Source organism: Miscanthus floridulus, chromosome 2 (genome assembly GCF_019320115.1).
Source record: "Miscanthus floridulus cultivar M001 chromosome 2, ASM1932011v1, whole genome shotgun sequence".
NCBI lineage: Eukaryota > Viridiplantae > Streptophyta > Magnoliopsida > Poales > Poaceae > Miscanthus > Miscanthus floridulus.
The window spans coordinates 141,647,280-141,791,458 of record NC_089581.1 but is presented as its reverse complement, the minus strand read 5'-3'; the positions used below and the strand labels follow the sequence as shown (position 1 = coordinate 141,791,458).

Here is a 144,179-nt window from a genome sequence, read left to right as displayed (position 1 = left end):
ATGCCCTGTTGGTCACGGGACACAACCTCCTACACCCACCAATACCCGTACCATATCCCTGCCCGGTCTCAATTTCCTTTCATCATTTTATCATGAGAGTAATATTAATAATCACCTATTGTGAGTAACGACAGGATACTCACGCTACCAAAAAACCTAAGCATAGTAGCTACGCGGCCTAAGCTAGTAGGACTCATAGGTAGGTATATCTATGCATATAGTTTCAACAATAATCCTGTAATGTAAATGCACATCACATATATATATATCCAGTGATTATTCAAAATAAGGGTTATGCAACGAGGCTTGGCTTGGGCAGGCACGGTGTCAGCTCAGTTAGTCAGTGATGGCTCCGGGACCTCCTCCTACACGAGGATCTCCTCTTCGTACTCCTCAATCACCTCCTTGAACTCATGATCTCTGATGGTCACAATTTCTACCAACTCATTCTCTACATGCATGCGATGATGATGCAACACTTAGCATTTCGGTAGCAACAACTCTTAAAATAAGAATACACATGGTAAACTACTAAACTAGCTCTAATGACTAAGATACTAAGCTAACTACCATCTTCATCAAGTAAAATGTTGGTGTCGGTGCAAAAAGTGGCCAACAAGTGAACATTTGTAGTTTTGTCGTACGTTGTGTCGGAGGTGGCCTAGCACTCAATGACATAGGGTTTATACTGATTCAGACAACATACCCTACGTCCAGTTTGAGTCGGTCGATGACTTTATTTCTGAGCCTAGGTGCTTGAAGTTTGCAGTGGGGTTACAAATGAGAAGGAGAAAGATAGGGTGTACAAGAGGTCCGGTCAGCTCTGGTCGGAAGTGATGCAGACTAGGCCCGATCTTTCGAAAGGTATGATAGCGTCGATTGGTGGAGACTCGACGTTCACGGTCTAGACTTCGAACCAAGACTGATTCGGACCCCCGCAACCATTACACCACTGCTCTGTTGGTTATCAACTATGTGAACGCGATTGACCTCGCCGAGAAGGCTTTCCTGCAAGCAAATCGAGAACACAAGCAAGAACAGGATGAACGTAATCTGAAATTGCAAATAAATATGAGGCTTATGATAACGAGAAGGAGTTCAAGTCTTTATCCGAAAGGACTAATCGCCACAGGTGAACAAGATCAAGAACTAGGGCCCTGGTTCACAGCAAGCGGCCTTGGCGGCGACAGTTACAACAAAACGATGTCTGTTTCATGAGGAAATCAAGAACTAAACAAAACCTCAAACCCTAAGGAGAGTGACGGCTGATATTTATAGAGTTTTGGACGTCACCCCCCTGGACACGCCCCCTAATGGGCCCAAACACGATACACGGTCCAACAGGCCAAAAGACGGTGTCGCAGCACCCTGACAGATTCTGGACGCTGACTTGTTTCGATGATTTCTGTTGATTCCGTAGGTCTTTTGACATGAAACCAATTGGGTTGGCTTCCTTATCCAATTAGCTTTCTATCCATATGTGGATCATTGAAAACGGAGTCTAGATGCGTCCTGGGTGACCAGTTTAAGGCAGACTGGTCCTGAAACCCAAGACAGACTCGAACTTGAGTTGCTTTGGGCCTCCACCTCGGGGACTCAAACCGAATTAGCCTCGGGCCTCCTTCTTGCTTAGGACACCCTTGCTGATCTCCTTGGTCTCCATATGGTTCTCCAAGCATGGTCATATGTATAGAGGTCATGTCCTCATCATCATCCCTTTCTTGACGAAAAGCCGTCATCGGTGTCGATTTTGTTTGAAGTCGATCCTGCACAACATGAGGACAAACGATGTTTCCAAAATAATGGGAATGGACAATGTTGTGAGAAAGAATATAACCACATGTCCAGGTTTGTAGCATGTCTTGTCCTACAGACATGTAGTATGTTCGATTGAAATACACATAATCTTTGCCAATACTATCCTGTAAAAGATTAGTACTAACAAGAAATATATGCTCCCTTTCTTTGGATTCCACTTGTATTCGAAAAGTAAAACTAGAGGAATATGGCATAACAACAATGTTGATTTTACTGTCCTCTAGTTGATCATTAATTTGCACAACTAAAGGAGAATTTGGATTTGTACAAATGTAAACTCGTTGTATTAAATATTGCCCTTGGTTGTTATATTTACCAAAAACATGATATGTATGTCTAGAGAACCATGGCAAATCAGCATATGCATAAAGTTTCTCCTCTAAAGAACTAAGATTACACGGAACATCAAATTCAATGTAACCCAAAGTATTTAAAGAAGACAACAATTTCAGCTCATCAACTTCACTAGCATTATGAATAACAAGTCTATTTTCAGCACAAGTGCTCATTTTCAGCACACATATAGCGTGATCATTCTTCAATGATTGCATGGGTATAACATAAATATCATCATGCAAGTCATCTTCGTCACAAGAAACATCAAGCAAATCATCTTGTGACAAAGGTAAATCAAGCGAATGCTTCACTAAAATTTTCTCTATCATAGCATGATTGGTGAAAAATTCAGCACATCAAGAGAACTCTCACCTTCTGTGAGTTTAGCATCATGGGCATTACCTTTGCTCTTATGTTCAGCAGGGGTAATAGTTGATGGTTCTGAATTTTCACATGAGGCTGTGAGCTTCTCATTTTCTATCACGTCATCCTCGCTCTTTTCTATATTGTCCTGCAAAAGGTTAGGCATAGCAGGAGGAATAACAACAGACTCTTCCTCTAAATGGTGCACCTCATCATATGAAGTCAAAACAGGAGGTGGATTAACAAAGGTTTCTCGCATAAGAAGTTTTATATCATTCCAAGTTTGAGGCTTATCAGAAGGATCTAAAGACTCCCACCAAGATAAAGCAGAATGTCGCAAAACACTAACTGTATTTTTTACCTTCCTCCTTGGACATATAAAGCGAGTAGCAAATATGTTATCGATGGTAATTTCCCACTCCATGTACTCATCAGCACCTGTACCATCATAAGTCGGTGGATACGAACAACCTGTCATTGTTAGAAGACAGCAAAAGACAATACAAAAGTATTATCCCTACCAACTACTTAGGTTGTGGACAAGGAAAAACAAGGCACTCAACTCTCAAGCGTCTTACCACGGTCTTACAAGTGTTCTTACCAAAACAACAGGCGGTGCAATCGGTCGATGACTGTGATACCGTTGTCCGCGTCCGCGTCCACATCCGCTCGCCGTGTTCGCGTCTGTCGTGGTCACCTCCTCCCGGTCGCTTCGCTCCATCGCGTCCGCCTTGCTCCTCCGTGCCCGCCTCGCTCCTTCTCGCTGCAGCCCAAGCCCGCGCCGGCGATGGCATGGAGCGGCGCGAGCCCGCGCGTCCGCACCAGCGGCAGCAGGGAGCGGCCCGAGTCGGTGAAGGGGAGGTGACAGGATTCACCCTGCTGCTTGGGCTATGCCTGGCTACGGGAGAACGACCAGCCTTTGCGTTTCTGGTAAGCTGTCCAAAGGGCTCTCGCTGTGGTAGCTAAGCCTGGCTATGGCCTACGGGTACCGAATAGGCTTCCAAACGTCTGCTGGCTGCATCCAGCAAGCCTGGCTAGGGGATACTTGACTGAGAAGGTTGCTAGAGGGCAGGAGGGTCGTTGGAAAGTGAGGTTTCGATGTAGATATAGATACTTCATGCTTGTTGAGTCAATTGGCGATGGAATGCTATAATGGGTTTTTATCATTTGTTTTACTTGTAACAACACACAAACACTATACCTACTAATAAACAGAAGTAATAGGTCTCCCCTTTCTATTCTATACGAGTGTTTTTAGTAATTACAAGATGGTATATCCCATTGCCACTAAATACATCCTAATGCCCCCAAACATAGAAAGGGAGGACATCACTTCTGTCGATGCGGGACCCACAGGATACCCCGCAAGGGAGAGAGAAGATCTAGTCCAACTAGGATTCTTCCCATGTAATCTTAGTAGTAGAACTATTAAGTAATCCTATTAGGAAATCTCATTGTAAACCGACTAGGACTCTGGCCTCCTGACTATATAAAGGAAGGCAGGGCTCCTGAGGAAGAAGAAGAACACAACATATCATAATCAATCCAACGCAAAGGCTAACACCGACTAGACGTAAGGTTGTTACTCGATCTACGATCGAGGGCCTAAACCAGGATAAATTGACTGTCTCTTGCGTTAACCATCGAGTTCAGCATACGTCGAAGTCCGAACATACTGCCCCGGGTACCCCCGTGGCAGGCTATCGGTGGTGAAACATCGACAGCTGGCGCGCCAGGTAGGGGCTTTCGGCGACTTTGCATCCGAGAGCTCGATGGACCTCGACAACATAATCTTCCCGATGGGATCAACTTTCATCTTCGGCTCATGGATCTGCGAGGCAGACAACAACGGCAAGCTTCAGGGCCATCTCCTCAAAGATCCAGATCATCATAAAGAATTTCCTATTTCAACAACTACAATGGATCAGCTCACCAGAAGATTCGCGTAGCTCATAGTATCCGATTCAAATCAGATTTCACGACCACTCGTATCCGATTCGAATTCAAGCTCCAAGGCGAAGTTTTATCCAAGTGCTTTCAAGAAATCGAGTTCTTTTTTGGCAAGATTCCAGAGCACAACCCAAAACAACTCGGATTACCCTCAAAGTTCTTTCAAGAAGTCGAGTTTTTTCCATTTGGGCTCGACAACATGGCAAAATCCTATCAGGGACAGTTCGAAAGATCTTTCAATCCAAGATTCGGGATACCACTAACAGGAGCTTAGGAGGGTCTTGTGCTAACGATAACATCGCAAGACTGTATCATCCACTGGCCAGGTTCCGTCCCTGAACGTAGCGGAACCCAACTGGTCGGCACAACAACAACAGCTATTCTACCTTACCAAGAAGGAGACTCGATCTACGACACCAAGGCATCTACTAAAGTTATCAGCGACTCCAACAGCATGAAAACTAACGCCAATAACAGAACGACTCATGCATGAGAAGTGCTCATGGTTCGACGTCCGCGGTCACCATTAAATCCCCCGGAAGCACCCGATGTTAGATCATCAGATGAATCAGAATCCAACATATCACCCTTTGCCCAGGGCTACGATGGAGAAACCGAAAGTCAGAAACAAGCTAGAGAAAGAAAAACAAGATGAAGCAAGGGCGCCAACACCGTGCTAGGCAGCGCAGGGAAGCTTGGATCAGATATGAGTCAGAATTGGCTGAGTACGACAAAAGAAAATCGCAACGAGAAGTCGAAGGAAGACGCACGGCAAACACGCTTTACGATAAGATTCGAGAAGCATTAGAAGAACTCGGAGCAACTTCACATCTCGGTGAGAAGTATGAACAGCTCCAGGACTTGCTCCGATCGACGATCCCGAAAACGCATGAAGAGAGAGCTCGATCAAGACTACCCGCCAGATCAACAACCCACAGGCAAGAAGATCAAAATCAAAGGAAATCCGCTTTCGAAAGACTTGGGCCGGGCGGAAGCCATGACGGAGGAAGTAGGAAGGAACATAATCAGGGCCACCGATTTGAACAACCAAGGAAGACTAGGAGTAGGGTACCTACCCAGACAACCTCGCAAGATTATTCCCATCAGAACGACAGTTGTCCAGAAGAAGGTGCTGAATCTGAATTCAAAGAAACCAAGACACACGACAGGTTCCCCTGTTTCGCGAACAGGCTTGCATTGGTACGATTACCTCACAAATTTAAACCGTCTAACCACTCCAAGTATGATGGCAAAACTGAACCAAGGCAATGGCTCAGAATATATTCACAATCAATTGAACTAGCTGGAGGAGACGACGATATCAAAACCCTTTTCTTTCCCATGGCACTGGAGGCCATGCCCCTCCAATGGTTCAACAAACTGAACCCAGGATCTATCAGAAATTGGGAGGATTTGCAAAGAGCTTTTTGTGAGAATTTCGCAGGAATCATTACACACCCAATCACTCATGCAGAACTAAAAGGACTCAAGCAAAAGGGAGGTGAAAGTCTTAGAAATTACTATCGACGATTCGGCGAACTACGAGCTCAAGTGCATGACATAACCGAATGAGAAGTAATTGAAGCTTTCTCTCACGGAATCATGGCTAGGTGGCAATTTCAAGACTTCTGCAAAGAAAATCCGAGAAACAATGAAGAATTCAGACGAACAGTAGAAAAGATGATTACTGCAGAAGAAAAAACACGAGAGAGGTTCCTGGACAGAAGCAACCAGGACAACTCGGACAAGCAAAATCACCGAAATAGCAGACATCAAGAAAGAAAACGTAGACCAGACAATACTGTGGCAATGGCCGACAAATCAAAGAAGTTTTCCAAACCCAGAAGATATGATGACATTGAAAACATACGTTGCCCATTGCACCCTAATGGGAGGCACACCATCGGAAATTGCTACACTTTCAATGATCGATACACAAGAAAAGATAGTAAGGAAAACACCAAAGAGGACAATTAGAAAAGAGAAGAAGACAACCACGAGAACAAAGGATTCCAAAAACCTAGAGGAACGGTAGCAGTAATCTTCTCAGGGGCTCCGGATTGCAGAAGCAAACATCAAGAAAAACTAGCACTACGGACCATCATGACAGCAGAACCGGCTACACCAAGATACCTTAATTGGTCATAGTATCCTATCCAATTTACCAGAGAAGACCAATGGACTAGTGTGGGAAACGCATGCCATTATCCACTAGTTCTAGATCCAACTATTGCTGGTATGACCATCACCAAAGTACTAATCGATGGAGGAGCTGGACTCAACATCATCTTTTCAGAAACTCTAAGGAAAATAGGACTACAACTCGCCGGGATGATCACGCCAACAAGCACACCTTTTTACGGAATAGTACCCGGCAAAGCAGCCATGCCACTCGGACAAATTACTTTACCCGTTACTTTTGGAACTCCTTCAAACTACCGAACAGAGTTTATCAAATTTGAGGTCGCCGACTTCGATTCGTCATATCATGCAATCCTCGGACGTCTAGCACTGGCCAAATTCATGGCAATACCACACTATCCGTACTTACTGCTTAAGATGCCAGGACCCAATGGTATCCTTTCTCTTCGAAGCGATTTGAAACGTGCTTTTGACTGCGACGTTCAGGCGATCCAAATTGCAGCTAAAGCACAAGCCGACAATGGAAGAAAAGAAATAGCCGCAATCGCTACAGAGACAAGCCAAGAAGAATTAGAAATACCGGCTAAAAAGCCCAGCATCATCGCTCCACCAAAAGAAGCCGACGTCAAGCAAATCGACTTAGGCACAGGCGATACCTCCAAGACAGCAAGCATCAGTGCTCACCTCTCGGCAAAATAGGAACTCACGCTCACCAACTTTCTTCGGGACAACAAAGATATCTTCGCTTGGAAGCCGGCCGACATGCCAGGAGTCCCAAGGGAGTTGGCTGAGCACAGAATTGATGTTAATGAAAGCTCAAAGCCTGTAAAGCAACGGCTATGACGATTCTCACCCGACAAAAAGGTAGCAATTAAAAAGGAAATAACAAAACTGATGGCAGCAGGATTCATCAGGGAAATCCTTCATCTAGACTGGCTAGCAAACCCGGTCCTTGTGCAGAAGAAAAACACGGACGAGTGGCGCATGTGCGTCGACTACACAGATCTCAACAAACATTGCCCAAAAGATCCATTCGGGCTACCACGCATTGACCAGATAATTGACTCAACAGCAGGATCTGCACTATTATCTTTTCTCGATTACTATTCAGGGTATCACCAGATCGCACTAAAAGAACAAGACCAGAGCAAGACATCTTTCATCACCCCGTTTGGTGCCTACTGCTACAAGACCATGTCGTTTGGACTAAAGAACGCTGGCACCACGTACCAAAGAGCTATCCAAACTTGCCTTGGGAATCAAATCGGTGAAAATGTGGAGGCATACGTGGACGATGTAGTGGTGAAAACAAAGAACCCAGACACTCTGATTGAAGATTTAAAGCAAACCTTCGAAAACTTAAAGAGATGGAGATGGAAATTGAACCCAAACAAATGTGTATTTGGAGTTCCCTCAGGACAACTACTCAGATTTTTGGTCAGTCAGCGCGGGATCGAAGCCAGCACCAAGCAAATTCGAGCTATAACAGAAATGGGCCCACCTAGAAGTGTCAAAGATGTGCAAAAACTAACAGGATGCATGGCGGCCCTCAACCGCTTCATATCGAGAAGACAGACAAGTTCGAGTGGACAATAGAGGCCAACGAAGCTTTCAAAAAACTTAAAGAATACCTCACCTCGTCGCCTGTCCTGACACCTCCAAAGAAAGATAAAGATATGATGCTATATATTGCGGCGACTCCTACCGTAATCAGCACGCCAATAGTCATAGAAAGAGAAGAACAAGGGCGCGTGTATAAAGTATAACGTCTCGTATACTACATCAGTGAAGTACTGTCAGAATCCAAAATCCGGTACCCGCATGTACAAAAACTACTCTACGCTCTACTCATCACCTCACGCAAGCTTCGCCACTATTTCGAAAGCCACAAGATTACCGTGGTGACAGATTTTCCACTCGAAGACATCCTACACAATAAAGATGCCACGGGGCGCATATCCAAGTGGGCAGTTGAAATCGGAGCTCTCGACATTGATTTCACCCCACGGAAAGCAATCAAATCTCAAGCCCTCGCCGATTTTGTGGCCGAATGGACAGAGATTCAACAGCCTTTATCAGATACAATCCTTGACCACTAGAAGATGTACTTTGACGGATCACTCAAACTAGGCGAGGCTGGTGCAGGCGTTCTCCTCATTTCTCCAGAAGAAAAACAACTCAAGTACGTCCTTCAGATATTATGGCAAGCTACAAATAACGAGGCAGAATATGAAGCCCTCATCCACGGGCTACGAGTGGCAATTACCCTCGGAATAAAAAGATTACTCGTATACGGTGATTCAGCAGTAGTCATCAACCAAGTCAACAAAGATTGGGATTGCACCAAAGAAAACATGGGTGCTTACTGTGCTGAAATACGAAAACTTGAAAAACATTTCCAAGGATTAGAAATTTTACACATCCTACGCGATTCCAACATTGCAGCAGATGTCCTTGCCAAGCTCGGATCAGACAGAGCGAAGGTTCCACCCGGCGTGTTCATAGAAGAGCTATCAGTTCCCTCTATCAAACAACCCGGTGAAACAACACATGAAATTCAGGCTAAAAGCGTTCAGATCTTGGTAATCAACACTTCATGGAGCCAAGTTTTCATCGACTATATCAAAGAAAACAAATTGCCAGCAGATAAGGCAGAAGCCACCCAAGTTGTTCGCAGAAGCAAAAACTACGTTCTAGTAGGAGATAAACTTTACAGAAGGCAGCATCATCAGGAGTACTCCTAAAATGTGTCTCATTTGAAGAAGGTAAAGAGATCCTAGACGAAATACACTCAGGTTGCTATGAAAATCATGCCGCCTCAAGGACACTGGTTGGCAAAGCATTTTGCACCAGATTCTACTGGCCAACCGCTTTGAAAGACGCAGAAGAGCTTGTCAGAAAATGCAAAAGTTGCCAAATGTTTGCAAGACAAGCCCATGTACCAGCTCACAATCTTATCTGCATCCCACCCGCTTGGCCTTTTTCCTGCTAGGGGCTAGATCAAGTAGGACCCCTGAAAAAAGCAAAAGGCGGCTTCGAGTACATCTTTGTAGCAATCGACAAGTTCACCAAGTGGATTGAATACAAACCACTCGCGAAATACAGTGCAACCAAAGCAGTCGAGTTCATCCAAGACATTATGCACCGCTTCGGCATGCCCAATTGAATCATCATAGATCTAGGCTCTCCCTTCACAGCTACAGAATTCAAGAGCTGGGCACAAGACTGTGGTTTCAGTATAGACTATGCATCTGTTGCACATCCAGAAGCAAACGGACAAGTAGAAAGGGCTAATGGACTCATACTAGCCGGATTAAAACTAAGGTTATACGAAGAACTAGTGGACTATGGGTCCAAATGGATTGAAGAATTACCGAAAGTAGTATGGGGGCTACGAACTCAAATAAGCAGAGCAACAGGCCACTCACCCTTCTTCCTAGTTTATGGGTCAGATGCCATACTACCCGCCGACTTGATCTGGACATCCCCAAAGATAGAATAATACGATGAAGGAGAAGTAGAACACACAAAAAGATTAGAACTCGACAGCTCAGAAGAAGTCAGAATAAACGCTACCCTCCAATCAGCCAGATACCTACAAGGTTTAAGACGGCACTACAACAAGAGTACCCAACCTCGATCACTACAAGTTGGAGACTTAGTGCTAAGAAGGATACAAAAGACTGATGGATGACATAAGCTACTCAGTCCATGGGAAGGCCCGTTCATTGTCACAAAAGTCACCGGACCAGGCACATACAAGTTAATGACCGAAGATGGAAAAGAAGTCAGCAATACATGGCACATTAGCCAGCTAAGAAGATTCTACATGTAAAAACAACTCAAGAAAAAACAGATATGCAAGCCATAAGGGACCTACGTTCACAATCAACGAAAGACAATACTCTTCAACAACATATGTATTAGTTTATACTCATGATCAATAAAGATGATATTCATCCATAGCATGTCTTGTCATGACTTCCAACGAGTTGTTTTCATGAAACAAAAAGTAAAATGGCTGAAAACATGCCTGAGCATCCCGGCCGAGAGCAAAATAGCTGAAAAGACGCTTGAGCCCGCCGATGAGGGTAGCTAAAAGCTAACACCCGAAACAAAAAGCAAAATGGCTGAAAACATGCCTGAGCATCCCGGCCGAGAGCAAAATAGCTGAAAAGACGCTTGAGCCCGCCGATGAGGGTAGCTAAAAGCTAACACCCGAAACAAAAAGCAAAATGGCTGAAAACATGCCTAAGCATCCCGGCCGAGAGCAAAATAGCTAAAAAGATGCTTGAGCCCGCCAATGAGGGTAGCTAAAAGCTAACACCCGAAACAAAAAGCAAAATGGCTGAAAACATGCATGAGCATCCCGGCCGAGAGCAAAATAGCTGAAAAGACGCTTGAGCCCGCCGATGAGGGTAGCTAAAAGCTAACACCCGAAACAAAAAGCAAAATGGCTGAAAACATACCTGAGCATCCCGGTCAAGAGCAAAATAGATGAAAAGACGCTTGAGCCCGCCGATGAAGGTAGCTAAAAGCTAAAACTAGTCGACCGAAATTGAACTTCAAAAGACCCTCTAGCTCTTCGTTCTGAAAAGCAAGAAGCTTGGGGGCTACATCCAGATAGGAATACTTTTTCCTCAGAAAAGCACAAGTGCCAAGTTCGTCAAGACAACATTCTATGCCGAGTCGTTTTTACATAGCGCGGACGAAAGGTTATCAACACAAAGATTTACATCTAACAAGTCATAGCGTGGACAAAGCACTCGACGGATCACAAAAGAGGAAGAAAAGAAAAGTACTCGACAAATCAAGGGGTCTCGTCAGAATAACGCACAGAGTTGTTTTGCGGAGCAGAGACGAAAACAGGACAAAGTACTCAGCAAGTCAAGTAACTTCAACCGCACCCAGGCAAAGAATACATCAACAAAAATAAAGAATCTTCATTTAAAGAGGAGTGTAATATTACAAGGGGATGCTCAATCGAATCAGGCATTGTCATCAGAAAGGGAAATGTCAAAATTTAGACTGTCTACAACCCTACTGGCTAGACCTTCGACCTCAGGCTCCATCCTCTCAACGGCGTCAAGGTATTCTTGGTTTTCAGCTTCCTCTGCTATCTTGGACAGAGGCGCCTCTGGAGCAAGGACCCGGACCTGGGCCAGCACATTCTTGGTACATACTTGAGCACACTTCTTCGCGAACTCTTGGAAACGAGTCGGAATCCGAGGAATGAACTACGCCCAAGACTGCCCGTCATCCGCTGGAGTCCGGAGGACATCGGCTACTGAACAAAAAGATTTCCACAAAACATTCCAATTTTCAGTAGCCGTCGCCAGCTTTCCGGACAAGCCTTCAATAGTTTTTTGGGCCTACACAAGATCTCTGTCAGCTCCGCGCCTAATCAGCTTAGCAAGGGCGAGTTCTTCCTCAGCATGAGTAATTACCTCCTCAGCTTTATTATGACTGGAGCGGACAAGAGCCTTCATTTCATCGATACTCTCCGAGAGCTTCTGCTTCTCAACTCGGAGAACTAGACAAGACACCCAAGAATAAGTCAGCGGAAAAAGAAGTCAAAATACAAGAAGAAACAGGCAGAACCCGCGGCACCTTTGCATTCATTCTTCGCAGACTCCACCGCAGCATCTCTCTGCTTCTCCGTCTCCACTACCCGGGCACGAAGAGTCTTCTCCTCCTTTCGGTGCATTTGACGCTCTATCTCCAACTCAGCCCGGAGAAGGTCGAGATCGGCTTTCAGAGCGTCCACCTCAGAAGACAACTTTCTCTCATTTTCAGATGAGAAAAAGAAGCCAGAATGATCACGAGAGAAAGACTGAGCGAAAAGAGGCAAAGAGAAACAAGGCGTAAGGACAGAAGAAAAACAAGCACGCAAAAAAGAGTGGCAGTAAAACCTACCTGGAGCTTTTCACCAAAAGAAGTCGCGAGGGTCGACAAGCTCCCCCAGGCTGTGGTCAGCTCCGATAACCGATGAGTGGCATCGAACTGTTGCACCACGCCACCGGAAAAAGAGGGACCACCGGAAGCAAGAAAAGGGGAAGGAGAGGCCGGCTGGGGTGAAGAAGGAGCGACCAAAGCAACCTCCAGAGAAGCCGGAGCCAAACCCTCAGAAGGACCCGGCACGATGGCCACAGTCACCTCCAGAGCGGCCAAATCCGCAACTCCGCCAGGTAGCTCTGAAGCCCCCGCAGCAACTTCATCAATAGAATGTTGTGAGTCCTGAGGCTCGGAACTTGTGGGCACGGCGGGAGGCAGAGAAGAAGTCGATGAAGAAACGAGAGAAGACGAAACACTGAAAAGTGATAAAAGGAAGCACCGATAAGAACCAGAAGAAGGAAGAAAGAAGCCAAAAAGATAAAAGCCAGGATTTACTCACCCGACTACTTTCTTCTTCGCGAAGCCAAAAGAAGGCCTCGTAGGGGGAACCACGACGGCGAAAATGTCCCCGCCACCCGGCGACGGAAGCGGGATAGCCGACAACGGAGCCGCGGAAGAAGCCGGGGCTGGAACCGTGAAAGAACTCCGCACTGGAGGAGCGGTAGAGCTCGGGACAGAGGCAACCAAAGAACTCGACACCAGAGCTTCAGAAGAAGTCGGCGCGGGAGCCTCAGAAGAACTCACACCCGACCTCCGATTACTTCAAAAAGTTCAAGACTAAAAGTCAAGACAAAGAAGAGAAATTCAATGCAGCAGGAATATGAAAAACAACTCACCGCCGCATGATGAGGGGTACTTCATCATCCTCTTCTTCCTCAGCCAAGGAAACCAGAGCACCTACTGAAAAAGAGGATAAAAAGTACTCGGTTCAAGAGAGAAACAGGAAAATAAAGGAACAAAGAGTATTAAATGTGCTCACCTAAGAGCATGCTAGCAACGACTGGAGTACCTGAGGGAGTACTTGGTTTGCGAGGCTTCTTGGAGACAGGCAGGCCAGATGAAGACCCATCCGTTCGCCCCCTCTTTGGGACACTGCGAGGACCGCGAGGAACTAGACGAGGAACATACTCTTCATATACATCAACAAATCCGGAAGAAACCCCAGGAAGGGCTGTAGAGGTTTGGGACTTACTAATTGCAGAAGTTCTGAAAGTGCATTTGCCCCCTATGTGGGTTTTGGTGTATTGATGACATCCAAATTAGGGACTAATGTGATCTTAATGAGATATGTTGCAGCTATTAGTCCCATGAAAGATTCAAAGAGTTGATAAAGATGAAATGGTATCCCTCAATTCTTGAAGTTGTAAAGGCGGACGAATTCAAAACGATCTCCAAAGGTTTTAATTTTGTTTTTGAGTTTAGGATCCGCCGCACTATAAAGAAGGATGCAAGTTTAGTTGGTCTGAGGAAGATAGAGTGCTCAAGCATTTAAATAAAATCAAAAGTGTGTCACTCTAGCACTTCACGAGCACATAGAATATAATTTTCTGTGACTTTCAGTGTCAGAAGTCCCGACGTAAGTCGGAACTCCTGACAGTCGGAAGTCCCGACCTAAGCCAGGAGTCCCGGCACCTGTGCTTCTGACTGCTCGCTGTCTGTGCACGTCGGAAGTCCCGACGTTCGCCGGGAGTTCCGATCGTCGGAAGTCCCGACGTTCGCCGGGAGTTCCGACACTAACCTGACCCAAGCCGGGAGTCTCAGCCTCAGCAGTGCTGGCTGCTTGATTAACTGTGAACGTCGGAAGTCCCGACGATCGTCGGGAGTTCCGACCGTCAGAAGTCCCGACGTTTGCCGGGAGTTCCGACACTGACTTTCACCCGTGGACTTCTGACTCGTTGTGAACAGTATTTTATGCTAACGTCGGAAGTCCCGGGATCTGCGTCGGGACTCCCGACGTAGATCTGAACGGTTGGATTTTCACTTGGAGTATAAATACTCCTCTCTTCACTTCTAACCGTTATGGACTCATTTCACAGTTGACTCACTTTGTGCTGAACAGCTCCCAAGCAACTAAAGCACCCCTCTCCTTCCCCCTTTGCTCCAATCTTCGATTCCCTTAGTTTTTGAGTAAAAGGAGAGTGGATTAAGTGAGAGCATCACTTTGGAAAGCTTGAGCACTTGATTTCTTTGTCAAGCCGGTTGATTTTGCGTCTACTACTCTTGGGGCTTTGCCCCTAGCCAGCTAGGCATTGCCCTAGAGCTTCCATCTTGTGGAAGAGCCTTGGGAAGTTTGTATCACCCTTCGATTTCTTAGTGGAAAGCTCAAGTGACCTTTGTGGTCGCTTTGAGAGAGGCAAGGAGGTGGAAAAGACTCCGACCTTAGTGGTCACCTCAACAACGAGGACGTAGGAGCTCCTTTGTGGGGTTGCCAAACCTCGGGATAAATCCTTGTGTCCCGCGTGCTTGTTGTTGTTGTGATTGCTCGAGATTACTTGTATGTGTTTGTCTCTTTGTCTCCAAAATCTCCATTTTAGGGTTTGGACTCGATCTACGGTTTGGAGGCATTACGGCATCAAGGGAGTGACCCAACATCTTCACCAAACCACTAGGAAGTGAGGTTGTAAGTTTATTTATCCGCAAAGTTAAATTTGGCACTGCTTTTGTAGTTCACGTAGGCATCGGAACTGCTGACGTTTGCGTCGGAACTTCTGACAACATCGGGAGTTCCGACCCAAACGTTGGGACTTCCGACAGTGACTGACAGATTTGAACTTAGCATTTGCAGTAAATTTTTAGATATGCCTATTCACCCCCCCTCTAGGCATTGTTAGATCCTTTCAATTGGTATCAGAGAAAGGTCTTCTCTTTGCGTTTCACCATGTGAGAAGAAACAATGTCGGAGACCGACAAGATGCAAGCCGTTGCCGTCGAAATGGCCAAGAAAATAGCTGAAGAGTTGATGAGTACTCAAGTCAAGCTCTTTCAAGATGAAATGAAAAAGATGCAAGATGAGATGAGCAAGTTGAAGGAAGAATTGAGCAAGAAGGTTGATGATGCAATAAGTGGCAAGAATGATATTAGTGACAAGAATGAAGCAAACAAAGATGCCGCTAGTGATATTGGAGCCGGTGAGCATGCTCATGGAAAAGGAATATATTCACACATGAGTTTTGACTATGGACAAATCATGAAAAGTTCAACACTCCATACTCCGTCCGTCAATATTGGCAAGCCACCTCACTTTGATGGAACAAGATACACCGATTGGTCTTACAAGATGAAGATGCATCTAATAGCCGCAAGACTTTGGGAAGTTGTGGATGTTGGTGTGATGATTCCTACCGATGAAGATAGAGAGATAACTCCGGAAGAAGTGCACAACCTTCATCAAAATGCACAAGCCGTAGCATTGCTTGTGTCAAGCTTAGCTCCGGATGAGTTTAGAAAAGTAAATGGAATGGAAAGTGCAAAGCAAATTTGGGATACTTTGAAAGTATCATTTGAAGGAGATATTAGTGTGAGGAAAGGCAACATAGAGTTACTTCATGGTGAATTGGAAAGATTTGTATTCTTGCAAAATGAAACAACACAATCCATGTTTGATAGGCTCATGGCATTGGTCAACCGCATAAGAGCTCTTGGTAGCAACGAATGGGATGACAACAAAGTTGCTAGAAAGATGTTGAGAACCTATAGAGCCAAGAACAACATGCTAGCGTCCGTGATCATGGAAAGGCCCGGTTATGATGAGATGACACCTCAAGAAGTTCTTTCAAAGCTCAAGCATCATGAGTGTCTAGATGAAGATGCAATCAATGCTCACAATCAAAATCCTAATGCAATGGGATTCAACAAGAGTGTCGCCCTTAAAGCAACTCAACAACATGAAGGTCAAGTTTCAAGTCAAGAAAAGAAGAAGAAAGTGAAGGATGATTCCTCAAGTGGAGAAGAAGATTCCGATGCGGAGGTTGCATTTGTGATTAGAAATCTTAGAAAGTTTATGAAGAAGAAAAGCAATCGCAAGACCTATGGTGATGGTAAGAGAAGGTTCAAAAAGAGATTTTGCTATGGATGTGGTCAAGTTGGTCACTTCATAGCCGATTGTCCTAATGAGAAAAAGAAGCACAAGCATGACAAGGATGAAGATAAGAAGAACAAAGGCAAGAAGAGAGGTGAAGCTCATATTGGGGAAGAATGGGAGTCAAGTGATAGTAACTCAAGTGATGATGAGAAGAAGAAGAAGGGAGCCACAAACATCGCCATCCACCACTCTTCTTCACCGACCATGATCTTCCCCTACTCAACTTCACCACCAAAGCTCTTCGCCAACCTAACTTCACCACCAAAGCTCTTCGCCAACCTATCTTCACCACCGAGGCTCTTCTCCAACCTCATTGACAACGACTACTACACTCCAACTTGTCTCATGGCAAAAGGGGAGAAGGTACATACTACACCCATTTCCTCTAGTGATGAGTATGATAGTTGTGATGATAACATAGAAGAAATTGAAGCAACCATGATAAAGAAATTTGGTAAAAAGGCATTCACTAAAATAAAAATGCTAATGAAGAAATTAGAGAAGAGGGATAGATGCTTAGAGTTGCAAGGAGATATAATTACTCAAGAGAGAGAGAAAAACCTTGAACTTGAAGCATCTATCGCCGAGGAAAAGATGAAGGTTGAGAAGTTAACCGTTGAATTGTCTTTAGCCAATGACTCAATTGGGAAATTGACTAAGGAACATTCCTCGGTTAATGATCAAATAGCTAGCCTTAAGAATGAAAAGAGTATAGCTCAAGAAAGCCTCACAAGCTTGAAAGAAAAATATCAAAATCTTGAGCTAAACTATAGTACTCTTTGGGCTAGCACTTCAACTTCTCCTAAGGCAACCGAAGTCTCTAATGTCTCCACTAGTGATGGTTGTAAAAGATGCTATAAAATTGATGTAAATGCATATGCAACTAACCTTGTTGAGTTAGAGAAGAAAAACAAGGAGATTCATAGGTTGGAGATGATATTGAAGAATGGGTGTAAGTGTCAAGAGCAATCTAACAAGACTATATACAAGTCATCAAGGCACCCATCAATCAAGGAAGGCATTGGCTACAATAGGTATGATGGAAAGGCAAATGGAAGGAATATAATAAATGGTGTGCCTTGTGTGAAGTTCAACAAGGGTGTTGCTCTTGATGAGCTTATATGCAAGGCGAACAACAAGGTATACATTCCAAAGATTCAACCTACAAATACCAAGACAATCAAGACAAAGCAATCCGATGTCCTCAAGCCACAAGCACCACTTCCACGGTGCTATGCTAGTGACTATATGTGTTGTTGGGGCAAGGATGGCAAGATTGTGGTTAAGTATGTTGGTGCCCAAAAGAGAAAGGAAATTATGAGGAGTGTTTGGGTGCCCAAGTTTTATGTGACTAACCCCTTAGGACCCAAATCTTTTTGGGTACCTAAAACAAAAGCATAATTTGTTTTTGTAAGAATATTCCTCCGGTGGAACAAGTTGGGTGTTGGATAGTGGATGCACCAATCATATGACCGGAGAGAAGGACATGTTCACATCATTTCAACCAAGTCATGATCAAAGTGGAAATATTGTGTTTGGTGACAATGGAAAAGGTGAAGTACTCGGTTTGGGTAAAATTGCAATATCAAATGATAATTCCATTTCCAATGTCTTACTTGTGAATTCGTTGAGATACAATTTGTTGTCCGTTTCACAACTTTGTGAGATGGGTTACAATTGTCTCTTTACGGATAAGGGTGTGGGAGTCTATAGAAGGGAGGATTCCTCTATTGCATTTATGGGTCATTTAAAGGGGAAACTCTATCTAGTTGATTTCACATCAAATAGAGTAAATCCCGAGACTTGTTTAATGGTAAAATCTAGCATGGGTTGGTTATGGCATCGCCGACTTGCCCATGTTGGGATGAGGAACTTGGCCAAACTTCAAAAAGGCGAACACATCCTTGGACTAACAAATGTTTCTTTTGAGAAAGATAGGATTTGTAGCGCATGCCAAGCGGGAAAACAAGTTGGAGCTAAACATCCTGTCAAGAATGTTGTGACAACCGAAAGGCCATTGGAGTTGCTTCACATGGACATATTTGGACCCGTCGCTTATATAAGCATTGGTGGTAACAAATATGGTTTTGTAATTGTTGATGATTATTCTTGTTTCACTTGGGTATTCTTTTTGCGTGAAAAGAGTGAAGTCCAAGGAATCTTCAAGAAGTTTGCAAAAAGAGCCCAAAATGAGTTTGATGTCAAAATCAAAAGAGTTAGAAGTGACAACGGGACGGAGTTCAAGAACACCAACATTGAAGAGTTTCTTGATGAAGAAGGAATCAAGCATGAGTTTTCGGTTCCATACACTCCACAACAAAATGGTGTTGTGGAGAGAAAGAACCGAACGCTCATTGAAGCCGCAAGAGCAATGTTGGATGAGTACAAGACTCCAACCAACTATTGGGCGGAAGCGGTCAACACGGCATGTCATGCCATCAACCGCTTATATCTTCACAAGATAAGAGAAAAGACCGCCTATGAACTTCTAACCGGTAAAAAGCCTAAGGTGCACTACTTTAGAGTTTTTGGATCCAAATGTTTCATACTTAACAAGAAATCCAAAAGTTCTAAGTTTGCACCAAAGGTTGATGAAGGTTTCATGCTTGGTTATGGTACTAACGAACATGGATATCGTGTTTTCAATAAAACCACCAGTTTGATTGAAATTGCGGTAGACGTGACTTTTGATGAAACCGACGGCTCTCAAAAAGAGCAAGTCAATGTTGAGAATGTAGGTAATGAGGAAGCCCCACATGAAGCAATCAAGAAGCTTGCTATTGGTGAAGTAAAGCCCATTGAAGACGAAGATGAAGACCATGTTGTGCGTGATGATCTTGATCCAACCATTCATCATGTTTCATCAAATGAACATGGTGAAGCTTTCGCAACAAGAGATAGTCAAGATGGGAGATCAAAAGAAGCACAAGGTCATTCTCATGAAGATGGTGTCAACAATGAGCGAGCTCAACCACAACTCAACAATGGAGAAAGTAGTGAGGTCAACCCTCCACAAGCTCATGATTGTGATCTTCCAATCGATCATGACCATGATGATGATGATGATGATGGCCCTATCCAAAGATCAACTCAAGTGCCACATCCTAGAGTGCATCAATCCATTCAACGGGATCATCCCGTTGATAACATATTGGGGAGCATTCGATGAGGGGTAACTACACGTTCTCGTTTAGCAAGTTTTTGTGAATATTACTCGTTTGTTTCTCCTTTGGAACCTCGTAGGGTGGAAGAGGCACTTGATGATCCAGATTGGATGATAGCCATGCAAGAGGAGTTGAATAACTTCACTCGGAATGAAGTCTGGTCCTTGGTGGAAAGACCCAAGCAAAATGTGATTGGAACCAAGTGGGTTTTCCACAACAAGCAAGATGAGCATGGTGTGGTAACAAGGAACAAGGCAAGGTTGGTGGCTCAAGGGTTCACTCAAATTGAAGGCTTGGATTTTGGGGAGACCTATGCACCGGTGGCTAGGCTAGAATCAATTCGCATTCTACTTGCCTATGCCGCCCATCAAGATTTCAAGTTATATCAAATGGACGTGAAGAGTGCATTTCTCAATGGCCCCCTATCCAAGTTGGTGTATGTAGAGCAACCACCGGGCTTTGAAGACCCCAAGTATCCAAACCACGTCTACAAGCTCGACAAGGCGCTCTATGGGCTCAAACAAGCCCCTAGAGCTTGGTATGATTGTTTAAAGGATTTCCTACTCAAACAAGGATTTGAGATAGGAAAGGCCGATGCTACTTTATTTACTCGCAAAGTCAATAATGATATCTTTGTTTGCCAAATATATGTCGATGACATAATATTTGGTAGTACTAATGTGGCTTTTTGTGAGGAATTTAGTAGGATTATGACAAATAGGTTCGAGATGTCCATGATGGGAGAGTTGAAGTTCTTTCTTGGATTTCAAATCAAGCAACTCAAGGATGGCACGTTCATAAGTCAAACCAAGTACACCAATGACATGTTGAACAAGTTCAACTTGGACAAGGCCAAGCCCATCAAGACACCCATGCCAACCAATGGACATCTTCATCTTGATCAAGGAGGAAAGGATGTCGATCAAAAGGTATATCGCTCCATGATTGGATCACTCCTTTATCTTTGTGCATCTAGGCCCGATATTATGCTTAGTGTGTGCATGTGTGCAAGATTTCAAGCTAATCCAAAAGAATGTCATTTGATGGCCGTTAAGAGAATTTTTTGGTATTTAGTGCACACTCCTAATCTTGGCTTGTGGTATCCTAAGGGTTCCACTTTTGAGTTACTTGGCTATTCCGATTCGGATTATGCCGGTTGCAAAGTAACCCGAAAGAGTACTACCGGAACTTGCCAATTTATTGGTCGTTCCTTGGTGTCTTGGAGCTCTAAGAAGCAAAATTCCGTTGCTTTGTCCACCGCCGAAGCCGAGTATGTGGCGGCCGGCGCTTGTTGTGCCCAACTACTTTGGATGAAGCAAACACTAAAGGACTTTGGATGTCAGTTAACCAAGATTCCACTTTTGTGTGACAACGAGAGTGCCATTAAGTTGGCAAACAACCCCGTAAACCACTCTCGAACAAAGCACATAGACATCCGGCATCATTTTTTGAGAGACCACGAAGCCAAAGGAGATATCGCCATTCATCATGTGAGCACCGAAAAACAATTAGCCGTTATCTTCACAAAGCCCCTAGATGAGTCAAGATTTTGTGCTTTGAGGAGTGAACTAAATATCATTGATTCTCGTAACGTGGCTTGATCCCTTGCACACACATTTTGTTTGATCTAGTTAGGAGAAAAGAATTGTGAAAACATTGTGTGTCACTTTCAAAATCTATTTTGTAATTTTCATGAGTGACTATTGTTTTGTATTGGATGAATGAAATCTAGTCACCTGTGAAAATCTTAGTGTCCATCATATTTTTGCCCCACATGATAGAGCGAGTGTAGGTTAAGGTGTTTTTCTGTTTCCCTGCGTCGGAAGTCCCGACGGCCGGAAGTCCCGGCTCGCGCCAGAAGTCCCAGCGTGCGCCGGGAGTTCCGACGCAGATATGACTGCCCCGGTTCGTTACCCGACTCCTTTATAACTGGCCCTGTCCTTTTTTTTACTGCAGTTTCTCTTCCTCTACCGACGCCGACGCCACCTCTGCCCCATCGCGCCCTCCCCTCCCTCCGCCGCCCTACCTCATCCTCTGGCCTCCTTCCTTCCTCCACCGCCGCCGGAGGTCTTGCCGGTAGTGTCGACCGCCCTCCCTCCCTCCCTTCCACCGCCCGTGCCCTCGTTTTTCTTCGGATTGGGGTGTTCTTGTCGTTGGTGTGGAGGAGATTCCATTGGTGGAGGAGATTGTGCCCGTGGATTTGTTTGTCGTCGACTGCGATTTGGTTCTCTACATCTCCTCCGTTCTCATTTCAAGGTACTACCATGGTGTTCTAACCCTAAATCCAATGTACCTTTTGTTTTGCCTCTATACTTTCTTCCTCTCTACTCCTCTATCTCCCTTGTTTGGATGTGTGTCGTGATTTGAAGCCCCATGAATGGGATGGTCACCGTGTGCGCCGGAAGTCCCGGTGACCGTCGGGAGTTCCGACCGTCGGAAGTCCCGACGAACGCCGGAACTCCCGGCTATCGGAAGTCCCGACTTTGGCCGGGACTACCGACCCTATGGTGACCACTCCATTCTTGTTTCTTCACTTCTCGATGTTCATTCACCTCTCCTTGTATTGTCTCTTAGTTCCATTTTGTGTTCTACGTAGTCATGGAAGGTGGTAGTAGTCCCTCGCGCCATCGGGAAAAGCGTTCCAAGAAGACTCAAGATCGTGCTGCTGTTCCCAAGCCACCTGGCCGCACCAAGGCGTCTTACTCGCATGGTGGTGCTGGTGTTTCCCATGGCCATGGCCGTGGTGACCAGGGGACATCGGCTGCTGGCCCTCCTCCTGCTCCTGCTCCTATTGGGGCTGAGCCGATGGTTGATGAAGAAGAGGAAGCGCTGGATCGTGCCGGACGCACCATTGCTGTTCCACCGCTTTGCACCCCGACTCGTGGTCCGCCGGGGACATTTCAGCTTGTTCCATTCACCGATGTGTCGCCGGTCATGCGGGAGCCCTCCATGGCTCCGAATCCGGCTGGTGGATGGACGCCTCCCATTCCAGTGGATTATCGTCACCGAGTCAAGGACATCTGGTACAACAGAGCAAGGAACCTGTATGCAGAGGATGAGAAAGATCTCCGCCTTGAGTATCGTTTCTGGCACCCCTTCCATTATGATTTCTATGATTCCATTCTTTATCGGAAGTTTTTGAAGAAGAAGGAGCCACCGGTCCTTCAGATGAAGTGCATTGATGCATATTCTCTTGGCAAGTACAACGAACCCGAGCTAGAGCAGATGGTTCGGGATATAAAATCAATGGGGCTGTACTACCTGCTACAGTTTCGGAAGAATTAGAACAACAAGCTCATTTGTCAGTTTTATGCCTCTTATCATCATGAGAGAGACCAGACCGGTGCTGTGGACATTATTCACTGGACCACGGAAGGCAAGCACTATAAGGTGGACTTTGTCAATTTCTCTCGCCTTCTAGGTTTGGGTCACAGCGACCGGACTGCAAATCAGCTAACTGAGTATGAGGATCTTGCTTTGGAGGAATATCAACACATGTATCTTGAGGGCCACAGAGCTGATGGACAGACCTCATTTCTGAAGCCATATTATTATGTTCTGAACAACATCCTGAGACAGATATTGTATCCAAAAGTAGGTGACTCCACCTTTCTTCGTGATGATTCATAGAAGGTGCTTCAACGTTTTGGAGATGAGTTTGAGAAGTTCTCCATCAGCCGCTATATCTGGTATAAGATTCATGATGCTTCTGAGGATCCGGTGAAGCACCTGCCCTATGCACCGTACATCATGCATATCATAGAGCATGTGTCTGGCATCCGTTTTCCCTATGACTCTGAGCATAAGGTCCTCAAGATATCCAACAAGACCTCTATCGTTGCCGCTAGAGAACTCAAAGAACAAGCTGGGGCAGCCCAAGCTAAAGGGAAAGGTCCATCGGCTTCTCGCTCTCGCCGTGGTGCTGCCACCACTGCTACTGCTGCTGCTCGCTCATCCAGTGATGAGCCCCTCTCTTCGTCCTCCTCCGGAAAGAAGCCCAGCAAGTTCAAGTTTCTACTGACCTACATGTTTGGACAGTGTTGTGCTAGTGCTCAGCGTGAGCACGACATGCAAGAGAGGCTATATCGATTGGAACAGCAAGCAGGAATTGTATCTTCTCCTCCGCCGCCATTTGTGCCTCCTCGTGATCCATTGGCTTTATATGATGAGGCTTGTGCGGCGTACGACGATGATGCTTCTTCTCGCCCACATGGCAAAGGGAAAGCAACTGAAGACGATGAGGAATATCAAGAGGAAGAAGATGATGAAGAAGACGACGATGGTGAGGAAAGTGACCAAGGCAATGATGATGACTCCGATGATGAGTAGTTGGTTTCTCATGAGGCCTACCCCTTTTGGCACTTGTTGACAAAGGGGGAGTGTTAGGCTTTGATTTATTGTAATAAGTTAGTTGGTCTTTATGTTTTGGAACTTTAAAACCTTTAGCGCGTATGAACTATGTCGTGTGGTGGCAACCGTGTGATGGACAACTATCTATTTATATGTGTGTGATGGATGATTGTAGGATAAGTAATGTTTTAATCTATCTTATTTGCTTGTGCTTATCTCTACTTGTCATGATGAATGTTTTTTGTATGGCCATGTATTGCTTCAAGTTTCTACTTTGAAATCTTGGCCATCATATTTACTTGTTGTGTGAAATAACATGTCATATTGCATCTCTTTTCACGTCTATATACTTGTTCACACACACTTGTTGCACCCCACGGATTACAAAATTTAGGGGGAGCTTTTGTCTTGGTGTATGCAAAGCATGTATACATGAGTCCAATTGAAATTCAAATTCATGCATACATCAAGGGGGAGCTCTCCATAAATTTTGGGGTTCAAAAAGCTTTAAATTCTTTCATTCCTATAAAAGCCTAAGTTGGTTGTCATCAATTACCAAAAAGGGGGAGATTGAAAGTGCATTTGCCCCCTATGTGGGTTTTGGTGTATTGATGACATCCAAATTAGGGACTAATGTGATCTTAATGAGATATGTTGCAGCTATTAGTCCCATGAAAGATTCAAAGAGTTGATAAAGATGAAATGGTATCCCTCAATTCTTGAAGTTGTAAAGGCGGACGAATTCAAAACGATCTCCAAAGGTTTTAATTTTGTTTTTGAGTTTAGGATCCGCCACACTATAAAGAGGGATGCAAGTTTAGTTGGTCTGAGGAAGATAGAGTGCTCAAGCATTTAAATAAAATCAAAAGTGTGTCACTCTAGCACTTCACGAGCACATAGAATAATTTTCTGTGACTTTCGGTGTCGGAAGTCCCGACCTAAGCCAGGAGTCCCGGCACCTGTGCTTCTGACTGCTCACTGTCTGTGCATGTTGGAAGTCCCGACGTTCGCCGGGAGTTCCGACCGTCGGAAGTCTCGATGTTCGCCGGGAGTTCCGACACTGACCTGACCCAAGCCGGGAGTCCCGGCCTCAGCAGTGCTGGCTGCTTGATTAACTGTGAACGTCGGAAGTCCCGACGATCGTCAGGAGTTCCGACCGTCGGAAGTCCCGATGTTTGCCGGGAGTTCCGACACTGACTTTCACCCGTGGACTTCTGACTCGTTGTGAACAGTATTTTATGCTAACGTCAGAAGTCCCGGGATCTGCGTCGGGACTCCCGACGTAGATCTGAATGGTTGGATTTTCACTTGGAGTATAAATACTCCTCTCTTCACTTCTAACCGTTATGGACTCATTTCACAGTTGACTCACTTTGTGCTGAACAGCTCCCAAGCAACTAAAGCACCCCTCTCCTTCCCCCTTTGCTCCAATCTTCGATTCCCTTAGTTTTTGAGTAAAAGGAGAGTGGATTAAGTGAGAGCATCACTTTGGAAAGCTTGAGCACTTGATTTCTTCATCAAGCCGGTTGATTTTGCGTCTACTACTCTTGGGGCTTTGCCCCTAGCCGGCTAGGCGTTGCCCTAGAGCTTCCATCTTGTGGAAGAGCCTTAGGAAGTTTGTATCACCCTTCGATTTCTTAGTGGAAAGCTCAAGTGACCTTTGTGGTCGCTTTGAGAGAGGCAAGGAGGTGGAAAAGACTCCGACCTTAGTGGTCACCTCAACAACGAGGACGTAGGAGCTCCTTTGTGGGGTTGCCGAACGTCGGGATAAATCCTTGTGTCCCGCGTGCTTGTTGTTGTTGTGATTGTTCGAGATTACTTGTATGTGTTTGTCTCTTTGTCTCCAAAATCTCCATTTTAGGGTTTGGACTCGATCTACGGTTTGGAGGCATTACGGCGTCAAGGGAGTGACCCAACATCTTCACCAAACCACTAGGAAGTGAGGTTGTAAGTTTATTTATCCGCAAAGTTAAATTTGGCACTGCTTTTGTAGTTCACGTAGGCGTCGGAACTACTGACGTTTGCGTCGGAACTTCTGACAACGTCGGGAGTTCCGACCCAAACGTCGGGACTTCCGACAGTGACTGACAGATTTGAACTTAGCATTTGCAGTAAATTTTTAGATACGCCTATTCACCCCCCTCTAGGCACTGTTAGATCCTTTCAAGTTCTAGCTAGACGATCCCCAGTCTCCGCCACGGCAGGGAGAGCATCAAGGGGGATCAGATCGACAAAGTTTCGCCCAAGCTCCTATGAAAAAAGATAAAACACCGAGACAAAGAAAAGCTAAGCAAGAACGGATGCAGCAAGAGTACATAAAGTACTCAAACAAAAAGATAGACAACTCATAGCTGGGGGCGGGTTGATGGCTGAGAACTCGGAGACGGCAGGAGGAATGACGCTCACTCCTTTCAGCATCTTCTGGAGGCGCTCGAGTACCTCCTCACCGGTCAGCTCAAGAGCTGGGACCATGCGTGAAGGATCCTCGGCCCCAGAATACTCAAAGCCAAGATGCTCCCGCTCCTTCAAAGGCTAAACCTGGCGATGGAGAAAGCTCAAAACGATACCGAAGCCGGTCAAACCCTGCTGTTTCAGCATGCTAATCCTATCAAGGAGCGGCTGGATCACTTGAATCTCAGCAGGTGACTCAAGCTTCTTGTCCCATCGGTCATTCACCATAGGACCAGACCCAGAGTGGACGACGAGGGAAGGGATCAAATTGGCAGCGTAAAACCACTCGGCATGCCAATCTTTTACAGAATCGACCAGGTCATAGTCAAAAAACTTAATCTTGAGACCCTAGCGAAACTGAATCCCGCAACCGCCAAGAACACTAGTTTCTTCACGGCGGGGTTGAGGTTTCAGACGAAAGAAAAAGCGAAAAAGAGATAGAGAAGGAGGGATCCCAAGGAAGGCTTCACAAAGATGAACAAAAATAGAAAGATGGAGAATGACATTGGGGGTTAGATGGTTCAGACTAACCCCGAAATAACCAAGAAACTGATGAAGAAAGGCGAAAGCAGGAAGACAAAGTCCGGCGCAGACAAAGGAAACAAAGAGGACAATCTCACCAGGACCCAGAGCCGGAACCCGATGCTCGCCCGGAACTCTCCATTCAGCGATGACTTTGCTTTGGATCAAGCCATCGCTAACGAGCTCGCGCAACTGGTCTTCGCTTGTTGTTGGAGCCGGCCAAACCTTCTGAGCAACCCTCATGGCCACGAACTCCTGGTTTTCGATCAAAGAAAGGGACGACTCCTCGTCCACGAAGGTCGCTTGAGACTTGCTTGCGGTTTTCTTCTTTCCCATGAACTGGCGGAAGCAAAGAAGGCACTAGGGAAGAGGAAGCTAGGATGATGGCGCTCGGGTGACAGCGACGATGGCGGCGGTGGATTTCTGAAAGCTAGGGTTTAAAGGCAAGAGCTAGGCAGCAAGGGAAAGGGAGATAAAAGGTCTTTAAATAGATTTTTCAGTAACAAAAACGGCCCACAAGGCCCGTTAAAACACAGTGTGAGAACGCAACGGTCCATTTACCGACGCAGCTAAAACGACGGAGGGCACGAATCCACACAACGGTACGAACCAACGGGCAGATTTCAGACTTATCCGCACAGCACCACAGCAGGGTTATCAGATAACTATAAGAACAACTCATCAAACCAAGAAGAAAGAAAGGGCTACCTCGCAAGGAACAAAGTAACCTGGTTATTTAAGAAAGAACTCGGTAATCTCATGAACGACAGGGATCAAAGCAGAAAAGTAAAAGACAACTCAGAAGACAAGATTCGTTACATTACGAGCAACTTCAAAAATAGAAGATTACAAATCTTACAAGACCCAACGAACTCGGCGCCACGAAAAGCAAAGTAGCAAAGAGGAACACGGACACGGCTAGGCTCTGGAATGACTACGTGTCCCAAATTGCTACTCGGAAGGACAAACCGCCATCAGCTACACTGTTTTCTTCAAAGGACGGAAGCAGTGCATCCAAGGCGGAAATCGGCAGCACGGCAGGGCAACATGGAGCAAAGAAGGCCGGCAGGCATCTGTCTACCCAAGACTGATGTGATGCTGGATATGGTGTTGATCTGCACCAGACAGTCTCAAGACAGGCGACGAGGATCAACCCAGAACTACCGGATGAAGGAACGAAGCCCACATCATAAGACTTCCTCCAACTACCACCACGTACATCCTGGCACAATGCTATCGCGGGATTAGCCTACCTCTAATCCCTATCACAAGACTTCCTCCAGCTACGACAAGACACACAGGAACTACAAAATATGCCCGGGGGCTGCTCTACTTCACAAACTACCATGTTCATAACCGCGAAGGTTTCAACAGAATGTCCAATGAATGAAAACAAGCACTCCGGGACAGTATTTATAGACCAAAGGAGCGGCGCACATAGACTAGGAGTACCAATGAAATAAGCCTAACAAAGGACACAGTGAAAAGACAGGACACAATAATGGATGACTCAGGCGAGAGGAAGCAGTACTTGAAGACGGGCATATTTTGGAAGAATATACCAGCGCAGTACAACCCGTGAACAAAAGGCATTTACACTCAACCACCACCATACAACTACATCTGACAACAGCAGACTACCAAAGAATACGCCAAAACCACGCATCCGAGTTCTTCCTGAACAAAACAACACGGATATACGCTCGGGGGCTCGGCCAGCGTCATAGCTTAATCAACACTAAGCTAGGGAGCTCGGCCTTCGCTTTCAACTACTCCCGGACGCTCGGAACCAAAGACAAAGGACCAAGAATACAAGAAACTCAAGACTACAACGACGACACATCAAGACTCTTCATCTGACTTCTTTTCTAAAGAGAAGAACTCAGAGAAAGCACGGGGCTGCGGGATACATAGCCCCAGAATTTTTTGAAGACAAGAATCTGGACCCTCCAACTTTTGCAAGCAAAAGCAAGAGGCTCGGGGGCTACACTTTTTCCACCCAAAAAGAACCCAGACATAAGCTCGGAAGTTGCATGCCGTGAAACTACTCGGATGATGGTTTAATCCAAGACTAAAGGACCGCTTTGGAAAGATGCCGCAAAACTACTCGGATGATGACATAATCCAAGTCTTGGGGACTACTTCAGAACACAAATTTTCAAACAACATAAAGGATCAAGACCCTCCAACTTTTTGTTCCAAATAGCAAGAGGCTCGGGGGCTACACTCAGCGAGTGCACTTTTTCTTCAAGAAAGCGCACGTCACCAAAAGACTTCCTCAACGCAGACCACTTCAACACATTACGACAGAAAGAACCCGGAACGAGCCATGTTCGAGTTCTTTTTGATAAAATTTCAACGAACAATCAGAGCAACTTCAAGACAAGATCCTCCAGCTCCTTGTTCCAAATAGCAAGAGGCTCGGGGGCTACAACCAGATGGATGCACTTTTTCTTCAAAAAGCACTCACCACCCAAAGATCCCAATAAGCGCTACAAGGTTTCACTCCAGAAAGCACTCGGATGACATTTTGTTCCTACTCAACAAGACTTGAAGGAGCAAAGCGAGACTTTCAGAGCTCAACCATGAAGTGCTCGGGGGCTTGTCAATGCGGGACCCACAGGATACCCCACAAGGGAGAGAGAAGATCTAGTCCAACTAGGATTCTTCCCATGTAATCTTAGTAGTAGAACTATTAAGTAATCCTATTAGGAAATCTCATTGTAAACCGACTAGGACTCTGGCCTCCTAACTATATAAAGGAGGGCAGGGCTCCTGAGGAAGAAGAAGAACACAACATATCACAATCAATCCAACGCAAAGGCTAACACCAACTGGACGTAAGGTTGTTACTCGTTCTACGATCGAGGGCCTGAACCAGGATAAATCGACTGTCTCTTGTGTTAACCATCGAGTTCAGCATACGCCGAAGTCCGAACATACTGCCCCGGGTACCCCCGTGGCAGGCTATCGGTGGTGAAACATCGACAACTTCCTCGTGCCATATCCACTCAAACCAATCCATTAGCTACCCTAGTCTCTATTCTAAATCTCATCAAAATACCACCCTTTTGTGGCACACCCATAGTACATAGGCGCTAGACTATTTGTTTGAGTTTCTGACCAAAATTGCAAGAACTTGTTTATCAATTAAGCTATAAGAATATTGTTTTAAATTAGTTATTTTAAAATCCACTTTCTTTTCAAATTACTCCAAAATGGTCCTTGTTTCTTGATTTTTGTTGCTTTAAAAGTTGTGCCATATAAGCCTAAACTAGGCCAATAAGGGGTCAAATTTGCAAAAGAAAGCACACAATATCGGGCCCGTTATGAGCATGTCTGGGATGGATTTTTTTTTCAAATGAAGCTTTTGTTTGTTTTCGATGACGATCATGTGTTGTTTGGAGACAAAGGAAGGTATTGAAACACCCACTCCAAATCAAACATTTTTGTGGAATGCCAAGGTGAAGTGGAGAAACAAAGAGCATGTAGGGATAATCGAGCCCTATTGTCGACACTATCGAGAGTTCAAGATTCCACACCAACTGCAGAGCTTAGTTAGGACCATAGAGGACCATGGCCATCCCTAAGCTAGACAAATTCTTAATGTTGTAGTAAATTTTTATTGCTTTAAATGCTAACAAAATATTAATCTTGCCCCGTCGTATTCCATTTCGTCTTATATTGGCCCTCTTTTTTTCAATCAAAGCTCCGCCACTGCTCCACACATCAAGCTTGTGCCTCGCTAAGCCCTGTTGTTTCGTCCGCTTTGCTCAGTAGCCACATCCAAAAGTGCTGCTAGCGCTAGCTGATGAGTTTAAGGAAGAGGAAATGTGCATGTGCGATCATGAATGAAGAAACCTTTAAGGAGTGAAGCTTCGAGGAGATAAGGATGAGGGCCTTTTTAACTACCTTCTCCGTTCCAAATTGTAAAACGTTTTAGCTTTAATAGATATATTTTTTTCTATACACTTAAGATATACACTATGTTTAGATACATAGTAAAAATAATTTATCTAAAAAAACAAAATATTTTACAATTAAAAATGAGAGAGTAGTTTTACCACATAGCTGTTGTTGATAGGTCCATATTTGATAGGTTTTATCTATACCTCATATAATAATAAAGAGGTAAAATTTCATGCCTCTTTTTTTCAATCGTTCCCTAACTAACTCTGTGAATATAGAAACTATGTCTATTTGCCTACCTATAGCCCTCTAATATATGCACAGCTTGAATATATGTTTTTATTATGCAACCTGGATAGTTAGAAATCATAATCGAAATATCTCTCATATCCCAAAGAGTTAAATGCACCAGATGTTCATTAACTTGTGAGGATGTTTCTGTTAGGTCCATCAACTTTCAAAGTGGCTTTTTGGGTTTATAAATTTTGTACGTCGTATCACGTAGGTCCATACCTCTACACGTTGGCTTCTCATGCTGACGTGGCACGATGCCATAGCCATGCAGCCCGCGGGCGCGCGAGTAGAAGCCGGTGGACGGCATCGCGCCACCCCACTTTAGAAGCTTGTATCTCTCCAACCAGGCCGAATTAGACTTTGGCACTTTAAGCAAAGTTGGAGATCTCGCATAGCTCTACAACATTTGTTACTACCTCTTGTGCCAAAACTAAACGGATTCGGAGTTAAGAGGGGACAAAGATTGATGTTTCCGTGTATTTTTGCGGTAGTATTACATGAATACAGAGCGCGGCCTCAGGGACGACGACGGCTGAGGCTGCGACCTGCTGCTGCCAGTCCTGCTCCTGCGCCACGACATCGTGCTCCTGCTCTGCGGACACATTGAGGAGAGATGACTCTGCTAGCTGTGACAACGTCGTAGTCGATGAGGGCTCTTGCTGCGACGACGTCCAAGAGGACGCTTTGCCCCCACCGAGCTTGCCGGGCATTCCAGGAAACTCCGTAGCCGACGCCGCCAGCGTGGTTCGGCCAACGAGAGATCCGAGCAAGAGCACCTCCAGCTGAAAGAACGGCCACTTGAACCGTTCCTGGCCGAGACATGGAGGGTGAGGTCGCCCGCGAGGTTGGACAGGCTCATCGCATCGTCGGTGAGGCTGTCGTCTTTCTTGGGGTAGCTCAGGAGTGACTTGGCGAGGGCTATCGATGAGGCTGCCGTCGACGCGGGTGATCTGCCCCACCGTCAGGCTATGACAGGTGGCCATGAAGGTGGTCTGCACGTACAGGCACATGCGGGAGTGGCACGCCTTGGCCCCGACGCCGAGGCAGCCCACCATGCAAAGCTACCCTATGGACGCGTGCCACACTCCCTCGGCTGAGAGGGTCATGCCGCTGAGCCCGCTTCGCTTGCCCGCCGAGTACTTGTGTTCCCACGGAGGCACGGCACGGAACACGGCCAACACCCTCGCCGAGCTCTCGTCGCTCGGGGCGTTCCTCGGCTCACACCGGACGTCCTACATCACGATGCTCACGTACATGAAAGCACCGTCCATCACGTCGATTGCCTTGTCCGTCTCGAATGAACCGAGCCAGGTCGGCGTAGAGGATGCCCACGCACTAGAACGTCAAGCGGCAATGCCGGTCGGTGCTGTCCTCCGCCACCGAGCTCACGTTCGACGCCAGCCATGCCAATGCCCTCATGCCGGAGCTGACCTTCGTCAAGGGGGACTGGAAGCAGGATGACGGTGGCGTGCCACTGATGCCGTTCGACGGCACCGACGTGTCAGGCGACGACGTGGCTGAAAGCATCTAGGCCCCTAGTTGGATTTCGGTGATTAATGACAATACAAGATTACTATGACTAATGTGTGTTTTGCAGAGGCAAATAAAGTTAGGTCATGGTAATAGAGATCGATTGGGCAATCGAGGTTGTCATGCCCCTACGATGGAAATCGTTTCGGTTTTCAAAGGATTGACGACAAGGTTAAGGATGACTAGTTCTAAGTGTCGATTGGAGTTGGAGAGACACTTAGAATAGTTTAGGACTTTGTTTTTCCTTTGGTCGTACTATTAAGGGGGGTATGAACGGGTAGCTTGACCTAGTTGAGTCTAGTGAGTTAGGTGTGGTGCACACTTGTTAAAACTAGCTCTAGGTAGCTCCTATGAATGCCTAAGATCCTTTGGAGCAAACTTCATTCACATATGATTGAGAGTTGGAAGTGAATGGAGGGTCAAATACTGACCGGACGCTGGCTCTGGTGCGACCGGACACTGGCCGTAGGGTCCGGTCAGTTCATTTGACCGAGGAGAACAAGTCTGGTGTGACCGGACGCTGGAAGGTCAATGTGACCGGACGCTGAGGGCCAGCGTCCGGTCGACTCCAGTAAGGGTCTAGACTTGAGAAAGTGTGACCGGACCCTGAGTATCCAGCGTCCGGTCGATTACAGTAAGCATCCAAGAGCGACCGGACACGTCTGGTCAGTTCTGACCGGACCCTAATAGCGTCCGGTCATCACTTGAAAACTGTTGCACGGGTTGAACTGACCGGAGCGTCCGGTCAAAACGACCGGAGCGTCCGGTCATCCCGCAGAAGCTCATAACGGTTCGTTTTTCAGGCTGCCTTATAAATAGAAGCTCCACTCGTGTGTGGAGTCACTTTTGCTCATTCCAACAGCTGAGAAACATGTTTGTGAGTGCCAAGAAGAGCAAGGTCCTAGTGAGGTGTTTGTGATTTGAGAATCCAAGAGTGAAACCTCATTAGTGAATCAAGAGTAGACAAGTGTGCATCCATCTTCTCATTAGGCTTCGTGTGGTCAAGTGAGAGTTCGTGCTTGTTACTCTTGGTGATCGCCATCACCTAGATGGCTTGGTGGTGATTGGGAGCTTGGTGATCACCCGGCGGAGCTTGTGGGTGACCCAACTCAAGTTGTGAGCGGCTTTGGGTGATTCGCCGCGACAGAGTGTCGAAGAATCAACCCGTAGAGAGCACTTGATCCTTGCACGGATCAAGGGGGAGCTACACCCTTGTGCGGGTGCTCCAACGAGGACTAGTGGAGAGTGGCGACTCTCCGATACCTCGGCAAAACATCGTCGCGTTCCTCTCTCTATTTACTTTGAGCATTTACTTTAAGTATTTACTTTGAGCAATTCAATACTTGTCTTTACATTCATAGAATTGCTATGCTAGAGTAAGTTTGGAATATAGGTTGCAAGTCTTTTGTGCGTTAATTTGATAGAAACACTTTTCTAGGCACAAGGGGTTAATTGGGCTATCCGTAGGATTTGATTATTGCAAGAAAATTTAGAATTAGCCCAATTCACCCCCCCTCTTGGGCATCTTAATCCTTTCAATTGGTATTAGAGCCTCGTGCTCATGTTTTTAAGCTTAATCGCTTAGAGCAAGATGTCTCACGGGGATGGACCTCCTCCTATCTTTGAGGGAGATGATTTTCCATATTGGAAAATCTACATGGAGGCATACCTAGAAGCTCTAGACGTTGGAATTCTTAGAGCCGCCTCTCAAGGGTTCCCAACACCTAAGAATGCCGCACAACTTTAAGGCGATGAAGTGAACTATGAAAAATGGAATGCAAAGGCTCGCAACACCATCTTTAGAGGCCTTTGCAAAGATGTGTTCAATCGTGTAAGGAACCACAAAGATGCCCATGCACTATGGTCGGACGTTTGTGCGCTCCATGAGGGAACCAAGAGTGAGCGTGAGGAACGTTATCATCTTGTAATTAAAAAGCTAAATTCTTTTGAGATGTTTCCCAAAGAAAGTGCTATTGAGATGTATTCACGTTTGAATGTTCTTGTAGAGGAAGTCAATGGGCTTGGACTTACTCAAATGTCGCCATCCGACATTGTGAGAAAGATTTTGAGTGTCCTCCCCATTGACAAATATGGGCACATTGTGACCATGCTACATCAAGGTGATCTTTCCACCGCTACACCGACACAAATCTTGAGAAAGATCAATGCTCATGAGATGTACATGCACATCACCCCACAAGATGGCTCATCCTCTACAAAGAAGAAAGAGAAGGACTTAGCATTCAAAGCTAGCCAAGATAAGGGCAAAGCAAGACTTGAGTATGAGAGCTCAAGTGATGAAGATGATGAAGAAAGCCTTGCTCTCATGGTGAAGAAGACCGCCAAGATGCTAAAGAAGCTAAACAAGAGTGGCATCAAGTTTGACGGCAAGAAGAAGTTCTTCACTAGCTCAAGAAGAAAGCCAATCTTCGAGATGGATTGCTACAATTGTGGCAAACTTGGCCACCTAGCTCATCAATGCACAAAGCCCAAGAAAGACAAGTTCAAGAACAAGGGCAAGAAAGATGATTCAAGCGATGAAGATGAAAAGAAAAAGAACAAGCCATACAAGAAGAGAGATGGCAAAAAGAGGGACTTCTACAATAAGAAGAAGAGTGGCAAGGCCTACATTGTCGGTGATTGGCTCACAGACATTGATTCATCAAGTGGATCATCCGATGATAAGAGTGACAATGAGAAGGTGGCCGCCATTGCTATTGATCTTGCATCCTCACCGCCACCATCGCCATCATCCTCTACACACCTATGCCTTATGGCCAAGGGTGAACACAAGGTAACTAAGAGTGATGATAGTAGTGATGATGAGCAAGCTAGTGATGATGATAGCGATAGCGATGATGATTCACCTACATATGATGATCTTGTCAAAATACTAAGAAAATACACTAAGATCATTAGAAAGAGTAGAGCTACAAATGAAAAACTTGATGCTAAAAATGATTCACTCTTAGTTAAGTGTGATACATTGGAAAAGGCTAATGATGAGCTCAAAGAAACAAATGATTCTATATCATCCAAACTCAAGGAGCTCAAATCTTCTAAGAAAGAGTTTAAAGATAAACATGATAAACTTGAGTGGGTGCACAATGAGCTTATCACTAGTCACAACAAGCTAAAAGATGAATACACTACTCTTAAGATTAATCATGATACTCTTGTTATTGCTCAAGAATTTCTACCAAATGAGCCACATGATGCTACTAACCATGTTGTCAAGATTGATATAGCTACATCATGTGATGATTTAATTGATGAGAGCATTGAGCATGGATCTAGTAGCAAAGGCAAGCAAGTGGTTGAGTGCAATGACTATGATGAGTGTGTCAAGCTCAAGAGTGACAATGAGAAGCTCATGAAAGATCTTGAAGAGATGAAAAGTCACAACACCATTGTGCTAGAAACTCTTGATCATGACAAAGAGTTGATCCTTGAGAATGAGAAGCTCAAAGAAGAAAACAAGAAACTCAAGGAAGAGAAGAACAATGATATTCTCAAGGAAGAGAACAAGAAGCTCAAGATGGAGAAAGAGCATCTCAAGGTGGGATTGAGCAAGTTTGCTAGAGGCAAGCATCTCCAAAGTGAGCTACTCATGAATACTGTCATGAAGATGGATAGAAGTGGCATTGGATATATGGCAAGTGTAGAGAAGAAGAAGGCTCAAGCTCAACACCAACAATCAAAGCCAAAGCTAAAGCCAAAGAGATGTTTTGAGTGTGGACAAGAAGGTCACTTTGCTCATGAGTGTCAAACTCCACCACCACAACCCTTGCCCAAGCATGCTAGACCCTTTGCTTTCAATGCTCACTACATGCTTAGAAAAGATTCTAGTGGAAAGATGAAAGTCATATTCTTAGGACCCCCCAACAAGAGTAGGCCTAAGAAGATTTGGGTGGCTAAGTCACTTGTTGAGAAGGTGAAGGGCCCTCAACAAGTTTGGATCCCTAAAGCTTGAATCTCTTGTGTGTAGGTGAACTACAAGGCCGGTGAAAGTCATTGGGTTATTGATAGTGGTTGCACTCAACATATGACCGGTGATCCTCGTATGTTCACCTCACTAGATTAAGAAGTAGATGGACAAGAGAAAATAACATTTGGAGATAATTCAAAGGGCAAGGTTAAAGGATTGGGCAAAGTGGCAATATCAAATGATCATTCCATCTCCAATGTACTCTATGTTGCTTCATTGAGCTTCAACTTGCTATCCGTTGGGCAATTGTGTGATCTTGGCTTCCAATGCTTGTTCACCGAGAAGGAGGTTGTTGTATCCAAGGTAGATGACAATCAAGTGATATTCAATGGATTTAGATACAACAACTTATATCTAGTTGACTTCACCTCCGAATATGCAAATTTGAAGACTTGCCTATTCACCAAAACAACTCTTGGGTGGCTATGGCATAGAAGACTTGCTCATGTTGGGATGAGCTCACTCAAGAAGCTTATGAAGAATGATTTGGTGAGAGGGTTGAAGGATGTGAAGCTTGAGAAGGACAAGCTTTGTAGTGCATGTCAAGCCGGCAAGCAAGTTGCAAACACTCATCCAACCAAAGCTTTCATGTCAACCACAAGAGTGCTAGAACTCCTACACATGGATTTATTTGGACCAACAACATACAAGAGTTTTGGAGGAAATCTCTATTGTCTTGTGATTGTGGATGACTATTCAAGGTATACATGGGTGTTCTTCCTTCATGACAAATCTGAAGTTGCATCTTGTTTCAAGAAGTTTGCCAAGAGAGCTCAAAATGAATTTGAAGTGAAGCTCAAGAAGATAAGGAGTGACAATGGCAAAGAGTTTGACAACACAAACATAGAAGCTTATTGTGATGAAGTTGGAATCAAACATGAAGTGTCCGCAACCTATACTCCTCAACAAAACGATGTAGTTGAAAGGAAGAACCGGACTTTGATCACTCTTGCAAGGACAATGTTAGATGAGTACAACACCCCCGAAGCTCTATGGGCGGAAGCAATCAACACCGCATGTTATGCATCCAACCGCCTATTTCTTCAAAAGTTCCTTGTCAAGACACCATATGAGTTGCTCAATGGGAAGAAGCCGGACGTCTCCTTCTTTAGGGTGTTTGGTTGCAAGTGCTACATCTATAAGAAGTGGCAACACCTAGGGAAGTTTCAAAGACGTTGTGATATAGGTTTTCTTATTGGTTACTCATTGAAGTCCAAAGCATATAGAGTATTTAATCATGCCACCGGCTTGGTTGAAGAAACATATGATGTGGAATTTGATGAATCTAACGGCTCCCAAGGAGCACATGAGAATCTTGATGATGTAGGTGATGAAGCATTGAGGGAGGCTATGAAGAATATTCCAGTGGGAGACATCAAGCCAAAAGATGATGAAGATGATGTACAAGTCATTAACCAACCTTCTTCATCAAATGTACCACAAGATGGTGAAAAAGATGGGAGAGTGGAAAATGAAGATACTCATATCTCCCATGAGCAAATGGTGGTACAAGCACAAGATGTTGATGCTCCACAACCTCCTCCTCAAGTGGTCAATAGAAGAAATACACCTCTCCTACAAGATCATCCACAAGATCTCATCATAGGGAGTCCATCAAAGGGTGTAATGACTCGATCTCAAAAACTTACTTCATTTATTGCTCATCACTCTTTTGTCTCTTGCTATGAGCCTACCAAGGTAGAAGAAGCTCTTAAAGACCCGGATTGGATCAATGCCATGCATGAAGAGTTGAACAACTTCACTCATAATGAAGTTTGGACTCTTGAAGAGCGACCAAAAGGTGCAAGAGTCATTGGAACAAAGTGGGTGTTCTGCAACAAGCAAGATGATCAAGGTGTTGTTGTGAGGAACAAGGTGTCGACGAAATATGGTCGGCAGTCTACCTAGGGGTATGCCCAAGGTAGTAGATTATCGGCAGACAGATGCGCAAGCCCCAAACAAGGCGGTGACGCAAGACAGACACGAGGTTTTATCCAGGTTCAGCCGCCAAGAAGGCGTAATACCTACGTCCTGCGTCTGATTTGTATTGCTGTATGTCAATGAGAGATGATTTTTTAGAGGGGTCCCCTACCCGCCTTATATAGTCCGGGGGGCAGGGTTACAGATCTGGAAACTAATCCTAGTCAGTTACAATTGCCATATGTGGCCGGATAAGGATTCCTATTCTAACCGACCAGGATCCTGCTTGGTCACCAAATCCGTCTTGATTCCTTGTGCGGGACTCCGATCAGGTTAACTGGGCCGCACGTCATCTTTCAGGTGGACTGGACCCATCGATCCGGGCCAGCCCAAGCTTAGCCGTAAGGGTATAGGGGTTAATACCCCCACAGCTAGTCCCCGAGCATCATGTATTATGCTGCGACACGCCATTTTAACCTTCTCCGACAAGCGAGGCTTGAATCCTTAACGCCTCCGACCACCGTCATCACCGGAGAAGTAGGTTGTCCGAAGAATGTATGGTGCTCTTAAGAAAAAAGAAAAAGATTTCTGTCCTGAGAAGTGTGCCCACTTGTATTTCTGAAAAGAAATGTAAGTTGTCTTGAAGCATGGCGTCCTTGATCATCAGAAGCGTAGGGGTCGAAGAACAAAAACATTCACCGCAAGGTGAAGTGTGCCCACTTAGTCCCTGAGCCTAGTAGTAGGTGACGTAGGCACGTGGTGCCAGGGTCTAAAAAGAATTCATAGTTTAGTTGAAAACCGAATTGCCGTACAGGCAAAACATGATGCACCGGCTGGTGCATCGTACCGACGTAGTCCCCGAGCTTGCTTGAAGGCAAAGTACGAGCCTTGTAGCAAGGTCTAAAGAAATGTCTCTTGACTATATGTGAGTACAAATCACATGTAGCCGAGGAGAGCAAAACTATAAGGAGTAGTCAGGAGAGTACCCGAGCACAGCGGTGGTCACAGCAGTTCCTTAATATGGTAATGGTCGGAGCAGTCCCCGGGCACGGCCGTGGTCGGAGTAGTCCCCGAACACAAAAGTGGTCTGGGCAGTGTCCAAGCACAGTAGTGGTCTGGGTAGTCCCCGAGCACAGTAGTGGTCTGGGCAGTGTCCAAGCACAGTAGTGGTCTGGGCAGTCCCCGAGCACAATAGTGGTCAGGGCAAATCCACGATCACTTGCGCTGCTTGTACTATTATTTGGTATACTTATTTTTCTCTATTCTCTGCCAAGTCTAATCTGACACGCCTAGTCAAAAAAGCAAATAGGTACAGTACATCATTCTGTCTTCCTTTTTTTTTGGCAAACAGTCGGTTGACACCTGTATTGAGGTGTGTCAGTGTGGGCCCTCTTACAACATCAACAAAGAGGCACGTACACTGTTAACGAAAGAGCGCGTTTATTGGCGCAGATCTCGAGGTGGTGTGAACATCCGTCCGCCGCGCGTGCGCACGTCTCCCAAGAAACTCGGGCAGACGAAACAACGGTACTCTTTGTTATTTATAATATAGATCTGGCAAGTTACTGTCACCGTTCCCCATCGTCATTCGCCGCCGCCACCTTCGTCTTCCTCTTGCCAAACCCTATTCCTCCGAGAAACATCGCCAAATCCCCTTGCCACCGCATCCACCCCCCTAGAAAGGACAGAGTAATGGCGAGGATAGACGCCCAGAAGAAAGGCGGAATCATGGCGAAGGAGTGGTGGAAGTCTCGGAGCAACGAGCAAACCTTCGAAGACCTCGTCGCCATGGGGGTGCTCCACAACAAAGCCCTCGCTGGATGGCGCGCACCGGAAGGAGAAAGCTTCCCTGATCCACAACCAGGTGAGATCGTGGTTTTCGAAGATTTCTTCAAACGGGGTTTTGGGATTCCAGTGCACCCTTTCCTTCAGGGTCTCTGCTTGTACTACGAGATTGGGATTTGCAATCTGCATCCCAACTCGATTCTTCTCGTCTCTACCTTCATCCATCTCTACGAGGCGTATGGTGGCTTCCAGCCCCACTTTGACCTCTTTCGCCACCTTTTCTGTCTTCGGAAAAAAGGGAGCGGTGGCTCGAAGATCGCCGGAGGCGTCTACCTGAACCTGTGTGACGGCATGAAGGCCCAATACCTGCACTGTCTTTGGAACACCTCATTGGACGAGTGGTACAAGAAATGGTTCTACATCTGTGAAGAGCCGAACACCATCACTTTGTGCGACGTGGGGCTAATTCCAGAGAAGAAAAATAGCTGGTCGGAGAAGCCCGAGAACTTGGAACAGATCGCCGAACTGCTCGGGATGATCCCGTGGGGAAGGCTTGATGGCCCGAGCGTGGTCGGCAACTTCATTAGCCGACGAATTCAGCCATGCCAGAAAAGGATTCATCCTGGCTTCGAGTACCAAGGGGGCGCGGATCCGACAAGGACCAGGAAAGAGCCGCTCGACAAGACAGAGATCAAGGCCAGGATTGGAGAGCTGTTCAATCTGGCCGATCCCAATTATGTTGCACTGAATGCCATCGAGCACGCCTTCAAGCTAGCTCGACCTCCCCCAAAGGTAAATGACGCCTCCTTTTAACTGTAGAGTCATGTTGTATCAAGAAAATAACTGTCTTTTCCTTCATTTTGTGTCTCAGTGTAATGGCCGTGACCGGGCAGGAGTGTTCGTGTCGCCTCCTCCTGGTGTAGAATGGCCGCAAGCTACCGGCCCAGCCGCCCAGACCAGCGCCAGGACCGACGACGTTCACTGGGCGGTACTCGAGACCGTAGAGGACGCCTCGACCAGAGCTGCTGGCAAGCGTCCGGCTGCCAGCAAACGACGTCAAGCCATCTTCCCCCTGTCGAACGACGAAGCAGAGGATGCGGACATCTTCCGGCTCGTCCCTCGAAAGAGGAGAAGGCAGGTGGGACCGACGGAGCAGGGTGGCTCCTCTGGGCCAGCAGTGGTCACAGCACCGACCACTGCAACACAAAGGACAGACGAAGAGAACATGTCGCATCATACTCCGACGCCCGTATCGGAGGTTGAACAAGTCCCGGTGGAAACTGCCGAGCAAGCGGAGCAGGGGCGGTCGAGGAGACGTTCCTTCGCCACATCCTTCCGCAAGTCAAAACTGTAAGTATCTATATTTTTTATGTAAGCTTTGCATTTTGCATTGGATGCTATTTTCTTCTGAATTTGTCTCTGAATGCATTAGATCGGCGTCCACCGAAAGCCCCGACTAGCTAGCTGGGTGCGGAACGTCCTCACCTACAACGGCGGGACAAACTGCTCAGCAACCAGCCGTGGAGGAGCCCATGGCAGGGACTCCGCATGGGCCTCAGCAGGCGGACGACCAGACGCTAGTCCCCGAGCAGCTGGTCAAGAAGACAACCGAGCAGAATACAAGTGCTCCAAGCACGAACCCTGCTGAGGTGGATACCATGGCGCCAAGGGAGCTGGATCTAGCCGAGGAGCAGCAGCCAGAAGTTGCCCAGAACATGGTTGCCGACGCGACGGCTCGTGGGAAAGCCCTGGTGGTCGTGGAGTCTGCGAACTCCAGACCAGTGCCGCCTCCCGAACAGGAGGCTGAAGAGGATGAAGTGGAAGAAGTCCTGGGCCATCCCCAAGATAGGCGACAACATGTATATGTGTCGCGCTATCGGAACGATGAATGGGTCATGCACGAGGAAATCTGAGAGGTCGAAGAGACCTTAAAAGTCGAACGGGCGGCCAAGCGTCTGGTGACGGAAGTCCAGGTATATTTGGCTTGAGTCCTTGACCCTGTTGTGTAGTCGAACTGTCTGACGTAGCCTGTCTGTATGCAGGACTTGATGAAAACTGCAAGATACTGAAAAAGGTGCTTCGACCAGATAGAGGGAATCATGACGACCAATAAGGAGCTGACGGCTGAAGTGGAACGCCTACGGCGCCAACTTGAAGCCGCCGACCAGGAGAGGACAGACCAAGAAGCACAAAACCGAAACCTGGTCGGCCAGCTCAAAAACAAAGAGCGGGAGAAAACAGGTAAGTTTTTACCGTATCATAGCAAGTGCGGGACTTGTGTTATTTTGTTCTTGGCAGTAATAGCTGTAATGCAGGTTTAGAAGCTGAAGTGACCCGCCTCCAGGGGGAGAACAGCCGTGTGCTTGCAGAATGTGGTCGCCTGAAGGAGGACAACGAGAAACTGGCACGCAGCCAGTCGGAACTCCAAGACCACACTAACAGAATGAAGGACGACCTGAAAAGTAAGCACTCCAGACCACCTTTCTCATTCTATTGCCCACCTTGCCTTGTCGTGTCATCACGTTTGATGCTTGTACTGTTTTCAGTTTTGAAAGTCAATGCCAAGAGGCACCTGGAGGCCATGATCAAGGAGCGTGACGACTTGAAAGCACAATGCCTTAAGGCCACCGAGGAGCGGAACACGTGGAACAAGCGATGCCAAGAAATGGCAACTGGCATTGTGCCCGTCCTCGACCTTATCGACCCGGCGCTCACAGAGGAAGAGCTAAGGACGCCCTAGCTCGGACTGGTCGAGAGATGCAAGCAAGCATGGGGATGGTTCCAAGACTTCGTGAAGGAGGCGGGTGAGTACACGGGTGCCCATGTGCTAAGCATGGTGCGTGCTCACTACCCCCTGATCGATCTCAAACGCTTGGAGGCTGGGTACCCGAAGGAGATAGACCCAGACAAGGCCGAAGAGCTTCGAACGGCCCAGCTGGACTTGTCGTCAAAGATAATTGGCGATATTAACCTATGCGGAGGTGGGACAGCACCTGTGCAGGGTATGCCATCGACAAGCCAGCTGGAAATGCCATCAGCTGCAAGCCAACCAACGAAGCCTGCGGTCTTGACCAGCCAGGCACTGGCGGGGCCATCCCCTTCAGCTTGACTAGCTCAAGAGTCCCCGAGACTCGAGTAGGGTATCAGAGGCGGCGAGCAGAAAATACCATGCGCCCTGACCAGCCAATGTAATAGGCTTAGAGCTGTAGAAGGAGGACATAGTTGTGTTATTGTAAACTTAAGCCTCTTCAGGCAAGCTTGTAATAACGTAACTGTATATCATTATAAGCTTGTTTGTTTTATACAAAACGCACTTTAAGCTTGAAATTTTTTGTTGGTGTAACTAAGTGGGAACGTGTTAACGTTCTGTTTAGTTGTACCGTTTTGCTCGACACATTATCCTGTCAAGTTTGTGTGGCCCTAGTCTGGCATGTGGTCGGAGTGTGAGGTACTACGACCTGTGCACACGTGGATGCAGACAAGTCAAACCAGGGGGGACCCGCCGATCACCCGCAACGTAGAGAGCGGATCCCGTGCACGTGTTGGGAGGAACCGGAGACAGGGCCTGCTCCGAAAACCATAGAAGGAGTGGTGGTCGGCTTGTACTGGCTTAAGTTGGAATAACCATAAAATTCGGAGCGACACATTAGAGTGGTCGGGGAAATCATAGTTCTTTAGTAAAGTAAATCGAAAATGCAAGTGGAGTACATATCTCAGTAGTTAAGCATAGAAACGTCTAAGCTTGTCGATGTGCCATGAGTTCGGTACGTCCGTGCCATCCAGATGAGCTAACCTGTAAGACGTTGGACGTGTGACTTCCTTGATCATGAAGGGTCCCTCCCATGGGGTTGCGAGTTTGTGGACACCAGCCTGGTTCATCTTCCACTTCAGGACTAAGTCCCCGACCACGAAGAAACGCTCTTTAACGTTCTTGTTGTAGTACCTGCACAAAACAGCAAGGTATTTGGCCGTGCGTACGCAAGAATCAAGCCTTTTCTCCTCTGCGCTGTGAAGGAGGTGGGTGAGTACACGGGTGCCCATGTGCTAAGCATGGTGCGTGCTCACTACCCCCTGATCGATCTCAGATGCTTGGAGGCTGGGTACCCGAAGGAGATAGACCCAGACAAGGCCGAAGAGCTTCGAACGGCCCAGCTGGACTTGTCGTCAAAGATAATTGGCGATATTAACCTATGCGGAGGTGGGACAGCACCTGTGCAGGGTATGCCATCGACAAGCCAGCTGGAAATGCCATCAGCTGCAAGCCAACCAACGAAGCCTGCGGTCTCGACCAGCCAGGCACTAGCGGGGCCATCCCCTTCAGCTTGACTAGCTCAAGAGTCCCCGAGACTCGAGTAGGGTATCAGAGGCGGCGAGCAGAAAATACCATGCGCCCTGACCAGCCAATGTAATAGGCTTAGAGCTGTAGAAGGAGGACATAGTTGTGTTATTGTAAACTTAAGCCTCTTCAGGCAAGCTTGTAATAACGTAACTGTATATCATTATAAGCTTGTTTGTTTTATACAAAACGCACTTTAAGCTTGAAATTTTTTGTTGGTGTAACTAAGTGGGAACGTGTTAACGTTCTGTTTAGTTGTACCGTTTTGCTCGACACATTATCCTGTCAAGTTTGTGCGGCCCTAGTCTGGCATGTGGTCGGAGTGTGAGGTACTATGACCTGTGCACACGTGGATGCAGACAAGTCAAACCAGGGGGGACCCGCCGATCACCCGCAACGTAGAGAGCGGATCCCGTGCACGTGTTGGGAGGAACCGGAGACAGGGCCTGCTCCGAAAACCATAGAAGGAGTGGTGGTCGGCTTGTACTGGCTTAAGTTGGAATAACCATAAAATTCGGAGCGACACATTAGAGTGGTCGGGGAAATCATAGTTCTTTAGTAAAGTAAATCAAAAATGCAAGTGGAGTACATATCTCAGTAGTTAAGCATAGAAACGTCTAAGCTTGTCGATGTGCCATGAGTTCGGTACGTCCGTGCCATCCAGATGAGCTAACCTGTAAGACGTTGGACGTGTGACTTCCTTAATCATGAAGGGTCCCTCCCATGGGGTTGCGAGTTTGTGGACACCAGCCTGGTTCATCTTCCACTTCAGGACTAAGTCCCCGACCACGAAGAAACGCTCTTTAACGTTCTTGTTGTAGTACCTGCACAAAACAGCAAGGTATTTGGCCGTGCGTACGCAAGAATCAAGCCTTTTCTCCTCTGCGCTGTTGACTTCTAGCTCCCGTACTTCATTGACCTTGCCTTCGTCGAAGTTCTCTACCCGTGCTGATCTGAAAGCTATATCTGGTGGGAGGACTGCCTCAGCGCCGTAAACCATAAAGTATGGTGAGACGCCGGTGTTACGACTGGGCTGAGTTCGGAGGCCCCAGACCACGGCTGGTAACTCCTTGAGCCATCTTCCAGGAGCTTTATCGTTTTCTCTATACATCCTCTTCTTCAATGCGTCCAAGATCATGCCATTTGCCCGCTCGACTTGTCCATTAGCTCTAGGATGCGCCACCGAGACGTATTTTACAACTATGCTCCTTTCATCGCAGAAGTCCCAAAAAGCGTTCCCGGTGAACTGAGTACCCAGATCAGTAATGATGCTGTTGGGCACGCCGAAACGGTGGATGACCTGGTCGAGGAATGTGACAGCTTTCTCTGAGGATGCCTATACCAGAGGCATGTATTCTATCCACTTAGAAAACTTATCAATTAGCACGAAGACGCATGTAAATTTCCCAGGAGCTGGTTTGAAAGGCCCGATCATGTCCAGTCCCCAGCATGCGAAGGGCCAAGAGGCTGGAATCGTCTGGATCTCATGTGCTGGTACATGGATTCTCTTGGAGAAGAACTAACAACCCTCACAGCGGCGGACTAGCTTCTCTGCGTCGGCCACTGCTGACGGCCAATAGAACCCTGCTCGGAAAGCCTTACCGACCAGTGTTCTTGAGGCCGCGTGGTTGCCGCAGGAGCCAGAGTGGATTTGGTCTAGGAGATGCTCGCCTTCCTCCTGGGTTATACACTTCATCAAGATTTCCTCCTTAGCGTTTTTGCGCCATAACTTGCCATCGACGAGCAGATACTGCTTACTACGACGCATCAGGCACTCATTTTCTGTTCGATCGATATAACCGCTACCATCTGTCAAGTACTTGATGAAAGGCGTTCTCCAGTCCGGCTCATGAGTGGTCGGAAGCGGCTCGGTTGTGCTTGGCGCCGGAACCGTAGCCACTAATTGCTGGTCTGAAACTTTGTTGGTCGTTGAATCTTCGTCTTCAATGGAAGGCATGAGCAGGTCTTGGACGAATACGCCATGTGGGATTTTGGCTCGGGATGATCCTAACTTTGACAACGCATCCGCTGCCTGGTTCTTGTCCTGGACCACGTGTATGTACTCAATGCCATAGAACCTGCCTTCCAGCTTTCTTATCGATTTGCAATATGCGTCCATCTTTTCACTGGTCGTGTCCCAGTCCTTGTTGAGTTGGTTGATGACCAGAGCCGAATCTCCGTAGACATAGAGACGTTTAACTCCAAGCTCAACCGCGATGCGTAGACCATGCAGGCATGCTTCATACTCGGCGGCATTATTAGATGCTGGGAAATAAATCCTGAGGACATACCGGAGCTGCTCCTTGGATGGTGACACGAAAAGAACTCCTGCTCCCGCACCGTCAATGTTGAGAGAACCGTCGAAGTACATCGTCCAATATTCGTCGGATCCCGGAGAGACAGGCGTGCTTAAGTCTGTCCACTCGACGATGAAATCGACGAGTGCCTGAGACTTGATTGTAGTACGGCTTGCAAATTCCAAGGAAAGGGGGCATAGCTCCATTGCCCATTTGACGATGCGTCCGTTCGCATCCTTATTGCGAATGATGTCCCCCAAAGGATACTCGGTCATGACCACCACACGATATCCGTCGAAGTAATGTCTCAACTTTCGGGATGTTATCAGTATGGCGTAGAGCAGTTTCTGAATCTGTGGGTACCTGATCTTGGATTCGTTGAGTACCTCACTAATGAAATAAATTGGCCACTGTACCTTGTAGGCGTGGCCCGGCTCGTCGCGCTCGACCACCATTGTAGTGGAAACCACCCGATCGGTTGCCGCAATGTAAAGTAGGAGAGTTTCGTCTTCTCTGGGAGCAATAAGTACCGGAGGTGACGTGAGGTATTGTTTCAGCTGCGTGAAGGCAGCGTCTGCTTCCTCCGACCACTCATACTTCTTGGGCGCTTTGAGCAGTTTGAAGAACGGTAGTCCTTTTTCTCCTAATCTTGATATGAAACGGCTTAGAGCAGCCATGCAGCCGGTAAGCTTCTGGACATCCTTCACCTTTTTTGGGGGCTTCATGTCTAAGACAGCTTTGACTTTCTCCGGGTTAGGGCGTATGCCGTCGTAACTGACGACGTTGCCGAGCAATATGCCAGAAGGGACACCAAAGATGCACTTCTTTGGGTTTAATTTCCATTGGAATGTGTTAAGGGCTGCGAAGGTGCGTTCTAGATTGTCAACAAGGGTATGTGCTTCCTTGGTTTTGACAACTACATCGTCGACGTAAGCCTCGATGAGGCCGTCTTTTATCTCGTCGTTGAGGCAGGCCTGTATAGCGCGTTGGTAGGTAGCACCAGCGTTTTTGAGCCCGAACGACATAGTTGTGTAGCAGTAGGCGCCAAAAGGTGTGATGAAAGATGTCTTGATCTGGTCGTCCTTTTTGAGAGCGATCTAGTGATAACCAGAGTAGCAATCGAGAAAGGAAAGCAGCTCGCAACCGGTGGTTGAATCTATGACCTCGTCTATGCGAGGTAAGCCAAAGGGGTCCTTAGGGCAGTGTTTGTTGAGATCAGTGTAATCAACGCACATTCTCCATTCATTATTCTTTTTGCGTACAAGAACCGGGTTGGCTAACCATTCCGGATGATACACTTCTTTGATAAATCCGGCTGCCAAAAGCCGTGTAACTTCTACCCTAATCGCCTCCTTTTTGTCGCGAGCGAACCGTCGTAGCTTCTGCTTGATTGGTTTGGCCCTGCTGTTGACATTTAAGGAGTGCTCAATCAAGTCCCGAGGTACACCGGGCATGTCGGAAGGTTTCCATGCAAACACATCCACGTTGCCCCTCAAGAACTTGACGAGCGCGTCTTCCTATTTGGGATCCAGGTCGGCCCCGATGAGGGCTGTTTTGCTGGGATCGCCCTCGACCAGCTGGATTGTCTTGTGCTCCTTGGACCTGATGTTCTTACGCGGAGCCTCGAGCTCTGGGATCTCCAGGTGATCGGCCGAGGTTTTCTTAGCGTCGAGCATGGTCTCGGCCATGCGAATAGAGAGGTCGTGGGCCTCTGCTATTTTGAAGCTATCGTCCTCGCAGGTATAAGCTGCGTATACGTTGCCCCTGAGGGTTAAAACTCCTTTCTCAGTAGGCATCTTGAGCACCAGATACCTGTAATGAGGTATGGCCATGAACTTGGTGAGCGACGGTCGACCAAGAATAGCATGGTAGGTGCCGTCGAAGTCAGCGACCACGAAGTTGACATAGTCGGTGCGAAAGTGGTCCGGAGTCCCAAATTGCACAGGTAGCGTGATCTGCCCGAGAGGTGTGGAGCTCTGTCCGGGGACAACACCCCAGAACTGTGCCTCGTACGGCTTCAGGTCCGCCTGGGCTATTTTCAGAGCGGGCAGGCTGTTCTTGAACAGTATATTAATGGAGCTGCCGCTGTCTATCAGTACCCTGTCGAATTGAACCTTGTTGATACAAGGATCGAGGACCAGGGGAAAACGCCCTGGCTCGGGTATGGTGGCCCATTGGTCCTTCCTGCTGAAGTAGATTTCACGGTGAGACCACGGAGGAAGCCACGGATCGGTGAGAAGGTTGTCGGTGTTTGCCACGTTCAAGCAAGCGCGGGCGAGCAGCTTGCGTTCTTGTTTGGTCTCAATGGACACCTTGCCGCCGATGATGGTGTGCACGCGATCAGTCGGCTTGACGTATTTATGACGAGGGTCTGCATCGTCGTCGTCGTTGTCCTCGTTGCGCTGTTCCCCGCGTCGTTAGGCTTGTCGGACGTATCCGGAGCCTGTTGACGCGTGTAGATAGTCTTGAGGACGCGGCAATTCTCCATGGTGTGGTTCGACTTAGGATGGAGTTGGCAGGGCCCCTTCAATGCTTTGGCGTAGTCGTCCTCGTAGTTACGACGTCCGCCACCCTTTTTCACGGTATTGACCTCGCCGTCGTCTTCCCGAGCGCGCTTGCTCCTGTAATCGTCACGGCGGTTGCACCGCTGATTACGTTGATCACGATGGTCGCGGGAGTCGTTGCGCTGGTTGTGGCGGTCAAAATTGTCGTTCCGACCACGATTGCCACGGTAATCGTCGTGGTGTGGAGGGTGGTCAGAGCGTGGAACCCTTGCTGCTTCTTCAACGATTATCTTTTTAGCGTCGTCAGCGTCCGCGTATTTCTTAGCGGTGGCCAAAAGCGCTGTTACTGATTCGGGTCTCTTCCGGAGGAGCTTGTCTCTTAGGGCGTCATGGAACCGGAGGCCGGTGACGAAAGCCTCGATTGCTTCGTTGTCGGAGATTGATGGGACCTTGATGCGCATCTCCGAGAAACGCCGAACGTACTCGCGCAGTGGTTCATCCTTCCGATCTCGGATCTGTTGCAGATCGTACTTGTTGCCGGGTTGTTCACAAGTAGCGATGAAATTGTCGATGAAGGCCTGCCTGAGCTCCTGCCAAGAGTCAAAATAATTCGCTGGCAAGCTAACCAGCCATTGGTGACCCGCATGACCAACAGCGACTGGGAAGTAGTTAGACATGACGTGCTCGTCAGCCATGGCTGAGCGGCACGCAGTTTCGTAGAGCATGACCCATAATTTGGGGTTTTCCTTGTCGTCGTACTTCTGAAGTTTCTCGAGTTTGAAATTCTTGGGCCATATGACTTGGCGAAGGTGTGGAGTGAACTGCTTCAAACCCGGCGGGCCGTGGGCGGTGTCATATTCCATACGGCGATAGCTTTCATGGGATGCACGATCGTTGGCTCTCTGGTTGATGCGAGCGCGCAGATCACGTCCGACGAGGTAATGGCGGAGATCGTTATTGCCATCGCGGCGATCTCGATTGCCATCTGGATTAGCCCTACGACCGTGGTTATCACGGCGATTGTCGCGGTTATCTCGGTGGTTGTCACCTCGAACGTCATGGCGGTTATCCTCCCGGTGGCGGTTGTCGTCCCGACCACCATCATGACCACCGTTTCTGCCTTGACGGTTGTCCGATGGGTCGTTATTGCGCGAGCCACGTTGGTTGAGTGGCTATGAGCGACTTGAGTATTGGTGGCTGTGGCTTGATTCGACAGAAACGGATGGAGCCCGGGCTTGATTCATCTCTGCGGTCTGAGCCATAGCAGCTGTCAGATAAGCTTGTATGTCATCACGGACTGCTTGGGTCTCGAGAGTGTTGGGCAACCGCTGCATTGTCGCCATGGCGATGGCTACGTTGGCGCTTGGGGTCTTGAAGACTTGTTTGTCCCCCACCCTGTCGAAAGCATTGTTGAGGTCACGTGGTCGGAGCCTTATGCGTCGTGCCTCCTGGTCTGCTTTAGCTTCGATTTGCCGGCGATTAAACCGGTCAATATTGCGTGCTTCGCGTGCAGTCTTTTCTTGTTCTGTTTCACCAACTGCTGGCGGCTCGTCGTTGCTGACAACATGGATCAAATCCCCTCGTCTTGGCGGGAAAGACGGAAATTGGGGGAAACCCGGGGCGTGGTCTGGTAGATCCAGATCGTATTTGACGCCTTCATCTTCGTGACGCTGAAGCTCGGTGTGGACAGATGCGTTGGATGCGATGCTGGATGAGGAGCTGGAGTCACCCTCTCGGACTGTGTGGACGGATCCTTCTTGATAATCTTCAATCCGGACCATGTTGACGATGTTGCATGGCTTCGGACGAGATCGGTGTATAGGACATAGATCCGAGCGGCGTCGTAGGTTGTACGCGTAGCTGGAGGCAGCGTTTCGCAGGCCGTAGGGCTGGACCTGGTGGTTCTCCATCGGGACTTCGTACTCGCAGAGTCAGAGGCCCATCGCGAAGGCTGGCTGGCGATGAGCGGAGCGCCCCTCAGGAGTAGATACGACCACAAGATCTGTTCCAAGCCGTGCAGGACGACTGGCCCGAGCTAGTCGGATAGATCTGTTGTGGGGAGCTGTTACCTGCTCATTAGGTTGGCTTTGAATCATACTTACCAGAGCTAGGGTTTCAGCGAGTTTGATGCCGACCCGATCGATGGAGTCGAGCAGGTCGGTGTCGTCGATCTGCTTTCCTCTGTAGCGGGGAAGCGGATGACGGGTTGTCGGCGTGGCTGTAGGCGTGGTCGGAGCCAGATGTACCATGGTCAGAGCCAGATCCATCATGGTCGGAGCCGTGTTCGTCGTGGTCTGAGCCGTGTTCACCGTGGTCGGAGCCGCGTTCACCGTGGTCGGAGCCGTAGCCGATGCAGGTGAAGTAGTCGTCGGCGCGGGTTGAATACACACCTCCTCCATGGTCATGGCGATGGAGACGTTAGGGCCGGTGGTCCAAGTGATCTGGCCGACGGTGAACGTGAGGCCATTGGGCGTAGCCATGGAGCCGGAGATGATGACCATCTTGTTTGCTTGGAGAGCAGTACGCACACCCCCTACCTGGCGTGCCACTGTCGACGAAATATGGTTGGCAGTCTACCTAGGGGTATGCCCAAGGTAGTAGATTATCGGCAGACAGATGCGCAAGCCCCAAACAAGGCGGTGACGCAAGACAGACACGAGGTTTTATCCAGGTTCGGCCGCCAAGAAGGCATAATACCTACGTCCTGCGTCTGATTTGTATTGCTGTATGTCAATGAGAGATGATTTTTTAGAGGGGGTCCCCTACCCACCTTATATAGTCCGGGGGGCAGGGTTACAGATCTGGAAACTAATCCTAGTCAGTTACAATTGTCATATGTGGCCGGATAAGGATTCCTATTCTAACCGACCAGGATCCTGCTTGGTCGCCAAATCCGTCTTGATTCCTTGTGCGGGACTCCGATCAGGTTAACTGGGCCGCACGTCATCTTTCAGGTGGACTGGACCCATCGATCCGGGCCAGCCCAAGCTTAGCCGTAAGGGTATAGGGGTTAATACCCCCACACAAGGCAAGACTAGTTGCAAAGGGGTTCTCTCAAGTTGAAGGCTTGGATTTTGGAGAGACCTTTGCACCGGTTGCAAGATTAGAAGCCATTCGTATCCTACTTGCATATGCATCACATCATGAAATGAAACTATATCAAATGGATGTGAAAAGTGCATTCTTAAATGGCTTTATTAATGAACTAGTCTATGTTGATCAACCTCCCAGGTTTGAAGACCCTAGATATCCTAATCATGTTTATAGGTTGTCCAAGGCACTATATGGGCTTAAGCAAGCCCCAAGAGCTTGGTATGAGCGCCTTCGGGACTTCCTCATTGAGAAGGGCTTCACCATTGGGAAGGTCGACACTACACTATTCACCAAGAAGCTTGATGGGCATATCTTCATTTGTCAAGTATATGTTGATGATATCATCTTTGGATCATCAAATGAAGACTCATGCAAAGAATTTGGTGAATTGATGTCGAAGGAGTTTGAGATGTCAATGATTGGTGAGCTTACATTCTTTCTTGGTTTTCAAGTCAAGCAAATGAAAGAAGGCATCTTCATCTCTCAAGAGAAATACACAAAAGATCTTCTCAAGAGATTCAAGATGGATGAATGTAAGCCAATCAAGACACCAATGCTTACCAATGGACATCTCGACCTAGATGAGGGAGGTAACCCGGTTGATCAAACTCTCTACCATTCTATGATTGGTAGCTTGTTATATTTAACCGCATCTAGGCCCGACATCATGTTTAGTGTGTGTATGTGTGCTAGATTTCAAGCTAGTCCTAAGGAAACTCATTTAATTGCCGTAAAAAGAATCCTTAGGTATCTTAAGCACACACCAAGCATTGGCCTTTGGTATCCCAAAGGAGCTTTTTTTGAATTAATTGGCTATTCCGATTCGGATTACGCCGGATGCAAAGTTGATAGAAAGAGCACATCTAGAGGGTGCCACTTGCTTGGTAGATCACTTGTGTCTTGGTCCTTTAAGAAACAAAATAGTGTGGTTTTGTCCACCGCCAAAGCGGAATACATTGCCGCGGGTGCTTGTTGTGCACAAATATTATACATGAAACAAACTTTGCTAGACTATGGAGTAGTTCTAGAGAAAGTACCTCTTTTGTGCGACAATGAAAGTGCGGTAAAACTTGCAAATAATCTAGTTCAACACTCTCGCACCAAGCATATAGATATCCGCCATCATTTTCTAAGAGATCATGTGGCTAAAAATGATATATCACTAGAAGGTGTTAGATCCGAAGATCAATTAGCGGATATCTTCACTAAACCGCTAGATGAGGCTACATTTTGTAGATTGCGGAATGAGCTCAATGTACTTGGTTTTAGTAACTTCACTAAAAATTGAGCTTGTGTTGTCCCTTGCATTCATTGTAATATACAACATGCTTAATTTGTGGCAATGCATATAGGGCTTGTCTAACATGGTTAAGATAACCATCGAAAAGCGTGTGAAGAAGCTTAACCTTGGATCAAACTTGACAAGCAACTAGATTTACTTACAAGTATTGCATATGCATGAATGTTGTTTTGTCGTTTTGTTCCATTTGCCCTCTTGTTGCCTATTTTCTTAAAAAGAATTATAGCCTAAGGCAAAATATTTTGAGAAATACGAGGGTTTGAGAGAGGTCACTCACATCAGTCCTAATTGGTGTTTATTTGGATCTTATTCGAGTTGGGACTTGATTAGGAACAGGCAGCGAGAAGGAAGTTTGAAGATTTGCTGGAAAAGGTGCACCAGACGCTGCTGTCCAGCGTCCGGTCAGTTCACAGGAGGTGAACTGCTGTCGATGGAGTGACCGGACGCTGCGTCTGTGCGTCCGGTCAGGAGGGGATCCAGCGTCCGGTCGATCGAAGGTTGCACAAGTTGTACTGACCGGACCCTGCCTACGTCCGGTCATGGACCACCGGACGCGTCCGGTCCCGATTCCAGAGGATTTGGACCTCTCTGGAATCGATTGGACGCTGGGTGATAGCGTCTGGTCGCTACCACCGGAGCGTCCGGTCAGTGGATCTCGCGTGTTTTCAGGACTCTTTTCTGTTTCCTTCTCTATCGCGTTCGGGACCCTCATTTAACCGTGCCTTCGGGCTTGTTTTTCTTTGACCTAATCCAAATAGCTCCCAGCACCGCCGCATCCCGCCGTGCCCTAGCCTGAGCCGTCGCCAAATCGCGCCGCCGTAGCCTCGCCGCGCCACCGCCCAGCTAGCTCCACCAGAGCCTTACCGCGCACCACCGCGCCAGCACAGCCCACGCCAACGCCGCCATCTAGCACGGCGCGCTGCCACAGCCTAGCTCACGGCCGAGCTCTATGCCCCGGCCACACACGCCACCATGCTCGGCCCCCACGCCAGCCACACGCCACCGTAGCTCGCCAGAGTTGCCCTATCCACGCCCCTGCTCTGCCTCTTGCCGGAGTCGTCTAGCCCTAACCCTTGGTAAGCCTTTCTTTTCTGCCGATTCATCAGGCTACTCATCTTTTGCGCTGCAACCTGAACTTCGTCATTGTCACTGATCCACAGCCAATTCCTCATAGTGCTTCGAATACCCTAACCCTAGCTCAGTTCCGAGGATCCCTCGCGTGACATCTCATCTTTTCTTGAATCGCTGTTCGTCAGGTAGAAAGCCATTCGATTCAAGTTCGCATCTACATTGCTTTCTCTATTAGGGTTTCACATCTATTAGAAATATTGTATTTATTTGTATCTCCATCTATTCTATCGTGCAGCGTGTCATGCCGCTGAGTTTCGTGTGTCTGTTGTCAGATAACTCAGGGCCAAGCTCGCGAGTATGGACCGAGGCCAAGCCTCGAAAGCGGCAGTTTGACAGTTGATCTTCATCAGCGGCAGTTCATCATCTTGTCAGTTTAGATGGCTCGCACCAAGAACGTTGGTGGTGGCCCAGGTGATGATGATCGGAGGCCCCTGCCTCGCCAGCCAGCCGGATCGAAGGGCAAGTCAACCAAGCAGGTGACATCCAAGAAGCGAAAGTACCCCGACGCAGAGACAGCGAGAGCAGCAGCTGTTATAGAGGCTGCAGAGCGTGCCGAGAGAGGCGGTGCCCGTAGCGGAGTTGTCATTGCAGATCAGCCAGTTTCACCAGCAGTCAGAGCTGCGATTGAGGAGGTTGAGCGTCGTCACGGTAGTCCAGCTAGGACTACCACGTTTGCAGGCCGACGGGTTGCCATTGAGGAGGGTCAGTCAGCCGAGCAGGAGCTAGTTCAGCAGACTCAGGAGGGCGAGCAGGCATAGCAGACCTAGGAGGCCGAGGAGATAGAGCCGGCATCCCAGCTTCGTCGCTCTGGATGGACCCGTGTACCAGTCTCGCTGAGGCCACCGACACAGCGGAGGGGATCACGTCCTCCACCTAGACCACAGGGTCCACCTCCAGTGGTACACCTCGACTTGAGGGCTGCTACAGCCAGGCAGGTTCAGCAGCTGCATTTTGTTGAGTTTGAGGTTTGGTTTCCTCCGAGGAGGGATGAGAGAGCAGCTGAGGGTTTCTACACGCCACTGCAGGAAGATTTCTACAATGCTTATCTCAACAGTGGGGCAGTGTTCAGATCTCAGAGAGTCTGTCGGATAGAGTCTATTGTGGCAGCAGCCGGAGAGCACATTCAGCCTTACTTATCATATTTGCCAAGACTGATAGATTTGATTGGACGGACAGGGATATATGTACCATCTTGGGTTCGTCAGTTTTATGCTTCACTCTTCATCGATCCACATCACAGATTCATTCACTTTGCTTTCAGAGGCAAAGACTACAGAGTGACGAGTGGCAGGGCCAGAGAGATACTGAGGCTACAAGAGCAGCCTGTCAAGATGCATGAGGTGTGTTATGGACAGCAGGAGCCTCCCAGGCGTCCTCATGGAGGGTTGGTGCCTCCTACAGATTTAGTGCGACATTGCTTCAAGGAGCCTTTTGGAGAGGGGTCGAGCAGGAACCCCAGTGACTTGACTCCTACAATGAGAGTGCTAGAGGCCATTATTAGGAGGACACTGCTTCTCAGGTTGGGATATAGAGAGGGCCTGACTCGCTTACAGCTCTGGCTTCTTAATGCCCTGATGCAGCAGATAGTATTTGATATCTGGGACCTCCTTCTTTCAGAGATGGAGGATACTATAGCTGAGGGATTCAAGGGTCGCAGGCAGCTTCCCTATGCTCACTGGATCACGTTCCTCATCCGCAGAGTAGTGCTTGATAAGCCCCCTGGTATGATGGATGAGTATACAGGTGCCACCATAGAGTTCCTAGCTTACAACCTGTCACAGAGGATCATACACACCACTCCTCAGGCACCCAGACAGCCTAGCCGTCGTCCCGACGTTCCAGAGTCCGCTGCTCAGCAGGATGAAATCATCAGAGGGATTGCAGCCACTGAGGAGGAGGAGCTAGAGGCACAGCAGGAGGTGTGCGAGTATAGTGACAGTTCTGATGACGACTACCTGCCTATTCCTCATATGCCTCCACGCAGACACGATGCAGAGGCCAGTAGCTCTAGTTCTGCTCCACCTGCTCCATAGACAGACCCCGCTCTCATTACTATTCTTGAGCGGATGCAGCAGACACAGGATAGACAGGCACAGGAGACAGCTGCTACTTTTGCCCAGTTTCAGACTCGACAGGACGAGTTCTAGAGGCAGCAGCAGGCCATGCAGCAGCAGCAGCAGATGCATCAGCAGTAGATACTCTTGTAGCAGCAGCTTATGGGTTTCATGCAGCATGTAGTGACAACTCTTGGGGCCCCACAGCCATAGCTTTCGCCCCAGCTTGCTCCGCTTGCCACCACTTCGACGACTCCAGCGGTACAGCCCAGTGGGCTTCAGAGTCAGGGATAGCCTCCAGCTCAGTTTGCTTCACCTCTTGTACAGGTGTCCCAGTGGTTAGCCTCACCCGTGGTAGCCTCGCAGTTCACTCCACTTCAGACGGGCTTCACACCAGAGCAGTCTTCCTCGCTATTCGTGCCTGACACGTCAGTCTCCAGGAGTCTTGGAGCATCCTTTAGCGAGTTGACCGGCATGCCTACTCCGCCTCATATGCATACTGCCGGTCCGTCTAAAGTAGCCCCAGTCGCTGTGACTACTCAGAGGCTCCCCTCGTTTGTCGCCTCGTCAGATCCTACGATAGACATACTAGCAGCTTCACAGGCAGCACCAGCCCCAGCTCAGACCCAGACCGCTTCAGCGATACTTCCTGCCACAGAGGGTCAGTTAGTTCAGAGCTCAGGGTCAAATGATGATGGTGCTCAGTTCCAGCTTGCCCCACGTTCTTCAGTGCCCGGCTCGTCCGCTGTAGCCCCGCCGACCGACCCCTAGGTTTTGGTGTTTGACGCCAAAGGGGAGAGGGAGTTCGAGTATGTAGTCTTAGGGGGAGCTACATTTAGGGGGAGCTAGTTATCTAGTATTAGCTTATTATATACATTTGGAGTTTTATTTGTGTGATATACTATTACTTATGCATTCGTGTGTTTACTTTCATGCATACTATTATATATATGTGGTAGTGCTATCTACGTGATTGTGATATATGACATGTGTGCTTTCTACTTTGCATTATTTAAATGTCATATCACTTGTGTTATGCTCATTTGCTTTTGCTTCTGCATTTAAACTTCGAAGCAAATGAGCTTTGTTATTTGTACTCATGCTTAATTAATATCCTTTGAGTACATTGTGTTGGCTTGGGTCATATAAGCTTGACTAACACTTTTGTTCTTATCGACAAAAGCTTATATGAACCAAGCCCGTCAAAAACCTCACTCTTTCACATACTCGAGGTGGTATTGTCATCAATCATCAAAAAGGGGGAGATTGAAAGCATCTAGGCCCCTAGTTGGATTTCGGTGATTAATGACAATGCAAGATTACTATGACTAACGTGTGTTTTGCAGAGGCAAATAAAGTTAGGTCATGGTAATGGAGATCGATTGGGCAATCGAGGTTGTCATGCCCCTACGATGGAAATCATTTTGGTTTTCAAAGGATTGACGATAAGGTTAAGGATGACTAGTTCTAAGTGTCGATTGGAGTTGGAGAGACACTTAGAATAGTTTAGGACTTTGTTTTTCCTTTGGCCGTACTATTAAGGGGGGTATGAACGGGTAGCTTGACCTAGTTGAGTCTAGTGAGTTAGGTGTGGTGCACACTTGTTAAAACTAGCTCTAGGTAGCTCCTATGAATGCCTAAGATCCTTTGGAGCAAACTTCATTCACATATGATCGAGAGTTGGAAGTGAATGGAGGGTCAAATACTGACCGGACGCTGGCTCCGGTGCGACCGGACGCTGGCCGCAGGGTCTGGTCAGTTCATTTGACCGAGGAGAACAAGTCTGGTGTGACCGGACGCTGGAAGGTCAATGTGACCGAACGCTGAGGGCCAGCGTTCGGTCGACTCCAGTAAGGGTCTAGACTTGAGAAAGTGTGACCGGACGCGTCCGGTCAGTGGTGACCGGACCCTGAGTATCCAGCGTCCGGTCGATTACAGTAAGCATCCAAGAGCGACCGGACGCGTCTGGTCAGTTCTGACCAGACCCTGACAGCGTTCGGTCATCACTTGAAAACTGTTGCGCGGGTTGAACTGACCGGAGCGTCCGGTCAAAACGATCGAAGCGTCCGGTCATCCCGCAGAAGCTCATAACGGTTTGTTTTTCAGGCTGCCTTATAAATAGAAGCTCTACTCGTGTGTGGAGTCACTTTTGCTCATTCCAACAGCTGAGAAACACGTTTGTGAGTGCCAAGAAGAGCAAGGTCCTAGTGAGGTGTTTGTGATTTGAGAATCCAAGAGTGAAACCTCATTAGTGAATCAAGAGTAGACAAGTGTGCATCCATCTTCTCATTAGGCTTCGCATGGTCAAGTGAGAGTTCGTGCTTGTTACTCTTGGTGATCGCCATCACCTAGATGGCTTGGTGGTGATTGGGAGCTTGGTGATCACCCGGCGGAGCTTGTGGGTGACCCAACTCAAGTTGTGAGCGGCTTTGGGTGATTCGCCGCGACGGAGTGTCGAAGAATCAACCCGTAGAGAGCACTTGATCCTTGCGCGGATCAAGGGGGAGCTACACCCTTGCGCGGGTGCTCCAACGAGGACTAGTGGAGAGTGGCGACTCTCCGATACCTCAGCCAAACATCGTCGCGTTCCTCTCTCCATTTACTTTGTGCATTTACTTTAAGTATTTACTTTGAGCAATTCAATACTTGTCTTTACATTCATAGAATTGCTATGCTAGAGTAAGTTTGGAACATAGGTTGCAAGTCTTTTGTGCGTTAATTTGATAGAAACACTTTTCTAGGCATAAGGGGTTAATTGGGCTATCCGTAGGATTTGATTATTGCAAGAAAATTTAGAATTAGCCCAATTCACCCCCCCTCTTGGGCATCTTGATCCTTTCAGTGGCGCCTGACCCGCTGCAGCTGGCCTCGTTCATGCTCACGCACGTCGACATGGGCCACCGAGGGAAGACGACCCTCAACGTCAGCGGCGTGCTCGGCGTCGCCGTCTCCCGCAACGGCACTGGCCCGGTGATGGGGCCGTACGTGTCGCCCGAGCTCAAGGTGTGGCCTGGGAGCACCGAGCTTAAGATCCTCTTTGAGGGCGTGTACACCAAGGACGAAAACATACTGCTCGTGCTCCGGTACCCGACGACGCTGACGCTGACGACGCGCGCCGTGCGCGGCGAGCTGACGAGCACGAACGCCAAGTCGGATGTCGCCTACTTCGATGCCATGCACCTGCTGTCGCAGCTGGGTGCCTACTCCAACTACAAGTTCGGCTCCGAGAAGCTCGTGGACAAAGCGTGCAGCACGCACTCTTACCGCGACGACATCCTCGGCGGCGGTCGGGGTCTGTACAAGGGCAACTCCTTCTGCGGCATCCTCGACCGGTTCACGTCGGAGGACGTGCTCGCCGTCGTCCCGAACTGGCGGTGCAACTCCACGAACGCGGTCTGCCGAAGGCTCGGTCCGTTCGAGACGAACAAGGCGATCAACGCGACGGACGGTGCGTTCATGTACGTGAGCATCGTGATGCAGGACGTTCGGTGCGAGCCGAGGAACGCCCCGAGCGGCGAGAGCTCGGCGAGGGTGTTGGCCGTGTTCCGCGCCGTGCCTCCGTGGGAGTACAAGTACTCGGTGGGCAAGCGGAGCGGGCTCAGCGGCATGACCCTCTCGGCCGAGGGAGTGTGGCGCGCATCCACGGGGCAGCTTTGCATGGTGGGCTGCCTCGGCGTCGGGGCCAAGGCGTGCCACTCCCGCGTGTGCCTGTATGTGCAGACCACCTTCACGGCCACCCGCCGCAGCCTGACGGTGGGGCAGATCACCCGCGTCGACGGCAGCCTCACCGACAGCCCTCGCCAAGTCGTTCCTGAGCTACCCCAAGAAAGACGACAGCCTCACTGACGATGCGATGAGCCTGTCCAACCTCGCGGGCGACCTCACCCTCCACGTCCCGGCCGTGAACGGTTCGAGCGGCCGTTCTTTCAGCTGGAGGTGCTCTCGCTCGGATCTCTCGTCGGCCAGACCACGCTGGCGGCGTCGGCTACGAAGTTTCCTGGAATGCCCGGCGAGCTCGGTGGGGGCAAAGCGTCCTCTTGGACGTCGTCGCAGCAAGAGTCCTCATCGACTACGACGTCGTCGCAGCCAGCAGAGTCATCTCTCCTCAACGTGTCCGTGGAGCAGGAGCAGGATGTAGTGGCGTAGGAACAGGACCGGCAGCAGCAGGTCGCAGCCGCAGCGGCCGTCGTCCCTGAGGCCGCGCTTTGTACTCATGTAATACTACTGCAAAAATACACGGAAACATCCATCTTTGTCCCCTCTTAACTCTGAATCCGTTTAGTTTTGGCACAAGAGGTAGTAACAAATGTTGTAGAGCTACGCGAGATCTCCAACTTTACTTAAAGTGCCAAAGTCTAATTCGGTCTGGTTGGAGACATACAAGCTTCCAAAGTGGAGTGGCGCGGCGCCATCCACCGGCTTCTTGCTCGCGGGGCCGCCGGGCTGCGGCTGGTCTGCATGGCCACGACATCGTGCCACGTCAGCACGAGAAGCCAACGTGGAGAGGTATGGATCTAGATGATACGACGTACAAAGTTTATGGACCCAAAAAGCCACTTTAACAGTTGATGGACCTAACCGAAATCTCCTCACAAGTTAATGAACCTCTGGTGCATTTAACTCTATCCCAAATAAACTGAATATGAATTCTAATCCTAACCCAAATAGAAAATAATAAAATCAAAATTAGACAAATATGAGGAGAAGAAATAAGTAGAGAAAACTATTAATAATCAAAGTATGTAGCGTAACGTAGGTTTGATCCCCAATTTTTTTCCCTATGATAGACATGATTTTTTATAGTTCGATCTGAATTCAGACTAGCGATGGTACTAGACTCCATATGAAACTCATATTCGATTTTGCCTATTCCATCTTCCGTGCACCGGCCTCTCAAATTTATTTTTATCTGTCCCTGTCTTTCGCGTGCCGGAGCAGTGCAATCTGGGAAAGCTACACAAGCACCGCATACATAAGCACGGCATATGGTAGAGTTCAGGTAGAGTATGTATATATATGGAGTATGGAGGTAAAAAAAGAAGGAAAAAGGAGAAATAGGCCAGATAAAAGGCCGATAAAACGAAGAGTCTTTTACTTGTATGCCATTAAAAAAGATGGTCTAATCGTCTATGTCCCTAAAAAGTTCGATCTATCGTCAGTGTCCAAGCTCGAAAAACTTTTCTCTCTCACGCCATTCTGTCCGCCTTCTGTTTGATTTGCGCCGTTTGGCTGTCCTGACGAGTGGGGTCCGCTGTGGCAAATGACCTCAGTTGCCCCTTGCCGTTGGAATTAGAGGTGGAGGCCGTGTTGACCGGTATTGACCGCTCTCACTCTCCTCATCTGGCTCGACTCCTCCGCTCCCTCCTCTATCCCATCACCGAAACCCAAACCCTAGCAGCGATTGTGGGCGGTGGCGTCGGGCGACTGAGCGTCAGCGGGCTGCGGCGGCTGAGGGGAGACAAGAATCCCATCCCTGGTTGCGGCGGGGCATGGGATAGTGGAGCAAGGGAGGTACCGTGGGCAGCCCGGATTGGCGGCGCATGGCGGCGAACATGGCGGCGGCCGAGCGCCCTTCATGGTTTCGAGACGGGTGAGTTCCTCTTCTCCTTCGCTTGCTTGTTCGTGGTGATTATGGAGAGCTAGGATTGTTGTTGCTTGCTCTTGCTAGTTTGTTTCCCCCTTTGTGATTGTTGTTGTTCATCTGTAGGATGGACCCAATTAGTAGCTACAATCTAGAGTTTCGGATTATTTCTGAAAATATGCGTGGGGGGAAGTGGTATGGCGTGAGTGAAGTTGTGGATATTGATCGTGCAAACTACAGAAATGTGGTTAAAGGTATTGTGGATAAGTATCCTGGGCGCTATGGGGATACTTACAGTGTGTTTTACTGGTGCCATGACACAAAGATGAACATCCCCCTCACCAATGACCATGACTTAGTTGAAATGTTTGCCAAAAATAAAGCTTCCAAGTGTTGTTGGATGAGTTTAGCCTACTATAAACCCAACACTGTGCCTCCTGTCATCCCTTCTTGGGATCCAATTACTGAGCAATCTATTGAACCACCCATCACTCCTTCAATGGCCACTCCTTCCATTGCCACTCCTTCCATTGCCTGTCCTTCCAATGCACCTCCTAGCATTGCAGAATCAACCCAGACAAAGAGCACAGCATGTGCAGATGATGACATTCTGGCAAACCCAAACCCAGAGAATGAGCATATGGGTGTTGATGATGAAGGTTTGTACCTTGACCTTCCACCACCTCCAAAGCCACAACAACCAACACCTCCAGAAGATCAGATCCAAACTGCCACCACTGAAAGGTGTCCAAGTCCAAAGCCAGCTGAATCTGAAACTGAGAGTGATAGTCCAAAGCCAGCTAAATCTAAAACTGAGAGTGATGCTAGTTCAGGGTCTGATGATGAGTTTGATCCTGAAATGGACCCTGATGAGGCAGATGAAATGGTTAAGGACCATGAGCCTGACTACATGGCACCTCTTGAGTATGACAAAAGGAACCCCCCCATGTGTGTTGGAAGCATGTATCCAGACATGTTTGAATTTAAGATGGCTTTAGCTACTCATGCTGCAATAAAAGAGAATCGATATTTCATTCAGAAGAGTGATACAGGAAGGTACCGAGTGTACTGCCTCTGGAGGAATGAAGGTTGCCCTTGGAGAATCCATGCATCAACCATGAGTGATGGCAAAACAATTCAGGTGATTTCCTCTTCTAAGTTCTAATTGGTGCTTCCATTGTTATATATTCAAACTTGGTGTTTTCATTGATATTTGCATGTTGTTTTCATTGGCAGGTTAAGAAGAATCCATCTATCCATGAATGTCAGAGCCAGAAGAGGACTGGTGTTCCTGTTGGCTGCACCAAGTATTGGGTTTGTGAGAGAGTTATTGACTGGCTGAAAGAAGATGGGACTTTGGGTACTACTGAGTTGATTAAGAAACTCAAGGATCATTTCAAAGTGGAGATGCCCTACATGAGAGTGTACTATGGTAAGAACCTTGCTATGGACAAGCTTTATGGGCCATGGGACAAGAGTTTTGACAACCTGTACAGATTCAAGGCACAGATAGAGAGTGAGAGTCCTGGGTCAATGGTTGTGATTGATAACCACATAATAAACAACAAGCTCAGGTTCAACAGGCTTTTTTTTCAATGAAGGCTTGTGTTGATGGATTCCTTAGTGGTTGTAGGCCCTATTTAGCAATAGATAGCACTTTCTTGTATGGTAGGTTCAGGGGCCAGTTGTGCATAGCATGTGCAGTTGATGGGCACAACTGGATGTATCCGGTTGCTATAGGTGTCATCAATTAGGGCACCACTGGTACACCTGCAAAAATGGTGATCCAGCAGACATAGCTGCAGTGGAACAACAAAGGTAAACATCATGACTTGTTTCATCAAGCTCTTTCATCACATTGTGATATTGGCTAATTTTTGCTTCATGTTGCCTGCAGGGGTCTCCCAAAGAAGAGGCAGAAGAAAGCAGCTTTAGCCAACACAGAGACAAGCATTGTTGTTGCTAGACAACCTGTTGGGATGGTTTACCCACCAAATGAGGCTGTGGAGTTTGCAGTACCCCAGAAAAGGAAGAGGAAGACTTCATCTGCATCAAGTGTCAAGAAAAGCAAGGCCTCATCTACAAGTGCATCAGCTTCAACTGGCAGGTATGGTTGTATGCATCTTTTCCATTTGAGTGCTCTTTTCATTTCATCTTTTTCATTTCATTAGTACTACTTTGTGACTGTTTGTTTACTTCATGAAGGTCTGGAACTGGATCCAATGAACCTGTTCCTCTCCAAAGTGTGTTCCTAGCCCCTAACCCTGCCAGCACTGAAGCAACAGGCAGTGCCACAGTGATGGCACCACTGAAGGAGCAGGAGTCTGTCCAAGTTGCCAGTCCTCCAAGGAAGAAAATTGCTGTCAAGAAGAAGCTTACACCAAGGAAGGATGTATGCCGGGTTGCAGCTGACCCTTCCAGCCCAGCTGCAAATACCAGAGGCAAGAAGAACCTACAGCTTGGTTAAAGAACAGGTGACTCCTCAATGGCCTTTTGCTTGGTAAACCTGAGAACATGTTGGTGATGAAAACTTATCTTTTTGTGGGATGAAAACTTGTTGGAAAACTTGGTTAAAGCACAGGTTTTTGCTTTGTTGAAAACCTAAGACAATGTTTGTGATGTGATGATTTCCTGTGATGTAATGTTGGTGAAATGAACGAAACTGAACTGAACAATGTTGGTGATGATTTCCTGTGATTTTCTATGATGTTATGTAATGTTTGGACAAGTTAATGCTAGTTTCATCCAGTTTGGACTAATTTGATGTTGTTGATGTCATTTTGGTTCATGGTTAAGCATTGTTGTGGTCTAAAATGCCATTGCAACCTTCATTCATTGATTGTTCATCCATACATGCATAAACATACAATGGCAAACACACACACCTACTTCTTCATTATTGCATACATGGCAAGAAATATTGCAAGATAGACCAGCTTCTCAATCCATTTAAGCTGTTGCATAACCCCATCTGCCCTGTCTTGAACTCCACCTCTGCCAGCAGCCTGGAAAGCTTCATTCATGTTGGCCACTTGAGCTGAAGCTGCTGTAGGTGCTGCTGCCACTGCCTGCATAGCCACTGGATCCATTGCCTGTATAGGCAAAGGAGTAGCATAGCCAGCCTGTGATGGAGTGACATCCATCTCATCCTCCCACCTCCAGAATTGGCACCCACCAGCCTAAGCACCAGATTATTAGAAGAGCGCTCTTATTAGAACCACAAGCACAGATTAGAAGAACAAGAGCATAACATGAACAAAGAAGAGAGACAAACCGAGAAGTAGGGACACTTGTGAAAGACACGACTGGTGTTCTTCTCTGTCCTCGCGGTGAAGCGATTGGCCAGCACTCTACAGTTGGGGCAAAAAACGCGCCTAGTGAGCCGCCTCTCATAAGAGCTTGAACCTTCAGACATGGCCATGGAGAAGAGAGGGATTGAGTGGACAGAGAGGTGAGTGGGAATGGAAGGGAGGGGGTGGCTATATATAGAGCAGGGCAAGTTGGCGCCAAGGCCAACCTTGTTGGCGCCAAAAGCCATCAGGTTGCCGCCCAGCAGACAGTGGCACATGAGAAACAAAAGTTCCAGGGGCATTGAAGTCATTTGCCACACACATTTCACACCGTCAGTGCGTCAAGTAGACGGAATGGCGTGGGAGAGAAAAGTTTTTCGAGCTTGGACACTGACGATAGATCGAACTTTTTAGGGACATAAACGATTAGACCATCTTTTTTAATGGCATACAAGTAAAAGACTCTAAAACGAAACGTCCTGATGTAGAAGAGCGAAGAAGCACAGATCGGAATTCCGTGTCGACGATGACGAGATGATGTGCTGGTGCCGGACAGCCCTCCTGGCGAGGGTGGCAGGGCATGCTCGTGGAGCGCGCTGCACCGGCCGCCACGCTGTTGTCGTCGTGTCCGCCGGAGGCGCGGCTTTCGCTGCTCGTCCGGACACTGATGGCGTAGCTGGCACATGACGCCTGCGCGGGGGGCTGTCGAGACGGTTGCGGCCACGACGAGACTGCTCCCTTCGCCGATCCCGTGGCGATCGCCATCCGGGAGGCTGGACGCGTGCCGACCCGCGTCGCTGAGCCCCTCGCCGTACCCCAAGAGGCTGTCCCAAAGTGGTTTTTACCCGGTCCAGAATCTACCCCACGGAACCACCACTGCGGATTCGTTAGCCTCGGAAAGATGCCGTTCCGAAAGCACGGCCACGTCGGAGTCGAAATCGAGACTGAGCTGGGCGAGGTGCTCTCGTACATCGGCAAGGGCTGCAGTGCCAATTGTGGATTGCCGGATGTGCTGCAAGCTTTGCCGGTTCAACACAGAAAAGAGGAAATTAAGAAAAGCTACGCCACTGGAAGAATGAGGAGAGAGACAAGGTAGAGATGGCGTTGGCGCGATGCCGGGACTAGGGCATGTTTAGATTGCAAAAAATTACAACCCGATGAATAGTAGCGTTTTCGTCTTATTTGGTAAATATTGTCCAATCGTGGACCAACTAAGCTCAAAAGATTCATCTCGTGATTTCCAACTAAACTGTGCAATTAGTTATTTTTTTACCTACATTTAATGCTCCATGCAAACGGCTAAAAATTGATGTGATGGAGAGAGAGTGAAAAAACTTAGAATTTGGAGGTGATCTAAACAAGGCCTAGAGCAGAAAAGAGAAAAGGTGGGGATTTTTTGTGCTCGCTGTGGGTTGCCCGTTTGAGTAGAGTAGCATCTACAGTTCTGCTTTGTGTATGTAGCTCTGTGAATGGGTAAAAGAAACAACGGACTGCAGGGGCCAGTGGCTCTGGGACATGATTTTGATTTTTGAGAAGGAGAATATCAATGCATTTTGAGGGATTACAATAGGTGATGTTAGCTAGCTAATGGTTTAGATGAGCTCTGGACATGGGCCTGGACCCTGGTACAAATAAATTAAAGTATTTTTAGCACCCAAATAAAATTTAAGGGCTGGAAATTAGTTTTGGGTGCAAAGGAAGACTTAAGGAAGAGATATGGATATTGACAACAAACTTGAATTAAAAGAGTTCTGAAAATGATATTTAATTCCATCGCATTTCTATAAATATGGACAATGCATTTTCAGACTATGGTAAGCCACCATGTAATCCATGCCAAAGATGGAACTAGAAATAAGCAAAGCGTCTGTTGGCAGGCATGAATTGGCTGGCTGGAGCTGGTGCTGAACCAACCAGCCAAGCAGTTGCGTCCAGCATCCAGCCAAGCCCCAGCCATTTTAAATCGGCTGAATAGCCATTTCAAATTCAAACAAAAAAAAATGCCAACAACAGTGGCTATTCATAAACAGTCCACTTCTAGTTTATACTTAACAAATCATCAACCTTCACTGGTCCTTACATACAACCAACAAATGACAATCTATTTGTCCAATCCATACAACAAAAGAATACAACATACACTAGGGTTAATAAATTAGGCATATATGCAACATATACAAAAATTCTGAACTTCATGAAGCCACTAACCAAACTGCACACATACGTGCAATCTGCAGCTGCACATACACTGCCCGCCTTCGTCCTACTCCTGCGATCAGTACCAATTGTCACGCATAATGCATTCAGTAAATACCTAACTTAAATTGAAGTACTCAAGTAGCTTCATTGCATCACCTTTCCTCAATCATATTTCAGTCCAAACAACAGTTGATATCAACTCCCTCATTGCAGTTGTTTGTGTTCCACAATTTAGATCCACCCACTACGACAGCTTATACGACGGTGCATTAAGTCCATACTTACGCAGCCACAAATAATTATCCATTGCAAAGCATGATATGACAATCATCGCTTGCTTTTTCCTCATGAAGTAAGGAACCCGTTGCAGAATATGCCACCGCTCTTTGAGGCCCCCAAATCTCCGTTCAATTACATTGCGCAGCTGAAAGCTCTAGTTTGGTTTTGGTGAATTAATGAAACCCTAAGTGCTAACCTAGTTTATCAAGTGATTATGAGATAGGTAGCACATTCCAAGTGGCGAAGCAAATGAAGATCATGACATGATGATGGTGATGCCGTGGTGATGATCAAGTGCTTGGACTTAAAAAGAAGAAAGAGAAAAATAAAAGACTCAAGGCAAAGGTATAAATGATAGGAGCCATTTTGTTTTGGTGATCGAGACACTTAGCGAGTGTGATCACATTTAGGTTCGATAGCGTACTATTAAGAGGGGTGAAACTCGTATCGAAATGCGGTTATCAAAGTGCCACTAGATGCTCTAACTCATTGCATATGCATTTAGGATCTAGTGGAGTGCTAACACCCTTAAAAATGTTTGTGAAAATATGCTAACACATATGCACAAGGTGATACACTTGGTGGTTGGCACATTTGAGCAAGGGTTAGGAACTTTACCAGCGGAGTGTCCGCCCGTAGAGTGCGGACAGTCCGACGGTGCCACCGATGCCCTAGGCAGAAAATACGGAGGTCATTGTAAGTGACCGGACGCTAGTCTCGGTTGGACTGGCGTGTCCGGTCAGTGGCAGCAGAGGGCACGCAGCGTCGGTCTCTGACCGGACGCTGGGTCATTAAGTGACCGGACGCTGACAGGCTGCGTCCGGTCCCGCTGACATGGCAGTACACAGAGGAGACATCGAGTGACCGGACGCTGGGAGAGTCCGGTCGAGCCGATCATGAAAAATTGTTTCTAGATGCTTACTGGAAACGACCGGACGCTGAGGTCCAGTGTTCGGTCACTTTGAGCTACTGCGTCCGGTCGTCACTTGACCGTTGAGATCGAGCGATCAATATTTGAAGAGAGGGGACACGTGGCGTGCATCGCACGACCGGACGCTGAGGTTCAGCGTCCGGTCAATCTGATAGGTGCGTCCGGTCGGCCCGTGTTCTATGTAGTGAGGAGCCTAACGGCTCTATTTTGTGGGGGCTTCTATTTAAGCCACATGGCCGGCTCAAGCTCACTCTCTTGGCCATTTGCATTGATATAACAACCTTATGAGCTTAGCCAAAGTCCTCACACTCATCTACATCATTGATTCATCATCTTTGTGAGATTGGGAGAGAATTCAAGTGCATTGCTTGAGTGTTTGCATCTAGAGGCACTTGGTGTTTGTGTTTCGCTGTGGGATTTGCTTGTTACTCTTGGTGGTTGCCGCCACCTAGACGGCTTGGAGCAGCGAGGATCGTCGAACGAAGGTTGGTGATTGTCTCCGGCTTCGATCGTAGTGATTGTGAGGAGTTCTTGACCTTTCCCCGGTGGAGAGCCAAAACGTACTCTAGTGGATTGCTCATGGCTTGTGTGATCCTCATCTTGTGTTGGTTGTGCGGCACCCTATCGAGGGTTTGGCGTGTGATGTCAATTAGCGCGTGAACCTCCAAGTGAGTGAATCGCCACAACGAGGAGTAGCTTGCCGGCAAACAAGTGAACCTCGGTAAAAAATTATTATGTTCATCATTTGATTCCGAGGTGATTGGTCTTCATTGGTATTCATTCTTGTGATTGATTGGCTCCTTCCTCGATACGGCGGTATAAACAAATTGATCACTCTCTTTATACTACCGTAAACTAGTTGTCAAGCTCTTTAGTGTAGCTAGTTGTGAGAGCTTGTTAGTTTGGTTAGTGTGGCTCTTTAGTTAGCCTTTGAGAGCACATTAACTTAGTGTAGTGTCATAGCTTTTGTGTGGATAGAAACTATACAAACTAGAATTGTAGTAGGTGGCTTGCTATTTTGGTAGGCTAGCGCAACATTTGTTTCGTCTCATAATTATCTAACTGGTTTGTTAAGTGTTGTTGTAGAATTTTTTAATAGGCTATTCATCCCCCCTCTAGCCATTAGGACCTTTCAGCAGCCTCGAGTGAATGTAGTTAAATTTCTCCTCACGTTCTAACGTCTCCAACTCTACGCTCCTAAAGTTGTTCATATGGTACCTTGTATTCCGGGAAGGAGTCATGTATCCTTGAATCTCCATGTATCCCGCATCTGCCAGGTAGTAGTGTCCTACAACAATTGAACCAATTCCACAACTAGTGCCAACAATGTCCTACCAACTACCTACACACATGCTGCATCAATTATATTTGCAAGTCATCATGAACCTACGGGTGGATGCGGGAACCATTCGTTGCCCTGACAGTCTTTTAGGACCGCCATGTCATGACATGCCCTGCCTTGCCGACATCCACATGGGTGAAGCGGCCATCCATATCCACAATGGCGCAAACATTAAATAAAGTTTCTCCTTTCCTATTGAAGAAGTCAGCTTTGGCTTCCTGATTAACCTCAACCTTTATGTGGGTGCCATCTATAGCACCTATGCATCCATCAAACCATGGTGCATATTCAGCAAGTTTGTGGTTGACTCGTGCGTAGTTCCTATCCGCTGGAACTAGTATAGTCTATGCCCACCTATACATAACCTCTGCTAGTGCAGTTATCTTCCTACTAACCATATCTAACGACCTTTCAAATCTATCTTTGCATTCTCTACTAGCAGACTGGTGGGCACAAGTCCAGACATACATGCCTAAAGCTTCAATGGAATTACACTTGTCTGTAGATGGCAGCTAAAATGGAAGCAACATGTTATGCAAATGCATGAAGGCATCATGGGACATACGCAAATTGTCTATGCATTTTGTTGGGTCGTCAAGAGTAAGTTTCATCCATTGTGCGTCGGTGAGCTTGGGTATGGGACAAGGAGGATTTACAGTAGGACTTTGCTGCGCCAGCAGGCCTTTCAACCTTCTCAGCACGACAGCTGCCTTCACCAAGTTCACCATGCTTGATCCTTCACTGAAGTGTCGCTATTAGACGACTCCTCATTGCTGCTCATGCTGCAAGATTGAAATGGGCACAAACCAATAAGATGTGACATCATATATTGGCAAACAAACATGTGTTCATAAGTGATGTCCTAGAGTTTCTACAAAACAGTACAAAACCATTGCTTAATTTTTGACCAACACTGATGCAAGTTCTGAGAGCAAAGGATCACAAGATATTTGAACTTGCATAATTATTTCTATGTAAGAAAGTTATGCAGCCAGGGGATCATGCTAGTAATAATAAAAAAGAATCACTTTCAATTACCTCAACACACGTGCAGGCACGACCAGTCAATTAACGTAATTTCTAGGACTCACCATCTCCTGCTACCAAAGTTTACTAAACATGCTCAAATCAGAAATTGACATCAAATTAAATGCAGATGGCGCTTCAACTAGAATGCTCACAGTACGCCACACATCCAAGTAAACATAGTTCTCGACAACGGTCTTTATTACAACGAACAAAAAGAACATTACGCTGACAAGGTACATAAACAACTCAACATGCTCATGCTGGAAAACTGAAACAACTAAAGAAGCCGCAGGAGGAAGTATGCTGCTGATCACTTGGACTTGGAGAAAACGAAGTCCCATGAGACATTCATCCTAGTTCAGCCAGCCCTCTTTTGTTTCCAAATCAAGAGAAGCCTAAAAGCTCTAGTTTGGTTTTAGGGGAATTGATGAAACCCTAAGTGCTAACCTAGTTTATCAAAGTATTCATGAGATAGGTAGCACATTCCAAGTGGCGAAGCAAATGAAGATCATGACATGATGACGGTGATGCCATGGTGATGATCAAGTGCTTGGACTTGAAAAGAAGAAAGAGAAAAACAAAAGGCTCAAGGCAAAGGTATAAATGGTAGGAGCCATTTTATTTTGGTGATCAAGACACTTAGCGAGTGTGATCACATTTAGGTTCGATAGTCGTACTATTAAAAGGGGTGAAACTCGTATCAAAATGCGATTATCAAAGTGCCACTAGATGCTCTAACTCATTGCATATGCATTTAGGATCTAGTGGAGTGCTAACACTCTTGAAAATGTTTGTGAAACTATGCTAACACATGTGCACAAGGTGATACACTTGGTGGTTGACACATTTGAGTAAGGGTAGAAACTTCACCGGCGGAGTATGACCGGACGCTGGCCTCAACTAGACCGGTGCGTCCGGTCAGTGGAAGCAGTGAAGATGTTGGCGTTGGTCTTCGACCGGACGCTGGGTCACTTTGTGACCAGACGCTGGCGGGGTGCGTTCAGTCCCGCTGACGTGGCAGTGCACAGAGGAGACAGTGTGTGAGCGGATGCTCGGTGAGTCCAGTCGGGCATGATCGGACGCATCTAGTCACGAGTGGAACCTTACTAGAAACGACCAGACGCTGGTGTTGGTGCGTCCAGTCACTTCGAGCAGCGTGTCCGGTCATCACTTGACCGTTGGGATCGAGCGCTCTATATTTGAAAAGTGGGATGACATGGCAGCCATCCATTGACCGGACGCTGGCAGGGTGCGTCCGATCGATCTAACCGGAGCGTCTGGTCACCCCGAGCGGTGCCCAGTGAAGGGGTACAATGGCTCTATTTCGTGGGAGCTTCTATTTAAGCCCTATGGCCATCTCAAGCTCACTCTCTTGGCCATTTGCATTGACATAGCAACCTTGTGAACTTAGCCAAAGTTCTCCCACTCATCTCCATCATAGATTCAACATCTTTGTGAGATTGTGAGTGAATTCAAGTGCATTGCTTGAGTGTTTGCATCTAGAGGCACTTGGTATTTGTATTTCGCTGTGGGATTCGCTTGTTACTCTTGGTGATTGCCGCCACGTAGATGGCTTGGAGCAGCGAGGATCGTCGAGCGGAGGTTGGTGATTGTCTCTAGCTCCGATCGTGGTGATTGAGGGGTTCTTGACCTTTCCCCAGCGAAGAGCCAAAAGGTACTCTAGTGAAATGCTCATGGCTTGTGTGATCCTCATCTTGTGTTGGTTGTGTGGCACCCTATTGAGGGTTTGGCATGTGATGCCAATTAGCGCGTGAACCACCAAGTGAGTGAATCGCCACAACGAGGACTAGCATGCCGGTAAGCAAGTGAACCTCGATAAAAAATCATTGTCATCATTTGATTCCGAGGTGATTGGTCTTCATTGGTATTCATTCTTGTGATTGATTGGTTCACTCATCGACACGGCGGTATAAACAACTTGCTCACTCTCTTTACATTACCGCAAACTAGTTGTCAAGCTCTTTAGTATAGCTAGTTGTGAGAGCTTGTTAGTTTGATTAGTGTGGCTCTTTAGTTAGTCTTTGAGAGCACACTAACTTAGTGTAGTGACATAGCTATTGTGTGGATAGAAACTATATAAACTAGAATTGTGGTAGGTGGCTTGCAATTTTAGTAGGCTAGCACAACACTTGCTTCACCTCATAATTGTCTAATCAGTTTGTTAAGTGTTGTTGTAGAAATTTTTAATAGGCTATTCACCTCTCTCTCTAGCCATTAGGTCCTTTCAAAGCCCGACGACAGAGCCTATTGTTGCAAAGATTAAGAGCTTGGGCAAAGACTACATCACTCTCGCTGTAACGATCTTGCTTTCAGAATCTTATTGACTTGAGCCATCTCCTCGGCATCAGTGGCTTGATGGGCCTTATGCGCCCTAGTATCCCTGATAATGTCGCTTAGGTCATCAAGGCAGTCATCAAGGGTTGGAGTCCTGCTACTCTTCTTACTACGAGGACTGTTAACGGAATGGTCCCTAGTGACTCTCTTGGAGGACTGACCAACACTACATGGTTGTACGGGCTTGTTGGACAAGGCTTGAGGAGTCTGAGGGCTTGCACTACTGGGTGTAAGGTCAGGTTGATGTCCCCCTACAAATACCAACTCACCCCTGTCACGTGGGGTGCATCCCAAAATCAAGATCAGTTGCTCATAGCATTGTGGACGTCTGAACCTCTCATGAGCGGTTTGGCTACTTTTTCTGCACATGATCCCGGGATGGCCATGTTAATAGTCAGTTAGTGCGAACCTAAATGCTAAAAAAGAGTCAACGAAAAGGGTGTAGTTAGTACCCCGGTGCCTATGGCATACCAACCGGGGTCAGCTGTCACCTCTCCAGTATGCGGGTCACAGCCTAGCCCAGTATGGATCTGACCATCGCACCAATTGAAATACACCCTTTTCAGCTCGTTGTACTTGTTCTGGAGTTGTTTCTTGTTGTACTCAAGCCTTGTGGCCTCGTTAAAGGTACGATGGACATTTGTCCACCTGATAGGGGTTGGGGTATTGTTGCCCCAGTGACATAGGTTTTTCTACTAAGTGATTAGCTCAAGAAACAATGAGTAGGTTGTGTCATCCTAGCTAGCATGATCACGGTTCATCTGATGCAATGTTCGACATTCTGATGTATTATGCACATGGATGCTATGGAAAGAAGGGATTGGGCGAAGGAAAAGGGAACTTGCCTTTCCAAAATGCTTGCGACGTTTTGAACGGAGGTTGTACTGCCTGGCTACAGGTGGAGAGCACGACGAAGTCGACGACGCTGCCAGTGTGGGCAGCGTTGAGCACCAATGGATGAAACATCCCTGAATTCTCTGCAGCGTAAACATAGAGCATAATGTTTAGGTTCAACAAAACATAATGCATGAACAATAGGTGATAGTACTCTTAAAACCATCTACCAAGTTGTGCATATGAACATTATAAACCATACAAGATTATTATTTGTAAACTAGGCAACAAGGACATATGAACTCAAATTTGTAGCCACCAACAAATATACACATAGAAATAGGACGTTATCAAAATACAAATGGGGTACAAACTCAAGAAAGCAATTACAACAGCTAAGTTAAAACAAATATAACAATTAGAGAGGATAGTAAGCCAAACTCACCACTAATGGTAGCATATTTCAAAGATAGCTCAAATCAAAGGAAACAACACCCTTCTTAAGCATAGGGAAGACAAGAGGCCAGACTATTACAATAGGAAAGATGATTGCAAAACCAACTAGCATCGTACAATGCAGGATATTTACTATCGAGTTCTTGTGATGCATGTATACAAGACAACCAGTGTTCTCAGGATCCAAGAACACAAACTGGCAATAAGTAGTTTACTAAAGGACGCATGAATTACTAACCTTCTGCAGGTCGAGCTGAACCTACAACACCAATTAACAGAGTCTTGTCTTGTTTGGAATTGTACAAGAACGTACTACAACACTGTTCACCAATTTAGGACTGCACCAGCTTCATCATCCTGCACAATTCGGAGGCAACACAGGACGGAACACGTCAACAATAAGTTATGTATGATCAACAAAGTTATGTTCAACATAGATCTGAAATACGGACCTTCTCAGTGGGCGGATCGGAAACACCTGGAAGGAGGTGCCGTCGATCGGGTCGTGGCGGTGATGGGGGTTGGGGCATGGGGGAGACCTACAAGACGAGGCCGTGGGGCTCAGATCTAGCCAGGTGAGACTACGGCGGCGTGGGATCGAGGGGTACCTTGCTGAAGTCAGTCAGCGTCGATGGAGGCGGGTTCGGGGAGGGAGGCGGAGCTCAATGTCACCGAGGCTGTCGACGGCGAGACTCGGCGTCATGGCGTACAGAGGCGGGCGGGGACCGATCCGCTGACCAACGACGGGGCCCGGCGACGCGGCAGTCACAACCGCCGAGACTCGTGCGCAGAGACGCGGACGAGCGGCGAGACTGCGGCGGAACCCTAGCCGCGCAAAGCGAAGGGGAAAAGAGGAGGGAGGGAGCGGCACGCTGTGCCTGGCGTCGCTTTTTGTCCAGCCGTTCGGCTGGGGCGGGGCTGCCGAACGGCTAGGCTGATAAGCCCAAGCACATCCAGCCCAACAAGCCGTTTCATGCCAACCGAACAACTTTTGTATGTATAAATATAATTGTACAATACTAAGTTTTAGACTATGATTATTGTCTTTCTGTATGTTGGTGCATATTTGCTAGTTATTGATTCATTGAGTTAGTATATCATCTGTGTTTTTGCTTTTATCTAATCCATAAATTACTGTAAACATTTCTTATACCGTTGCTATGCTTCTGTTCATGTGCTACACATTCCTCTATTCCGCCTGTCCTTAACGTTTCCTCTGTTTTTTTAACACTCTGTTTTACCATTTCACTATCCCCCTCTCCCCCTGTGTTTCTTCTCTTTTCTGTGTTTCTATATATTTCCCTATAAGTTTTAAATGGTCCATACATGTGTTCCGTGATCAGAAGGTCTCAATTTGCAAGTTTTTCGACTCTAGCGGGGTAGTCTTGAATCACTGGAACCAGATGGCATAGGCGACTCGGCAAGGACCGGCAAGGCGGGAATCGCACCAGACCGTGGGCCGTGGGGTGTGTCCGTGTGGGACGCGCACACCCGCAGTGGCCTGTCCCCGAAACGGCGCGACGCGCGGCTATTCCACGTGTGCGGCCGCTGCTACGCCCACCCGACCCCTTGGCGCGGCGCGCTCCGTCAAATACTCCTCCGTCCGCGCAGAACGCGCGCGCGTCTCACATCGCACGGCCGGGCACACGGCCACAACAAGCACAGCACAGCTGCACAGGAGGGGAAAAAGAAAAAAAGAGTTGCCGGCGGAGACACGGCGCGAAGCCTGAAGAGGGCACCACCACCGGGCTCCGCGATGGCGTCGGAGCCGATCTTCCGCGGGCACGAGGAGTCCCTCCCCACGGGCGCCCCCGGGTACACGCCCAAGCCTCACAAGCCGCTGGCGCGGCCGCTCCGGTACCTCCTGGAGGAGCAGCGCTTCTTGTTCGCGCTGGTGGGCATGGCCCTCACCTCGGCGGTCCTCCTCACGGCCCCGTCTTCGTCCAACGGGGGAGGCGCCGTCGCCACTGCCACTGGCGCGGCCTCGGCGGGTAGTGGTAGTCTCGAGCGGCGGCAGTACGGCGGGTCCGCGAACGCGGCGCTGGGTGCCGCGGTGGGCGAGCAGGAGCGGCGCGCGGCGCGGCTGCCGCTGGGTGTCCGTCGGCGGGGCCTGCGCGTGGTGGTGACGGGCGGGGCCGGGTTCGTGGGCAGCCACCTGGTGGACCGTCTCCTGGAGCGCGGCGACAGCGTGATGGTGGTGGACAACTTCTTCACGGGCCGCAAGGAGAACCTGGCGCACCAGGCCGGGCACCCCGCGCTGGAGGTGATCCGGCACGACGTCGTGGAGCCCATCCTGCTGGAGGTGGACCGGATCTACCACCTGGCATGCCCGGCGTCGCCCGTGCACTACAAGCACAACCCCGTGAAGACGATCAAGACCAACGTGATGGGCACGCTCAACATGCTGGGCCTCGCCAAGCGCGTCGGCGCTCGGTTCCTGCTCACCAGCACCAGCGAGGTGTACGGCGACCCGCTGCAGCACCCGCAGGTGGAGACCTACTGGGGAAACGTCAACCCCATCGGTACGTAAGACGACGACGACACTGGCCTGGCCTGGCAGCGGTCGAGGCCTAATCGATCGATCACATTCGATCTCGCTTCGTTCCTTCAACACGTTCGTCGCTGCGTGCATGTCAGATCGATCGATATATGCAGGTGTTCGGAGCTGCTACGACGAGGGCAAGCGCACGGCGGAGACGCTGACAATGGACTACCACCGCGCAGCCAACCTAGAGGTTCGTCGTCGCGTCGCCATCCATCCTTGTGGTTGCCAATTGCATGCATTTTTCGTCCAATTAATCGACCGGCTGGCACGTTCGTGCGTGCGTGCAGGTGAGGATCGCCCGGATCTTCAACACGTTCGGGCCGCGCATGTGCATCGACGACGGCCGGGTCGTCAGCAACTTCGTCGCGCAGGTGAGTCGTCATTCCGGGCTTCCGGTTCCGGCCACGCACTCCACAGCCGCCGCAGGACGCGAACGCAACCATACGAGCTAGCGACTGATATGCCATTCCATTCCATGCTGCGTGGACTGCAGGCGCTGAGGAAGGATCCCTTGACTGTGTACGGCGACGGCAAGCAGACGAGGAGCTTCCAGTACGTGTCTGACCTGGTAATGCCAATGCAATCTCTCACACCACACGATCGATCGAGGCCACAGACTAATAGGAGTATCACACAGGACACAGCCTCCTCGCTTAGCGTTATCGTAAGTTAATGCGTGACACAACACGTATACTCCCTTAGGCCACGTTCGGTTGTTTTGAAATGGGTCATTCTAAGCCTGGAACTATTCCTCCGTAGTATAAACTTGTGAAGGAAAAAGATTTAGCCGGGAATTAATCCTAGATAACCGAAAAGACCTGGAATGGCCCATTTCGAAACAACCGAACGTGGCCTTACCAATCCCGTCGCACTCCACTCCAGTCTCGCTCCAGACTGAGACGCGGGCATGAGACACATGGTACATGCAGGCCTTCAACAGTTCAATTCGAAGTGCGCGGCCAGCTCAGAGACGTCCCCATCCGCTTGCCAATTGCCTGCGTGCCCTCACCGCTAAGTGTGCGCACGCATGCGCGCCATGCCCGCGACGGCACGGCGCGGCCGCTGCCGAGTGGCAACCGGTCGTCGTCGTCGCCTCTCGACCACGCCAAAGCCTCGGGCCAGGACGCATGGCACTGCGGCCCACTGGTCACTGGCAGGTGTCAGCATCTCGCAGCTTTGCCGTCCGAGCGGCGAGAGCAAGCTCGATAATAATTCTTGGCTACAAGTTTAAGTTATAAAAACTAAGTCATACCATGATTATATCCTATTTATCTGTAAATTTTTTTTTATTATTATGTGGTACCATGTCTTACCTTCTCTTTCACATTCCTCCTCATATACACTATGTTTGGGCCCGCAGATGTCTATGCTTCCGTGTCCAGCTTGATGCTAGAATAAGAGCCAAGCTCTCTTCTTTCTCCTCTCTTCTCTTCTCCACATCAGCAAAAAATACTGACTAGCTTAGCTATAAGCCCATTACTGTACTTGCTCTAATGTGCTAATGGCCCTAAGAGCAAGTATAATAAAGGGCTGCAGGCTGAATGCTGAGGTGGAAGAGAGAGGGAAGAAGAGAGAAGAAAAGTGGGCTCAGAAACAAAAGAAAAAAGTCTATGAGATAGACAAGTGACCCCATATATTAATAGAGAAGATGTAACATAGGCTAAGCGTAGATAAGCTGAGTGGTAGTGGTAAGGATTCAATCGGCCAAAAATCGATTGTATTATTAACCTTGCTCTACCGCCGAAACAAGCAAACCTCACCATACATGAGCTACCGGTCATTTCCAGCTTGCGCCAAGGACCCCGTTCAACATTTGCTGATCGGCCTAGCTCATTACGGACGATCACACATCACTTTCGCTACAGTACAAGTATACTCATTATTCTGTGCACAAGGCAGAAGACAAGCTCTATTTTTGTGCACAAGCTAGACGAGCTCTATTTGTGTGCACAAGACCAAGACAAACCAATCAGGAACACAAATTTAAGACGACATGTTAATAAAACTGATGAATTATATACCTGTCATGGAAGAGTACAGTGACTCTGCATATACGATGATCTCCGATGGATGGCAGGTGGATGGGCTGATGAAGCTGATGGAGGGGGAGCACGTGGGCCCGTTCAACCTGGGGAACCCAGGCGAGTTCACGGTGCTGGAGCTGGCCAAGGTGGTGCAGGAGACCATCGACCGCGGCGCGCGCATCGAGTTCCGCCCCAACACCGCCGACGACCCGCACAAGCGCAAGCCGGACATCACCCGCGCCAAGCAGCTGCTGGGGTGGGAGCCCAAGGTGCCGCTCCGCGAGGGCCTCCCGCTCATGGTCCACGACTTCCGCGCCCGCATCTTCGGAGTCGGAGTCGGAGTCGGAGACCAGCAGCAGCAGCGCAACCTCAACTAGCTAGCCGGATCGACGGACCCAACTACTTCAGAATTCAGATTCGCATGGATGCATTCACTCTAATTTCGCTGGCCGGCAGAGCTAGCCTTCAGAGTTCAGAGGCATACATAGCGATCAATCCTGCAGTAGTGCAGTGCAGGGGGGAAAGATCGGTCGAATTCAGAACATTGCAGGGTATTGGGTATATGTAGAAACTAGGGTAGGCCAAGCAAGCAGAAAATAGCCGCAAATGCAGTGCAATTCCAAGATCATGGAATTGGTGAGCATCACGAGCTTGGGGTGCTTGATTTATGTGATGTGTAGCGAGCAAATTGCATGCGTAATTGTAACTCGTGCTCGAATGTATCAGGACGCACGCATGCTGAGTTTAGTAGGATGTACTGCAACATATGGGCATGGCAGCAGTTTCTGAAAATTCACTTGTGCTGTTGTGCCATTGTGCGTGCCTTGACGCTGTGGCCGTGTGTTCCTCAGATCAGTTCAGTCCCCTTCACATCATTTACCATATAATACCAAAACAATTAATGCTGTTAAATCTTAAAAAAAATATAGAAAAAACACGAGAACACATATCAGGTCAATGATTTAAACCTGATGGACAGGTGTTCCACCCTATGGAACCTAGAGACTACCCTGTTCGCATGAACTTATCAGCCCGACTTATGAGTCATGAATACAATGTTTTTCTCTCATAACAAATCAACATCAGCCGGCTTATCAAGCCATAGAAACACCATCAGCCGAACAAGCTGATAGCTTCTCGCTTTTTGGCAAGATTTTGTAATTCTAATTGCAAAAAAAGAGAGCCCTCTTGGCTGGAAGCCAATGGCGATGCTAGCATGGGCACATGTCCTAACTTCCAAGAGGACGCACTGACCATGGCAATGGATCTGGGACTTCGTACAAAAAGTGTTTTTATGGTTTTGGATGGAAGTTGCAACACCACAACGGATTTGCTGAGACGAAACTACTAGCTGGGCCAGATACGGCATTCTGAAGTTACGAAGGCCTAGCAATCGAACCAACAGATGGCCACGAGAATGGCCCACAACGGCCACAAAGGCCCAAACTGCATACCAACCCCATCAACCAACCGTGGCCGTCCGATCCGTTCTGCCCTACTACTTATATAAGGCCATCTCCGCGGCGCCTCCTCAAAAACCCTATCGCCCCTCCCGGCGCAGCCACCACCGAAGCAGCGGCGCACGCGGACGAGCCGAGCGAGGCGGAGGAGAGGAGAGGAGAGGAGATGGCGCGCGGCGTGGCGGCTGGGGCGAAGGGAGGCGCGGCCGGCGGCGGCAAGAAGAAGGGCTCCGTCACCTTCACGGTCGACTGCACCAAGCCCGTGGAGGACAAGATCATGGAGATCGCCACGCTCGAGAAGTTCCTGCAGGAGCGCATCAAGGTCGCCGGCGGCAAGGCTGGCAACCTCGGCGAGGGCGTCACCGTCACTCGCGATAAGACCAAGGTCACGGTCACCTCCGAGGGCCCTTTCTCCAAGAGGTATATAAGCACAAAGCGTGCTAGTTAATCCCGCTCAGATCCACGCATGCATATTTCTTGCTGGGTGCCGATTTTTGGACATACCACTACTGATCTGTCCAGCTGTATGTGTTCTTATCGGTGCCGTATGGGATGAACTGGTCAGTCCGCATGATTAGGTATTTTGAATTCATTTTTGAGTTGCAGCTAGTGAATCATTCTGTGAGTACGCAGTGAATATAATTAAGTTTGCCTGTAGTTGTTTGCTAGGACACATCACATATGTAGTATTTTGAACTTGTTATTGGCTTGACAGTTTTATTAGCACATTGCTGCATCGCAGCTGCATATCATCACACCCGTCAAGATGCTAGACGAACATAGGCTAAATTTGCACGCTTTTTCCAATGCAAATGTCCATGTTTATTCATGCTGTTTGATTGTATTGGACTAGTTTCTTCTTGAGGCTGTTTTAGTGGTATTTTGTTCACGTCTGAAACTTAATTGTACTTCATTGTTTGTTCAGTTGACCAGTTGTTTGCTTGGCATCAGTTACTAGTTGTTGACTCAAATAGCATGCTACCAAGTTGTTGCCTTGCAAGGCTAGTTTGGGCGGCTTAACTGCGTTTGCCTCCTGTGAAAACAAGCTGTTCTTCGTTAAGTTTCTGAAACATTGTTGCTCCATTCTCAGGTACCTGAAGTACTTGACCAAGAAGTACCTGAAGAAGCACAATGTGCGTGACTGGCTCCGGGTTATCGCCTCAAACAAGGACCGCAGCATCTATGAGCTCCGGTACTTCAATATTGCTGAGAACGAGGGTGAGGAGGAGGATTAGACGCACCACCTTATCTGTGTCTTGTGAACTTTGGATGTGTTGGAACACTCATGCTGTAACCTTTTAAGGGATGAGTTTTGATGTTTAAATTGGTCATCTGATGTTTTATAAGCGTGCTGGAACTTCTCATGTGATGCTTAGATAATCGAGTCCAAGAGTAGTTCTTGCTTCAGTCTCTCTAAGGATGACCGTGGGCAGTGAGCCTATCGAACTAGCTATTTAGCTGCAGGTTCATGTATTGAAATCATTGCCGATCGGTGTGGTGATGCTAGGTTAGACAACCTGGATGCTATCCAAGCTCTCACCGAGTCACAGACGGATGTTCTTGTAATGGGGTAGGCCATGCTGCAGCACATTTTATGACCTTCCGGCATGTAGACTAACATGAATGCCCAACAATCGCCCGGGATTGTCCCGACGGCATGCTAACCCATTAGTCGGGATGGTATTTCATCCTATATCATCACATTAACACACCAAGCGAACCTAGCAATCACTGATCCACCTTTGATTGCCTCAGTAATTTTATTTCATTTTCGTTTACGTTAGTGTTAGACACTAACCAAACCAAATCACATTTACACAACAGCTGATAGGTTGCTCCCAATATCATTTCATTGAACAGTAATTTGGAGGAATGCCGACAGAACATATTTACACAACAGCTGATAGGTTGCTCACACATCATTGCATTGAACAGTCATTTGGAGCAATGTCGACAGAATCAGATACAAAGATACCTTCTGAGATCTACCAAACCAAAACGCAAGAATGCGCATTCAGCCTTTACTTTGATTACCAACATTATTGGTGGCAAAAAGAAAATTCAGACTCCATCGAAAGTGCACATAAGTTCATCACCCAAAAAAGCAGCTGGCAATCAGCTTGTCTAAGTATGTTCATGCAAGCGCTGGGGCGGGAGTGCAACCAGTAGCAACTTCCGATGCCTTCTGTACAGAACTGTACTTCTTTGTGATGAACCTGACATATTTCGTTAATCATCAGTTTGATCATTAGTTATTCAGTTCACACCACATTGAAGATTAAGTGTAACTATACATCTGCCTAGCAACTTGGTTAAGTTGGATTTTATGTTTAGTTAACCTATTTAAAACAGTAAGAACACATGGACGGAAGCTACAATCAGCCTGTTCGCTTGTTGGTTTCAGCCAGGGCTTATCAGCCAGCCAACAGTGTTTTCCTCTCTGCAACAAATCAGCACCAGCTGGCTAAGCCCAGAAACCAACCAAGCGAACAGGCTGAAATAGTTGCACACTATCACATATTCCCTTAACCAGTGAAACAGTTTACGATGCAGATGAAAAGAGGCAAAGAGCACGAGAGTCCAAGGAGTATTCACATTATCTAAGCTACTGTTTACACAAAATTTATTTACAAGATAATGCAGGTATAGTACTTTATACACAATGAATAGGTCAGCAGCCAAATTAGCTAATTGATCATTTTATGAATTGGTACGATACAAAATTTGAGTTTTCAATGCAAGAATGTGCTGGATACTCATTCATACAGGATGACTTAAGTATTGTCTCTAGAGTTTACAACATGCATTGCCTATATCATATACGCTGCAATACAATGGCACAAGGCTAGTCATCTGAAACAGGGGGCAAGTGATACGGACCTGAAGAAATCTCTCCATAGCAACTCAAACATTAACCAATTTGTCCCAGCATTAGATGTGCCATCATTATTCTTGGGTGTTGACCCAAGAGGAATTGCTCTGGGAAGAAGAGAATTGCTTCATTATAGACAGAAAAAATTATATAATGGTGAATTTGGGTTCAGCAAACTTGAATACCTAGTAGCATGCTTCTTCAACTCCTCATACATGAACCTTGGAGAGAGGCAGCCTGTAGCAAGCCATGGAGAAATTTTGCAGGAGAAATTAGCACCATATATGCTATCTCGGGTATTGCTTTTGTCTGATTTGTTTGGCTGCATAGAGCATTCTACAGCAAACTTCTTCAACCTCTCCAGAGCTTCTGTCTCACCACCAATGAGAGTAGATCCAACAGCAGGTTTCGAGTCCTAAATGAACAAATAATGAAATGTAAGTATCAAGATGCACTGCACAAAGGAGTAGAAATGCAGAAGTGACTAGTGAGTGGGTCTTTGGTACAAACTACAGGGGAACAAAAAATATGCCCATGGCACTAACACAAATTATTTAAAAGTGACGATCCATTCACTGCTGTCACTGTTCATATTAACAGCTTATCATTTTTTTTTCTTTGGGGGGAACCGAGGAAGTAAGACAGCTCAGCATTCCATTTCCACATTGATGCTGAAGCCCCTTCATATGTCAATTTAGTTCTATGTATTCTACACAAACGACTCATAAGAGCACAAGACTACAGGTTTAAGGTGTCCCAAGACCAAAAGCAGAAGATGTCATAGTGACTCAGTTCCAAAGTTGCAACAACAACAACAACAAAGCCTTTTAGTCCCAAGCAAGTTGGAGGCAGTTCCAAAGTTGCAAAATGCAAATAAATAAATAAACAAATCCAGCGAATGTCATGATGATGAAAATCAAGCTAACTGCTAATGCAGATGAGACTGATAAACAATTCAATTGCAGAAAGAGTGGAATTTGGCATATCTGATTGAGTACAAAACTGCTTGCATCTTTTATCATCCAACCACAAAAAGTAATTCTATTATCATTTTGTCCTGTGCTACTCGGACAGTACTACCACAGCTGTGAATAAAAATGGATTGACAGACAGCAAGCAATAGCGACACACAGCCGACACTTGTAATAGGACATTAGGACCAGAGGATTAAATTTCATATCTGATTTTATTTAACTAGATTTTTTTTGTGAGAGGCGGCTGATCCCCCTGGTATCGCGTCGAGCCAAGCACGTGCGCCGTACGCGACCAGGCAACATTGCCACGTGTTCAGTGGCTGTTTGCGAAGAGTCGCAGAGGGCAAGCATCTAGCGTTTTCTTCACGTTTAGGAATTATTAATGGCCTGTTCGGCTGTGATTGCTGCAGCATCCACTCACAGCTGCAATAGTTCCTCATGCACAAATTTTGCAGAAGCAGCTGTGCTGAAATCACAAGGGAACAGGGCCTTAACTATGCCCCATCAAAGACCCAACATACCCAAAGATATGCCTAAAAAAGTAAGAAATGGATGATTATATAGCCAAATTGTAAAAGAAATCAAAGCATGCCATAATTAGCAACATCCATCCATTTCTAGCTGTACGATTTACTTAAAACTATTGAACTGCCAGAAACTTTTACCGCATATAGACTATAGAGTGAGCTCGGGCCTAAATGTCAAGATGCTAAACCTAGCTAAAGATCTAAATTCTAAAAGCATGCCACATGAAAAGAAACAAATCTATATCTCGAAGCCGACTCACCTGTGCCATGGATGGTGGCGCAGTGAGCCCAAGCTCAGCAAGCGTGGGGATGTCGCCCGGCTCGAGCACATTCTTCATGGGCACGCACTTGACCTCCTCGGGCGCCTCCAGCACCTTTCTGACCTCCAAACCCTTCACGGCCTCCCTGAAGCCGCCATAGTTGGACGGCATGTCCTCGAGGTGGAAGGGAAGGTCTTCCACGTGGTATAGCGTGCTACCCCAGAAGTACTTCACGTTGATGCCCTCCTTCTCCACAGCCTTTTGCACCCTCTCCTCGGCGCGGACCTCGTCCCGCGATACTTTCCCGTGAGCGTACACGGCCTCCGCGCCCGCCGCCCGCGCGAGCTCGGGGATGACCACTTCGGGCCTGCCCACGCGCACCACCAGGTCACCGCCGCGGGCGCGGAGGCTCCGGCGCAGGTCGGCGACGGAGTCGAGCAGGAAGTTGGCGCGGTACGGGCCCGTTCGGTCGAACCCCGAGGGGGACTTGCCGAAGTCCCGCGGGTCGAAGACGAAGACGGGGAGGAGGGAGGACGACGCCCCCGCTGCGGCGTGGAATGGCTCGTGGTCGTGGAGGCGGAGGTCGGCGCGGAACCAGACGAGCGTGCGGCGGCGCCCGGCGGCGGCGGGCGCGCCCGAGGGGAAGGAGCGGGAGAGGCCCGGCGTTGAGGAGGGCAGCGGGGCGATGACGGAGGAGGTGGCGGAATTGAGGCGGGTGGGGCGACGGGAGGGAGGCTGCGCGGCGGAGGGGTGGAGGCAGACGGCGAGTGTAGAGATTTGTGTGGGGAGGTGGATGGTGGAGGGGACGGAGGCGAGTGTGGGGGTGGCCGGCGCGCGGATGGAGAGGGCGAGCGAGAAGGAGGCGAAAGGGAGGAAGCTGGGGTCGTCGCGCGGCGGCTGATCGCCGGCGTCAGAGCCGGACGCGGCCGCCATGGTTGGTGAGACGGGCAAATGAATGAGAGGAGGTAGGGATTTGGTGGTGTGCGCGGACTGCGGATGAGGAGTGAGATGCGGGAGAGGTGCGGGTGGGTCGGAGGGGAAAGGAAGGCGGGGGAGATTTTTTTTTTAATTTTAACATTTTTAAAACTAATTTTAAATTTAATACGGTCGTTTTTTTTAAACAAAGACTGGCCTAGACTTTTGCCAGTGCCAAGGAAGGAGAGAGAGCGTTCAAACACCGGTGCTTAACGCTATGGCCGGTGCCCAGTTTCAAAAAATCTTGGCATCAGGACATGTTCATTCCACGGTGCCTGAAACATAAAAAATTCAATCCCGAACTACAAGGAAGGTGAGAGGAGCATGCCGTCCATTGGAATGGAGAGGACGGATGGGGAGAAGGATGGGATTTTTTTGGCGGGGTCCACAGTTAACCCAAGCACCGGTGCCCACGCTGTGGCTATATTTAGAATCTTGGCATCTGTATGAGGTGGAAGAGAGAAATTTTCTAGCACCGGCAATATTGTGGCTAGTCTAACACTTTTGGCCGCGCCTATTGCTCTGGCGCGGCCAAATGTCTGTGCCGCATCATACATAGTGGCGCGGAAGAGGACCGACGTGACAGCGACCGGAATCGCTGACCGCTGACGGGGCAGGGCCTGCCGCGTCATCGACCTTGGCGCGACAGTGACGCGTCTTGATCCGTGGCGCGACAGAGCCGGATAAAACCCCGCGGCCAGTCCCGCCTGCCCGAGCAGCAAGCCCGCCTAGCCGCCGCGCCCGCCGCCCGCCTGGCGGTACCTGGACGGTTTAATCGGAACGCGTCGCGCCGATAGTGGAAGTTATTCTAAGTATTGCTTGACGTAAAATCTATAGTGGATTTGTTTCTGTCTTTTGATGAATTAGTTTCACGATCGAATAGAGAATTTGATAAGGCAATGATTTTTTTTCGTCTTTCATAATACGGTTAACCACCATGTTAACTAATCGATTATAAAAAATTGGATCGGATTGAAACGAATATTTTTTAAGGGAACTTATTTCTTGGGTTTTTTAGCCCCATATTGTAGGATCGGCGGCGACGTGACCATGGACCCCGGCTTCCTTGACCCCTCGCGCAAGACGCCGACCACCAGCGTCGAGATACCCCGGGACTGTCGGTTTTCGAACTAGTTGCTACTTAATCTCGCATACAGTGATGCCGCGACGCATTGAAACGAATATGAAGCAAATAAATAAAGTCCGTGTGCAAGTTGACAAACTGTCACATAACATTTTCATTGGCTTGACATAAGTTCGATATAACATAACCAACTAAGCCTGCAAGTTTCAGACGCCAATAATAGTTCGACCTAACAAACTAAGACATAGGAGTGTAAGGATCCCTCGAACGTCTATGTCTTTTTGGATTTGTTGGCAACACATTGGGAGTGAAGGCAACGTCGGTGTGGTCGCGTCGTCGGTATGTACGGCTCGTACCCTACAAGTATATGATATGCACGATTACTTAGAATTTTTTATGATCGTTAGTTCATGTAGCCTACGTATTTAAAGAAACTACCTTTGTTAGTACCTGTGAGGCTTCTTGGGTACCAAGCGGGGCACCACCTAGCTGACACATGCCGATCTCGTCCTGCGGCTAATCATCCCACTGGTCGTGCTGTCTACGGAAGCCCGGGGGGTCATCGTCGTCGTCATCATCGTACTCGTCGTCCTCGGTTGCAGGGTCCTTCCCAGCGCTATGATGTGGTGGTGTACGCACCGCGGAAGTGGCACCTATCATCGGCTGAGAAGAGCCGGCTGGTGTCCTCAAAGAGGCTAAAGACGTGCCACTTGACCGTGCCGGGAGTGGCGGTTCCTCATAAGGAGTGTCCATGCAGCTCAGCTTTTGAGCTAGCTTCCTGCAGCTCTTCTTCACCTTATGTATAAATAGACATCAAAGTTAGTGCATTTCCCAAACGCATATACACTAAAGAAATAATTTCGAAACGGACTAGTTTATGTTTATCTCCACAAAAGCCTCGAGAATGCCTGACCCCTGCCCTCTAGACTCGTGAAGCCAGAACGCTGCTTCGTTGGACAGCCTCAACAATTATGTCGCCTAGGTACAGAAATGCGGTTGAACAGTTTTAGTATACATACTTAATACCAAATGGATAACAAATTGTACCATTCAAGTATCTTACCACGTATCTTTATAGCGGGGCTCTCTGTAGCTGTGTGTCCTCTCTAGTGGCAATGTCGTACACATCTTCGATCACATCTTCTTCCAAGTCCTCGTCAATTGCCTTCTCAGTGTACGGGGGCTTGCTATGTGTCCTCGTAGACCTGTGAAGCCAGCGCAGGTACTCGTCGAAGGTGTGCTGGTCGTGTGGAGGACCCACATGGACCGACTGCCGTTCCCTGGTCTCCCACAAGTGGATGTGCGTGTTGTGTGTCACACGCCAATCCTTGGTCTTGTACCTCTTTCTGCGGTCATACCTGCAACAAAACGATGTTAGTTGTACCACACACATCTGAATTATAGCTTTGTTATTAATCGATAACGCACCCGTGTAATCCTTGGTTGGTGGAATAAAACGGTGGTGGGCAGCCTGTCATTCTTCTAAACTGTCTGTAGACCCTGACGAGCAAGTGAACCTCGACCACATGGAAGAAAATAAGAGGGACGTTGCAGCGATACTCCTCTGACTCATCCCTAGTGATAGGACTGAGATAGTACTGGAGCTCGAGAGCATCCCAAGGACACTAATGCACCTGAACATTTCGTAATTGAGTTAGGCTGTGATATAGTATAGATCGAACAAGACACAGGTATGATAGTAAAGAGAGCATAACCTAGTGCTGTGTTAGGACGTCGAGACCGTCCGTGTACTCCCTGTTCTTGCGCCTCGCATTCCCTCTAACTAACTCTGATTCCGTCTAGATAAACAGAGCTATAGAGAGTGTGTCCTGCCCGTTCCATTGCTACATTGAACATGATAATGAATTAGCCATTAATAAACTCATCATATGTAACCATATCGAAGAATATAATGAACCAAAGTACTTACCGGTAAACTAGTATTAAGGGGCCTCCCAACGGGCCATCGTTCTCAACATCAAACCTAGAGTAGGTACGAGCAACCTCTAAGGTTTGCATACCCTGAGGTGCGACGACAGGCAATGCATAGCTATCGATACGTCCATGCCAGGACTGCGCTGCCCCAGCTATACGCCGCTATGTTCTCCCACGGCTGGCGTAGTATGTCAAGGAAGATCCAACTGATGGTGTTGCCTGAGGCATCTAGGAAGAGGAAAGCACCAAGAAAGTGCCAGAGCCACACTCGAGCGAACCTATTGATCTAAGCCTCCTCAGCCTGTGGGTCTAAGTAATCAAAGCGCTCCGTGATCTAGGACAATGAAACACCGAAAGTTTTCCTAAAATTTACCAAAGAAAATGAGGCCCAATGGCTGTAGGAAAGCAATGCAAGTATTAAATAGGCTTCAATTTCTCACTTATTTTTCTTAGAAGCCTCGTCATCCGGTGGAAGAAAGCTAGTAAACTAAGCCACCAGCTCCTTCCAGTGATCGTTGTCAACTATCCCTATCACTGGAAGTCCCCCCAACCGGAGGCCAAAAATTGCCTTCACGTCCTGCATGGTTATGGTCATCTCACCACAAGGTAGGTGTAACGTGTGGGTCTCAGGCATCTACCTGTTATAAGAATAGAACGACTGTTAGTTGCCTCAAATTTGTTATAAGAAAGTTTACGTACAAAGAATGCACTCGCACCTGTCTACAGTGTAGTAAGTAGTGTTGGGTCAAGGGGCGAAGACCATGGTTGACAACACGGACAAGCTCGAGAAAGCCGGCACGCTGTATGTATGGCGCATAATGCTCATCCCACTGGTGCGCCCTGGTATGCGTGCGGGGCCTCAAAGTAGGCAAGGCCATCTTTGCGTCATTGTCACTCAAGATGTGTGCTCGGTGCTGGTCATCGTACTCCACCTCAAGAATGGGGTACAATGGGTGCTGCGTGGGAGGGACCATCCTGTTACAAATTGATAAACAAAGCGTTAGAGTATTTAAATTAACAAAATTCAAATTAACATTATGTAGCATTGCAAAATTTAAACTACTTGTTATGCAATATGAAAGCACATGTATATATTCAAAGTAAAATTAACAGACATATCACGCACTAGTAACATAAACAACTTCACTAGGAATATAAGCATTTGACGAAGGGAAAATTGGTTTCATAGCATTGAAAGATCGTCATATCCAGAAAATACCATCAAAACTTTGCTGCTCCATAAAATACCATCCAAAGAATGCGACATCACCTCGATATAGCATTCTGTCGCGTTTGGTGCAAACGTCGCTGCCTCCGTCAAGCTCCTCTCCTTCTCCTTCCTAAGCTGAGTGCAGTCGCTGCCTCTCCACAGGTGGGACCTGCTCCAATGGCTGCCGCCCTAGAGGGATAGAGCAGACCGGTGACGACGGCAACGGCAACGGCAAGGCTCTGCGGAGGGTGTCGTCGAGGATGCAGCACCTCGTTGACTTCGCCGGGAGGAAGTCGGCGCACAACCTCATCCTCCGCGACATGCTCATGCTTGAGAACCAAGTCCCGCTCTTCCTCCTCCACAGGATCCTCGAGCCCCAGTGCGCGTACCCCGGCGAGGCCGGTGAGCTGCTCCCGCGGATGGTCACCGGGCTCATGAAGGAGCTCTGCCCGTTCAAGATGGTGGACACGTTCCTCGCGATTGAAGTCAGCAAGAACGCTGCTCGAGGTGCTCTACTATCTGCTTGTGCCCAAGCCATGACGGCGCGGTGGAGGCTGTCGCCCACGGTAGTAGCCGCAAAGACGGCTACGACAACGAGGAGCAATCGGTGGACGGCGCTGGTGATGAAGAGCAAAAACATGCCGCCGGCTGCGAGTATGTGAAGCAGCTGCTGCTCACCGTGTCCAGCATGGCGTCGGGGCCAATCGCGTTAGCTGTCAAGGCACCGTGGAAGGTGCTCACCGTCGTGCCGGGGTTCTCAGCGATGAAGCAGCCCATCGAGGCCTTCTTCATGTCCAGCACTGACATGAGCACGCACGCCCCACGACCCAAATGGTGCGAAGTCTTAGGGGGCCGGAGCTCAAGCCTGGTGCCTGTGCTTGCCTCGCATGCTGCCGCCGAGCACTCCAGCGCCGCCACGCTTGCCCTGGCTCGCCAAAGATGCCTCCATCGGAGCTACGCCACACCAGCCCGCGATTCCACCTGCAGCAGTCAGACGCTGAAGCTCGCCACCACGGGCACCAGGACCTGCCCGCTGTCACTTTGCTGCCCGAAGCTCCCCACACCAGAGCCGAGCGGCCAGCATAGAGGACCACTCGGCTCTCTTCCTCTAGAGCGACAACAGTTGGAGCGGGTCCCACCTGGAGGAGAGGCAGCGGCCACACTCACCTCAAGAAGAACGGGAGGAGCTTGACGGAGGCGACAGAGTTTGCTCTGAACCTAACGGAATGCTATATCCAGGTGACGTCGCATTCTTTCAATGGTATTTTGCGGAGCGACAAAATTTCAATGGTATTTTCTGGATACGGTGATCTTTTGATGCTATGAAACCAATTTTCCCTTTGACGAAACTTCATGAAGTCATCAAAATCGACGTATCACGCACTAGTAAGTACCGACATTTGTAAACTAGTATCTATACCCAAAATCCCTAACTAAATAACTAACTATAAACTAAATAATAAATACCTAATCAAACACTAAACCCAAAATCCTAACCTTAAACCTAAAAACTACCTACATAAATCACAAACAAATTCACTAACCCAACTATCCTAAATCACTAACTATTCTAAATCACTAACTATCATAAATCAATAACAATCATAAAACCCTAACTATCCTATATTACTAATTATCCTAAATCACTAATTATCCTAAAACAATAATAATCAAAATAACATGAAATCAAGAGGGAGGTACCTTAGGAGCAGGCGGCCTTAACGTGCCGGCGTTCGTGGCGCGGCCGATGCGGGCGCTGCGCGGCGGGAGTGGGCGGGCGCGGCCGCTGGCGATGGGGCGCGTGCGGCTGGCGGCGGGCGATGCGCGGCGGCGGGCGGGCGGGCAGGGGGGCTGGCTCACGATATTTATTTGGCCTAGCCGCGCCATGCTCCATGGCGCGGCACTGCCGCGCCAAGATCGGTGGTGCGGCAGAGCCCTGCCACGTCAACGATCACGATTTCGGTTGTCGTCACGTCAGAACTCTGCCGCGCCACCATGCATCGCGCGGCATAGGTATTTGGCCGCGCCAGAGCAATAGGCAGAGCCAAAAGTGTTAGTTTAAAAAAAACCGACTTTGTTAGATTTAAAATTAGTTTTCAAAAAATATTAAAATTAAAACAAAATTGCGGGGGAAGGTGGTGGAGACTTTTTGGACCCCCACCAACCATTTCGGTTTTGGGGAATTTCTTGTGCGCCGTTAAAAAAAGATCGTAATACTCTGTGAGTCTCAGGAAAAGTTTAACTGTCTTCAGCGTCACGGCTCCAACTTTTTTGTGCCCTCTATGCCACTGCCGTCAGTTTGGCCTCTAACGTCGTCAAACTGCAGGTGTGAAAAGTCAAAAATACCCTTAAGTCTAAATATGTCATTAATTTTTTAGCATCTTAATGACTTCAAATGAAAAAACTCAAACCTAGAAAGTTGTAGATCTCATCGAGATCTATAATTTTCATATAAAAATTATCTTCATTTAATTCCGCAAAAAAATATGATTTTTCTAAGATATATTAATCATATCAAATCATATTTTTTCTGCGGAATTAAATGAATATAATTTTTATATGAAAATTATAGATCTCGATGAGATCTACAACTTTCTAGTTTTGAGTTTTTTCATTTGAAGTAGTTAAGATGCTAAAAAATTAATGACATATTTAGACTTAAGGGTATTTTTGACTTTTCACACCTATAGTTTGACGGCGTTAGAGCCCAAACTGATGGCAGTGGCATAGAGCGCACAAAAAAGTTGGAACAGTGACGCTGAAGACAGCTGAACTTTTTCTGAGACTCACAGAGCATTACGATCTTTTTTTAACGGCGCACAAGAATTCTCCCTTTGGGTTTTACTAGAATCCAGATCGAGCCTACTTGTCACCTACCCCTTCTACCCAAGATGCACAAGCCAAGGCCCACAAAAGCTTTCGTTTGAAAAATAAAAATAAAAGTTAACAGTGTCAGTGTAACACAGAAACAAACTAGCTGTTTGGTTCGGCAAAATATAACGGCATTTGAATATGTCCGGGATTGATTGACAATACCATCGTTTGATTTGGCTTGGCCCATTAAAACATAACGCGCAATCGGATAACGCTACGTTCAAGTCTGATACCGCCCCTCCCGGACCTATCTCATTACGCAACCCTCGTCTCCACCGCTCGAAGTCGACGCCTTCCTCTCTCCCCCGCGTGGCATTCCTCCTTCGCACGGCTACAGCTGGCGGCGACCACAAACCCTCCCCGCTCACCGGTGAGCTCTCTCCAGCACTCAGTCTCTCCTCTCCTCTCCTTCTCTCTCTTCTCCTATGCACCAGCGTGATTTCTAAACCTTAGATGGCGTTTTTTCTTTAGGTCCAAGATCCTTGCACAGAGAAGAGGACCCACTCGATATCAAGGTGTTTGTGCACCTGATATGCAATTCATCTATGTACTACCTGGTTGGGAGGGTTCAACACATGACGGTCGCATGCTGAGAGATGCCATTACCAGGCCAAATGGCTTGCATATCCCCCAAGGTGAGTTTGGTTTTGTTAACTCATGGTTTCTTGATAAGTTATCTAGTGCAAATGTTGATTTTGTTTCTGTTTGCAATCTTAAAGGGTGTTACTATCTTGTACATGCTGGCTATGCAAATGTAAATGGCTTTTTATCTCCATATCGAGGTCAAAGGTATCACTTGGGAGGTTGGACTGCACAAAACCCCCCACATAGCGCAAAGGAATATTTTAATATGAGGCATACAAAAGCAATAAATATTACTGAGAGTTGCTTTGAAGGTTAAAGGGTCGGTGGAGAATTTTGAGTCCATCTTATTTTCCTATAAAAACTCAATGCCGAATAATAATGGCTTGTGCCCTTTTGCACAATTTGATTTTGCAAAATATGTCAAGAGATCCAATGAAATTTTTGGATGAATCGGCGGTACCTTCAATGGAAATTACTGAAGGAGAAGTTAGTGAACCAGAATTTATCACCTGTGTGTCAACTTCTAATGAGTGAACTAATTTTCGAGATGTTCTTGCTCAAGGGCTATATAATAACTATAGGGCTTCTTCTAGTTCTAATTGAGGTCTGCTTTTCATATTGTTTTGGTTCTAAAATTATTCTATATTATTAGTTGTGTAGTATTTTAACATGGCCTTATTATATATTATTAGTTATGTATTATTTTAACATGGCCTTAATACTATGCAGCTATGGACCTTTCTCAGAAATCAACAACTGTGCGTGGAAGGGGAAAGAATAAAAGGAAGTGACTATGAATGAAGATGATGAGCTTATGAAAGCACTGTATGAGATATCACTGGAGCCAAAGTGGAAGGGGCATGGAGGAGGCTTTAATAATGGGTATTTATTTGCACTATAGGACATTCTTGCTGAGAAGCTACTAGGCGCTGGAATTTTAGCTTTACCTCATATTAAGTCTAGAGTCAGGCATTTTAGGATAAATTATGGAGCACTAGAACAAATGCTGAGCAGAAGCAGCTTCACCTAGGATGATACTAAGAAGATGCTTCAGTGTGAAAAGATACAGAATGATAAACATTGCAAGGTACGCTATCCTTTACATATGCATGTCTGTGGTGATGAGACTCATGAGAGTTGATTTCAAGTACTTAATCTTGTTCTGTCTAGGATGTATCTGTGTGCGCTTTCTTGTTATGATTCCTAAGGGCCTATATTGAGGGTTCTGATTCCTATATTGAGGGTTCTAATTCCTGAAACATCACTTGTTTAATTATTTTGAATAGCAGTAACCATCACTTGTTTAATTATTTTGAATACTCTGTGATCCACTTGATTGTGCAATGATAAGTTTTGATTAGGCTTTTCAAGGAGAGTAAAAGTAGGTATCACTCGTTTGTAGAGTTCCTTATGGTTATGTTATTATGTTACTATCACATATGAATGTATGATTGGAGCAGTACTTTGGACTAGGCGCAGAACACTTTATAATTCTTGTGATATTATTTTCATTGGTATTACTCCTGGAGTACATGTTATTGTGATTTTACCAAATGTTGCTGTAGTTGGCAAACTGTTGACAAGCCTATTCAGTCCTACTAGTATTAGTGCAAAATTGTTTTCAATCCTAGTAGTTATTCAGTCCAAATAATAAGCTACATGGCAGGATTGTATCCCATAGACTCCTGATATTATCAAAGCTTTTATGTGCTCAAAACATATGTCCATAAATGATGAAATTTCTTCTGTTAGACACTAGAGTAGCTGGTATACATTCAAATAACTTCATAAGGACTTCAGATTGTCACTACTACTGAATCTCAATTTTTTCTAGCATAGTCCATTTTGACTGACCATGGGTTTATTATTTCAACACACAAGTGATACATTATCTGCAGCTGTTAACATATTGATACTATCATATGTAGGATCATCCGGATGTTAAGGGCCTATATGGCACCAAATTCCCTTACTATGATACATTATCTGCAATATATAGAAATGATATAGCCATTGGTGAAGGTGCCGAAGATATCAGTGAGGCTGTTGGCAACATGGAAGAAGAGCTTGCTGCTGAACATGGTAATTAGCATTGCGAAGAAGAGGATAGGATGTAACAGAACCGCCCAATTTATACAAGATCAAGTACGGCTGTCCCCGCTAACACGTTGACACGCGCATACTTTCACTCATATAAACCCGGTAGTCCGCTGAGTGTCCCGAAAGACCTCGGTAAATTAACAACACAACCAAGATCGTGGGATTAAGCAAATACACATCACATACACAGGGTTGCAGCGGAAAATAATATTACAAATGGATTCACAAATAATAGTACAAGTTTTGGTTTTAAAACCGCTTAGTGAAAACAACACAGCTTTCCAATGATTACATTAATATAAGTTCCAAATATATTGCTAGCATAAGTGACATCATCCGACAAAAGCATATAGATGAGAAGTAAGTATAGAATCACCGAGCCCACCGGCGGTTAGCCACCATCTTCAACAGGCCGAGAACTTCACCTGCAACATGGTGGGATAAACCCTGAGTACGAGAATGTACTCAGCCAGACTTACCCGTCGTAAACTAGAAATAAGTGACACCAAGGATCATGCAAGGCTTTATTTGATGGAGCTGAGCTGACAACCTTTTTGCATAAAAGCTTGAGTAATCATTAGCATTATTCGCCTATACTAGCAGCGATTTTTAGCCATTACCTACCATCTATATTAGCACCTGTACTAATCAATCACTTAATTAAGTTGCAAACAATAATAACCATATCAGGTAATTCATGGCTCATTATCATAGTCATCATCATCATCATTTAACCATATCATTAAATTTAGTGAGTCTACGTTGCCGCTGCTCAGTCAAGTTCTCACTATCCGGGAGAGACGGCGATTCGAATCGATTCCTATCTAGCTGGAGGGGTATTCCTAACACTCACCCAATCCACCTGATCGAGGGTTTCCTCGGGTCACCTTTGGTACATCTCAGGAATCGCGGCTCCGAGCAGCGCCGCACCCTCAGGGAGTCCACTCTGCCAGGTGGTCAATCTCACCTCGGACTTACGCCAATAGCTCCCCGCACATCCTTACTACCGCCAGGGTGCGCACTTTCACTTCTCGGTCTTCCGGCCTGAGTTGAGCTACTCGGCTTCGTGGTCGGAATGAGTTATTTGGCCAACTAAGTGATAGGCATGCGTTCAACATGACATGAGGACGTACAGCGAATCGGTCCTTAAACGACACAGACGGGGATAGATTCACACCCAAGACCTCCATGCCTTATTGCTGCACTACCATCATCCCGTCCGGTCTCTTTTCATTATTAACACATGGTCCTTTTCCATGATAGCAATTATAGCCAACCATGACCGGAGCTCATCCTACATCTCGCAGGTGACAGGAAATCACCCGACTTCTACCGGTCTAAGCATAGCTAAGCATCATTTGATCCTACACTTAATTAGGGTTCATAGGATTTTATCTGGACAAGGTAAGGATATAATGCAACAATTGGTTCCAACCAGTTCCTATACTTAATGCATCATCAACAATAAAAGAGACTCAAGATATTTGTAAAAACATGGGAGGCTTAGAATGCTCCGGGGCTTGCCTGGGATCCGACACAAGTCAGTTCAGTTAGCTTGCACCGTCCTGGTGACATCTCAGGTCCTAGCACTTGCTTAGTCCCTCCATCTTTGGGATAGATCCATCAAACGTTGTCTTCGGGTTTGGCTCCAACATCGCATCCTTCACATGGTGCATCTAGCGTACCTAGATGAGATTCAATATATAAGTGCATAAATATAAAGAATAGTACCAGGAGACGCATCACAAATAGCAAGCAAGACAAGCATAGTTTACACTAACACACTCAAGTACTTTGCGATGCTTAACTTAAACATCACACAATCCATCCTGCCAAGATGGCAAAGAAGACGACAACACCAAACATGACACAAGTTTCTCAAGATCTCAGGTGCTCTAACTCAGTCATCATTCAAGGCATAAGTCACACTTAACAATATACAAGCAAACACTATAATTGTAATCTGCCAAATTCTGGACATGCAAACAGCAGCTATAAGAATTAGATATAACTGGAGTTACACAAATCCAAATGACTTGCAAGAAGACATTCTGGAAAGCTTATGAAATTCTATACATTTCATCTATACTCATCACAGCATGATTCACAAGTTAAGTAGGTCGAAATTATACGTTTATAGAAACTGGTCTAAACAAGACAGAGAGTAATCAATTCTGTAACCCAACTTTAAACAACTGTAATTCTTAAACTACTTGGCCAAATGACACCAAATTTTAACAGCAGCTAGATACATGAATTATCTACAACTTTTGTATAAACAAGTTTCACAACCAAGCACATTATCATGAAGAACTTTGCTAAGTTCCCAGATCTGTCCATAAACCACATCGGCAAGAATAATTATTAACTTATGTTGCAAATTCATAATTGGGCAAAACCAACTTTACCAACATTTCACATGTGACTAAAGAACACCAGAAAACCTAGTGTCCATGACCAAATAAATTCTTTTAATGCATTTCTTAATTTATTTTAGATAACAAGGTGACTTAATGAACATATACCAAAAGCATATAATAAATTCTACAAAAATTACAGTGGCTCACATATGCTTCAAGTAGACTACTGTAAAAATTGCACTCAAATTTATCAACAGAAACACCCTCCACAAAAATAACAAGGCAGAAAGGCTGATTTTTGAATAAATAAGAATCCTATTGAAAAGTATCAAACAACAGATTTCATATTTTTCTTAGCATACTGAAGGTACCAAGGTGACCTCCAATAAATTTCATGAGCATTGGATCTATATTTTAAACATAACAATTCACCAAAGGATTACCTAATTAATAAAAGGAATTTCATAACTCAAAAACTAGACATGCACTGTCTACCAAAGTTTTACCAGAGATTACCCATATCAAGAAAAGCTCACCATTCAAATTTCATAATTTTTGGAGCACTACAACTCCAGATATGAAATACACAAGTTCGTATGCATCAAAAAAAATTCTTTTGGAAGAGCAATTTAATTCACCCAGCAAATCTACTACACAAGCTCAGATTATATTTTTACTAAACACTAGACTTCCCAAAGAACACTACAAATTTGAAGCACATCATTTAGATCCCTAGAACTTGAGATATACATTTTACAAATTCATATATAAATCTATAAAATAAAGAAAAACAAAAAAAACAAAAGTGAAGCTTCGCTGCTGGGCTGGCCTGCTGACCCGTGCGCGGCCTGCTCGGCCTGGCCCGCCCCGCCCGCGCGAAGCGTTCGGCCCGCCCCTAACAGCCGGGTCCCCAGCATCAGCCGCAGCAGGGCAGAGGGTTGGCTCGGCCGACGTTTTCTCGCCGGCGGCGAGATCTCCGGCGAGAAGGTCGACACCTACGCATTCCCTGTGTCAAGCCACGTCTAATGGTACCCCTTATGAGACCTAGGGTTGAGCAGAGCAAGGTCGCCGTCGGCCATGGCGGCACGGCGGAGGGGCTCGGCGGTGCGCCGGCCATCTCCGGTCGGTAGCAACTCGGCTAGGCTCAAAACGAGCATCACGGTGTCCTAGGGAATGAAAAGAACAAGAGCGGAGGTGCCGAGGTACTCCAGATGGGGCTGGCCATGGAGCACCCAACTCCGGCAAGGTTGCGGCGGCGCGGGAATGTCGAATGCGACCTCACACGAGGTCGATTGACGGCATGGATAAGATGAAAAGCTAGAGGAGGTCTCGTCGGTGCTAAGGAAGAGACGGAGGGAGCTGAGGTGCGGAGGTGAGCCCGCGGAAGCTCGTCAGAGCTCATAGTGGTAATGGCGCTCCACCGCGGAGGAAGAGGAAAAGTGGCCTCTACCTTGACTCTCCGGCTCAACGATGAGGTGGACGAGGTCGAGGAGATGATGGTGAATCCGTGGGCGAGATGGAACGAGGCGAGGCGCGGTGGCGAGCGCGCGCGAACTCGACGAAGCAGCGCGGCGGTGATGGCAGCGCGCTCCTCCGCCTCGGCTTGCTCAGCAGAGGGAGGGGAAGGAGAGAATGGAGAGGGAGGCGAACTGAGGGCGTCGAGGCGGTCTTGATGGACATCGAGCCCTGACCGGTGGGGCCAGTGACGACGTACGGGTGCCACGGCGTGTCCACGCGGCGTCACCGGTCTGTGGCCGGTCGGCCACCGAGCTGGCTTGCTTCTGAATCAACGTCCACGTTTCTCCGACTGAAACTCCATTTTCAACGATCCATAACTCCAAATATGTTCGTCCTTTGCCACAATTTCAGTAATACAAGATGTAGAGCTACATGGGAACTACAACTTTGTCAACATGAGTTAGAGCTGGATCGACCTAGATTGGAAGTTACATTGTTCCAAAGTATGAATCCCGAAACTGTAAAACAGCTTTACACTTAGCAAAATTTGCGAAGTCGAAAAACAGCAGTTTGTTGATTCATGTGAGCTCCATTTGACCGGGCTAGGCACTGAATTAGCTCTTGAGCATCAAACAATTTTGGTTCTATTCAACTTAAACTTCAACTTTATTTAAGGTGTAACTCCATGCAAGCACTATAAGCAATGGGTCAACATAGGTCAAAGTAGCATCGTGGAAATGCTTAAATCTGAGTTTTAGACCGATTGATGCATTTTCTTGATCTCTGCTCACACGAACCCTTCATGACTTTTGTGGTAGAGTTCAATTAGAGTCATTTGGGCAAGGTTCCAAGGTTTGGTTGACGATCTAGAATTCCATTCACTTAATAAAGCAATCCAAGAAAGATGTAACTCATCATTTCGTGCAACTTCTTGATTCCAAACTTCACGAAACTTTTCCACGGATCAATATAGATGGATGTTGATGCGAGACATATGAAACAAGTACATCCAACATTACCCAAGCATACCTCTTAGAAAAGGGCAGCATGTAAGCAATGGTGCATGGTCCGAGTTTACGTGGTGGCTCATTTTCATATGTTTGACCTAACATCTCCATCATCACTTAATCTGTCATGTTTACTCTTAAACCCATTGCTTACTGGTGACAAACACCTGGGGTGTTACAGCCCTCCCCCCTTAAAGGAATCGCGTCCCGAGATTCGGTGTGAAAGACTTTTAAGGGAAGAGAAACTTGTCATCCAGTTTCCAACATCAGTGATAGCATTAGGCTACTTAACTTCGGAGTATCAGAGAGGCTAATTTGGTCACAACACTTTCTGATACTTGCTCTTCATCGTAAGATGTTGTCTAAAGACTTTCCTTCGTTGGCATCCATAAAGCATTGTTACATTGGAAGGAATCCAAGATATCACTGTCCTGTGTACTTCATCCTTGATGTACGAAGAGCGATACAAGCGTAGACTAAATACTTGTAAGATCTACTTCCCTAGTGGATAAAGCATAGAACTTATGGACTTTGCACTAGATTGCAGTCGGTTGACGGATATTCCTTACAACGGTGTTATATTGGCTCCTAAGGTCTGAAAAGCAGTTCTCTACTCAAGTGGCTTGAGCACAACTTCTCGTAAAGGAGGTGATCATAGACAGGGTAAACATCCTTTGAGGGTATGAGAAGTTAGTTAACCAATATCCAAACTGGTTGTAGCGGTGCAATCACTCAGATGTCAACTGATGGAAAGCTACATAATGTTCCATGTATGTAGTGCTCTTCCTCTGATAACGACACTGTATTATCTGAGTCTATTGAGTGAGGGGTAAATGTAATAGCTGACTCAGTCGGCTCAACGTTCTCGATGATTATTCCTTAGGGAGCCTTTGGATCCAGGTTGCAACAGGGATCTGGGTGGAATCTGATGCAACTTCATGGGTAAAAACACATATAAGGTACCAAAGACATGTCAGCATTGGAGAACCATTGACGCAGAAGGATGTTAGCGAGGCTTGGAGGACAACACAAGTTGCAAGTAATCACAAAATTAGGGACTAGTTCACTACCAAGCATTCTGATCTAAGAGGGCAAAAGCAAGGCGCATAGGGGTGCAATAGTCTTCTCAAGAGTATGGAGGGTTGTCTAACAGCAAGACATCTACAAGTTGTAATTTCTCGGTATGAATTACAAACACAACCGTCTAATGCAAAGGATGATCGCAGTCACAGCGAAATTGCAGATTCTGTACCCTTTTGTTTTCTATTCATATCTCACAAACTATTGCTCCATTGTGCATGAATTTTGGTAGGCACGTAGATCCATGGGTCTTCTAACTACTCACCAAAATTCAACTCAACCGGACTCCGTTTGACCATCCAAACAATTCGTCTACCAAAACTGCTCTGTTCTGAAATGGCAGCAAACCGAGCCGATAAGATATCTCTCAAATCCGATGTTTTACTCAACCAATACTCAAACCAACTTAAGACATGGAAGGGTCCTAAGCAAGGAATGAGATCACCAAGTTTGGAGTCAATCCGACTTTGTTTGAGTCACTAATCGCCGGCTTGAAGATAACCGGTTTTGCTGTTTCTTTGCTTAGCATTATTCTGTGAGATCTGGCCTTCGTAGTTACCACAAGTTGTTACCTAGCTAGAGATTAACCTTACTATGGGTAACTAATCAGTTGTCTCTCAACACTCAAAGTTCCAAATTCTGACTCTTGACCACAACAATAATTGCAATCAAGGCACAAACAGACGGTCGTCATCGAAGTCTGCAAATAAGGAGTCACACTAGAGATGGTTGATTTCAACTGTATGACCATCATGCACCTACAGATCAAGAACTTGAACGGGAGGTTCATTAGCACCCGGTGACCTGTTACACCACATGATATCGCCATCCATTATCATTAGATTGATAACTTGTCCAACATTAAGTGTTGGGTACCTTTCTGATCCAACAGGGACGACATAAGTTGCTCACTAGATGACTGACATCATTACAGGGACAACCAAGTGGAGTCACTTGTCTACCACCTCTTGTAGTCTGTTAATGTTTATGTCGGTGACTAGTTCTACAAAGGTTATCCTTTTTGTGACTTCAAAAGGAAGCTCTACTACTTTCGGTCTGATATATGTATCTTCGATAAGATATGGAGAGATAACCAAGGAAGGGCTCACATGAAAATAACACCTCGGTGCAGTTCTGCAATGGATCATGACTAGAAACCCCGATACCAGCGCGTGCCGAGCAGCACAGCCTTGTGTGTGCACCCACAGGAGGCTCTCAGTTTCGTCACGGCACCGTAGATCGCTAATCGTGGCACCATTACTGAACATACAACCCAAAATAATTTTCACGTGGCACAATTTTGGTTGCACAGGAGCAAGCACCATGAAAAGGAGGGATAGCAAACAATGGTAGTCACAAGGTTAGGAGTCAACAAGGAGGTGATCCAAAGATCAAAATATAGCGCAAGAGAACATAGCTTAATTGCCGAAGACAATTGAGCAAGGGACTCCGGCCTAATTTCCATATACGCCTCGTGCCCACCAAAGTGATTACCAGATAAAGATTAACATGAGATTTGGTCTTGTCGAGCAGCAACATGAGATTAAGACTGATAAACATCCAGAGACTTGAAAGGGTTGGAGGCAAAATAAATGAGATTCAAGGGACATAGCCAATGCACTGACTAGGGATTGAGTTGATAAAGCAATGACAGGATCTACGAGGAAAAAGTTCCAAAGCCAGGGTAGATAGCGATTAGCGTTGCACCAGATCATCTGTAGGAGAAGGAGCAATGAAGTCCGACAAGAATTTTTTTTTGAGCAAGGTCCTCCCACATAGGAGCGGGACAACCACAACACATGCAAGCATTCAAGGGAACTAAGCTTGGGCCTAAGGTCAAGCAAAGGCATAGATAACGTCTTCGTAGCACAACGTTCAAGGCTAGCAACCACGTGTATAGGCTCAGGCTCCTAAGAGAGAACTTAATAGGAGACAACAACCATGAGATTACCAAAACTTGGACGCTATTCTAGGATAGCACTCTTCCACACTCATATGCTTACCGAGGACAAAAGGGCGACCACTACGGCACTACCTAGATAACGAGCATCCACACATATATCATGTTCTTAAGCGAGCATTTCGAAACACTCAATTTGATTAGCTTAAGCGACTATTACTAAGCACAAAGCTCGCACCTAACAAGTAGTCACCTACAACAACACCACTACACACAAACATGCGAACATGGTGGTAAGGTACTATTATCTTTTATTTCCCTTTTTACTGAGTAGGTGGATATCTCTACAAAACAAGTCTTACATTTAGCAATGTAGTCTTCCAAGGGGTGAAGTTTTTGCTAATTAATAACCTATCATCTATTCCCTTTGGAACCAAACATACAAGACGAGCTAATCACACATTATCGTCAAGCATAGCTATTCAAGCAGCATGGGACAAGACATTTTATCTAGCTTCACACAGGGAAGATAGTACATCACATTGATCACAAGTCACTTAGCATTAGAACAAGGTGAGGGAAGCATATTCATGCACAAGCACAATCATGATGCATGCTCGTCCTATTCGTCCTCACGAAATTGCCAACCTAAGGTGGCAATCACGCTCTATGTCGGTGGCATAACACGTACTCTCTCGATATATAGCTAGTTGTCAGCTACATTCAATCTACGCATTCGTGGTTAGCGTACCTGCAGGCAAATTCATTGCAGCCAATCCCCACACGAGATAAATAAGCACACAATGAAAGCAGTAAACTAAGATACTCTCCATATATACATCCCCAGATGTATATACTTCGATATCCATAGCTACCCGATAAATATACCCGCAATTAAGTACCTTCATATATACATGGGTGTAACATGTAAATATTCTAGTAACCATAGCTAACTTTCCCCTAGACCGACAGTTGGACGGTCATGCTCTCACAACTCACACTTACCTGGGCGTAGAGGCAATTGATCCATACATTACCATTCAAGCGAATGGCATCCATACAATAGCATGCCGTATGGACGACGAAAGTAAAAACCCCATGTTAGTACTTAGATAGCCACCTAATGGTCCTTAACTGGGCATAAAGGAGGATGTCGCTAGCATAGTTTTGCAAATTAGTTTTGACAAACTGCCTGTAGCTAAAGTTTTAGTTAAAATAGGCTTTTTAAAACCAAAACTTTGTTTTTAAAACAATGTACATGACAGTATTATGCTTAATCTTGCTCTGATACCAGCTGTAACAGAACCGCCCAATTTATACAAGATCAAGTACGGCTGTCCCCGCTAACACGTTGACACGCGCATACTTTCACTCATATAAACCCGGTAGTCCGCCGAGTGTCCCGAAAGACCTCGGTAAATCAACATCACAACCAAGATCGCGGGATTAAGCAAATACACATCACATACACAGGGTTGCAGCGGAAAATAATATTACAAATGGATTCACAAATAATAGTACAAGTTTTGGTTTTAAAACCGCTTAGTGAAAACAATACAGCTTTCCAATGATTACATTAATATAAGTTCCAAATATATTGCTAGCATAAGTGACATCATCCGACAAAAGCATATAGATGAGAAGTAAGTATAGAATCACCGAGCCCACCGGCGGTTAGCCACCATCTTCAACAGGCCGAGAACTTCACCTGCAACATGGTGGGATAAACCCTGAGTACGAGAATGTACTCAGCCAGACTTACCCGTCATAAACTAGAAATAAGTGACACCAAGGATCATGCAAGGCTTTATTTGATGGAGCTGAGCTGACAACCTTTTCGCATAAAAGCTTGAGTAATCATTAGCATTATCCGCCTATACTAGCAGCGATTTTTAGCTATTACCTACCATCTATATTAGCACCTATACTAATCAATCACTTAATTAAGTTGCAAACAATAATAACCATATCAGGTAATTCATGGCTCATTATCATAGTCATCATCATCATCATTTAACCATATCATTAAATTTAGTGAGTCTACGTTGCCGCTGCTCAGTCAAGTTCTCACTATCCGGGAGAGACGGCGATTCGAATCGATTCCTATCCAGCTGGAGGGGTATTCCTAACACTCACCCAATCCACCTGATCAAGGGTTTCCTCGGGTCACCTTTGGTACATCTCAGGAATCGCGGCTCCGAGCAGCGCCGCACCCTCAGGGAGTCCACTCTGCCAGGTGGTCAATCTCACCTCGGACTTACGCCAATAGCTCCCCGCACATCCTTACTACCGCCAGGGTGCGCACTTTCACTTCTCGGTCTTCCGGCCTGAGTTGAGCTACTCGGCTTCGCGGTCGGAACGAGTTATCCGGCCAACTAAGTGATAGGCATGCGTTCAACATGACATAAGGACGTACAACGAATCGGTCCTTAAACGACACAGACGGGGATAGATTCACACCCAAGACCTCCATGCCTTGTTGCTGCACTACCATCATCCCGTCCGGTCTCTTTTCATTATTAACACATGGTCCTTTTCCATGATAGCAATTATAGCCAACCGTGACCGGAGCTCATCCTACATCTCGCAGGTGACAGGAAATCACCCGACTTCTACCGGTCTAAGCATAGCTAAGCATCATTCGATCCTACACTTAATTAGGGTTCATAGGATTTTATCTGGACAAGGTAAGGATATAATGCAACAATTGGTTCCAACCAGTTCCTATACTTAATGCATCATCAACAATAAAAGAGACTCAAGATATTTGTAAAAACATGGGAGGCTTAGAATGCTCTGGGGCTTGCCTGGGATCCGACACAAGTCAGTTCAGTTAGCTTGCACCGTCCTGGTGACATCTCAGGTCCTAGCACTTGCTTAGTCCCTCCATCTTCGGGATAGATCCATCAAACGTTGTCTTCGGGTTTGGCTCCAACATCGCATCCTTCACGTGGTGCATCTAGCGTACCTAGATGAGATGCAATATATAAGTGCATAAATATAAAGAATAGTACCAGGAGACGCATCACAAATAGCAAGCAAGACAAGCATAGTTTACACTAACACACTCAAGTACTTTGTGATGCTTAACTTAAACATCACACAATCCATCCTGCCAAGATGGCAAAGAAGACGACAACACCAAACATGACACAAGTTTCTCAAGATCTCAGGTGCTCTAACTCAGTCATCATTCAAGGCATAAGTCACACTTAACAATATACAAGCAAACACTATAATTGTAATCTGCCAAATTCTGGACATGCAAACAGCAGCTATAAGAATTAGATATAACTGGAGTTACACAAATCCAAATGACTTGCAAGAAGACATTCTGGAAAGCTTATGAAATTCTATACATTTCATCTATACTCATCACAGCATGATTCACAAGTTAAGTAGGTCGAAATTATACGTTTATAGAAACTGGTCTAAACAAGACAGAGAGTAATCAATTCTGTAACCCAACTTTAAACAACTGTAATTCTTAAACTACTTGGCCAAATGACACCAAATTTTAACAGCAGCTAGATACATGAATTATCTACAACTTTTGTATAAACAAGTTTCACAACCAAGCACATTATCATGAAGAACTTTGCTAAGTTCCCAGATCTGTCCATAAACCACATCGGCAAGAATAATTATTAACTTATGTTGCAAATTCATAATTGGGCAAAACCAACTTTACCAACATTTCACATGTGACTAAAGAACACCAGAAAACCTAGTGTCCATGACCAAATAAATTCTTTTAATGCATTTCTTAATTTATTTTAGATAACAAGGTGACTTAATGAACATATACCAAAAGCATATAATAAATTCTACAAAAATTACAGTGGCTCACATATGCTTCAAGCAGACTACTGTAAAAATTGCACTCAAATTTATCAACAGAAACACCCTCCACAAAAATAACAAGGCAGAAAGGCTGATTTTTGAATAAATAAGAATCCTATTGAAAAGTATCAAACAACAGATTTCATATTTTTCTTAGCATACTGAAGGTACCAAGGTGACCTCCAATAAATTTCATGAGCATTGGATCTATATTTTAAACATAACAATTCACCAAAGGATTACCTAATTAATAAAAGGAATTTCATAACTCAAAAACTAGACATGCACTGTCTACCAAAGTTTTACTAGAGATTACCCATATCAAGAAAAGCTCACCATTCAAATTTCATAATTTTTGGAGCACTACAACTCTAGATATGAAATACACAAGTTCGTATGCATCAAAAAAAATTCTTTTGGAAGAGCAATTTAATTCACCCAGCAAATCTACTACACAAGCTCAGATTATATTTTTACTAAACACTAGACTTCCCAAAGAACACTACAAATTTGAAGCACATCATTTAGATCCCTAGAACTTGAGATATACATTTTACAAATTCATATATAAATCTGTAAAATAAAGAAAAACAAAAAAAACAAAAGTGAAGCTTCGCTGCTGGGCCGGCCTGCTGACCCGCGCGCGGCCTGCTCGCCCTGGCCCGCCCAGCCCGCGCGAAGCGTTCGGCCCGCCCCTGACAGCCGGGTCCCCAGCGTCAGCCGCAGCAGGGCAGAGGGTTGGCTCGGCCGACGTTTTCTCGCCGGCGGCGAGATCTCCGGCGAGAAGGTCGACACCTACGCGTTCCCTGTGTCAAGCCGCGTCTAATGGTACCCCTTATGAGACCTAGGGTTGAGCGGAGCAAGGTCGCCGTCGGCCATGGTGGCACGGCGGAGGGGCTCGGCGGTGCGCCGGCCATCTTCGGTCGGTAGCAACTCGGCTAGGCTCAAAACGAGCATCACGGTGTCCTAGGGAATGAAAAGAACAAGAGCGGAGGTGCCGAGGTACTCCAGATGGGGCTGGCCACGGAGCACCCAACTCCGGCAAGGTTGCGGCGGCGCGGGAATGTCGAATGCGACCTCACACGAGGTCGATTGACGGCATGGATAAGATGAAAAGCTAGAGGAGGTCTCGTCGGTGCTAAGGAAGAGACGGAGGGAGCTGAGGTGCGGAGGTGAGCCCGCGGAAGCTCGTCGGAGCTCACAGTGGTAATGGCGCTTCGCCGCAGAGGAAGAGGAAAAGTGGCCTCTACCTTGACTCTCCGGCTCAACAATGAGGTGGACGAGGTCGAGGAGATGATGGTGAATCCGTGGGCGAGATGGAACGAGGCGAGGCGCGGTGGCGAGCGCGCGCGAACTCGACGAAGCGCGCGGCGGCGATGGCAGCGCGCTCCTCCGCCTCGGCTTGCTCAGCAGAGGGAGGGGAAGGAGAGAATGGAGAGGGAGGCGAACTGAGGGCATCGGGGCGGTCTTGATGGACGTCGAGCCCTGACCGGTGGGGCCAACGATGACGTACGGGTGCCACGGCGCGTCCACGCGGTGTCGCCGGTCTGTGGCCGGTCGGCCACCGAGCTGGCTTGCTTCTGAATCAACGTCCACGTTTCTCCGACTGAAACTCCATTTTCAACGATCCATAACTCCAAATATGTTCGTCCTTTGCCACAATTTCAGTAATACAAGATGTAGAGCTACATGGGAACTACAACTTTGTCAACATGAGTTAGAGCTGGATCGACCTAGATTGGAAGTTACATTGTTCCAAAGTATGAATCCCGAAACTGTAAAATAGCTTTACACTTAGCAAAATTTGCGAAGTCGAAAAACAGCAGTTTGTTGATTCATGTGAGCTCCATTTGACCGGGCTAGGCACTGAATTAGCTCTTGAGCATCAAACAATTTTGGTTCTATTCAACTTAAACTTCAACTTTTATTTAAGGTGTAACTCCATGCAAGCACTATAAGCAATGGGTCAACATAGGTCAAAGTAGCATCGTGGAAATGCTTAAATCTGAGTTTTAGACCGATTGATGCATTTTCTTGATCTCTGCTCACACGAACCCTTCATGACTTTTGTGGTAGAGTTCAATTAGAGTCATTTGGGCAAGGTTCCAAGGTTTGGTTGACGATCTAGAATTCCATTCACTTAATAAAGCAATCCAAGAAAGATGTAACTCATCATTTCGTGCAACTTCTTGCTTCCAAACTTCACGAAACTTTTCCACGGATCAATATAGATGGATGTTGATGCGAGACATATGAAACAAGTACATCCAACATTACCCAAGCATACCTCTTAGAAAAGGGCAGCATGTAAGCAATGGTGCATGGTCCGAGTTTACGTGGTGGCTCATTTTCATATGTTTGACCTAACATCTCCATCATCACTTAATCTGTCATGTTTACTCTTAAACCCATTGCTTACTGGTGACAAACACCTGGGGTGTTACATAGGATGTCCAGAGAAACCCCTAGACGGTCCGTTGACTCGGCATCATCTAGCTGTAAGAGGAGGAAGCGGCAAGGAGGGAAGAGCAAGGATAGTGGAACAAGTGATCCTTTTCTGGACATGTTACATGAAGTCCAAGGTGATCTAAAGGGTGTGGCTAGTAACGTTGGAAAATGGCAGAAGCAATTGACCGTGAGACTGCAATTCAAGAGAAGACAATGAATGAAAATCCACAACATATTTTAAGGGAGAAGGCTGTAGCAGAGTTGCGCAAGCTGGGGTTTACTGGTACAGAATAAATCAAAGCTGTACTGTATTTGTGAAATCGCTAGATCAAATGAGTATGCTGCTAACCCTTGACCAGTCTTTAAGGAGGGAGTTCATTCTAAACATGCTTAACAATACGATTGTTAGCCAACACTCTTTATAAACCATGCATACTCTGTATTGTTGTCATTGTGAGCTATGCACAAAATCTGTGGTACTGTTTTTCTGATGCACATATACTCTGTACCATCTTCAACACTCCTACTGTCTTTCTAAATTCATTTTTTAGAGGAGAAGACAAGAAAGCGGATAGAAGGAGGAAGATAAGATGTTTGCATATCCATTCAAGAGTTGATAGTGGAAGAGGGTTGCTGACTGTGCTTGCTGTTGGAGGTGGAAAAGGAATGTTGACTGTGCCTTTGCATTTGAATATGCATTGAAGACTAGAAGCTAGAAGATGTTGTCTTTCATTTTACCCTTTCTCGGTTTTATTTATATATGATTTGATCTCGGCCTTGCTCTAGTGCTATACTTGTTGGTTTGCAATATGACTTAACTCCTCTATAATTAATATGGTTAAACTCCTCCATAAGTAGTCATTTTTCTATCATGGAAATGGCCGTTTTATTTTGTCGACGTAAATGTTCTTTGATGATCTTATCATGTTCTTGTCAGAATATATTAATATATTTGTGTAGTTTGACATCAATTAATTTACTCAATTGAATGGCCTGTTAGATTAGCTATCAGCCCAATATTCAAATTTGGAGTAAAACCACTGTAGTGCAGTGTTCACGTTACCGGCGACCGAACCAAACACAGTAACAGTATCCAATACCTTTACTGCACGCTCCCAAACAAATTAAGGGACCAACGATCCCCCTCAAGTCTCCCCCCCCCCCCCCCACGTGTTTTGTTTACATTACCGTTCACGTTACCATCGACGGAACCAAACAGCTTGAAAATCAGAGCTTTGTGTTTAAATGTATTTGCAAACAATAGCGTGCTAATTTCAGTTAATTTGTGGTCGTACTGTTTATAATATATAGATCACGTAATTCTTCGTATTATGACAAGAGTATTTATGAGTAGAAAGATAGGACATAGAGATATTACATGATATTTGGACCTTTCTAAAAAACACATGGGTCTTTAAACGTTTTGATAATAGATACATCATTATACACTATGCATTTGATTGAATCCACCTGCATGAATTATATGAGATGATTATGGTAAGGTGCAACTAACGATATGGCATCATTTGACATGGGTGAATAGCGCAGAGGAAGCAGAAGTTCGTGCTTGTCGTGAGGGCCTTGAGCTTGCTGCTGTGTGGTGCATAACACAGGCTATATTTTTGAAACAGTGCGTAGCAGCATAGCCAACATGCTATCCTTGAGAAAACATCAAAGAACCGGCATGAGTTTTATCATTAAAGAAGCAATGGATGATAGAGGTAGACTACCGATTTGGGAAGCCGTCCACATGAAAAAAGTAAAATGATGCTGCATATGAGCTAACACAACTGGCAAAATGTACTAGACATTGAATAGTGTGCCATTTTAATACCCCGGTGTGTGTCGAGCAAGTTTTTGTTTAGGATTAATTATAATTATGAGTAATTAATAACCCTTTTTTCTAAAAAAAATGTATATTAATTCTTGTTATAGTACAACCTAGCAAGTAAGTTGGTGTCGGGTATCGATATTATGGATACCCAAAGCAAGGAAGTTAGCGCCCACGCTGACTTCCCCGGATGGCTTGAGACGTATTAAAAGGTCTCGTCCGACCCTAAGGCTGCGAGCTCCGTCTCACCCGACCTCGAGGCCGCGGGCTTCGTCTCGTCCGACCCCTTGGGTGCGGGCTCTGTCTTGTCCGACTCCAAGGACACGGGTTCCGTCTCGCCTAAGGCCACGGGCTCCGTCTCGCCCGACCTCAAGGCCGCGGACTCTATTTTGCCCGACCACGAGGCCGCGGGCTCCATCTCGCCCGACCCCAAGGACGCGGTTTCCATCTCGCCCAAGGTCGTGGGCTCCGTCTCGCCCGGCCTCGAGGACGCGGGTTTCGTCTTGTCCAACGGGGACCCGTACCGCCGCCAACCACTCTAGGTGCAAGCGTATGGGCCTGGGTCAAAACTCTGATGCCAGAGAAGAGGCTGGCACGCCTCGATGTAACCCGTGGCCATGACGAGCCATACTTGAGGATTCACATCAAGAACAGTGTCGGGCGTGCCGGTGCTGTTCTGCCTAATCCTCGTACGGACGATGACAGGCGCATGAAAAGTCCTAATGGCTAGGGGGGTGAATAGCCTATTAAAATTTCTACAATAACACTTAGCAAACCAGTTAGACAAATATGGGGCTAAGCGAGTGTTGCGCTAGCCTACTAAAAAATATAAGCCATCTACCACAATTCTAGTTTCTATAATCTCTATTCACACAATGGCTATGTCACTACACTAAGTTAGTGTGCTCTCAAAGGCTAACTAAAGAGCCACACTAACCAAACTAACAAGCCCTCATGACTAGCTACACTAAAGAGCTTGACAACTAGTTTACGGTAATATAAAGAGAGAGAGAGCAAGATGGTTATACCGCCGAGTCGAGGAATGAACTAATCAATTACAAGAATGAATACCAATGAAGACCAATCACCTCGGAATCAAATGAAGACACAATGATTTTTACCGAGGTTCATTTGCTTGCTGGCAAGCTAGTCCTCATTGTGGCAATTCACTCACTTGAAGGTTCACGCGCTAATTGGCATCACACGCTAAACCCTCAATAGGGTGCCACACAACCAACACAAGACGAGGATCACACAAGCCACGAGAAATTTACTAAAGTACCTTTTGGCTCTCCACCGGGGAAAGGTCAAGAACCCCTCATAATCACCATGATAGGAGCTGGAGATAATCACCAACCTCCGCTCGACGATCCTTGCTACTCTAAGCCGTCTAGGTGGCGGCAACCACCAAGAGTAACAAGCAAATCTCGTAGCAAAACACGAACATCAAGTGCCTCTAGATGCAAACACTCAAGCAATGCACTTGGATTCTCTCCTAATCTCACAAAGATGATGAATCAATAATGGAGATGAGTGGGAGGGCTTTGACTAAGCTCACAAGGTTGCTATGTCAATGCAAATGGCCAAGAGAGTGAGCTTGAGCCAGCCAAACGATATTTATAGACACCCAAAACAATAGAGCAGTTGGCTCAATTATTGGGCTGACTGCGGGACGACCGAACGCGCCGGTCAGATCGACCGGACGCACCCTGCCAGCATCCAGTCATGCTACGCCATCCACGTGTCACTTTCCGTTCAACCAGAGCCACCCGATCTCAATGGTAACTTCGCGCGCCAACGGTCACACGACAACCGGATGTAGCACACCGAGGATGACCGGATGTTGCAATGCCTGAGTCTGGTTGTTTGCAGAGAGCTCCCCGAGCCTCTGTATTGCGACCACCGGACATAGGCTAGTGTCCGCTCCTACACGACCGGACACAGACTAGTGTCCGATCAGCTCTGCACCCGCGTGCTAACTTCAACGTCGCCTATGTCACCCTGACCGGACGCGGCCACTGTGCATCTGGTTACTTCTTCGCCCAGCATCCGGTAAATTGACCGAGACCACGCGCTATCTGCTGCCACTGACCGGACGCTCTAGTCCTGCCGAGCCTAGCGTCCGGTCACACACAGTGACACCTTCTCGCTTCCGTTTCTTCACCAACTTCTTCTCCTTTGTAAATGTGCCAACACCACCAAGTGTACACCTTGTACACATGTGTTAGCATATTTTCACAAATGTTTTTAAGAGTGTTAGCACTCCACTAGATCATAAATGCATATGCAATGAGTTAGAGCATCTAGTGGCACTTTAACAACCGCATTTCGATACAAGTTTCACCCCTCTTAATAGTACGGCTATCGATCCTAAATGTGATCACACTATCTAAGTGTCTCGATCACTAAACCAAAAAGCTCCTATCAATTTCACCTTTGCCTTGAGCCTTTTGTTTTTCCTTCTTCTTTTCCAAGTCCAAGCATTTGATCATCACACGCCATCACCATCATCATGTCATGATCTTTATTTACTTTGTCACTTGGAGTAGTGCTACCTATCTCATAATCACTTTGATAAACTAGGTTAGCACTTAGGGTTTCATCAATTCACCAAAACCAAACTAGAGCTTTCAATCTCCCCCTTTTTGGTAATTGATGACAACCCTTTCACAAAGATATGAATTAAAATTCATTTGAATCCATGTTGCATGCCCAAGCATATTTACCATGTGTAAAAGGATATGGACAAGTTTCATGAATCCTGTATGGCAGCAATTGCTCCCTCTACATATATGCTAGGTGTTTTGGATTGTAGCTTGCACATTTGCTTAGATAGGAAATATAGGAGACAATGTCTACCAAATGATGCTAAGGTATAAAAGATGGACCTTTGAAGCGTGATACTAATCGGAGTGCACCATTATACCATCCTTAGCACCATTAGTAACTAAACATACATAAAAACTAGAACGCCCCATGAGATCAACATTAGAAGTAAGGGTCTAGTTTTCATGATGTGAGCATGAGTCTAGTTACTTTAACCTATGCATGCTAGTTTTTCATTTCATCATTCAAACCTACAACTAGCATACACCACAGAAGCATGGATATTGAGATTTAAAACTTGTGCCATGCAAGCAAACATATGAAATACACTTTCAAATACATTAATCAAGTTTATGAGCTTGCTCCCCCTACTTATGTGCTTAAAATTTTAATTGATCCCCTTCCTTTGTCATATCTCTCCTCCTATGTCAATTTTCACTATTTCTCCCCCTATCACTTATATTTTTATTTCTCCCCTTTTTATTTATCCCCCTATCACTTATATCTTTGTTTCTCTCCCATTTGTTTTCTTTTCACTATCTTTGTACACTATTTCTCCCCCTTTGTCATCAATGACCACAAAGGTTCAAAATATAGATAGGTTGAGATTATCAATGTCAATCAGTAGCGTGAGGATCATTTTCCCAAATATGGTCCAATCTAGATCATTTGCCAAAGATATTTAACTTGGTTTGATCCAAGGACAAGCTTCTTCACACCTCCAAATAAGGGTTATCTTGTACCATGTTGAGTTAAACACTTAGAGCTTATTTTCTAGATCAAACACTAGGTTTACAAGCCCACAAACATGTCATATGCTACCACTAGACCAAATTAAGCATAGAAGCAATAGTGGTACAAACATCAAAATAATTTGATTTTCATGAATGAGACTATTAAATGTGAAAGATGACTAGATGCACTAAACATGTCCTTAGCAAGGATGTATGCCATGCTAATCAACTTGTACCTTGGATTGCTCAAAGGAGAGGCATGTCATATAAGTGGAGGGTGCATCAATACATATTTGAGAAATCCAATATGTTCAACTCATTCCTTAGCTTGCAAAACCTTTTCTCATCCAATGGTTTGGTGAATATATCGGTGCCTACACTCTCAATGCAAATGTCCTCTTTTTGTTGGTGATCTCTTATGAAATGGTGACGAACATCAATATGCTTTGTTCTTGCATATTGAACCAGGTTATTGGTTAACTTGATTGCACTCTCATTGTCACATAGCAATGGCACTTCCTTGAACTTGATTCCAAAGTCACTCAAAGTGGCCTTCATCCAAAGTATTTGTGCACAGCAACTACCGGCGAATATGTATTTGACTTCAACGGTTGATAATGCAACACTATTTTACTTCTTTGATGGCCATGAAACAAGTGATCTTCCCAACAATTGATATGTGCCCGAGGTGCTCTTCCTTTCAACCTTGCATCCTGCATAATCTAAGTCAGAGTAACCAACTAGCTTAAATTTTGCTCCTTTGGGATACCACAACCGAATATTTTGTGTATGCTTCAAGTACCTCAATATTCTCTTTGTAGCCTTCAAATGACTTTCTCTTGGTGAGGCTTAAAATCTTGCACACATACATATACTAAGCATGACATCCGGCCTTGATGCGGTCACATAGAGTAGGCTTCCAATCATAGACCGATACAATTTTTGATCCACCATATTGCCACTTGCATCACTATCCAAGTTTCCATTTGTTCCCATTGGTGTGCTAATGGCTTTCTTATAACTCATGCCAAACTTCTTGAGCATATCTTTGATGTACTTGTCTTGACTCACAAATGTACCATTCTTCAATTGCTTGATTTGAAGACCAAGGAAGTAACTTAACTCTCCAATCAAGGACATTTCAAACTCATTAGTCATCATCTTTCCAAATTCTTCACAAAAGTCTTGATTGGTTGATCCAAATATGATGTCATCAATATAGATTTACAACACAAATAAGTCTTTGCCAATCTTCTTGGTAAAAAGGGTGGTGTTAACCTTGCCCATTATGAACCCTTTAGAGAGTAGGAAGTCCCTCAATCTCTCATACCATGCTCTAGGTGCTTGGTTCAAGCCATACAATGCCTTCTTCAACTTGTACACATGATCGGGCTTCTTGTCATCTTCAAAACTAGGAGGTTGCTCAATATAAACTTCTTCATTGATGTAACCATTGAGAAATGCACTCTTGACATCTATTTGATAGAGCTTTATGTTGTGGGCACAAGCATAGGCTAATAAGATTCTAATTGCTTCCAATCTAGCAACCGGGGCATATGTTTCTCCAAAGTCAAGACCTTTAACTTCTGTATAGCCTTGTGCTACCAATCTTGCTTTGTTCCTTACTACTGTCCCATCTTGATCTTGCTTGTTTCTAAAGACCCATTTGGTTCCAATCACATTGTGTCTCTTTGGTCTCTCTACCAATTCCCATACTTGATTTCTTATGAAGTTATTCAATTCTTCATGCATAGCATTCACCCAATCAACATCCTTCAATGCGTCATCTATCTTCTTTGGTTCAATGGATGACACAAATGAGAAATGCTCACAAAATAAAGCTAATCCTGATCTAGTTTGCACACCTCTTGAAATATCACCAACGATAGTGTCTAATGGATGATCCCTTGCAATATTTGTTGGTTGGAGGATTGTAACTTGATTGCTTTCACTTGCTTGATCATTGGGTTGAGATGATGCACTAGCCACTTGATCTTGTTCATTATCATGAGAGCCACTTGCACTAGCTTGATTTGTATCATCTTGCATATTTGAGTTAGAGAGCACTTGCACTTGACCATCATCATCATCATTCATTTGCCTAGGCCTCAATTTACCAACATCCATGTTCTTCATGGCATTTGAAAGTTGAATGCCTCTAACATCTTTCAAGTTCTCATTCTCTTCTTGTGAACCCTTGGTTTCATCAAATTCAACATCATGAACTTCCTCAAGAGTACCACTATCCAAATTCCAAACTCTATATGCTTTGCTTGTAGTGGAATAACCAAGTAGGAATCCTTCATCACATTTCTTGTCAAACTTGCCCAATCTAGTGCCTTTCTTCAAGATATAGCATTTACATCTAAAGACACAAAAATATGTAATGTTGGGCTTTCTACCATTCAAGAGCTCATATGGTGTCTTCTCTTTCAATGGGTGACAATAAAGGCGGTTGCTACAATAGCAAGCCATGTTGATAGCTTCGTCCTAAAAAGATTGACTCACATTGTACTCACTAAGCATAGACCTTGCCATATCAATGAGTGTTCTATTCTTCCTTTCAACAAGGCCATTTGATTATGGAGTGTACTTGTCCAAGAATTGATGTCTAATTCCAAATTCATCACACAACTCATCAATTCTAGTGTTCTTAAACTCACTACCATTGTCACTTCTAACTCTCTTGATAGTTGTTTCAAACTCATTGTGAATGCCCTTGACAAATGATTTGAATGTTGCATATACATCACTTTTGTCCACAAGAAAGAATACCCATGTGTATCTAGTATAATCATCCACTATCACAAAGCCATATTTGTTTCCACCAATGCTAGTGTATTGAGTTGGCCCAAACAAATCCATGTGCAATAACTCAAATGCTTTACTAGTGCTCATCATGCTTTTCTTAGGATGGGTGTTTCCAACTTGTTTGGCGGCTTGACAAGAGCTACAAAGCTTATTTTTTTCAAACACAACATCTTTCAAGCCTCTAACCAAGTCATGCTTAACCAATCTATTCAATTGTTTCATTCCAACATGACCAAGCCTTCTGTGCCATAACCAACCCATACTAGACTTAGTGAACAAATAGGTTGCCAATTGAGCTTCACTAGCATTGAAATCAACTAAGTATAGATTCTCATATCTAAAGCCTTTGAAGATCAAGTTAGAGCCATCTACAGTTATGATCTCTACATCATCTACCCCAAATATGCATTTGAATCCAAGATCACACAATTGAGCCACGGCTAGCAAATTGAAGTTCAAGCTCTCTACTAGCAACACATTGGATATGCTCATGTCATTGGATATTGCAATCTTACCAAGCCCTTTGACCTTGCCTTTGCCATTGTCACCAAATGTGATACTATCATAACTATCATTGCCATTGGTATTGATTGAGTTGAACATTCTTGCATCACCGGTCATGTGTTGAGTGCACCCACTATCAAGAACCCAATGCCTTCCTCCAGCTTTGTAATTAACCTACAAAAGAAGATCAATTCCTTTTAGGTATCCAAACTTGCTTGGGTCCTTGAAGGTTAGTGACCAAGCTCTTTGGCACCCAAATGACTTTCTTCTTTGAGCCCATCCATGGTGTACTAATGAACTTAGCTTTCACACCATTTGTACCCTTGGTAAGCACATAGAAAGAATTAATCTTAATTGAGGATACATTACCATTCTTGCTCTTGTTCTTGCACTCATTCTCTTTATGACTAACTTGCTTGCAACTAGTGCAAAACCGACCAATGTTCTTCACAAAACTAGTCTTGTGAGAAGCAAAGGCTGCCTTGCCTTTTGGGGGGGGGGTATAGCCCAATCCCTCTTTGTAGAGAGAAGCTCTTTGGCAACCCAAGCACATAAGCAAGCGGTCCTCACCACCATAGGCCTTAGCCAAGGTATGAGTGAGCTCATTGGCCTCCTTCTTGAGGGTCTCATTCTCAACCATTAGTGAGGCGTCATATGTGTCGGTGCAGAAAGTGACCAACACGTAAATATTTGTAGTTTTGCCATACATTGTGATCAGAGGTGGACTAGCACTCAATGACACAGAATTTATACTGGTTCAAGCAACGTGCCCTATGTCCAGTTTGAGTCGGTCAATGACTTTATTCCTAAGCCCAGGTGCTCGAAGTTTGCAGTGGCATTATAAACGAGAAGGAGAAAGATGGGGTGTACAAGAGGCCCGGTCGAACTCTGGTCAGAGGGGCCAAGAGTGATAGGAGCCCCACTATGTGCTAAGTGTTCGAGCATGTGCTCAGTATAACTTTAGAGTGTCTAAAGTTACAGAGGGTGAATCAATGTAGGTGAACTAATCGATCTTTTTGGGAGAGAGCGCATCCCTTTTTATAGATGAAGGGGATGGCCTTACAAGAGAGAGAGTATGTATGCTGCTAAGTCATGCTGCCCACGTCGGTTGGTACAAGATGATGGTAGGCGCCCATAATACTGTTTAATGTCAGATGCACGTGGGAGGTTGTGTCTTCTTCTTCTGGTATGGCAGATGCCAGTGCCTGCCTCATTGTTGAACCCAGAGGCATGCAGGGTGTTTTACCATGTTCATCGGGTACAGTAAATGCCGGCGCCCACAACACTATTGATGCCCAGAGGCATGTGGGGGAGCCTTACCGTATTTGTCTAGTATGGGAGTTGTTGGTGCCCACAACACTGTAGAGGAAAATGTCGGTGCTTACAACACTGCTTCGGTTCTATCATGCCAGGGAGGTCGTAGGGGACTGTCCTGCAGGTGTACCGGGTATGGTCCTTGGTATTGCGATTGACTTGAGTGCCCTGCCTTACTTTTTCCATCCATTTTCTGGTCCTTACCGAGCGGACAACCCCGGTCGGTTGGTCCTAGTCGGCTCTGATTGCACCAGTTGGAGAGGAGCTATAAACAGGGGTTTCGGTGCATCCTCGGTCGAAGACGCGGGTCAGAGCCGGAAGTGGTGTTTGGCTAGGCCTTCCAATCGGAGAGGCCATTCGGAGGTGGGCTAGAGACCGAAGCGAGTGCTTCGGTCGGAGAGGCGGGCCAAAGTTGGAAGCGGGCGCTGTTCCTCCTTAGCCAGGCCTTCTGGTCGGAGATTGGATCGCCCTTCTGGCCTGTTGTTTAGGTTTTTTGGGCCAACCCAAGAGTTGTAAGTCATTTGCAATGTTGTCTGCTAGGCTGAGCCTTTGCTGGGAAGCCACTCCATGAGGGAACCTAGGTTTATGAACCCAACAGGAGCCCTCGGGTAATTTTGGTAGAATCATCTGGGAGATTTTTGCCTTGATGGCGGGTGCGCGCGAGCGCACCCACGGGTGTAGCCCCTGAGCCCTCGAGCGCTTTGGGTAGAATCGTCTGGGGGGGGGTTCATGTTGCCAGTGGGGGAAGTTTTTGTTTTGTCAGCGGGTGCACGCGAGCACACCCACAGGTGTAGCCCCTGAGCCCTCGGGCGATTCAGGTAGGATCGCCTGGGTTTTTTTTTCAGCAGGCGTGTGTGCGTGCATTTTAGTCGAGACAGAGTTGTCAACCAAGGTGTCGTGCACAACCAAGGTGGGTTTTTAGGGATTGGGCGAGACGGAGCTTGCGGATCCTAGCGTCGGTGCAGCCCGCGTAGCCGAGGTAGTTAGTTTAGGGATCAGGCGAGACGGAGCTTGCGGATCCTGGTGTTGGTGCAACCCGTATAGCCGAGGTAGTTAGTTTAGGGATCGAGTGAGATGGAGCTCATGGATCCTGGCATCGGTGCAGCCCGTGTAGCCGTGGCAGTTAATTTAGGGGTCAGGCGAGACGGAGCTCGCATATCCTGGCGTCGGTGCAACCCGTGCAGCCGAGGCATTTAGTTTAGGGATCGGGCAAGACAGAGCTCGTAGATCCTAGCATCAGTGTAGCCCATGCAGTCGGGGTAGTTTTAGGTGTTTTGACCCTATGAGCCCCGTTGGCCTTTGGCAGGGGTCGGTTTGAATTTTGTGCGTTACCCCATCCTTGGTTTCTCACAACTGGAGGGGCTAACCTAACATCACTTGCCCGATGGCTTAGGCTCGAGTGACACGCTCAGTGAGCTCGCTAACGGGTAAGATCGAGTGAAGTCTGGGTCGATCGTTCATGATGGGGTTGGCATAGCCCTCATGTGGCACTCCAGTGCTCCTTAAGCTACAACCCAATAGATGACTGGGTCGTTTTGGAGACTGACCCAGGTGGCCCGCTGGCCTCCCCTCAATGGAGATTCTATGGGTTTGATGGAGGTTTAGGATCGAACAAGAAGGTTGAGATGACCCTATCTGCCTTAGGGCAGACTAGGCGAGGGCTGCTCGGGGCTCATTTGCATTTTCTCCCCTAGCTCTATTTGACATGAGGCGGCCTCGAGCCCTTCATGGGTCAGCCTTCGAACCCTGATCGGTTGTTGCTCATGTTGAATGAGGCAACTGTCACTTCGTGACGCAACACGGAGCGTTGTGATGTATTTAGCCGCATGTGCGATGCCTTAGTTCCCGAGCCCCTGGGCGATTCGGGTAGGATCGTCCGAAGGGTGTGGGCGTATGGAATGAATGTGTGTATGGATGTATGAATGATTATATAAAAAATAGTGGGGTTGGTAATGTTATCTTGATGACTCGAGTGATGAGGTTTGAAGAGCTCCAATCAGAAATGTCCGACCAGGATCCGTGCTCGTCGTTCATGACGGAGTCGGCATGGCCCACATGGGGCGTCCCTTTGCTCCTTACCTATCTCTCAACATTTTCCTAAGTCGTTCGATTGACTTAGGAAGCCCGATGGTCTCTCCTAGTGGAGATCCTATTGTTTGGGTCTTTCCAAGTCCCGCATCGGAAGGCGGAGAGCCACCTGCATGTGGTGGTGCTTTGTTTCTCATGCCCAGTCATGCGGTAGTGGTGGGCCATGCGTAGGCCATGTCACATCTGACCAGGCACTATTTTGTTAGGCAGGGTGTGTCCCATCAGTCTGGGTGCATCCGATCATATCCCATCCGCATTGAATGGGGGAAGGGAGAGGGTTTTTGCCCCCGCGTTTCGCCTTTCCCCAATCGTCATGCCTTCCCCAACTGTTATGCCCCTTTCTTTAAGTAGGAGAAGGGAGAGGGCTTTCACCCGTTCCTTCGCCAATTCCTCATCTGCCGTCTCTTCTCTTTCTTCCTTCTCGCCAAGAGTGTCTGAGTACCATGGTGGTTCATAGGAGAGAAAAGGGAGAGAGCGAGGGAGAGGAGAAAACTCACAAATCCATTTGCGAACCCAGAGCAAAATATAGGGCTAGAGGTCATCCGTTGTGAGGGAGTAAGTGTTGGAGGCCTTCGTCGAGAAGGGGTTTCTGCCACCGAAGGAGGTGGCGCACTTGAGGGCTCCTGGGAGGGAGGATTTCCTACAACCTCAGCTCAGCAAGGTGGTTTCCTTCCTTGCCTTCCATGAGCGCAGGCTAGGATACCCCGCGCACTGGTTCCTGCGTGGGCTCCTCAACAAGTGGGGTCTGGAGCTGCAGCACCTCAATCCGACTGGGGTGCTGCATATCACCAGCTTTGTCACCATGTGTGAGGCCTTCCTTGGGATGCAGCCGCATGTGGACTTCTTTCAGTGGATGTTCTCTGGGCGAACTTTGCCGGTGGGGAATCCGCCCGAGACCGCACCGGTGGGGGACTTTGCCCTACAGAAGAAACCAAGCACGAGGGGCTCGTACCCCATGTATATCCCCTGCGATCCCAATCGGGGGAGGCCAGAGAAGTTGGATAGCTAGTCATGGGGCCCCACCAGTCGGTAGAAGAAGAAGGTGGAGATTATTGAGGTGGAGCTTAAGAAGCTCGTGCGACGTGGCCTTGATGGGGTGCGGGTGTTCCACACCCTCTTCTGCTGTCGGGTTGCTTGTTGGCGGAGAGGATGCAGTTGATGTGGAAGTACAGCGGCCTGACGTGTAACACCCTAGGTGTTAAGCTTGTATACTTTGACTTGCATTGCATGAGCATGAGCATCAAGCATTCATATTTAAGCTTTTACATTTGAAACATGTGATTGAAACATATGAAACATGCTTGATATTTTATGTTTCTTTGTATATATGCATATGATCATGAGTGAATACATGTAAATGGTTGATGTGAGTCACTAAAACATATTAGCTACACTTAGGATGACTAGTGGAACAATGTTCATGAAGATCACTTTGCATGATCAAGTACTTAAGTGATGCTAGGTATGTTGATCTAGAAAGCTTTATGTGTAACCCATGTATGAAATGATTGTGTGACATTATAAATAGCTTAAACATGTTTAGAGTGTCATTATGAACAACTTTGGTATTCATGGCTAGGGCTAAATTGGTCACTAAGTCATAGTTCAAGTACAAGTCATCATTTGAATGTAATGGGTTTGACCAAGTTTGAACTATATGATAGAGACTTTGCATGGATGTGTGCACTAAAGCAAAGTTGTAGTATTTAATAAGGGGAACAACTTTTATGTTTGGGTCATAGACTAGTTTAGCTCCTAACATGCTTGAAATTGGCTCACAAAAATCATCTTTTCACTGTTTTCAACACTTAGCAAATTTCGCTAAGTCATTTTCGACTGACAGTTGACAAGCTCAACTTTGGATTGACTTTACTCAGTTTTGATTGAGAATTAGCACTTGATTCTTTAAGAGTAATTGGAGCTGGTACATAGGTCTATAAATTCTGTTTAAGTTGTTTGCACTAACAAGCTTTGGGCTAGGAGATTTTGTAGCTTGAAATCACACTGTCAGGCCGTATTCTGGGGCACTGATGACTGAATCAGCTCGACCTTCGGTGGCCGACCGGTCACAGGCGCTAGCCGCCATGTGGTGGGGATGTAGGTCACGCACCACATCTGGCTGTCGTACGCCGATGCAGGGCCCGCTCGTCAGGCATCGACGGCCAGTACGACCTCAGCGATGTGCTTAAGTCACCACCGAGCCGGCCTTTCACTCTCACCCGCCTCATCGCTCTCCTTTGCTCACCGCGCTAGCCATCGCCGTCGTAGCCGCTCCGCTGAGCCCGCCCATGCTCACCGCCGCCCCATTCTCCAATCGGCTGCACTCAAAGCTCCGCCTCACTCTACTCTACCCTTCCCACCTTGCAGCGCCCACAGTCATGCCTTTGGTAAGCCACATTTCACTTTGCACCACCGCAGGTGTGCCCCTGCCAGAGCTCTGCCATGGCCGCCATCGTGGCCATGTTTTGTCAGAGCACCCCAAGCCGCTTAGGCCACCTAAATATATTTGCATGGTCACTATGATGCTGTAGCGCTCCTCGCCTGACTTCACCATGGCCAATGATGGCCGGCGCACCGCAGAGCAACGCCACCGTGCCGCCATGGCCGGTGACGAGCATGCTCCGCCAACTTGCATTGCCACCACCTTGGTCACTAGACGCGTTTTGCTCTATAGCTCACATCGATGCACTTGTCTTCGCCGGAGGACTCACCGATGACGAGCTGTGGCCGGTCCGCGTTGATCCAGCGCCGCTGCTCTATTTTTGTCTCGCTGACATGTGGGGTCAACTGACCAGCGGGTCCCGTCTGTCAGTGACTCAATTCAGAAAAGATAGTTTAATTATTTCCAAATTTCATGTTGTTTTGTAAAATTTATATCTGGAGTTTGGTAGATCCAAATTTGGTGGTTCCAATTTTGTTAGGATCTTGGTGAAGTGTAGTATTTAGGAAAAATATAATATTAGCACTTGTAGTAGAGTTTCTAGAAGAATTAAATTGAAACTTGAAATGTGTTTTTAAATGAATGCAAACTTATTTAATTTATATCTAGAGTTCCTATGCTCCAAAAATTATGAAATTTATATGGTGAGCTTTTCTTGATAAGTATAAGCTCTAGTAAACATTTGAGGGTCAGTGCATGAATAGTTTTTAAGTTATAGATTTTCCTTTTATAATTAGGTGATCCTTGTGTGAATTGTTATAAATTATCTATGAATCCAATGCTCATGAAATTTGTTGGAGGTTGTCCTAGTACCTTATGGATGCTAAGAAAAATATAAAATATGTTGCTTGACACTTTTCACTAGGGTTTCCTATTTATGTTATTTTAAGCCTTTATGCCTTGTCATTTTTGCATAGGATGTTTTACTTGGTAAAATGACATGAAACTTTTACAGTAGTCTATTGGTAGCACTAGTAAGCCACTGTAAATTTCTAAGAATTTATGATGTACATTTGGTATATGTTTATTATTTAACCTAAGTATCTTAGTAAATTGATAAAGACATTTAAATAAATAGTTTGGGCACGGACATTATGTTTCCTTGAGTGTATTTGATGTCCTTGTACTGTTGGTATGATTGGTGAGGTCAAATTTGGAATGTTTATATGCAATAGAAATATCATTGCTTTATAATTTGGCTGAGAAGGGTTTTCGGACAGATTTTGTGGTTTGGTATGTTGCATAGTAAGAATGATGTTTGCTGTAAAAATGGTTAATAACAAAGTTGTAGGTAACTTCTTCATATATCTTGTGTCAAAATTTTAGGACAATAGGCCAAAGGGTTTAGGAGTTATGGCTGTTTAAAGTTAGTATTCCGAAATGCTCGCTCTCTAGAATTTCTAGACAACATTGGATTGATTGTATGTTTTGGTTAAGATAGATTGCGAATTAGCTTTTGGTGATTAAATAAGAGTTGTAGAAAATTTTATAATCTTTCTAGAAAGTCCAAGATCACAGCATTTGGATAAGTAGAACTTCAGTTATGAGTAAAACGATTAGCTGCTGTTTGTGGTATAGTAAATGAATTGTTAAAGTGTTTGATTAAGTAATCAAGAAGAGATATGCACATACTCAGTAAAATGTGATACACTTGTTATTACGTTAACACCATGCTATTAAGAATACTTACATGAATGCATTCATCATGTGTCATCATACTATACTTGTCAGCATATATGCATTCACAATATCTTATGCCATATTCATGCATATAGGATCGACAGAGGAGATAACGTTGCTGGAATTCAACGAAGGAGAGGAAGGGGACCAGCAGGAGATTCCTCAAGCCACTGCTCCCAAAGGCGAGGAGCAGACCCCAAAAGAGCTTCTGGAGTGCCCTGACCACCGTCCCACTTCTTTTCTGAAAGGCAAGCCCCGGAGCATTCTAAGTCTCCCAGTATTGTACAAATTTTACTCGAGTCCTTTATGATTGATGCATTAGGTTATAAGAGTTGATTGGAACCACTCGATGCATATAATTTCCTTGTCCAGAAATATACCTTTAACCCTATGTAGGTCCAGGATCGAATATATGCTTAGCCATGCTTAGATCGGTAGAAGTCGGGTGATTTCCTATCACCTGCGAGATATAGGTGGATACCGAAGCACGGTTGGCTATATTTGCTATCGTAGAAAAGAACCATGGGATAAGGTAAATCGAGGCTAGACAGAGTCTATGGTTGGTTGACTCATATGATTCTGTCTGTGCTGATTAAGGACCGTACCGTTGTTGTCATTTCTGACAAGATTAAACGCATGCCTATCACTTAGCTGGCCGGATAACTCGTTCCGACAATGAAGCCGAGTAGCTCAACTCCGACCGGGCCCCACTCTATAAGAGTGCACACTCTAGATGGTAGTAAGGATGTGCGGGGAGCCAGACTAAGCCCAAGGGCAGGCTGGGCCTAAACGTCCTGGCATTTGGTGTCCCTGATTGTGTGGCGCTGGGCAAACCCACAAAATGTGTACTTGAGTTGTACCAAAGGTAACCTAAGGCTACCATGGCTGGTAGACCTGGGTTTGTGTTAGGAATAAATTCCTAGCTGGTTGAAATCAATTTGAATCGTTGTCTCTCCCGGATAGTGAGAAACTTGGCTAGCCCCAACGTCGTAGTAATTGTATTATGGAATATGATGGTTTGGATAAACATGGAATTACAATACCTGCTATGGTTACTATTGTATGCTCTTAAAATGATTTACCACATGTTTGGCATAGGGTAGTTGCTAATTTAGAGATGGATAGTCATAATTAACTTGATAACGGAATTATAATTGTATAACTAGTGAATCGCTTTTTATGCAAAATGTTGTCAAGCTACCTCCAATTTCAAGCTGACCAGCAGGTCCCGTCTGTCAGTGACTTAGTTCAGAAAAGATAGTTCAATTATTTCCAAATTTCATGCTATTTTGTAAAATTTATATCTGGAGTTTGGTAGATCCAAATTTGGTGGTTCCAATTTTGTTAGGATCTTGGTGAAGTGTAGTATTTAGGAAAAATATAATATTAGCACTTGTATGTTGGCACTGTATTAAACTATGTTGGAAACACTACTTTCAACTTAATTTGCTTCCACTATTATCTATCAAACTTGGTTTGTAATAACTTTGTTTCATACTCTGATGATGAAAATGTATGTGTGAACTTTATGTAATATGTGACATGTATGTTGAATCATGTACGATCTTGGTTGTTATGGATCATTTATCGAGACTCGTCGTGGTACTCGACAAACTACCAGGTTTATATGGGCTTAAGTATGACAGTGCGACCGCTTGCGGGCTGCCATTGTACTTGTGCTCTTATAAATTGGTCGGTTTTGCGACAGCTAGTATCAGAGCAAGGTTCAACATTAATTGTTATATGTGTATTTAAAACAAAGGTTTTTGTTTTCCAAAACCCTTTTCTAGCAACTAATAGCTATATAAATAGGTATTTGAAATCTTAAGTGTGCCAGTGATCACTTTCCTTATACCCAAATTAAGGACTATTAGGTGGCTATTTAAGTACTAACATGGGGGTTTTAATTTCGTCGTCCATACAACGTGCTATTGTATGGATGCCATTCATTTGAATGGTAATGTATGGATCAAATGCCTCTATGCCAAAATAAGTTGATGAGTGGCATGACCGCAAGATGTGAGCGTGCGGTCGGGGAGAGTTAGCTTTGGTACGGCTATGTATGCATGCTTGCATGTGTATGTGGCACGTATTTAATTGTAGGTATAAACTGTTATCAGGTAGCTTTGATATGGAAGTATATGTATGGGTATACATATATGGAAGTATTTAGATTTACATTCTGCATATTTAATTATGGGATTGAGTTGAAATGAAACTCTTTTGTAGGTACACTAACAATGAAACATGTAGCTCGACTAGTTACGCTATATATGAGAGAACGTATGTATGCCACCATGTATATCGTTAGAATTTTTTTCCTAAGTTTGTGAGGACGTATGGAATGTGCATGCATCATGATAATAATGAATCAATACTTGCATTGTTCCTCCCCTTATAAATTTATTACTCGGTTAAGTAACTCTTATCCATTATGGCCTTATCTCACAAAAATTGTACATGTTGATGGTACAGATGGCAACACCAGTTGGATGTGAGAATTTCCTGATGGTTTTTGGAACTCCTACTCTGCTGTGGAGAGTTTTACACTTTGTGGGGTACCATGAACCACCCCTTTATCATTGGAATGAAGAGTACTTGGAGGGACAACCATGGTACGAGGTGCAGCTAACTATACCAGCCCACACACAGGCACCCTTCTGGCAGGAGTGGAAGGCAGAATCTAAAGAGAAAACTCCTTGGGAGGCTGCCCAAGTAGTGGCCTTTGAGGTACTAAGTTAAATCTATCAGTAGCATGGGGATGCACTTACTGGCAGTGCCACGGGTATGTTTCCTTGGGTGGATCCATCCACAGCAATATGGGAACAATGCAACCACAATGCATTGATCAGAGACCGGAATGAGCGGGCCAATAGCACTAGTCCCGCCATGAGTGCCATGTTTGCGGTGATGAAGATGTTCTGTACACGCCAGGACACTAGAAATTTTTGGTAGGAATCATACACCACTTGCATGGACAAGCTCATGAGAGCTGAAGCCGCACAACGTAAGCTCAAGAAGTGTGTGCGCAAGCATAAGAAAGCAGCAAGTAAAGCCCGAAGGGAATCTAACCAAGCCTATGTAGCCTTGGGCAATCTCCATACCCAAATGGAACAAGTGGATCAACAGAGAGCTGTAGCCCAAGAAGCAAGAGCTAATGATCAAGCATTGCTTGTAGGACTACGGGAGCAATTGGAGCCCACCCGTGCCGAGGCATCCACAGCTATACGCCAATGAGATGCAGCAAACAACCATGCCACTGCAATAAGGATAGAACAAGATAGGCACCGTTCCATGAGTGCCATGTAGGACCGTGCTGAAAGGGACTTGCGTCAGTAGCTTGCACAGGCTCAGCGTCGAGTGATGGACCTTCAGCATGAGGTGCATTATTTGAACAACCAGCTGAACCCAATCCTTGATGGGGAAGAAGATGGTCCTAATATGGAGGAAGATGAAGATGAGGACAAGGAAGAAGTGGAGCCAGAGGAGGGAGATGATCCTATCTCTGACCTCGATAGTGATCATGATGAGGATTAGATCGCTTAGTACTTAGTAGAAATGCTTGATGTATCATCGCTAGTTATGTAATGGACCTGTAGTTGAGTTTGGTGTTGGTGATTGGACTATCATGTAATATTGGTATTTACATGTTATCTCACGTTTGGTTAAACGCTAATGCAATTCTAGTTCATTTATCGGTGATTATGAATTGAATGTTAACATGCTATGAGTCCGATAAGTGATCAAATTGGTGGTGTCATGTTGCGAGAATGAATTATTATGCCTTTGTTTTTATTGTATGAATTTGAGATTCTCTCCAGTAATTTTAGTTTGGCATAATTATATAATTCATCTGTAATCTCTGACATCATTCAATAATCACTTATTGTTGCAACTTTGTAGATGACTCGCACCTGTGCAGGAGCTAGCAGCAGCCATGATGGCAACGACGGTGACTTACTGCCACCGCCACCACCATCTGCTCAGGAGTTCTTTGCCCAATTCTTGGGAAGCCAAAGGACAATGGAGGAAGCTCTGCGCCTCATTGCACAGAACATAGCTCGTGCCCAACCATAGCAACAAGGGCCTGAGCCTAACCAGCGCAGTACCTTCAAGGAATTTCTGGATACAAAGCCTCCTATCTTCAAGGTGGCAGAGGAACCACTATAGGTGGACGAGTGGCTCAACACCATTGAGTAGAAGTTTCGTCTGCTAAGGGTCACGAGCACTAGAAGGCTGAGTATGCGTCCCATTAGTTGCAGGGACCGGTAGGGATTTGGTGGACACATTTCTTGTCCTCTCTACCTACTAATGCACATGTAACATGGGAGCAGTTCAAGTTGGCCTTTCGGGGACATCACATTCCCCCAGGCCTAATGCGCATGAAGGCGGCTGAATTTATGAGGCTCACACAAGGGACAAAGACCCTTACAGAATATATGCATGCGTTCAACAACCTGTCCAGGTATGCTCCAGGTTTTGTTGATACTGAAGAGAAGAAGATAGAGAGCTTCAAGCGGGGTCTTGGCACAAAACTAATGAAGACCATGGCCAATTCCAAGTGCACCACCTATAACGAGTTTATTAGTGACGCTTTAACTCAGGAAAATCATAACAACATGCATGCGATAGCTAAGGGTCACAAGAGGGCAATTGAGGTGGGTGCCTTCGGATCTTCATAGCCCAGAGCTCCTATCATAGCTAGGCCACAGTTCCACCCACATGCACCTAAGTTTAGGCCTCCATCCCCTAAAGCTTAGAACGACAGGCCTCAGAAAGTGTTCCGTAAGGCATTCACTATTGCCTTACCTAAAGGGAATGGCAGTCAAGGAAACTCCATAGGACCTAGGAGTAATCAACCTTGCTACAACTGTAATCAAGTGGGCCATTGGGCCAAGGAATGCCCCCACCCTAAGAGGAATGGTAATCAAAATCAAAACAACCAGAGGCAGGCGAACTCAAGGGCACGTCCAGGATACGTGCACTATACCGCTGTTGAGGAAGTGCCCACAGGGGAAGTTGTCATGGCTAGTATGTTTCTTGTCAACAAGCATCCCACTATTGTTTTATTTGATTCGGGAGCTTCTCATTCATTTATGAGTCAAGCATTTGCATCTAAACATGATCAGAAAATAATTGAAGTAAGCAAGGGTGGTTATAATATAAGTTTAGCTGGGGCTACTATTTCTATAAATAAGATAGTCAGAAATGTGCTCATCTCTATACTAGAGAGGGATTATACAACGGATTTGATAATATTGCCCGGGTTATCCATAAGTGTAATCTTAGGCATGAATTGGATGAAGGATCATGGTGTTCTCATTGACACTAGCACTCGTACTATTATGTTGAGGGAACCAAAGGGGGGTAATGCTTTTCTAGTACCACTCTCCTAAAATTTTGAACTCCAACATTTGGCTTGTGCTATCCAAACCACTACCCTTTATGATATTCTAGTGGTTTGTGAGTTTCCTGATGTATTCCTAGAGGTGTTACCAGGTTTACCACCTGATAGGGATGTAGAATTTAAGATTGAGTTAGTGACAGGTACGACATCTATCTCAAGAAGGCCTTATAGGATGCCACCAAATGAGTTAGCAGAACTTAAAATTCAGCTACAAGATCTGTTGGACAAATGTCTTATTCAACCTAATTCATCTCCATGGGGATGTCCAACATTGTTTGTAAAGAAGAAGGACAAGTCCTTGAGGATGTGTGTGGATTATATACCACTTAATGCTGTGACCATTAAAAACAAGTACCCGTTACCTCGCATTGACATCTTGTTCGATCAATTGGCAAAGGCAAAGGTATTCTCCAAGATTGATTTGAGATCAGGCTAGAGGATATACCTAAAACTGCTTTCTCCACTAGGTACGGCTTATATGAGTATTTAGTTGTCTTTTGGACTAACAAATGCTCCTGCCTACTTCATGTACCTGATGAATTCGGTATTCATGCCCAAGCTTGACAAGTTCATGGTCGTGTTTATCGATGATATATTGATTTATTCAGAAAATGAGGCAGATCATGCAGAGCATCTGAGGATTGTTCTATCTAGATTGAGGGAGCATAAGTTATATGTAAAGTTTAGCAAGTGTGAATTTTGGTTGAGTAACATACCTTTCTTAGGTCATATCTTATCAAGAGATGGAATCTCTGTCGACCCATCGAAGGTACAAGAGGTCATGGATTGGAAGGCCCCGACTTCGGTTCATGAAGTTTAGAGTTTTCTAGGGTTAGAAGGTATTATCATCATTTCATTCTAGATTTCTCTAAAATAGCTAAGCCCATGACTAGGCTACTTTAGAAAGATGAAAAGTTCAATTGGACACCAGAGTGTGAAGCAGCTTTTCACACCCTCAGGACACTGTTAACTACAGCTCCTGTTTTAGCATAACCCGATATTGAGAAGCCTTTCGATGTATTTTTTGATGCATCAGGTATAGGTTTGGGGTGTGTGCTCATGCAAGAAGGAATAGTTATTGCATATGCTTCTCGGCAGTTGAGAAAACATGAAGTCAACTACCCCACACATGATTTAGAACTTGCAACAGTTGTTCATGCATTAAAGATATGGAGACATTATTTGTTGGGCACTGTATGTCATATATATACTGACCACAAAAGTCTCAAGTATATCTTTACCCAACCAGAGCTGAACATGAGACAGTGAAGATGGCTAGAGCTAATTAAGGACTACATTTTGGAAGTGCACTACCATTCGAGGAAAGCCAATGTTGTAGCCGATGCACTTAGTCGGAAAGCTCATGGCAACACTATGGAAGCATTGTTGGAAGATGGATTCAATTTGTTACATCCTGTTGTACTGCACAATATCACTATCAGTTGTTCACTTGAGAGCAAAATTATAGAGCTATAGAAGACAGATGTAGGCACAGTTCACATCAAGAGAAAGATGCAAGAGCTAGAAACCAAGCATTTCAGATTAGATGAAAGGGGTGTGCTATGGTTTGAGGACCGACTTGTGGTACCGAAAGACCATGAGCTTAGAAATCAAATTCTAGATGAAGCTTATTCGTCCAAATTATCTATCCATCCGGGTAGTAGCAAAATGTATCAAGATTTGAAAAACCATTTTTGGTGGACTAAGATGAAGAAAGAGATCACAGCCTATGTCGCCAGGTGCGATAACTGTAGTAGAGTAAAAGCTATTCATATGAAATCTATCGGGTTACTTCAGCCATTGCCTATTCCAGGTTGGAAATGGGAAGAAATCAGTATGGACTTCATCATAGGCCTTCCAATGACATAGTAAGGTCATGATTCTATATGGGTCATTGTAGATCGTCTCACCAAGTCAGCACATTTTATACCTGTGAACATAAGGTATCACATGGGGAAGTACGCTGAGCTGTATGTTTCTCAGATTGTGAGGCTACATGGAGTACCTAGGACCATAATCTCAGATCGAGGACCATAGTTTATAGCCTGTTTCTAGGAGCACTTGCACCAGGCTTTGGGAACTAAGCTAATTAGAAGTTCGGCATACCATCCACAAACTTTGAGACTAACTGAACGAGTGAACCAAATCTTAGAAGATTTGCTAAGGGCTTGTGTTATATCTTCCAAAGGTTCATGGGAGAAATGGTTACCTTTAACTAAGTTCTCCTACAACAACAGTTATCAAGCAAGCATCAAGATGGCTCCGTTTGAAGCCTTGTGTGGCAGAAAATGTAGAACTCCGTTGAATTGGATTGAGCCTGGTGAAAGGAGATACTTTGGTATTGACTTTGTAACTGAAGCTGAAGAGCAAGTGCGTATTATCCAACATCATATGAAGGCAGCTCAATCCAGACAAAAGAGTTATGCAGATAAAAGAAGAAGACCACTGACTTTTAAAGTGGGAGACTATGTATACTTGAAAGTGTCGCCCATGAAAGGAGTGCAGAGATTTGGAGTAAAAAGGAAGCTTAAGCCTAGATATGTAGGGCCATACAAGATTATGGAACAGAAAGGGAATGTCGCTTATAAGTTACAACTTCCACCAGAGATGAGTGCAATATTTGATGTCGTCCATGTTTCTCAGTTGAAGAAATGTCTTCGTGTACCTGAAGAAGCTATTGCACCCACGAACATAAAGCTTCAATCGGATTTGACCTATGAAGAAAAGCCAATCTGAGTGTCAGAAGAGATGGAAAGAGTAACACGGAGTAAGATCATTAAGTTCTATAGGGTGGTGTGGAACAATCATAGTAAACAAGATGCCACATGGGAATGAGAGGATTATTTACGAGAGGTTTATCCCGCCTTTTCCAAGAATGGTAGGTCTTGCAAATCTCGAGATGAGATTTTTATAAGGGGGAGGGGCTGTAACACTCTAGGTGTTAAGCTTGCATACTTTGACCTGCATTGCATGAGCATGAGCATCAAGCATTCATATTTAAGCTTTTACATTTGAAACATGTAATTGAAACATATGAAACATGCTTGATATTTTATGTTTCTTTGTATATATGCATATGATCATGAGTGAATACATGTAAATGGTTGATGTGAGTCACTAAAACATATTAGCTACACTTAGGATGACTAGTGGAACAATGTTCATGAAGATCACTTTGCATGATCAAGTACTTACGTGATGCTAGGTATGTTGATCTGGAAAGCTTTATGTGTAACCCATGTATGAAATGATTGTGTGACATTATAAATAGCTTAAACATGTTTAGAGTGTCATTATGAACAACTTTGGTATTCATGGCTAGGGCTAAATTGGTCACTAAGTCATAGTTCAAGTACAAGTCATCATTTGAATGTAATGGGTTTGACCAAGTTTGAACTATATGATAGAGACTTTGCATGGATGTGTGCACTAAAGCAAAGTTGTAGTATTTAATAAGGGGAACAACTTTTATGTTTGGGTCATAGACTAGTTTAGCTCCTAACATGTTTGAAATTGGCTCACAAAAATCATCTTTTCACTGTTTTCAACACTTAGCAAATTTCGCTAAGTCATTTTCGACTGACAGTTGACAAGCTCAACTTTGGATTGACTTTACTCAGTTTTGATTGAGAATTAGCACTTGATTCTTTAAGAGTAATTGGAGCTGGTACATAGGTCTATAAATTCTGTTTAAGTTGTTTGCACTAACAAGCTTCGGGCTAGGAGATTTTGTAGCTTGAAATCACACTGTCAGGCCGTATTCTGGGGCGTTGATGACTGAATTAGCTCGACCTTCGGTGGCCGACCGGTCACAGGCACTGGCCGCCATGTGGTGGGGATGGAGGTCACGCACCACATCTGGCTGTCGTACGCCGATGCAGGGCCCGCTCGTCAGGCATCGACGGCCAGTACGACCTCAGCGATGTGCTTAAGTCACCACCGAGCCGGCCTTTCACTCTCACCCGCCTCATCGCTCTCCTTTGCTCACCACGCTCGCCATCGCCGTCGTAGCCGCTCCGCCGAGCCCGCCCGCGCTCACCGCCGCCCCATTCTCCAATCGGCTGCACTCAAAGCTCCGCCTCACTCTACTCTACCCTTCCCACCTTGCAGCGCCCACAGTCATGCCTTTGGTAAGCCGCATTTCACTTTGCACCACCGTAGGTGTGCCCCTACCAGAGCTCTGCCATGGCCACCGCCGTGGCCATGTTTTGTCAGAGCACCTCAAGCCGCCTAGGCCACCTAAATATATTTGCATGGTCACTGTGATGCTGTAGCGCTCCTCGCCTGACTTCACCGTGGCCAATGATGGCCGACGCACCGCAGAGCAGCGCCACCGTGCCGCCATGGCCGGCGACGAGCATGCTCCGCCAACCTGCACTGCCACCACCTAGGTCACTAGACGCGTTTTGCTCTGTAGCTCACGTCGATGCACTTGTCTTCGCCGGAGGACTCATCGATGACGAGCTATGGCCGGTCCGCGTTGATCCAGCGCCGCTGCTCTATTTTTGTCTCGCTGACATGTGGGGTCAACTGACCAGCGGGTCCCGTCTGTCAGTGACTCAATTCAGAAAAGATAGTTTAATTATTTCCAAATTTCATGTTGTTTTGTAAAATTTATATCTGGAGTTTGGTAGATCCAAATTTGGTGGTTCCAATTTTGTTAGGATCTTGGTGAAGTGTAGTATTTAGGAAAAATATAATATTAGCACTTGTAGTAGAGTTTCTAGAAGAATTAAATTGAAACTTGAAATGTGTTTTTAAATGAATGCAAACTTATTTAATTTATATCTAGAGTTCCTATGCTCCAAAAATTATGAAATTTATATGGTGAGCTTTTCTTGATAAGTATAAGCTCTAGTAAACATTTGAGGGTCAGTGCATGAATAGTTTTTAAGTTATAGATTTTCCTTTTATAATTAGGTGATCCTTGTGTGAATTGTTATAAATTATCTATGAATCCAATGCTCATGAAATTTATTGGAGGTTGTCCTAGTACCTTATGGATGCTAAGAAAAATATAAAATCTGTTGCTTGACACTTTTCACTAGGGTTTCCTATTTATGTTATTTTAAGCCTTTATGCCTTTTCATTTTTGCATAGGATGTTTTACTTGGTAAAATGACATGAAACTTTTACAGTAGTCTATTGGTAGCACTAGTAAGCCACTGTAAATTTCTAAGAATTTATGATGTACATTTGGTATATGTTTATTATTTAACCTAAGTATCTTAGTAAATTGATAAAGGCATTTAAATAAATAGTTTGGGCATGGACATTATGTTTCCTTGAGTGTATTTGATGTCCTTGTACTGTTGGTATGATTGGTGAGGTCAAATTTGGAATGTTTATATGCAATAGAAATATCGTTGCTTTATAATTCGGCTGAGAAGGGTTTTCAGATAGATTTTGTGGTTTGGTATGTTGCATAGTAAGAATGATGTTTGCTGTAAAAATGGTTAATAACAAAGTTGTAGGTAACTTCTTCATATATCTTGTGTCAAAATTTTAGGACAATAGGCCAAAGGGTTTAGGAGTTATAGCTGTTTAAAGTTAGTATTCCGAAATGCTCGCTCTCTAGAATTTCTAGACAACATTGGATTGATTGTCTATTTTGGTTAAGATAGATTGCGAATTAGCTTTTGGTGATTAAATAAGAGTTGTAGACAATTTTATAATCTTTCTAGAAAGTCCAAGATCACAACATTTGGATAAGTAGAACTTTAGTTATGAGTAAAACGAGTAGCTGCTGTTTGTGGTATAGTAAATGAATTGTTAAAGTGTTTGATTAAGTAATCAAGAAGAGATATGCACATACTCAGTAAAATGTGATACACTTGTTATTACGTTAACACCATGCTATTAAGAATACTTACATGAATGCATTCATCATGTGTCATCATACTATACTTGTCAGCATATATGCATTCGCAATATCTTATGCCATATTCATGCATATAGGATCGACAGAGGAGATAACGTTCCTAGAATTCAACGAAGGAGAGGAAGGGGACCAGCAGGAGATTCCTCAAGCCACCGCTCCCAAAGGCGAGGAGCAGACCCCAGAAGAGCTTCTGGAGTGCCCTGACCACCGTCCCACTTCTTTTCTGAAAGGCAAGCCCCAGAGCATTCTAAGTCTCCCAGTATTGTACAAATTTTACTCGAGTCCTTTATGATTGATGCATTAGGTTATAAGAGTTGATTGGAACCACTCGATGCATATAATTTCCTTGTCCAGAAATATACCTTTAACCCTATGTAGGTCCAGGATCAAATATATGCTTAGCCATGCTTAGACCGGTAGAAGTCGGGTGATTTCCTATCACCTGCGAGATATAGGTGGATACCGAAGCACGGTTGGCTATATTTGCTATCGTGGAAAAGAACCATGGGGTGAGGTAAATCGAGGCCGGATGGAGTCTATGGTTGGTTGACTCATATGATTCCGTCTGTGCTGATTAAGGACCATACAGTTGTTGGCACTTCTAACAAGATTGAACACATGCCTATCACTTAGCTGACCGGATAACTCGTTTCGACCGTGAAGCCGAGTAGCTCAACTCAGGCTGGGCCCCAATCTATAAGAGTGTGCACTCTAGATGGTAGTAAGGATGTGCGGGGAGCCAGACTGAGCCCAAGGGAAGGCTGGGCCTAAACGTCCTAGCATTTGGTGTCCCTGATTGTGCGGCGCTGGGCGAACTCGCGAAATGTGTACTTGAGTTTACCAAAGGTGACCTAAGGCTACCATGGCTAGTAGACCTAGGTTTGTGTTAGAAATAAATTCCCAGCTGGTTGAAATCGATTCGAATTGCCGTCTCTCATGAATAGTGAGAAACTTGGCTAGCCCCAATATCGTAGTAATTGTATTATGGAATATGATGGTTCGGATAAACATGGAATTACAATACCTGCTATGGTTACTATTGTATGCTCTTAAAATAATTTACCACATGTTTGGCATAGGGTAGTTGCTAATTTAGAGAGGGATAGTCATAATTAACTTGATAACAGAATTATAATTGTATAACTGAGTGAATCGCTTTTTATGCAAAATGTTGTCAAGCTACCTCCACTTATACAGCCTTGCATAATCCTTGGAGTCAATTTATTTCTAGGTTATGATGGGTAAGTCTAGCTGAGTACCTTGTCATACTCAGGGTTTTATTTCCCATTGTTGCAGGTGGCATAGTTTATCATGGTTATTGCAAGAGTTGCTTCTATCCCGCTGTGGATGAGGAGTAAGCCTTGGGTAGGCTTCTTTATTAATCCCTCTACATGCTTTTGTGGACTATGATCATATGTTGGCACTGTATTAAACTATGTTGGAAACTCTACTTTCAACTTAATTTGCTTCTGCTATTATCTATCAAACTTGGTTTGTATTAACTTTGTTTCATACTCTGATGATGTAAATGTATCTGTGAACTTTATGTAATATGTGACATGTATGTTGAATCATGTACGATCTTGGTTGTTGTGGATCATTTATCGAGACCCATCGTGGTACTCGATAGACTACCGGGTTTATATGGGCTCAAGTTTGATAGTGCGATCGCTTACGGGTTGCCATTGTACTTGTGCTCTTATAAAATTGTTGGTTCTATGACATGATAGACCCTGGCCGCATGTTGCCGGAGGAGCTACCGAACGATGAGGTCTAGAGTTGCCTCGACCGGGTGCTATAGCAGAAGCCCAAAGAGAACATCGACGAAAAGCCCAGACCTCTTAACTCCTCGGTGGTGTCCAAACTGGTATGCTCCCCTCTCTTTACTCCATGTTCTTTTCCCCTTTGTTTTCTTGTTTTTTGATTGAGTCACCTGTTTCATAGGGACTTGAAGTTTACAAGTCCTGGCCACACCTTCCGAAGGGGCCAGAGGGTGCGGCTCGGCAGGCCACCCAGAAGGAGGTGGCGGATGCCAAGAAAAAGAAAGCCAAGGTGGCTCGGCGGAAGCATGAGAAGGAGAAGGAGATCACCCGACGCATGTGGGCTAGGGAAAATAGGAGCGATGTCGAGTTAGAGCTCGAGTTAGAGGACCCCATGGAGGTGGGCGATGACATGATCTTCTCCAAGGAGGAGGAAAGCCAAGAGGTTGTTGCGACCTTAGCGGAGCGTCATGATCCTGTGGCCGCGTTCGTCGGTGGTGAGCAGGAGGTAAAGAGGCATGGTGATGTTCCTACTCTGCGGAAGCATGCTGCGAGCATGAACGCCGTCGGTGAATGGGAGGCGAAGCGGACGCGGTCACCATGCCCTTTGATGGCATCGCCGGCCTCGTCCCCGCCTGCTATGGACGCGATGGGTCAAGCTCGGTGGTTGGAGGAGCAGGCTTGCACCCACATGTCATTGGGGTCAGTGTCAGCGTGTGACCCGCAACAGGTGGATGCCTCGCCAGCTGCTCCAGTCGGTGTGCCTCGAGCCAAAGGTCGTGGTGACGCACAGGCTAAGCAAGAGCCGGTTGGGTCGACTCCCCTAGTTGAAGCGAGGGGGCACCGGTCGCGGCCTAGGAGCGGTTCTCACCCTATGGGCCCGTCGATGTTGGGTCAGGGCTTTAGAGTCGTACCGCTTTCATCCTGGTATGCCATTTTCTTTTTGATCTTGCTGTTAGTGTTTTGGAGTGTGACTGACCTATACTTTTTTGACGGCGGTCGGATGTTGATGGGGCTAAGCATCGCCCTAACTCCCATGTAGGAGGATTGGAGGCCCACCTTACAGTGCACCATGGTGAGTGGCAGGGAGAGCAGGGTGGTGGTAGCAAGTCCTTCCCATCTAGGGGTGCTGCCCCTCGGGTCGATCGCTAGTATGGTGGCAGCGATGATGTTGGCGGCGATCCTGGTGGTGACGACGGAGGCCATGTCGGAGGTGTCCCTTGTGGCCCCTCCTCCACCGGCTGCGGTGGAAGAGGAGAGGGAGACTGGGCTCCCTGCCTCGCTAGACAGAGGGCTACATGGCTCACCTTCCCGGTCAGCGCTGGAGGTGCCAAGGGGAGATGCGGCCAAGACGAAGTCGGAACACCTATCGGTGCCCATGAAATCGAGGTGGTGGAGATCACCTCAGATGACAAAGCAGATCATGAAGTGGAGCCACTGGTGCTGTTGCGGGAGCTGGCGGTGGTCCGGTTGGAGGCTAGGCCTCTAGTGGGCTAGAGGAGACTGACCTGGTGTGGCCCTGCCCTGAGGACCCGACGAAGGTTTAGTTCATCCTTTAGGATTTGCAGGAGTGTCAGCTCTAGGACATCCTTGGGGGGAGAGGACTCACCATTGAGTCCGATCTCGCCAAGCTACCGGTGAAGCTTGAGGATGCCCAAGAGCGAGTTATGTCCGTCCAGCAGTTGGTCAAGGTTGACCTACACCACGCCATGGAGATGAGTTTCCCACACTTGTCCTTGACCCCTTGGTCTTTCGTTGGTTGCCTCAACATGCTTGCTTCTTATTTTTGCAGGGTCTGTAGGAGATGTCATGCCGCAAGTCTCGTTTCCTCTGGATGGAGCATGCTTAGATGGCCAAGTTTGAGCGCTAGCTAGAGTCCACTCACTGGTTGTCCTAGGATTGGGCGGTGGAGGTGACCAAGGCACGGGTGACCACCATTGAGTGGGGGCTTGAGGCGGCAAAGGCTCGCCAGGCAGAGACCAAGACGACCCTGCAGAAGTCCCTGGCGGACACCAAGGCAGCGCTCCAAGGTACCTTGGAGATAGAGCAGAGCGCCCTGGCATCAGAGCAAAAGGCTCGATCAGAGGCTGACCAGGAAGTGCTCGCGCTTCAGGGTCAGGTGATGGGGACGGAGGAGGCGAACGCCCGGCTACGCGAGCAGGTGACCCAGCAGGCAGAGAGACTATCTATCCTTGAGAACACCCACCTCGATAAGTACCTTTTCTGCTTTCAACATGTTGGTTTCTTCCTTTAGATTGATTTTGAGCTTGTTGTCCTCTTTCTAGAGCTGGGTGGAAAGGTGGAATCATTGGAGCAGGACCCGGAGATGGCTAAAGCGACGATTGGCTAGAATGCGGAGGCACTGGCCAAGTCCCTTGAAGAGCGACATGCTCTTGAGGGGGAACTTGACCAAGTGTGCAATATTGCCTAGCTCGTCGTCTCAAAGGTCTTTGGGTTGGCGCCAAGCACCAGCACACCTTCTATCCGGCTGGCGGAGGTTCTGAATGAGGTCCAAGCCCTCATCACCGATGGGCTGTTCTACGGAGTGTTGGGGGTGTTGACTTCGGTGGCAATGCACCACCCGGACATAGACTTCACCACCATCTGTAGTGGGTACACCGATGACTGTAGCATGGAGGATATCCAGTCGCTCGGGGAGAGCTTGCTGCCACACGCAAAGTTGTTGGTCGAGCAAGTCTCTGCGTAGTGGGTGATGGATGCTCGTCGTGTGGACATGGCCGGAAGTGTGCATTAGGAGGACATTGCCTAGCCTATGGATGGTGTGGAGCCTAGGTCAGAGATGAACATCGCCCTACCTCCGATAGAGCTGAATGTCGTCCAGCCGGGGAGTGAGCAGCCCGTGCCTTTGTCGGTCGCACCGACAACAGATGCCACCGAGCAGCCTCAATAGCTTGTAAAGTATAAGTAGTTTAGCAGATGTAAAAAGTTAAGTTCGTGGGGGAGCCCTCGTGTAAAAGTTCTTGTGTATTCAATGAATACAATCAGTTTCGTTTTATGTGATGGAATCACTCCGTTCAGGGAAGCTTGTCCCATTCGTTCCTTAGTTTTTCCTTAGCATAATTTTGTTTTTTATTCTTTCTTTTTTGTACTTGCCCGTTCGTCCCATAGGCTGCAACTTTAGGAGTCCGGGCATGGCCCGCGAGGCTCAGCTGCTCATAACCATAGGTAGAGGTGGGGTGCGATTGGTCAGAATATTTAAAGCAAACCTACGTAAGGTAATTTAAAGGAACGAACTACCCTTTTGTTCGGGTAGGAAGAAATTTTACCATATGATAGTAAACGAAAAGAGAGGTGGTAGTGCACCCCCGTGGAGCCCCCAAGCAACCTAGGCCAAAAGTGCTTGGGTCGGGGCGCTTTTATAGGAGCAAACGTTAAGTAAACAATGGTAAGACTGATTTTTAGGGGGAAGAAATGACATAGCTGTTCGTTGTTCCAAGTGTTGGTGAGAATGTTGCCGTTGTCGTCCTTCAGTCGGTAGGCATCTGATTAGATCACCTCGGTCGCCATATGGGGACCTTCAGTCATTTGGATCCTTGTCTGCTACGCCCCCTTTCTTAGCCGCTGCTTCTTTGCCTTTTCCTTCCTTCGGCTCGCTGGCCTGTCACAGAAGGTGCTTGAGTAGCTCACAGTCCTTGTAGAGGTGTTTGATGGGATAGGCATGGTTGGTGCATGGGCTCTCCATGAGCTCATTGAAGTGGTTCGGAAGGCCCTACTGGGGCTGCTTGTCTATGTGATCAGCCATGGCGACCAACGCAGAGTTGGCCGGTCGGCGATGATCTTTTCTGTTCTTTTTGCCCCTCTGCTTGGAGGGGCCCTTGTCCTGATCCTCACACATTGGCCTTGCCTTTGCCT

The 144,179-nt window shown here is 46.4% G+C and overlaps 3 protein-coding genes and 2 pseudogenes across 3 annotated transcripts; 4 read left to right on the top strand and 1 right to left on the bottom strand.

The window, feature by feature from the left end:
- The first annotated feature begins 32,379 nt into the window (after window positions 1-32,379).
- LOC136537180 (uncharacterized) lies at window positions 32,380-61,359 on the top strand (annotated as a pseudogene).
- A 15,759-nt stretch (window positions 61,360-77,118) lies between these two features.
- LOC136531361 (UDP-glucuronic acid decarboxylase 2-like) lies at window positions 77,119-81,083 on the top strand. The gene is made up of 5 exons (XM_066524029.1): window positions 77,119-78,031; window positions 78,165-78,244; window positions 78,342-78,425; window positions 78,548-78,622; window positions 80,132-81,083. Exons 1-5 carry the CDS (start codon window positions 77,266-77,268, stop codon window positions 80,453-80,455), a joined length of 1,329 nt encoding a protein of 442 aa, XP_066380126.1. The 5' UTR covers window positions 77,119-77,265; the 3' UTR covers window positions 80,456-81,083.
- A 525-nt stretch (window positions 81,084-81,608) lies between these two features.
- Window positions 81,609-82,888, top strand: LOC136539911 (large ribosomal subunit protein eL22z-like). The gene is made up of 2 exons (XM_066531894.1): window positions 81,609-81,958; window positions 82,629-82,888. Exons 1-2 carry the CDS (start codon window positions 81,705-81,707, stop codon window positions 82,771-82,773), a joined length of 399 nt encoding a protein of 132 aa, XP_066387991.1. The 5' UTR covers window positions 81,609-81,704; the 3' UTR covers window positions 82,774-82,888.
- A 475-nt stretch (window positions 82,889-83,363) lies between these two features.
- On the bottom strand, window positions 83,364-87,191 carry LOC136539910 (blue-light photoreceptor PHR2-like). Its single transcript, XM_066531893.1, has 4 exons — window positions 86,172-87,191; window positions 84,596-84,825; window positions 84,419-84,517; window positions 83,364-83,754 (listed from the first exon to the last, which is right to left on the bottom strand). Exons 1-4 carry the CDS (start codon window positions 87,102-87,104, stop codon window positions 83,673-83,675), a joined length of 1,344 nt encoding a protein of 447 aa, XP_066387990.1. The 5' UTR covers window positions 87,105-87,191; the 3' UTR covers window positions 83,364-83,672.
- An 8,374-nt stretch (window positions 87,192-95,565) lies between these two features.
- Window positions 95,566-96,924, top strand: LOC136537179 (uncharacterized; annotated as a pseudogene).
- Window positions 96,925-144,179: the final 47,255 nt, after the last annotated feature.

What these genes read in the sequence shown, in the direction of transcription:
- LOC136531361 (XM_066524029.1), top strand. Translation starts at nt 77,266, where the DNA reads ATGGCGTCGGAGCCGATCTTCCGCGGGCACGAGGAGTCCCTCCCCACG. An exon ending in ACCGCGCAGCCAACCTAGAG is followed by an intron (nt 78,245 to 78,341) that starts GTTCGTCGTCGC and finishes GCGTGCGTGCAG; the next exon opens with GTGAGGATCGCCCGGATCTT. An exon ending in TCAGCAACTTCGTCGCGCAG is followed by an intron (nt 78,426 to 78,547) that starts GTGAGTCGTCAT and finishes CGTGGACTGCAG; the next exon opens with GCGCTGAGGAAGGATCCCTT.
- LOC136539911 (XM_066531894.1), top strand. Translation starts at nt 81,705, where the DNA reads ATGGCGCGCGGCGTGGCGGCTGGGGCGAAGGGAGGCGCGGCCGGCGGC. An exon ending in GAGGGCCCTTTCTCCAAGAG is followed by an intron (nt 81,959 to 82,628) that starts GTATATAAGCAC and finishes CTCCATTCTCAG; the next exon opens with GTACCTGAAGTACTTGACCA.
- LOC136539910 (XM_066531893.1), bottom strand. Translation starts at nt 87,104, where the DNA reads ATGGCGGCCGCGTCCGGCTCTGACGCCGGCGATCAGCCGCCGCGCGAC. An exon ending in CGCCACCATCCATGGCACAG is followed by an intron (nt 84,826 to 86,171) that starts GTGAGTCGGCTT and finishes TTGTTCATTTAG; the next exon opens with GACTCGAAACCTGCTGTTGG. An exon ending in TTGAAGAAGCATGCTACTAG is followed by an intron (nt 84,518 to 84,595) that starts GTATTCAAGTTT and finishes TCTTCTTCCCAG; the next exon opens with AGCAATTCCTCTTGGGTCAA.